The following is a 144,179-nucleotide window of genomic DNA, read 5'->3' on the forward strand; positions in this document are numbered from 1 at the left end:
TACAGAAGGGGCTCGTCTACACTGGCCCCTTTTCCAAAAGGGGCATGTTAATTTCACAGGTCGTAATAGGGAAATCCGCGGGGGATTTAAATATCCCCCGCGGCATTTAAATAAAAATGTCCGCCGCTTTTTTCCGGCTTTTAGAAAAGCCAGAAAAGAGCGTCTACACTGGCCCCGATCCTCCGGAAAAAGCGCCCTTTTCCGGAGGATCTTATTCCTACTTCAAAGTTCCTCCGGAATAAGATCCTCCGGAAAAGGGCTTTTTTCCGGAGGATTGGGGCCAGTGTAGATGCTCTTTTCCGGCTTTTCTAAAAGCCGGAAAAAAGCGGCGGACATTTTTATTTAAATGCCGCGGGGGATATTTAAATCCCCCGCGGATTTCCCTATTACGACCTGTGAAATTAACATGCCACTTTCGGAAAAGGGGCCAGTGTAGACATAGCCAAGGAGAAGCAACTGTCTAGGAAGGAGTACTACAGAAAGAGATCTAGAGGTCATAGTGGACCACAAGCTAACTATGAGTCAATGTCACAGTTGCAAAAAAAGCAAACATGATCTTGGGATACATTAACAAGAGTGTTATTAGAAAGACATGGGAAGTCATTCTTCCACTCTACTCTGCACTGATTAGGCCTCAGTTGAAGTATTGTATCTAGTTCTGGGCACCACATTTCAAGAAAGATGTGGAAAAATTGGAGAAGGTCCAGAGAAGAGCAACAAAAATTATTAAAGATCTAGAAACCATGAGCTCTAAGTGAAGACTGAAAGAACTGGGCTTGTTTAGTTTAGAGAAGACTGAGAGGGGACATGATAGTGGTTTTCAAATATCTAAAAGGAGGTGTTAGAAGGAGGAGGGAGAAACAATGTTCTCCTTGGCATTGGGCAAGATGCAATGGGCTTAAATTATGGCAAGAGAGGTATAGGCTGGAGATCAGGAAAAACTTCCTAACTGTCAGGGTGGTTAAATACTGGAATAAATTGCCTAGGGAGGTTGTGGAATCTCTATCACTGGAGATATTTAAGAGCAGGTAGAATGGACATCTTTCAGGAATGATGTAGACAGTACTTGGTTCTGCCATGAGGACAGTGTACTGGACTTGATGACCTCTTGAGGTCTCTTTCAGTTCTAGTCTTCTATGATTCTATAAAGTTGGGCAGGGCTAGCTGGAGCCACAATCTTTTTTTAATCTTTGCAGTGCTGTGCAGTCTTCTCTCTTCACTCCCTCATGCAATAACTTGAATAAAAAGTCAGCTAGAAAGATGACTTGAGGTGAAACATATTTATTTGAAATCATAAAAATTCCAATAAAGCTGATGGCCAAGTGAGTAATATAGCTATATACATGCAGACTTTACTATTAAGACTAAAAAAATTATATTTTTATACAAAACTGACTAATGTAGCCACTGAGTATGTATAGAATTGTTAGTGATGAGTGCGGTGTTTGTAAGGACAAACACCCAGACCATCTGGATAATTTCTTAAATCTCTAGAAAAACTAGGCTAGAAAACTTATGGAAGTAGGCTTTGTATTTGATATTTCTTGGTTCTGCCTCTCATCTCAAAAGTTATTGACAAACTTCTGAACTATTTTTTCTATACCCCACAGTGATATTTGATTACTTTATCTGCATGTTGTAGCTGCCACAAAAATTGTATCTGGTTTTTATAACACCTCACAATTCCAAACCTTACTCATGAAAAACAACATGCCAAAAATTATGGAACAAATGCTGAGCTGTCATAAGTGCCTTGACTCCAAAATGAATATTGAAGGGCACCATAGTACTGAGATGGGCACAGATTCCTACAACCTATTCACATTAAGTACTACCTTTACTATACAGGCTTGACCAAAATCAGTGAAACCAACTTGTAGCACGAGGTGCACCTCAGAATTAAAAGAATGAAGGAGGAGCTCAGACTCTGGACCACAAAGGGTGAGTGTGTGTCTATGCTGCTGGTGAGTCAGAGCCAGAATCAGAAACAAGGGATCAAGCAAAAGTCAGACCCTTCTGCTCAGAAAGCTTTATATGCCATCTTCTGGTTTAAGTAATCTACTTTGACCAAATGATGGGACTGATCATCATCTCCAGACAGGAACTTTGTAGGCATTGCCTCTTGGAGGAGTCAGGGTGCTGCTATTCCATTGCCTCCAGTAGTTCTGAGTAAGTGGCTAGAGTTTGAGGATTGCCTGGGAACCTATGGACCCATCTTTGAGACACAGCTACACTTACACTTAGCATACTAAATGCCTAAGTCACTTAGATGCTTTTAAAAATCCTCCAAGTCTTTGAAAAGAGTCAAGTATTTTCAAGCAGTGATATTGCTTGTACACCATTATCCCACCACAGCATTTAAGCATATACTTAAGTGTAGTGCACTGGGGAGTGAGGGCTTTAGGAATTACCCTGGGTGAAATGCAGAAATGGAAATCAGACTGGCTAAGAAATCCTTTACAGAGTATTTTATTAAATGCAGTGAAGGTTATTTCCAAGTAAATTGAGTAGATAATTAAGTAACAAATATCAAGGCAAGTACTTGGTGCCTGACATGCAGTGCACAAACCAAAAATGCTAGTGGGAAAAGGCTTTGTGAAAGCTGATAAAAATATTTAGATAGCTTTAAGGGTGTCTGACCAAACAGAGAAATGTGTTTGTTGCCTCAGGATGAAGGAGAAAACAGAAATATCTAATCCTTGGGAGAGCAGGCTGACCTCATGCATGTCATGGCAATTCTCTACAGTCCTTCCATTTTGTTTCTTCTTAGTGAGTATCACAATATGTTTATGTTTCCGTACATAAAGCACTTTATAAATCCAAGCTGTTGCTAATGTGATTATTATATGTATGGGCATACAAGGAGGGGTTTCTTACCCCACGTTTAAATTCTGTATACCATTGCCTCCATTTCATTTACATGCTGGTAAGTGTCTTTGTAATTCTTCAGTTCTTTTATCAGGCACATGAAAGATCTACAAAAAAAAAAAAAACCCATATGCAACTTATGTAAAACGTCTGTGGTGAGTCAAATCTGAAGGCAGAACCATCCGTGATGGTTAAGGAACAAAAAGGAAATAGAAAAATACAAATCGTACCAAATGAAAAGAAAATTTTGCACAGTTGGAGTGTGTTGTGTGATCTTTTTTCTGAACTTCAACAAGAGCAAGGGTATGTTCCTAGTCACTAGAAAGCAAAACTTGGTTGTCTGTTGGTTGATCTGTGATGCCAGTGTATTTCTGTGATACATTATGTTCTCATATTACATGAATCACATCTTGATGTCTGGTTCCTCAAAAGAATTCCTGTGCCAGTGTATTGCTCAGCTTCCTGTTGAATTACTTCCCAATCAGGATCCCAGATCTCTTTATTTCATTTTTGTTTGATGACTTTGGTTAGTCACAGCAAAACTGATCACTTTTTTCCAAATGTATAAGGCAAGAATTTATTTGGGGCCATCTCGTACTGGCACCCATACTATCAGCTAGAGTTGCTGTCTATAACACATGCTATTTTCAAATAGTCTAAAAGCTGCTAAGTATTTGCTTCATATAATTCAAAGTATAGCTTCATAAATAATAATAAAATATCTCAGTACTGGAAACCTTTCTGAAATGTGACAGAAATCTTCATTCACACTGAACTTAGTAAAATGGTTTAGGTATACATTGCCTAGCATATACAAAAATTTTAAAAAAATTAACCAGTTAAATGGATACCCACTATTTCTTCTCTGTAGATTTTGACAGCAATGCCCCTGCTTCTCCAACTTTTCACATTCTTTGCAAAATTAACTGAGATGTCCAGAAAGTACCTTAGTCAAATAATAACTATATTGTGGTCATATGAAAGATTCCCACATGCTAGTATTTATCCTAGATAGGGACATAATTATTGGTTAAAGCTTATGCAATACTTTCAATATAAAGCACTTTACACTGTAAGGCTGTGTCTACACTACATGCCTCTGTTGGCAGAGGCATGTAGATTAGGGTTGTAGGCAAAGGTAAATGAAGCTGCGATTTAAATGATCGCGGCTTCATTTACATTTACATGGCTGCCGCGCTGAGCCGACAAACAGCTGATCAGCTGTTTGTCGGCTTGCCGTTAGTCTGGACGTTCCCCCTGTCGACATCAAAGCCCTTTGTCGGCAGCCCCGTTATTCCTCGTGGAATGAGGTTTACCGGAGCTGCCAACAAAGGGCTTTGATGTCGACAGGGGGAACATCCAGACTAGCGGCGAGCCGACAAACAGCTGATCAGCTATTTGTCGGCTCAGCGCGGCAGCCATGTAAATGTAAATGAAGCCGTGATCATTTAAATCGCGGCTTCATTTACCTTTGCTGAATAAACAAATCTACATGCCTCTGCCGACAGAGGCATGTAGTGTAGCCGTACCCTAAGAGTATGGCTACACCGTAAGAGTATGGCTACTACAGCACTAATTCGAACTAACTTAATTCGAATTAGTTAATTCGAAATAAGCTAATTCGAATTAGTGCATCTAGACCTAAAAACTAATTTGAATTAGCGTTTTGCTAATTCAAAATGCCATGTCCACATTGAGTGGATCCTGAACCAAAGTTAAGGCTGGCCGGAACCAGTGCCAGCAGGGCATCAGGTTAGGAGTTAGAGTGTGGAGCTGCTGCCTCAGGCTAGCCGAGGGCTGTGCCTAAAGGGACCCGACCCCAACCCCTGATAGACAGTTCTCTGAGTTCCTCACTTGCTTGTCTACCTCCATGAGGTACAGCAAAGCAGTCCTGTCTTGAAGTGCCCTGAGTGCCCACACTTGGCACATCACAGCACTCGGCCATCAGCCCAGCTGCACTTGCCGCAGGCTGCCATCCGGGGGGGATTAATCGGGGGTCTGTCAGGATCCAGGAGGCCCTGCAGGAGAGCTTCCACCTTGAGGAGCCCGCAGAGCCACCTCAGTCCTCCCCACTGGGGGCTCGTGGCCTATTCCTCCCTCACCTCCTTCCACTTACCCCTCTCTAGCCCCCCTTCCTGACGTGTGTTCAAAAATAGAAACTCTCTTTATTTAACAAAACTGTGGGGGGATTAACCTTTGGGGAGACTGGGAAAAGGAGGTGGGAGCGGGGAAGAGAGAGCTCCTGGGAGCCACCAGCTTGGTCCTGGGAAGAGGTGGAGGGCTGAGTGGCAGCGGGTGGCAGGCTCATGCCGTGCCAGGTGCAAGGTCTGCTGGCTGGGTGCTGGCAGGCTTGCAACTGGCACAAGCACTGTAGCCAGACCGTGGCCCTTTAAGGGCTCTGGGGACGGGATGGGGGCAGAGTAGTTTCCCTGGTTTGGCCCAGAGTGGGAAGGGCTAGCCAATATACAGCCCTTAATTCAAACTACTTAATTTGAACTAGGCGTTACTCCTCATAGAATGTGGTTTGCCTATTTCGAATTAAGTTCCCCGCTAGTTCGATTTAAATTTGAACTAGCGGTTTGTATGTGTAGCCCCTATTAAAGTTAATTCGAACTAACGACTGTTAGTTCGAATTAACTTTGTAGTGTAGACATACCCTAAGTTATTGGATTGTTTGGTATTAAGAAGCCTTTCATTGTCAAAAGAGCCAAAAGCGTAGTATCCCTTCAAATACTTTGGGCCTGGTCCTCATCTGATGTAAATCAGCAAAGCTCAATTGACTTTAACAAAGCAGTGCTGATTTACACCTTCCCTTTGTCTCCTTACACTTGTCCTTTGCCTCTAACTATCACAATATAAACTCATTTATTATAGGAGTGATGTGATGTATACTGCTGCAAGAAATATTCATTGTTGTGTTCCTGTAAGTAAAGTTTATTGTGTTATAATTCGATATTTTCTTTTAAGACCACAGCAAAGTAAGACAATATGGGTGTGTCTAGACTACATGCCTCCTTCGACGGAGGCATGTAGATTAGCCAGATCGGAAGAGGGAAATGAAGCCGCGATTAAAATAATCGCGGCTTCATTTAAATTTAAATGGCTGCCCCGATCTGCCGATCAGCTGTTTGTCGGCAGATCGGGGGAGTCTGGACGCGATGCCCCGACAAAGAAGCCTTTCTTCATCGACACAGGTAAGCCTCGTGAAACCAGGTTTACCTGTGTCGATGAAGAAAGGCTTCTTTGTCGGGGCATCGCGTCCAGACTCCCCCGATCTGCCGACAAACAGCTGATCGGCAGATCGGGGCAGCCATTTAAATTTAAATGAAGCCGCGATTATTTTAATCGCGGCTTCATTTCCCTCTTCCGATCTGGCTAATCTACATGCCTCCGTCGAAGGAGGCATGTAGTCTAGACACACCCTATGGGAACGACACTATATGAGAACATTATAGTGGTGTGCCAGCCCTGTTTTGGAGATTTAGATACTCTTCATGCTTAATTGAGTTGTCTTGATGTTTGCTGTACTTCATGGAGGTGGGGTTAGGGTTTGTAATCCAAATTTTGAGTCATTTGATCAAAGAGTTCCTAAAATACAGCCCCTCAAAAAAAATAATAAAGCCCACAGATTATACCAACTTTTGGTGCACACCATGGGCTCAAACCAACCTTCAATCTGCCTTCTTTCATCAATATTCCAGTATGCCCATCATATGCTGTGATGGGATGCCCCGCCCCGCACTGAAGCCCCCAGTGGGCAAGCCCTGTTTGGGGCCCCAGGCGCGGGGCACCGGTGGTGCACTGGGTGCTCCCACACGGCTGTGCCGCTAGCGACTCCAGGGGCTGCAGCGAGCAACGGCGCAGGTGTTGTGGAGGGGGCGGCCCTTCCCTTCCCCCAGGATGTCAGAATGGGCTGGCCCTGCCCCCGGAGTGGGGCGGAAGCGGCAGAGCATTTGAAAACGCTGCCACCATAGTAGGAAAGGGCAGGGAAGGGAGCGGTGAAATTGACGCGGCTCCGAGGAGCCGGAGCCTCTGATCAGCACCCACTACGGAGGCATCCTGAGGACCCGGGGGGGGGGGGGGCGGAGGTGAGCCTCAAGGCCCCGAATAAAGGGGGAGACAAGGAGGGAAGCGAGGGCCCCCAGGAAACCTGGCCCATATGGCAGACCGGCAGTGCTGGCATGGGGAGAGGAAACAGCCCAGGGCACAACCAGGAGAGATTGGTGGGCTGGCGAGTTTCAGCTGTACGCCCCATCAGCCAGGCCGGATCATGGAGGATCCATGTCCTTAGGGTCCTGGGCTGGGGCCCGTGAGTGAGGGCAGGCCCGGGCCCCCCTCTCCCTTTCCGACGTGGAGAGCATCGGACGCTTCTGCCTGGTCTTAGAACGCATCTAGCGTAGTGCACCATACACGAGTCGCACCTGGGTGTGGGTGTGGGTGTGGGTGTGGGTGTGGGTGTGGGACCCATTGGGGCCAGAAGGGGGACTGGCCCAAGGGTCCCCCGGACACAGTCACAAATGCATACTCAGACTCTGTCTTTGTAGATATTGTAGAATGCACAGGGAACTGAGACTATGGCTATGGTGGGTCAGAATCTAATGCTTTTCTTTGCTAAAAGCATATAGTTTCTTTAGGTATAATATACTGAACAGGAACAATCTACAGCTACCCTGAACTCATACACTTAACCTACTTCACAGACCCACCATCAAAACTGTTACATTTTATAACCTTTGTTTCTCTACAATTTTTTCAGTGCAATGCACATGATGTCAGATAAAAGATACTTTCAGTTACCCATCGTTAAAGTCCCATCTGGAATACTGTGTGCAATTCTGGTCTCCTGTGTTATGAGAAAGACCAAGTCCAGTTGGAACAGGTGGAGAGAAGGGCTACTAAGATGATTAGAGGAATGAAAAACCTACCTTACGAGAAAAGACTGAAAGTGCTTGGCTTGTTTAGCCAAACCAGTAGAATACTGAGGGAAGATATGATTTCTTTAAGCTTGAAATTAGATAAAGGTCTCTAACCATCAGAGGAGTGAAGTTACCATACTGAACCTGATAGATTTATGGAGGGGATGGCATGATGAGATTGCCTGCAGGTGCTAACAGCACATATCCCTAGTGGCCTGTGATGGGACTGTAGACAAGGAGGACTCTGAATTACTACAGAGGGAAATCTTTCCCAGGTGTTTGGCTGGTGGATTTTTCCCACATGCTCAGGATCTATTTGATTGCCATATCTGAGGTCAGGAAAGAATTCCCTCCTGCCTCTGAATGGCAAAGGCCCAGCGGGTTTCCCCTTCCTTTGCAGCATGAGCTTTCAACTAATATAAATGGTGGATTTTCTGTAACTTGAATTTTTTAAATCATAACATGAGAACTTCAGTAACTCAGCCAAAGATTATGGGCCTAATATATGAATGTGTGAGAGAGGTTCTGTGTAGTCAGATTGAGTGATCATGATAGGCCCTACTGGCTTTACATCTGAGACCATTCACATGTTCCAATTTCCTGTAGACAAGCCCCTGGCAAGAAGAACCCTGTGCACTATGACTGACATAGCCCACACAACTCATTGCTGAAATGAGGCATACTGGATCTCTCAGGGTGCATATGCACCTCCTACCTCTGGTCACATATGGGGGAGGGAGCAGGGAGAGAGGCTCAACTCTGCCCCACTCCCCAGAGAACATCACCTCACATCACTATCTGCTCTAACAAATTCCACCATTCAGTGCACTCCACCTAACACAGCGAACATAACTAGAGTACATGCAGATAGTTTCCAGTGGCAGGCAGCAGAGTGAAGATTGTATTTATGTGCACCTTGATTTTATATTTCCTGATTTTCACAAGTTTAAGTTTGAAATACCTTAATCCTTTATTTCCTGGAAGAGCCAATGCTACCCACCAGCAGGGCCAGTTTTAATCCAAATAGCATCCAGTTAGAAAGAAATTTGAACATTTTACAGCATCCTGAGACCAGTGCTTCCCAAAGCCCAGTACCCCACTCAAGCTACGTCTAGACTACAGGCTTCTTGTGTAAGAAGCTGTTTTCTGAAGAGATCTTCAAAAAAAATCTTCTTGCACAAGAGAGCATCCACACTGCAAGAGTCCATCAAAAAAGAGATGTGCTTTTTCAAAACATAGAGTCCAGGCAGTCTGGATGCTATCTCACAGGTAAGCAGTGATTGCTATGGACAGAATGGCCACCATGGCACTTGTGCTTTTTCCTCTTCCCTCTTCTTCCAAAAAAACTCCCTTTTCCCCGTCCACACACACCTTTTTCTGAAAGGGCTCTTCCCGAAAAGGCTTCTTCCTCGTAGAATGAGGATTACCAATTGTGCAAAAAGCCCTCTGTTCTTTCAATTTACTGTCTAAAAAATGCACTTGCAATGTGGATGTAACTCAAGTTTTGTCGGAAAAACAAGTTTTTCTGACAAAACTCTGTAGTCTAGACATACCCACCGTTGCCTGGGTCACCTGCCCTCAAATCCAGGTCTGACCACCAGAAAATATTAACTAAAATCTTAGAATCATAGAGCTGGAAGAGACCTCAGGAGGCCATCAAGTCTAGCTTCCTGCCCAAGTCAGGACCAATCCCAACTAAATCAACCCAACCAGGGCCCAGTCAAGCTGAGACTTAAAAACCTCTAGGTATGGAGATTTCACCACCTCCTTAGGTAACCCTTTCCAGTGCTTCACCACCCTCCTTGTGAAATATTTTTTCCTACTATCCAACCTAGACCTCTCCCACTGTAATTTGAAACCATTGCTTCTTGTTCTGCCATCCGTCACTACTGAGAACAGCCTCTCTCCATCCTTTTTGGAACCTCCCTTCAGGAAATTGAAGGCTGCTATCAAATTCCCCCATCACTCTTCTCTTCTGCAGACTAAAGAAACCCAAATCCCTCAGTCCTTTTCTGCAGAACTGCTACTTAGCAATTTGGTCCCCAGCCTGTAACAATGCTTGGGATTCTTCCATCCCAAGTGCAGAACTCTGCACTTGTCCTTGTTGAACCTCATCAGATTTCTTTTGGCCCAATCCTCTAATCTGTCAAGGTAACTCTGGACCCTATCCCTGTCTTCCAGCATATCTGCCTCTCCCCCTTGCTTAGTGTCATCCGCAAACTTACTGAGGGTGCAATCCATCCCCACATCTAGGTCATTAATAAAAATGTTGAACAAAACCAGCCATAGAACCGATCCTTGGGGCACTCCACTAGAAACTGACCGCCAACCTGACATCGAGCTGATGATCACTACCTGTTGGGCCCCGACAGTCTAGCCAGCTTTCTATCCATTTTACAGTCCATTTATCCAATCCATACTCCCTTAACTTGCTGGCAAGAATATTGTGGGAGACCATATCAAAAGCTTTGCTGAAGTCAAGTTATATGACATCCTCTGATTTTCCCATATCCACAGAGATTAGTTTCATCATAGAAACTAATCAGATTGGTCAGGCATGACTTGCCCTTCGTGAATCCATGTTGACTATTCCTGATCACTTTCCCCTCTTCCAAGTTCCTCAAAATAGATTTTTTAAGGATCCCCTCGATGATTTTTCCAGGGACTGAGGTAAGGCTGACTGGTCTGTAGTTCCCTGGATTGTCCATTAACAAAATCCTTTGTCAAATATTAACTATGTTTATTCAGCAGCCTACAATTTTTGGGAGAAACCAACTATTTGCTTTTCCTTTCAGTATTTCATTTAGGCCCTAATTCAAGACCCAACGAAGTCACTAAAGGACTGATTTCTAAAAGATTTTAGTTGTCCAAAGATGCAGATAGTAATGTACTGAGATTTTAAAAGTACCCAGTGCCTAGATTCCACTGAAATAAATGATAGGAGCAACTAGATGGATTTTCAAACATTCCTATCTGCAAATTTAGGTGCCAAAGTCTCTTTAAAGACTGAGCTCTCAGAGTTTCATTGGATGTGCCTTTAAGAAAAAAGCACCAAATGAGGGCCTCATTTTATAACATGAGTATTACTTTATTCAAAGGACTGGATATCAGATGTTAAAGATACCAAAACATACTTTACAAATATAGGTCTGGCTCTCCACAAATCCTTTAAATCAAAGTTTCAGCACTTCATTGATTCATGTTGTTCCATATCAAGTACATTGCTTTGTCTGAGAATAAGGGATGAATTTTACCACTGGCTTTAACATTTGAGAGCCAGATTCTAGGATGGAGACCTGGTTCTAAATCTTTTATTTTTTAACTTTTAAAAGCAGCTTTCAGTGGCTGATGTCCAAGAATAGGTTGGTGCTTTGAATAAAAAACAAATTGATACATAACTAGTTACACAGCATCATCTGGTTAGATGCTGTATTGAACATGTTGCGTGGGATTTTTAATCTCACATTTTGCTCTACAGTTAATGATGGTTTCATGGCTAAAACCTGACTGAAACATTTCAAAAATGTTCCTGAAACTCTCTAAACAGAAATAAAGCAGTATTCACAAGCATTCCACCAATGTAAAGGCTGGCCCATTTCCAGTCGGATACTGAAACTGTTTGCATTATAATTCTTATTTATTATAATAAATGTTTTGTAGGGAGTATGTCAATAGTTAATAAGCCCTGAATATTACCATAAAAGGATTGGCTTAGAGATCTCATAAGTGATTTGGGTTAGAGCTTAAGCGCATGAAAATTGCAGACATTATTCAGAAACAAATTGAATCACTATAAAATGATGTAGCAAGGACAAGGGTAGCTATATGACAGACCCAGAGGCTACAGTAAAGCTGCCAACATAATTGTCTGAGGAGTCTGCCAAGGAGACAGATGCTGCTGATGGAAAAAAATGTTCCATTCTTTGGCATTTGGGTCTAGTGATGGCATATTAAAGACAAGCACAAGTGAGCATGTATTCCTTTGCCTTGGAGAATGCTATTGCCTAAAAACCATGTGACTGGTACTGCAGACCTTTCTCAGTCCTCACTATGAACTCCCAATGCATTTCTAAAGAAATGGCTGCAAGGTTTGACCTTATATTTGCATGATACATAAACCAATCTTTCATATGGATCCAAAATGAATAGAATACACATCGGAGTGCCTACAACCTACAGATCCTAGATCTTACAACTTTGAGATTGGGAGGTATTGGTTTTAATGGATAGCATGGCTACACAATATCAATGCTGTTCTCAGCTCTAAAATGGCAAAAGTCTGGACTGGGATACACTCATTTTTGTTCTTGTGCTCGCATCTGAGCTTCTCCTTTTGAAAAGCAATGAAAAAAAATCTTGGAAACCTGTTAGAAAGTACATATTAAAAGGATCTTGTTTAGGGAATCTGTAGAATTATATCAACTGAGTATCTAGCCTATAGAGGGGGAAAATACTACTACCATATATTAAGATTTTACCTTACACTTCCCTACTTTTTTTAATAGGATACTTGTTTTGTTTAATTATATCACCTAATTTATTTTATGGACCTTCATATGGGCATGCCAGGATAAGATATACAGTCAGGTCTCTCTCGCTCTCTCTCTCTCTCTCTCTTTGAGAAAGATCTCATTGTCTGGCTAGAAGGACGGGAGATGATGGATATAATTTAATCGTGCTATCACTTTAATAACAGCTGTCAGGGATACCTAGAAGATAAAGTATACAATGCAGGTAGCCCCAAGGTAAGAACATTAGAACTGTCATAAGGGGTCAGACCAAAGGTCCTTTTAGCCCAGGTCCATTTTCCAACAGTGGCCAATGCCAGATACCCCAGAGGGAGTGAACAGAACAGGGAATCAAGTAATCCCTCTCCTGTCATCCATTCCCAGTCTCTAATATCCCTACCCATCCTGGCTAATAGTCATTGATGGACCTAACCTCCATGAATTTATCTAGTTTTTTCTTGAACCCTGTTAAAGTCCTGGTCTTCACAACATCCTCTGGCAAGGAGTTCCACAGGTTGACTGTGTGCTGCATGAAGAAAAACTTCTTTTTGTTTGTTTTAAAACTTCTACCTATTAATTTCATTTGCTGACCCCCTAGTTCTTATGTTATGGGAACAAGTAAATAATCTGATTCACTTTTTCTCCACCAGTCATGATTGTATAGACCTCTATCAGATCCCTCCTTAGTCTCCTCTTTTCTAAGCTGAAAAGTCCAAGTCTTTTTAATCTCTCTTCACATTCCAAACCCCTAATCATTTCGTTGCCCTTTTCTGAACCTTTTCCAGTGTCAACATATCTTTTTTTGAGATGAGGCAACCACATCTGTATGCAGTAGTCAGGATGTGGGTGTACCGTGGTTTTATATAGAAGCAATAATATGTTCTCTGTCTTATTCTCTATCCCATTTTTAATTATTCTTAACATTCTGTTTGATTTTTTGACTGCTACTGCATATTGAATGGATGTTTTCAGAGAACTATCTACAATGACTCCAAGATCTCTCTCTTGAGTAGTTGTAGCCAAATTAGTCCCCTCCATATTGTATGCATAGTTAGCATTATTTTTTCCAATGTGCATTACTTTACATTTATCAACATTAAATTTCATTTGCCATTTTGTTGTTAGTTTTGTGAGATCTTTTTGAAGCTCTTCACAGCTCTTCTTTGGTCTTAACTATCTTGAGCAGTTTAGTACAATCTGCAAATGTTACCACCTCATTGTTTACCCCTTTGTCTAGATCATTTATAAAGAGGTTCAATAGGATTGGTCCCAGTACAGACCCTTGGGAGATACCACTAGTTACTTTGCTCCAGTGGTTTTTGTTTTTGTTTTGTTTTTTGTAAGAAAAAAGGTGCCGGTACTCCAGGCTCAAAACTTGTTGACCAAAAACAAAACAAAAACAAACCCATGCTGGGGGCTGAAATGTGATTGCGGTCCCTTTAAGAGCCAAAACACTGCACTGGGAGCCATTCCATCACAAAAAAAAGCACTGCTTCTCTCCTGAAAACTTACCATTTATTCTTACCCTTTGTTTCCTGTCTTTTAACTAGTTATCAATCCAGGAGATGACCTTCCCTCTTATTCCATGACAGCTAACTTTACTTAAGAGCCTTTGGTGAGGGACCTTGTCAAAGGCTTTCTGGAAATCCAAGTACACTCACAAAACTAACAACAAAATTGCTACTGGATCCCCCTGGTCCACATGTTTGTTGACCTCCTCAAAGAACTCTAGTAGATTAATAAGGCATGGTTTCCCTTTACAGAAAGGATATTTACTTTTCCTCAACAAATTATGTTCATCTATGTGTCTGACAATTTTATTCTTTACTATAGTTTCAACTAATTTGCCCAGTACTGACATTAGACTTACTGGTCTGTGACTGTCAGGATCACTTCTAGAGCCCTTTTAAAATATTGGTGTCACATTACCTATCTTCCAGTCATTAAGTACAGAAGATGATTTAAAGAACAGGTTAGAAACCACAGTTCATAGTTCCGCAATTTCACATTTGAGTTCTTTCAGAATTCTTGGGTGAATGCCATCTGGTCCCAGTGACTTGTTACTGTTAACTTTATCAGTTTGTTCCAAAACCTCCTCTAATGATACCAAAAAGTATAGGTAGCTTCCCCACAAGGTTGTTTGCTTCTCCCTTTGATAACTGTACTTAGTCCAGGGAAAAGGAAAATTTCCCCTCTGGGCTTATCTTTTATTAGTTCCCTTCTCTTCTGGCTCCTGGGGGATGAGTCAACATCACCATACTGACCTGCTTGGCCTCTGCAGCAATTTCTTTTCTTCTCATACCCTTTCTACTGAGACAAGCCAGACAATGCCCTCCCTTCCTCCAGTTAAAGTACAGTGTGCTCATTGGGGCTTAACTCACAACCAGGTGCGGCTCCATTTGTTCTGTTGTCAGGGCATGTGGAGTGATTCATGAAGACAACTGAGTTCCTGTGGAGAGGTCCAAGGTTTCCCTAGGCAGCAGACTGCAAGTGTTGACATTCAATAAGCTCATAAGGGTACTCGGGAGTCATTTTGCTCTGGATTTGAGCATCAAATCAGGGAGACAGCTGGTGATTGTTCAGGGCAGCTGTTCTCTTCCCGCTTTCCCTGCTGCCAGGTGGTCTTTAGGAATTATGTCATTTGTTAATAAATATATAATAAATTTGCACTCGCTTGGCTAGGTCTGGCAAAAAAAATCTACTACTTCTGCCCATCTTCATTAGGTCCCTGCCAGTTGAAATGTTACATTAACATAGACCAGGATTGGCAGGTACATGCCTCAGCGACTCTGAAAAACAGGTCAAATATATTGAGCCACATCTTGAGCTTAGTAAAGCATCTGTAGCTTCCATCGCCTTCAAAGAATTTGACCTAATCCCTAGCCTTCTCTGCTCCTTTCACAAACTCCACTGAAGTCCTAATTTCAAATCCGCAGTATTCAGCTAGGTTCAGAATGAGGTAAAACAAGTATATCCAACCCTAGACAATAGTTCAATTCTATCAGTCCTTCATGAACAAGTTGAAAAAAACCCAATTACAAATTGCATCTCCTCTCTATAAACATTTAATCAACTTATATTTAGATAATCAAATAAGGATCAGCATCAGCTATCCTTTTATGTACTGAAAGTGGAAAACACTGATGTGCCCACTTTGGATTTTCAAGATCCAAATGACTGTTAAATTGTTTAGCAGAGTTCATCTAATAACCTCCCTCTGATGGCTCCCTTGTACATGCCTGTGGAAGTTAATTCTAATTAGAATGGCTGTGAAACTGTTTGGCATATGTCTCATAAAATTCTTTACCCTCTGCCCTCCTCCATACTTAATATTTCCTAATTAACTCTGAAAAGAAAATGAAAAGGAAGAGACTTGCATATCAGTTTTTTACGCAGACAAACATAGTAGAGGTCACTGCAGAGCACCCTCAAGAACTGTTATCTTTGATATAATCTGAAAACAGGTCTTCAGCTTCAAAGTCAGTGTCCTGGTGCTTAAAAACAGCTCAGCTAGACTAAGCCATCTGATACTCTGTAGTTCCTAATTTTGCTTTACAATTCACATAGCTTTGTGATTAAAAAGATGAATTTGGTGCTACTGTATCACTGAGTTCATATATGCATTGTCAACTTAAGCAGGATGTAGCATGTGACCTGACATTTTAGATGAAGATATTTTTATGGATATTAAAAATAATAGAATCATAGAATACTAGGACTGGAAGGGACCTCAAGAGGTTATCGCGTCCAGTCCCCTGCCCTCATGGCAGGACCAAATACTGTCTAGACCATCTCTGATAGACAAAATGAAACAGTGAAGAAAGAATCTGCACAGAAGAGCTAAGTGAAAAACAATTAATCTTTATGCACTGAGATAAGAGAAATTTTCTGCATTTAGGTTTTAAAACAAAACTGAGTTTATCGTTAGTCACTAGCACACAATTCTGACCATCCTTGCTACATTTCTCAGCCTGCTGTTAAAAGTAGAGGACAATAGGAAATTAGTTTTATTACAAGATCTTTGGAGGCAGTGACTGTCTTTTTGCTCAGTGTTAGTACAGGACCTAGCACAACAGGGTCCTGGTTACATGACTCTGGCACTTAGGTGCTACTGTAATACAAATTAAAAAACAAAAATGATAAAATAATCCTTATAATATGAGCAAAACTACTCTCTGGTCAAAGCTGAATTAATTCTTTTTGACATTATATTGGAAGTTGAAATAAGCACCTGTATTTGAATCTGATACAAACATAAAATGGAAACAAATGGATATCTTAAAAGAATATATTTTGCAAGATGGATAGTGTTTGTGTTTTGTAGTGTGTGTAGGGTCTAGCTGTACTTTAAATACAGTGTTCTACATTGATCCACAGAAACCACAGTTACCAGATTAATTTCTCACTCTTAAATAGAGGGAAAACTGTGGTGTATCAGTTACCACTCTGGGATAACTGTGGTCAAATGCTGACATTCAGACAGCTATCACTAACTGTGTTTATATGTACTTTTACTGACATTTTCTATGGATTACTTTATCCCACAGGAAGTCATTTATGGTGCTGAAATATTGCAGGATCTGGTTCTCATGATATTTCTATCCTGGAAGGATTGAAATATTATGAAAATATCATAACTCATTTTATTTAGACCACATGCATGTTAATCTTTTCTATTGCGGTTATTATGCTATAGCAATCACTGTGGTGTTTGAGCATCTCACACAAAATTACTTAAAAAACCCATGCATACATAAAACCAGAGGTACTTAGATTTATTCCAGTTCCTGAAGAATCTGAATTCATAGCCTAAATTTTTGTACATTGTGGCAAGGTCCTTGCTCAGGCCTCTCACCTTGGGACCCCTTCTTGGGTCACAAACCAACTGGAGACCCTTTCTGGTGCAGTCACCCATGCCTTTTATCGTCAGAGCCAATTTACCATCACCTTCTGTTTACAGAACTTTGGTTTTCTAGCAGCTAACTCAGCTAGCTCCTCCCCCTGGCTTGGGAGCACACTCAGCCATACCCTGGCTCCTGGCTTCTCCCTTTCACTTACCCTCTGGCTGCTTTATCTAGCCCTCTGGCTAATGAGGCCCACAGCTGCTTCCATTAGCCCTTCAGGCCTGGGCTTGCTCGACTGGCTGTAATTGGCCTTTTCAGTCAGGCTGTAGTGGCAGAGCTCTGGCTTAGCCAACAGTCTATCACAACATCTACAACATAAATTGAAGGAGGCTAGACTTCCCTTAGGTTTCAGGTAAATGCAATTAATGTAAATTAATGTAAAGTCAAAAATATATTTCAACCTGATCACTCTCCCTTTTGTCATTCACTTCCTTGTTATCCAAAAATCTAGGGTCATACTCACAGAGTAGACATAACTGTTTTAAACCATGAACAAATCAAGACTCTGTTCTTACAATAAGGACATATAAGGAAGAGCTTTCTGAGTGCCTTTAAATATAGTTCTGAAAGGGTATGTCTACACTAGCCACCCTAGTTCAAACTAGGGTGGCTAATGTAGTCATTCAAACTTGCAAATGAAGCCCGGGATTTAACTATCCCGGGCTTTATTTGCATATTCCCGGGCGCCGCCATTTTTAAATGCCCCGTAGTTCGAACTATCTGCCCGCAGCTACATATGGCACTGGCTAGATAGTTCGAATTAAAGCTCCTAATTCGAACTACTGTTACTCCTCCTGAAATGATGAGTAATGGTAGTTAGAATTAGGAGCTTTAATTCAAACTATCTAGCCCGTGCCGCGTGTAGTCACGGGCAGGTAGTTCGAACTATGGGGCATTTAAAAATGGTGGCGCCCGGGAACATGCAAATAAACCCCGGGATATTTAAATCTCACACTTCATTTGCAAGTTCAAATGACTACATTAGCCACCCTAGTTCGAACTAGACTGGCAGTGTAGACATACCCTAAGTGTGACTGAACCTTTTAAATGGTCCAGGGTCATCAGGTGACTTCATTTGCATTTAAGTGAGAAGCTGGGAGTCAGAAGAGAGTGGTGAAAGCTGCCCAAAAACACAGGAGAAACAAAGCATACTGTAAAGGAGAAAAGAGCTGCAAGACTACAATAACTAATTGGTGCTGGTAATAGTTTCTTGGGAAAGTTCATAGGAGGATCAGCTACAGTTGAGGAAGAAGCAGTCTGGTCAGTGGGCCCACAAGCAAATGGTTGACTCTGAGGCCAAATCTACACTGTGCAGTTCACCAATGCTGCCACAGTAGATCTTCCATGGTTTTCAATCAGTGGATCTAGTGAAGACCTGCTAATTTGAATTTAGAGGGCTCCCTCATTGACGCTGGTACTCCTGCTCCACACGAGGTGTAAGGGAAGCTGATGGGAGTGTTTGCTCCTATCGACCTCCTGCTGTATAGACAGCATGAAAACCCAATTTAAGTGTAGACCAGGCCTGAATGAGGTCCCCAAAAGCAGGAGTAAGACTCATAGGTGAACAGGCCTTGGGGCTGCAGAGACCTCTCTCATTAAAGACCTGACTTGAAGCTACAGGAGATTTTTGGGAAAGAAGTGGGTCTTAAAACTCTCAGGGAGGAATACTGTAGCTCCTGGAACTGAGATAAAGGAGTTGGGATAGGGTAGTTTAATCACAGGCTGCCCAATCAAGAATTAATAGTGACCTTTGAATGGGACTGAAGGGCTGCTGCATTGTAACCTTTTTTTACTTTGCATTTTTAAGAGAAACTGTTTTTATTGGGATCAATTTGAAAACAGTGTCACTATATGAATCAAAAGAGTTTGATTCTGCTGCTATAAGAAATAAGGTCCCTTTTCATGGTCCATATTAAAGGGATACTCAGCAGGCACACTGACACCACATATTGGCAGTGAAAAGCACTCGAGGACGAGTCACTGCATCACAAACTTCTTATGTGCACAGAGTTCTGGCCATCCACATCCCATAGTAAGTTCCTGGATAATTAAAAAAAGTATTTAGAAAGTACACTAGACCCCTTTTGGGGGTTGCTCCTCAACATAGTTTTAAAATAATACCTATCTATATAGTCTCAGTAACTATGTCTGACAACAGCTCCTACGATCATATTTGATAAAACTTTCAGTCCTGGTTAAGGGAAGAAGATCTCTGAAGCTCTTGAATGAACTCAGGCTCCTTGCTACCCACGTTTCCCCAATGTATTAACAGAATTATTCCCATATTCATTAAAAGAACATACATGTTTTGTTAGTCTTTAAGGTGCTACTAGATTATTTGTTGTTTTTTAAGTTTTTCCTGTTACAGACTAACTCAACTACCGCTCTGAAATGGATATCCATTGATATTTTTAAAACACACAATTTAAAGTATTATTTTTGACAGTGGAACCTTTAAGTAATCTGCTCTGAATTAATCTTTTTGAATTCAACTAGTACATGGCAGTTTTTTCTGTTCTCCTGATGTTTATAAGCATCTTTAACAAGACAAAAAATGACTTTCTATGTATTCTGAGATTCTGCCAAATGTTTTGTGTGCATGTATTATTTTATATGTAATGTTAAGGTTTCTTTGAAATATTTACTTAGGCAGAACTTATCTCTAGTTTTCTAATTATGTGATCACGTCCACTTTTGTTAGAAATCACAACCAGTGTAAAAGATTCATCTGTAGGAAACCTCTTCATAAATTTGAAAATATTTTTAAGTCAATGTCTTAAACTTAATCTTATAGATTATCTAGAAGTATTCATATCAGCAGTGAGTCTGATCCAAAATCAGAACAAACAAAGAAATAAGAAAAATTAGCTACCAACATAGAAAGATGAAGTCAGGCTAGATTTCTTTTGCAGATGCAAAGGGATCTTTAGAGGAGTTACAGCTACTTTAAACAGCATTAGGTTCTTACTTTGGTTTCTGCTCAACTATTCTCATGCTAAGAAAGGGAGTTTTCTTTTAGGATGCCTGTCATGCTTATAATAAACACAGTTTTTTTAGGGAAAAAGGCAATACTCTGGCTATGTCTACACTATAGCCTCTGGTGCAAAAACATTTTCAAATGAGGCAAAGCGTGGAATATCGCTGCCCCTCATTTGCATAATTAATTAGGATCCATTTTTGCACAGCAGGCTTTTGGACAAAAAGGAGCCGTCTACATGGGTCCTTTTTGTTCAAAACCCCCCTTTTGTGCAAGAGCCGTTCTTCGTCATTTTTTCAGGAAAAACGGCTCTTGCACAAGAGGAGGATTTTGTGCAAAAAGGAGCCATGTAGATGGCTCCTTTTTGTGCAAAAACCCCTTGTGCAAAAAAGGAGCCTAATTAATTATGTAAATGAGGCATGGTGGTATTCCATACTTCACCAAATTTGCATATTTCTTGCGCCAAATGGGCGCAGTGTAGACATAGCCTCTGTGTTTATTGAGAATACAAAGTAAAAAGAATATGCATTCATTCTCACACACACACATCAGTCCTGCCAATCTTGTTATAGTTACCAGTCTGTTGCTCACGTGGACATAGTGGCCAGTTAGGCAAAGTGTGAGAGAGGAACTCAACAGATACTCCAGATCTTGGCAGGACAGAACCCAAAGAACCATGCAAGACACCCCATATTTTATAAGAATCCCTTCTCAAAAAATCTATGAATTTTGCTGCATCATGTTGCAATCAGTCATTTTGCAATATAGGTTTATTTGGAGATTGTTTTAAATGTTTAATATCAGGCAGCTACTAACTTTTCTGGGTGTTGCCCACCGTGATTTCAATAGAATTTGTTATTTTCACACATTGGAAGGACTTGCTTCTAACGTCAAACTTGCCATTCTGTCCCTCATCTGTCACTGAATACGATGGGCACTTTCAATAGTTCTTTTGCATGCCCACATCTGTGGCCCTTCTGACCATCTGGATTCTGTGCTGGCCTTCAGACTGATTTCTTTTCAAATACTCACACAAACAAAAATTACATAGTTACTTTCCTGTAAACAGAGCTACAGGTTGAACCTCCGAAATCTGGGATTCTCTGGTCTGTCAACATCCTATGTCCAGCAGGACCATGAACGTTGCTGGATCAGAGAGCCCTGGTGCCTGGGTGCGTGAACCCTGTCTCTGGGGAGCACCAGTTGGGCAGGGGAGAAGCAGGCCATGTGGCTGGGGAGCTCCATCCCTGCAGAAGCATGGCCTGGTGGGGCAATCCCTGCAAAGGCATGGCCAGGTGGGGTAACAGCAACACTGGCAAGCCCTGTCCCCATGGATCTCCAGTCAGGCGGGAGAGAAAAATGGGCCATGGAGGCTGGGAAGGTCCATCCCTGGGGAGCTCGGCTGGGCAGGGCAAAAGCAGGTCCAGCAAGCCCCATCCCGGTGGGGATCCCCAGTGGGGCGGGGAAGAAGTGGAGCTGCAGAGGCTGGGGAGCTCCATTCTAGTGAGCCCCAAGAGGCCGCAGCCCATGTCCAAGCCCTGCAGGCTGGAGCCCAGTTGCTGTGGGGCCAGAGTGGAGCCAAATGCAGGGATGAGGAGCATCCTGGGAAGCCAATGGCACAGGACTTCCCCATATCCAGCAGATTCCCTCATTTGGGACAGGCCAGGTCCTGAGACTCCAGACAAGGGAGGTCCAACCTGTAGTACAAAACATTCTAAATTTAAAGTAATTACTATTGCAAACTCTTTCAAAATAATAAAAACAATTCTTACATTCTTAAATTAAAAAGAAAACAATTGTATGGGTACCAGGGTGACTATCGTGATTTGTATAGACCCTTCTGTTCTCTTCCTGCCTTAACATGAATAATAAACAGCACTAGGCTATTACATTGCACAAAGGTACATTTTAGCTACATGACTTTACCTCTCTTTACCTCTCCAAGCCCTCTACTGCCCTTCTACCATTGCTATATATATCTATAGGTTTCTAAAAAATCATAAGGAGAGGGGATTTGATGCCTCGATATCTACCCCGCCCCCCCAATTGTTGTACCCTGTCAAGAAGTTTCCACCCTCCTCATGTTCTCTCCACAGAGTATAAAATGTTCCTCTGTGGAGTTTCCGTGCTAGCATATTTCCACTGCACAGATTCTGCATGACAAGACACAATGATAGCTAGGAAAGAGGGAGTATAACCAATCACTCGTTTTATCAGACACAGAAAGTCTGATTCACACTTAAAGTATATAGCCAATTCCTCACTTTCCTGTAATAAATGATCGTAGTATATCACCTCAACCAATTTTTACTTCCCACCCAATATTTGAAGGATTTGGTGCCAGGTCCTCACTTATTTCTGATGGATTCTGTGTTAGCTGGATGTGAAGAGAGGAATTCTATGTTATACTGGAACACAGCTCAACTAACTTCACAAATGATTGACTTTGGTTTTCTTACCTTATGGCCTTAGAATGGGAAATTAGTTTTAAACTTGACTACAGGGAGTAAATGGCCCAGGTTTTCCACAAGTGTCAATAGGCATAGCTTCTCTGAATTCCATGTAACTACACCAATTTATCCAGAAGAAAATTGTTCTCATTTACACAAAAACATATGTGTCTGTATATGCATGACTGTTTATATGTGTATTTCCAAAAACTTGTTATAAACCACTCCTTCTGTTCTGATCTCTCTGAACAAGGATAAAACCTTTTACTCTGTACTGAAAAATGGTTGCCTGAAGTATCACTAATAAAGTCACCAGTCACTAATAACAAATCAATAAAGTCATACTGCAGAGTTGATGTATTGCACTAATACATCATCAAGGTAATGTCTTTCCAAAATATATTGGTGCTATTAATCAAGAATTTGTGCTAGTGCTCCTACACTGTGCTAGATTTTTTTTCTGAAAGCAAAAACAAAAAAGAATGATATATTTTACATTTTGGAGGTGTGTGGGAGGAGAGATATGTGCAAAACCAAAACAATAAGAAATTATGACAATGACCAATTGACTTGCATTTATGCAGCTCTTGTGGTCCAAACAGAAACCAAATTGCTTTACAAACTTTAAAAATATTTTCTGTTTTAAGATTATTCTTATTTACTGAATCAATACAAACTCATTGGAAAAAGAGGACATATAGGTCCCAGACTCTTCTGTTGTACTGTGAATAACCAAAATAACATGAAGGAAACGCATACAATGATTAAAATATATGCAGTATATTCCACTCTCTAAACTCTCTAGTTGTAGGAGCATCTGGTTATCAAGGGCTGCTTAGTCAGAGGATGTGTACACGTAGGAAATAGTGTCTGCAAAAATGGAGTTACTACTTTCTCTATGAACCCCTTTTTCTAACACACCCCTTTTTTATCACTTCCCATAACCTTCCCTCCCACCAAGTCCCACTTTTCTCCCCAGACCTCCATATCTATCCCACCTTTCACTCAACTCTCCATTACTGACTAATTTCAGTTCCCAAGCATATAATATTTCAGGCTTCTCCATTTCATTCGTCCCCACCTCCCCTGTTCATGCATGGTCAATACATCCCCCAACTTCTCTCACTCTTATACTGTATAATGGAGATTTCCCACAACAGGCTTCCAAACCTGCTCAGATCAGCAATGTGTTAACACAGAAGTCTAAGACTGGAGACATACTTTAGTCAAACACAAGTTTTTGGCCTTAATACTAGTTAACTCGATGGAAGTTCTATGTCCTGTGTTATAGAAGACAGAGTAGAGATGAACTAATGCATTGGAACTCAGCAGGAGCACATTTCAGGAGATTCATCAAAATCAACTGGGCTCTGGCACCGGATAACCAGGTTCAAAGGGGGAGCATCAGCTTCACCTCCTGGCTCACCTCAGCCAGCCACCCACCCTGTCTAGCTTGGAAGGGAATACCTAAAATTGTAGTATCATTGCTGAAGAGAAATCTCCCACTGGCATCAGAAGGGGTTGTCTTACAGTCATTAAGTCCACGAGCAGGCAGCAGATGACTAAGAACCCTCCACTATTCTGTCCTACCACCTCAGAACTTCAGGGAGCTCGGCAAAATGAAAAATAGGAATCTTGGGTGGCATGTGATCTCCTTACTTTCCCTCTCGCTGGCAGTCTGCAGGTTTGCCTATTTAAGTTTAGGAGATATCATCATTGCCCTTCATGCCCACTGGCATATAGGACAGCAACAAAGGTCCTCCACTTCTGTCTGTCTCTGGCCTGACTCTCAATAGTGTCCCAAGTGTGATTCATGCTCTTCATTTCTACTTCAACCGTCTAGCACCATGTTGTCTTGGGTCATCTTCATTTCCACTTCCCTTCACAGGTCCAACAATCTTTGTGATGGAGCTTTCATCTTTCCTGAGCACATGCCCAATCCATCTTCAGTTTAGGAGTGTCATGGTATAAAAAAGTTGAGACTCACTGACCTAACAGTCTCTTCTGGCCTTAAAATACTTGAATCTGTGGGTATGTCTACTCTATGAGGGTATGTCTACAGTAGAACATTAATTCGAGCGAGGTAGGCAAATGAGGCGACCAGAGTTGCAAATGAAGCCCGGGATTTAAATATCCCCGGCTTTATTTGCATGTTCTCATCCAGTTGCCATTTTGAAATTTCACTAGCCCGAACTCACTGTCTCATGTAGCCGCGCAGCAGTGAGTTCAGGCTAGTGAAATTTCAAAATGGTGACCGGACAGGAACGTGCAAATAAAGCCAAGAATATTTAAATCCTGGGCTTCATTTGCAACTCCGGTCGCCACATTTACCTTCCTAGCTCGAATTAACGAGCTAGTGTAGACATACCTTGAGATAGGAGCATTATTCCCAGCTTTTGTATGTATACTTGATCTAGATCGTTGAGAGCTAACATGAAAAGACAGAAGAGACTCAGGATAAGAGAGAAGAATTACAATAAGCCTGAAAGACACTAAAGCATAGTATATAAAATTAGCTCCTACTACAAATGCCTACCATGAAATATAATTTTATCTACATTCATGTAGTGCACAAAAGGCTATCCCAAGCCTGGGCTCCACTTAAGTCACACGAGAGTCTTATTTTGAACACCTAAGTGGTGAGTACTACACTAGCGCTTTGTAGAGGGGTGAGTTACACCCTCAGCTCTTTTCACGCATAATGACACAAATATCATTGGAAACAGTTAAACGAATACATAAGAGTTGATTCACTAGAGCCTGTGGTATCATAAAATCCATCTAGGGGTTGATTGGTTCAGTCAATAAGTGAGATGGTGCTGTTAATCAGAAAAGGGTTATAGTGCATTTTCCATAAGATTTGACCATCAGCAGTGTTTCTGTGGAACCAAAACTTCAAATTAAAACTCTGATCCAAAAATAGAATCCCCAAAGATGGTGCAAACACAGCCTGCCCTCTCCAAGGAGAAGTCATGGGGCACAGCCTTCATTGTCAGTGCAAGAAGGGGCAAATTACAAGTGAGTAGGAACCAAGCCTTTTAACTATACCTTTGATGGTGGTTGTGGTGACAAAATATTCTTTTGATCTTTTCCTATATATTCATTATTCACTTCAAAATCAGCTCCAAGCTAAGATTAAATTTAAACTAAACCTTGAACTAGAATCCAATTTAGATGTTCTGCTAATTCAGTAAAGCTAATTAACTCGGTTCTGCTTTTTGAATCAGTTTGCTTGAATTTAATGCTTATGTTTGGTAAGCAGATAGATAAAGAGATAAATGGGTCACTGTATTTATGACTTCTCATTATTTCCTTTAATATCCATGCTGAATAGTGTAAGTTCTGATTACAATTAAAATGCTTTTATTCCATTTTAGCAGTAATTGACTGAAACAAGCAATTTGTACTTTGATTCTGTCTTGCAAGTAATTGACGATCACATACCATTTCTTGATAACACATTAAATCATTCAGTTGTTTTTGGATTGTTCAGAAATAGCTTCCTATAGCCTTGTTTGGTGTAATGAGAGTTCCTATAGGATATTTAATGAATCTGCCTTTCCTGGTTCTCTTCTTCCTCTCTAATTTTTCCTCCAGGTTTTCCTCTGATTAAAAATGGGAGGTGGGATACTTTACAGAGCTTTGTCTTTAGTCCTCTTTACTTCTCCTTCTGCACTTTATCTCTGAATAATATCATTCTCAAACACAAATTCAGCAGCCATATCTCATACCTGTAACAGGTTTCCTTTTGTCCAGACAGGTCTCTTTCTGTCCAGAAAAAAATCTCAGGCTCTGTCAGTCTGACATCTTTTCTTGGATGTTTTGACATCAGTTCAAGTTTGGTGTGGCTAAAACAGAGCTCATACTTTCCACTCTCTGCTACCCCTTACTGCTTCTCCACATGGGAACTAATAATATGGCCAAGAATGACCTCGAGCGGGTTACTGCAGATTATGTAGTGCTGGGAAGAAGGATCCAAGAATTCAGAGTGCAAGTGGTGTTCTTGTCCAACCTCCCTGTTGAAGGGAAAGGACTGGGCAGGGATCGTCAAATTAAAGAAGTAAATGCATGGTTGTGCAGGTGGTGTTACAGAGAGGGCTTTGGTTTCTTCGACCATGGGACTGTGTTCCAGGTACAAGGATTGGTGGGAAGAGATGGGATCCACCTAACAAAGAGAGGAAGGAGCATCTTCGCGGGCAGGCTTGCAAACCTGGTGAGGAGGGCTTTAAACTAGGTTTAAACTAGGGACAGTGATCAAAACCTTAAGGGGAGTGGGAAAGTCAGATACTGGAAACAAAATGCAGGACAATGTAGCACTTTAAAGACTAACAAGATGGTTTATTAGATGATGAGCTTTCGTGGGCCAGACCCACTTCCTCAGATCAAATAATGGAAGAAAACAGTCACAACCATATATACCAAAGGATACAATTTTAAAAAAATGAACACACATGAAAAGGACAAATCACATTACAGAACAGAAGGGGGATGTGGGGGGGGGGGGGGAAGGAAGGTGAATGCCAGTGAGTTAATGATATTAGAGGTGGGGAAGGGGAAATGTCTGTGAGTTAATAGTATTAGAGGTGATAATTGGGGAAGCTATCTTTGTAATGTGTAAGATAGTTGGGGTCTTTATTAAGTCCGGTGCGGAGGGTGTCGAATTTTAGCATGAATGCCAGTTCAGAGGATTCCCTTTCAAGTGCAGATTTGAATGTCTTCTGAAGTAGGATGCAGGTTAGCAGGTCATTAAGACTGTGTCCTTTCTGGTTGAAATGACAAGAAACTGTTTTCTCTTTGTGATCTTGTCTGATATCTGTTTTGTGGGCATTAATCCTTTGGAGAAGTGTCTGAGATGTTTGTCCAATGTACATAGCAGACGGACACTTTCGGCACATGATAGCGTAGATTATATTTCTGGATGCGCAGGAATATGTGTTCTTGATCTTATAACTCACTTGGTTAGGTCCAATAATGGTATCAGCAGAATGAATATGTGGACAAAGCTGGCAACGGGGTTTGTTGCAAGGGAAGGTACCAGGGTTGGTATTAGTGTGGTATGTCCTGTGGTGGTTGGTAAGAATCATCTTGAGGTTAGGTGGTTGTCTATAGGAGACTATGGGTCTGTCTCCCAGAGCCTCTTTGAGTATGGTATCCTGTTCCAATATAGGCTGTAGTTTATTGATAATGTGTTGGACAGGTTTAAGTTGGGGGTTGTAGGTGATGACAAGTGGTGTTCTATTGTTGGTTTTCTTGGGTCTTTCTTGAAGTTGATGGTTTCTAGGTATTCGTCTGGCTCTTTCAATTTGCTTTTTTATTTCTCTGGGTGGGTAGTTGAGGTTTATAAATGCTTGGTAGAGATCCTGAAGCTTATGGTCTCTGTCAGTGGGATTAGAGCAGATGCGGTTGTATCGAAGGGCTTGGCTATAGACGATGGATCGTTTGGTGTGTTCTGGATGGGAGCTGGAAGCATGTAGGTAACTGTATGAGTCGGTGGGTTTTCTGTAGAGAGTGGTGTCTAATTTTCCATTGTTGATTTGTATGGTGGTGTCCAGGAAGTGGATCTCTCGTGTAGAATGGTCCAGGCTGAGGTTGATGGTGGGGTGTAGGTTGTTGAAATCTTTGTGGAATATCTCCAGTGTTTCTTGGCCATGCGTCCAGATCATAAAGATGTCATCGATGTACCGTAGGTAGAGGAGGGGTGAAAGGGGACGGGAGTTGAGGAAACGTTGTTCTAGGTCAGCCATAAAGATGTTAGCATACTGTGGGGCCATGCGTGTACCCATGGCTGTGCCGCTGATCTGGAGGTATAAGTTGTTCTCAAACTGGAAATAATTGTGGGTGAGAACAAAGTTACATAGGTCTGCTATCAGGTTGGCAGTAGTGTCCTCTGGGATAGTGTTTCTAATTGCTTGTAATCCGTCTTCATGTGGGATGTAGGTATATAGAGCTTCTACATCCATGGTGGCAAGGATGGTATTATTGGGGAGGTTATTGATGTTTTGTAGTTTCCTTAGGAAGTCCGTAGTGTCTCGGAGATAGCTGGGGGTATTCGTTATGAAGGGTTTGAGAAGAGTGTCTACATAGCTGGATAGACCAGTAGTGAGCGTGCCAATACCAGAGATGATGGGACGTCCGGGGTGCCCAGGTTTATGGATCTTGGGAAGTAGATAGAACAATCCTGGTCGGGGGTCAGAAGGTGATTCTGTGTGGATTTGTTCCCGAGTAGCTGTGGGGAGGCTTTTAAGGAGACAGTGTAGTTTCTTTTGGTATTCCAAGGTGGGATCAGAGGAGAGAGGTTTGTAAAATGTGGTGTTTGAGAGTTGTCTGGTTGCCTCCTGGTTATAGTCGGCCTTATTCATAATGACCACAGCACCCCCCTTGTCAGCTGGTTTGATTACAATATCCAGGTTGTTTTTGAGACTCTGGATGGCATGGTGTTCAGCGCGGCTAAGATTGTGTGTCGCTTGTTGTCGTTTGCGAATAATGTCAGTCTGTGCGTTGTTGCGGAAGCTGTGTATATAGAAATCCAGATACTGGAAAGAAATGCAAAGAGGAACGAGCAAGAAAGGAGGACCCCTGATTCGAATGGAGAAGATAGGGCGATCAACTGGTTATCTGAGGTGTTTGTACACTAATGCGAGAAGGCTGGGCAACAAACAGGAAGAACTGGAGGCCCTGGCCCAGTCCAATAAATATGATTTAATTAGGATAACAGAGACTTGGTGGGATGACTCGCATGACTGGAGTGCTGTCATGGAATGGTATAGACTGTTCAGGAAGAACAGGCAGGGGAGAGAAGGAGAAGTTGCACTATACGTAAAAGAGCACTATGATTGCTCTGAACGCCAGTATATAGAGGGAGAAAAACCTGTTGAGAGTCTATGGATTAAGTTTAGAGGTAAATACAACAGCAGTGATGTTGTGGTTGGTGTCTACTACAGGCCACCGAATCAGATGGATGAGGTAGATGAGGCTTTCTTCGGACAACTGAGAGATGCTTCCAGATTGCAGGCCCTGGTTCTCGTGGGGGACTTTAATCACCCTGACATCTGTTGAGAGACCAATATGGACGTACACAGGCAATCCAGGAAGTTTTTGGAGAATGTTGGGGATAACTTCTTGGTACAAGTGCTGAAGGATCCAACCAGGGGCCGTACGCTGCTTGAACTTTTGCTCACAAACAGGGAAGAACTAATAGGGGAAGCAGAGGTGGGTGATAACCTGGGAAGCAGTGATCATGAGATGGTAGATTTCAGGATCCTGACCAAAGGAAGAAAAGAGAGTAGTAACATACACACATTGGACTTCAGAAAAGCAGATTTTGACTCCCTAAGAGTCTGATGGGCAGAATCCTCTGGGATGCTAACATGAAGGGGAAAGGAGTCCAGGACAGCTGGTACTATTTTAAAGAAGCCTTATTGAAGGCACAGAAAGAAACTATCCTCATGCGTAGCAAGAGAGGCAAACATGGTAGGAGACCGGATTGTCTTACAGGGGAAATCGCTGGAGAACTTAAGCCCAAAAAGGAAGCTTACAAAAAGTGGAAACTTGGACAAATGACCAGAGAGAGGTTTAAATGTATAGCTCAAGAATACTGGGGGGTTATCAGGAAGGCAAAAGCGCAATTGGAATTGCGACTGGAAAAGGATGTGAAGGATAACAAGAAAGGTTTCTTCAGGCATGTTAACAAGAAGGTGATCAGAGAGGGTGTGGGGACCCTACTGGATAAAGGAGGTAACCTAGGCTATGTCTACACTACCCTCCTAGTTCGAACTAGCAGGGTAATGTAGGCATACCACACTTGCAAATGAAGCACGGGATTTGAATTTCCCGGGCTTCATTTGCATAAGCGGGGAGCCGCCATTTTTAAAACCCCGCTGGTTCAAACCCCGTGCAGCGCGGCTACACAGGGCATGAACTAGGTAGTTTGAACTAGGCTTCCTAGTTCGAACTACCTAGTTTGTGCCGCGTGTAGCCGCGCTGCATGGGGTTCGAACCAGCGGGGTTTTAAAAATGGCGGCTCCCCGCTTATGCAAATGAAGCCCGGGAAATTCAAATCCCGGGCTTCATTTGCAAGTGCGGTATGCCTACATTACCCCGCTAGTTCGAACTAGCGGGGTAGTGTAGACATACCCCTAGTGATAGATGATGTGGGGAAAGCTGAAGCACTCAATGCTTTCTTTGCCTCTGTATTCACAGACAAGGTTGGCTCCTGGACTAATACGCTAAGTGACACAAGATGGGATGAAGATGGACAGCCTTGGTGGATAAAGAACAGGTTAGGAACTATTTAGAAAAGCTAAACGTACACAAATCCATGGGTCGAGATTTAATGAATCCGAGGGTACTGAGGGAGTTGGCAAATGTAATTGAGGAGCCCTTGGCCATTATCTTTGAAAAGTCGTGGAGATCGGGAGAGATCCTGGATGATTGGAAAGAGGTAAATGTTGTGCCCATCTTCAAAAAAGGGAAGAAGGATGATCCAGGGAACTATAGGCTGGTCAGTCTTACCTCGGTTCCTGGAAAAATCATGGAAGGGATCGTCCAGGAATCCATTTTGAGGCACTTGGAAGAGAGGAAAGTGATAAGGAATATTCAGCATGGATTCACAGAGGGCACCCAATCTGATTAGCTTCTATGATGAGGTAATTGGCTCTGTGGACATGGGAAAGTCAGTGGATGTGATATACCTTGACTTTAGTAAAGGCTTTTGATGCGGTCTCCCACAATATTCTTGGCAGCAAGTTAAGGGAATGTGGATTGGATAAATGGACAGTAAGAGGGATAGAAAGCTGGCTTGAAGGCTGGGACCAGCGGGTAGTGATCAATGGCTCGATGACAGGATGGCGGTCGGTTTCTAACAGAGTGCCTCAATGTTCATTTCTAGGACTGGTTTTGTTCAATATCTTTATTAATGACCTGGATGAGAGGATGGATTGCACCCTCAGCAAGTTTGCAGATGACACTAAGCTAAGGGGACAGGTAGATACACCTGAGGGCAGAGGTAGGGTCCAGAGTGACTTAGACAAATTGGAGGATTGGGCCACAAGAAATTTGATGAGGTTCAACAAGGATAAGTGCAGAGTCCTGCACTTGGGACGGAAGAATCCCAAGCATTCTTGCAAGCTGTGAACCAACCAGCTAAGTAGTAGTTCTGCAGAAAAGAACCTGGTGGTTACAGTGGATGAGAAGCTGGATATGAGTCAACAGTGTGCCTTGTAGCCAAGAAGACTAATGGCATATTAGGGTGCATTAGGTGGAGCATTGCCAGCAGATCCAGAGAAGTGATTATTCTCCTTTAGTCGGCTCTTGTGAGGCCACATCTGGAGTATTGTATCCAATTCTGGACCCCCCACTACAAAAAGGATGTGGACGCATTGGAGAGGGTCCAGTGGAGGGCAATCAAAATGATTAGGGGGCTGGAGCATATGACCTTTGAGGAGAGACTGAGAGAGTTGGGTTGGTTTAGTTTGCAGAAGCAAAGAGTGAGGGGGGATTTGATAGTAGCCTTCATCTTTCTGAAGGGAGGTTCCAAAGAGGCTGGAGAAAGGCTGTTCATAGTAGTGACAGATGGCAGAACAAGGAGCAATGGTCTCAAGTTGTGGTGGGAGAGGTCCAGGTTGGATATTAGGAAAAACTATTTCACTAGGAAGGTGGTGAAGCACTGGAATGGATTACCTAGAGAAGTAGTGGAGTCTCCATCCTGAGAGTGTTTAAGTCTCCGATTGACAAAGCCCTGGCTGGGTTGATTTAGTGGGATTGGTCCTGCCTAGGGCAGTGGGCTGGACTTGATGACCTTCTGAGGTCTCTGCCAGCTCTATGATTCTATGATCTCCTTTTTTTGATTGCTGAGTCCAAGACCACCTTACTGCCTGCCACTTACTCCAGTAATCTGGGTGTCAGCTTTGACTCAAACCTCTCTCTAGGTCAGGAGTGAGTGCAAAATACAGCCTGTGAGGCAGTTTCGGTCTGTCACTTTCCCATAGCCCAGCGGGAGCCTTTCCCCTGCATGGCACTCAAAGCAGCTAATAAGCCTTAATACATTTAAAGGAATATTCAGAAAATAGTTTAAATATAAGAAAGTTAGTTAAAAACTTTAAAGATATTCTGAGAGTATTCAAGAGCTGAAAATACCACTAGGATTAAAATGAAGTCTAAATCCAATGAAAAGGGTCAGCCAACAATATTCAACTGCCAATTAAATTACGAAAGGAAAAGCATTTAAATCTCCAAGTAATTCAAGTAGCACACTTCACCTGTGCTGTCTCACACTAAGGTACCCCTCAATCCATGAACTGTAGCCTCCTCTTCATGTCTTAGCCCTCCAACAAGATCACCATGCACATTCCCTTTCTTGAGTGATGTAACAAAGTTTTTCCTGCATAAACTGTCCCGCGCAGTTTTCTATCCTCTGCCTGGCCTGTGCCAATTTCTCAAGGTCTGGTAGGGGATTGCAAGCCCACCCTCTGCTCTGAGACCCCCCAGCTCAGGGACCCTCCAGTCAGAAGCCAAGACCTGCACTCTGCCACCTTGTTGCTTTCCTCTGGGCCTTCTCTAATTTTCCTGGATTCACCAGCCTCCTAATTCCTTTCTTTCAGGGACTGACTGCAGCCAACTTCTCAGTAGCTGTAGACACCCTTCTTTTCAGGGAGTGACTGAAATGCCTTCCTGTAAACCCTTTTCTGTTGCCAACTTCTTGGCTTATATAGGATCCAGCTCACCCTGCCAGCCGGTTTTCTTCTAATTAAATCCCTATTCTCGGTTCTCCTTCTCCAGATGCAGCTTGGATAGTTAATTGGCCAACTTAATCCCTCTACCAGTTGTGTGGGTTGGACACATGCTCTCCCCATTAAACTTATCACCCTCATGAGTGAGGATGTTTCCTGCTCTCCATTTGTTGTAACTGAACACATGAATTATCTCTCTCTTCTTCAACTTCACCACCAGAAGACATATATTTCCCTGATATTTCATAGCACACCTGAACCTTTCGCTTTAGAACTCCAGATCTCCTTCTGCTATACAGAGGGCCTTCTCAGCAACTACCAGTTTCTTCTGAAACTCTTTTTCTTGCCACCAAGAGCCCCTGTCTCCTTTTTCCAAAGGGGCTGGGTTCTTACCATGGTCTGATTCACTTAAGAGTTCATACCTTAGCCTGCCCAGATGTTCTCTGTTGCAGTCATTTTATCTGCTAGTTCTTCCATAGCCACTAGTATATGTGTGGCTTGACCAGATGCCAGGTCCATGGTCAGCACTGACATGCCTATGCTGACAATCAATAGCATACTCCAGTATTCTGACACTTTCTGCTTTTTTATTCTCTCTCTGCAGTCCATATTTTCCCTTTCACTCTTCCATAACTCTTTAAGAGGATGGTATCCTTTTACATGGCCAACCTAATGGCACCTAAAACAAACTTTTGTCCCTGACTTTTCAGCAAGTCATGCTTTTCCTCCTCCAGTCTAGCCACACCTCCACGGTCAGCCTTCAACTTGCAGCTCATATATGGGCAACTCCTTCCTAAGTGCCCCTGCTGACCAAACCCCAGCCTCTCCTATTCTTGTAAGAGGAGGGGCTTTTGGGGGCTTTTTCCTTTTTCAGGTAAGACTTCTCTCCTCCATTCCAGTAGGCTCACTCCTTTTTCAGGTATCCTCAATACCCACAAGTATATCACTGTTTTGACCTGACCTATGGCCCCTCGTCCCTGGTACCTCCTTTCTTTTCTTATTCCCTGAAGTCTCTATTAAGTTCTTCCTGTAGGGGTGTGACGGGCTGGCTATGCGCCGCTTTGACAGTGCGAGCTCGCCCCACACTCAGACTGCTCCAATCCCGGTGTTACACAGGGAGCCTGGCACACAGCCCTCTGCCTGCACCGCTTGTTCTCATGCAGTGGCCCAGCTGAGCTGTGGCATCACTGAGGAGCGGGGAGGTGAGAGGGTGTCCCAATACAATGGTTGGGGAGGACGCGTAGGCACAGTGGGGGTGTGGGTGGGGCTTAAGGGTGACGAGGGAGAGGAAGGATCTCAGAAGGAGGGGCAGGGACCATGAGCACTATAAAAGAGGGAAAGGAGAGTGTCAGAGGGGAAGGCAGCGAGGAAGGAGGCATGCAGGCCGGGGAACAAGCCAAGAACGCCTGAGCAAGACCTGTGGAGGTAGGAAGTAGCACACAGGCTGGTGCTTTTCGGCAGGAGACCCACCAGCCAGACCAGACTGTGATGGTACCGGTCCTTAGGGTCCTAGGCTGGGACCCGTGAAAAAGGGCGGGTCCTGGTCTCCCTACCCCCCTGAAGAACCTTCGAAGGAGGAGAATAAAGGGTAACAACTATTTGGACCAAAGTGTACCCAACAGTGACTGTGTCAGGAGAACTAGACAAACTGAATATGAATGGATGGTTGATTGACCACCAGAATCTGGTGAGCCCGTAAAGAAAGGAGGAACAACCGAGGAACCCTCTTACAAGGGGCTTAAATAAATACAGGTGCTCTTTCAGTATATGTGGCAAATAGTTTTTCAGGTACACCATGGCCTCTCATGGTCTCTGCTGGTTCCCACCACATGCTTCAGCAAGAGTTGTATTTGCCCTGCTGTTTGTCACCTCTCTTCTGCAGGGACAGCAACTCTGGAGTCCAGCATGGGAGGGAATAAGTGCCCCTTCTGGAAAAGTGTTCTCATACTGAGGCTCCATTGTCTCTTTCCCTTTTTTTCTGTTATGGCTTTTTCCTTGTATCGGGATGATTACCTTATATAGTGTTTTACAGTCCATCACTGTCTCTTATACTCCCCTTATAACAGGGAACCAGTGTGCCCACATTCTCCACAAATTGCCATGAGTTTCACTCAGTTCAGATGGCACCTCCTTCTGGCCATTCTGGGAATTAGCTTTTCCAGGTATTGCACTGTCCTCTGACAGTGTCTTTACCCATCCTGTCTCACCCTGTGGACTCACTCTACGAAAAGCAGCTTTCTCTTTGTGATTTGACCTGCCCATCCAGGTAACCACCCATTTCCTTCTGGCAAGAAAGCCTTTCCCAGATAAACTGCCTCAGGAAGTTTGTTGTCTTCTGCCACTTCCTCAGTGGGTGGTCAGGGAATGCAAACCCATCCTCTGCTCTGCATTCCAGCTCAGGGGCCCTCTAATCAGCAGCCAAAGCCTTGATTCTCCTACCTTGCTGCTTTCCCCTGAGCCTCCTCTACCTTCTTGGCTACCTTCCAAGTTCCCAGCCTTCCAACTCTCTCTTTTCAGAGAGTGACTACATTCTACTTCCTACAAGCCCAGAAACCCCTTCCTTGTCCTATGGAATAACAGATGAGCCCTACCCTCCAACCTCTTCTGTTGCCATCATCATGGCCTATATAGACTCCACCCCTTTCTGTCCAGCTGAACCTCTTCTAATTAATCTCAGAGGAGTGGCCATCTATGTTAGTTTAAAAACAACAAGTGGTTGGTCCAGGGTAACGGTATCAAATCTGTAGATAGATTCCCATTCTGCAGGCTCCCTCTGAAATTGGTTAGTGAAATTCCTTTGTAGAAGAATGGCTACTTTTAAATCCATGATTGAGTCCTCAGGCAGGTTAAAATGTTTCCCTACAGTTTTATGTATGTTACCATTTCTAATGACTGATTTGTGACCATTTATCCTTTGTCATAGAGTCTGTCAATTTGGCCAATATACATGGCAGAGGGTCATTGCTGGCACTTGATGGCATATATCACATTAGAGGATATGCAGTTGTATGAGCCCCTGAACTGCATAGGTACTTCTGCTCTTTGTGAAGTGGTTTTTGCCCACAAAAGCTCATGATTCTACATATATTTATTAGCCTTTAAGGTGTCACTCATTCTCTTCCAATTAAATCTCTACTCTTTGGCTCATTCTCCAGCTGCATCCTCAGTAGTTAATTAGCCATCTTAACTCTTGCAAGCCTTGTGTATGGATGACACCCCATCACAACATCTATACAGTGATTTAGTGATCTCTGATACCACAAAAAAGGACTCATTACTAATTTTGAAACACTAAATTTGTTTTGTCTTTTCAAAAGAAAAGCAATTCAGCAAAGGAGCCCCCACTATTAAAGTTACAATGTTTGTTAAAATTTCTCCAAAGAGAAACATACGCAAGAGGTTATAAATAAAGTTAAACATTTATTTGTATTTAAGTTTTATTTTTTTCTTTGTTTCTTTTCTTCAATAGTGAAGAGTTATAGTAAATAATTGTGTTCATTTTGCTTAATTTTTTTACTCAAGGATTTCCTTAAGATACAGTAAAATAACCAAGTGAGTAAAATAGTCATGTCTCTAAATGAAAGGCAATTATTAAGATTAGGTCCCTCCCTTTATGTTTTATTTCTCTAGACCGTAACTGTTAATTTTTTGGAATAAAATTACGTGGCAGTCATCAACTTGAAATAGCCCTTTTTTATCATACACCTGTTAATTGAATCTTTTTGGGGAACTTTTGGATAGTATGTAAAATTAGTTGACATAATTTAACTAGTTACAAATATAACAAACCTCGATTCTCTCTGTATTGTTACTTGTCAAAGCTTGTGTTTCAACGCTTGCACAGAATAAGGGAATACAGTTAGAATGTTGCTATTTTAATGAACCTTAGGAATTACAAGATAGAAGTGACATGGATATTTTATTGAGCATGCCTTGGTACTATGGCACTAATAAAATTTCCCTCTTCCTTCCCTTTCACATCGTTATAGCCTATCCAGCATTTATATTTAACTCAACTAAAAATAATATTTCACCTTTTATTTTATCAATGTTTCTTTTGAAATTAGAGAAACAGCATAAAGAGAATCTAAATTTGACTAATTCATTCTGCAGTGAGGCAATAATGGTCCATAAAGTCCCCATTAACCTAAATGGTAGGAACATTTGCTTAAGCCTTGATGAGTAGATTGTTAACTGAGTTCATCAGCAGGGAAGACTACAGTTAATCAGGTCTGACTTCACCAGTAGATACCCAGGAGTTAATAAAGTGGCATACAATTTAACCACTGGCTAGATAGATGAGGTATCACCAATATGAAGTTTTGGTGTCAATGTAGCCACTGTGTACTATTGAAAATGGCACACACATGCCTCTGTATAAACAGAATAATGTCCTGACTTAAATACATTAAGAGGATCACAGAATACTAAAATGGCTATCTGTATAGAGGAAATCTACTTTCTATTTGAAAGAGCTTCTCTGTGCTTCTGTGTATGTCTCTCTGTTCAAGAACTCTTTCCAAATATAAAAACTAGGAGCACCAAATGTGGCATGCAGCTTTCTCTTAAAGCAAGGGACGGATTTGGTAGTGCCAGAAAAATGGAATGTGCCTGGAATGGGATTGCTTACTCAGAAAACCACACAGAAAAGAGACATTAATCACCAACCAGGTGAAAGGGTCTGGGGCTGCCCCAACCCCAAGCTTCCCACTGAGCAGATGCTCTTTAGGGAGCAAAGTGGGGGATGAAGCCCTCCTCTCCTCACCCCTCAATTCATACAGGAATAGTGCTGGATGTTTCCCTTTATCAGAGAACAAGTGAAAATTTCACAATTTGCTGCATTCCTCACTCTGACTGGGGAGCACAGGGGGGAGATGAACTTGGACCTGCCCCAAGGGGGGGGGGGGAGGGAGAGCATGCCCCACCCCAGTAACAAGCCCAGTGCTAGCTGGAGCTGGGCTTTCGGAAGGTGCTTCTAACCTGGCTCCAAGCTCCTACGGTGAGAGAGGGTTGGGAATGTCCTCTTTCCCCTGAACCCTGTTCTCTTCATGCCCAGCACCATCTGAGAGTGATGACTTAATGAAAAAAAAACACCCCAAATTAATTCAATTAAGGATCCAAGCAACATTGGGTAAATCTCCTCATAATTTATAAAATGTCATAAGCTCTTACCATCAGTGTCTGCTTAAAAAAATCAGCTCCTGATATCTGAGTCAATGATTTCTTAAGTACTACTTTATACTTTCAGGGAAATTGACTTAAATCATCCATAGTCATTACACAAATTCACATTTTATCATGTAAGTGCTGATTAGAAATATTTTAAGTGATTATTCAGGTCACATACCAAATTTTGCTGATAAGGCTGAATCTAACACAAAAATAACAGTAATGTAAAATCCCCACCGATAATATACCTCATTATCAATCATAAAATAGAGATAAGCATACACTGAGATCTCAACAAAACTTTTTCAAAGTCATATTAACTTTGAACATTATAAATCGGTTCAATCCTAAGGCACGGTATAGACACCAAATTAAGCTCAAGCCCATTTACACATCAGTTTTCCCTCTGTTTCCCTTTTTGTTATTGTTGCTACATTCTGAAAATGCACATGCCAGAATCAGATTTTTTTCCAGAGTCTAGCAGTGGGGGGCCTATGAGCTAATCAGCTTTGCCTCACCACTAGCTGTGACTATAGCCTGTGTGAATTAAATGGAAGCATTTAAAAGACTTTTGCTAGCTAAGGAGGCATAACACAAATTGTACAAAGGGCAATTTAGAACTTGAGAATGGATGAAGACATGAAGATGTCAGTGAAACATTCAGAAGCTAAATCTTCATTTTCCACTTGTTTGAACTCAACACTGATTAGCTTTTCCTCTCCTCCATCTGTTTGATAGGGCACATCATTAATTGACAAGTTAGTTGTTTTATTTTTTTCCTAAATGAGTTACAATTGTCAAATAGGAACAACAGAGGTATGATGACTCTATTTTTAAGACATTCAGGCAGATACAGCATTATCTTTTCTTCACCATGCAAATCTTCCAGTGGCTTCACCACTGTACAGTATACAAGGAATGTTAGGTCCATCAGGTAATAATTATATATCACTCACAAGCGGACTTACCTTCAAGGGCACAATTTTGGGTGCATGGGGTCATCAGCCGAGCGCTCTGGGATGCTGCTACCTTTTCATCCTGTTCCCGGGAGGCTAATGGAGTGATGGGAAAGTGCTTGCATTCCATTCCTCTCACACCTGGCTGGGAAGGGAAGTCACCAGCCAGGTGTGAGAGGAATGCATGGAATGCAAGCACTTTCCCCTCACTCTCTTGGAGTCTGGGGAATGGGATGAAAAGCAAGCTTCATCCTGGAGTGCACAGCTGCTCCTCCCCTCCCCGCTCCCGCCAAGTACCTGAAATGGTGCTTTTGCTTGCCTTCACCTTCCCCCTGCACTTCTCTGTAAAATCACACAAGACATTCATATTTTAATAACCTATTTAGGAGAATTGGGAATTAGATATTCCTTAGGATTTCTTTCCCTTACCTTACCAACTTCCCTCAAAGCAGGTCAGGACAACAAAAGGAATCTGCACAGCTGAATGAAACAGTTGTAGGACCTGTACTGTTCAACATATAAATGATCGGGGAAAATAGGCTAAACAGTGAAGTGGGAAAATTTGTAGATGATACAAAACTACTCAGGATAGTTAAGTCCAAAGCAGACTGTGAAAAGTTACAAAGGAATCTCACAAAACCTGGTGATTGGGCAATAAAATGACAGATGAAACCCAATATTGAGGAATACAGAATAATGCAAATTAGAAAATATAATCCCAACTATTCATATAAAATGATAAGGTCTAAATTAGCTGTTACTCCTCAAAGAAGGGATCTTGGAGTTACTGTGGATAGTTCTCTGAAACAGTCAAATAAGCAAACAGAATGTTGGCAATCATCAGGAAAGGGAAATCAAAACAGAAAAGAGAATATTGCCTGCATAAAAATCCATGGTACTCCCACATTTTGAAAAATGCAGACAGATCTGGTTACTCCATCTCAAATATATATATATATATATATATATATATATATATATATATATATATATATTGGAATTGGAGAAGTTTCAGGAGAAGACAACAAAAATAATGAGGATTATGGAATAGCTTCCATATGGGGAGAAATTACTAAAACCAGACTTTTTAGCTTTGAAAAGATGCAACTAAGAGAAGATACGATAGAGATACATAAAAGCATGGATAGTCAGAAAAAGTAAATATTTACTTTTACTCATAACACAAGAACTATGAGATCACCAAATAGAATCAATAGGTATCAGATTTATAAGAAAAAAATGAAATATTTCTTCATACAACGCGTAGTCAATCTGTGGAACTCTTTGCCAGAGGATGTTGTGAAGGCCAAGACTCACTGGGCGAGTGCAACTCACTTCTCTGGGAGGAGTGGGAGGAGAATGCAACCAGTGCCACAGTGTGGCACCAGGCTGCCCTGTTGATCCCCCAAAGCCATGTTCTTGGGGGTAAGGTGCCATAGAGGGAAGGGCAGAGGAATAGTGGAAAGCTGTTGGGTCCCTCTGGCCCGCCAGGAGTCCTGTGCCGAATTGTGCAAGCACTCCAGACAGGGATGGCCTGAGGGCTGGGAGCTTGTGCCTCCTGGCCAAGACTATAGTAAGATTCAAAAAACCCCAACAACAGCAACAAAGTAAATACAATGACTATTAGCCAGAATGGGTAGTGCTGGACAGCAGGGAGGGATATCTCAGTGGTTTGAGCATTTGCCTCTTAAACCCAGGGCTCTGAGTTCAATCCTTGTGGAGGCCATTTGGGGCAAAAGTTTGGGTCCTGCCGTGAAGGCCAGGGGACTGGACTCAATGACTTTCAAGCTCCATTCTAGGAGATAGGCAATCTCCATTAATTTTAATTGTATCCCAGGCTGTTTACCAGAATCTGGGAATGGGTAACAATGATCATTTGATCATTACCTGTTCTGTTCATTCCCTCTGAAGCACCTGGCATTGACCACTGTTAGAAGACAGGATACTGGACTAGATGGACCATTGATCTAACACTGTATATCCGTTTTTATGTTGCTATATAGTAGGAGCTCCTTCTATAGGAGCACATGGAGAGAAAAATAAGTCATCTCACTGCCAAGCCACTGCATTAATTGTGATGTAAGCAAGCATCTCACACATAAAATAATCAGCAGGAAGGAGAGAGTAGAATGTTTATACCCACCCTATAGCTTGGCAAACGAGTAGATAAAGGGTGAGGACAAGAACTTCTCATCTTCCTCATAAAATGGGAAAGGAAGCTATGAAAAACAGCACAGGACAGCAAAATTTATCAGCCTATGTTTGTTTGGATAGTTGCTATTTAAATCAATTCTTTTATCCTTCCCTTTCCAGCAGTACAAACAGGCAGGAAAAAGTAACTTTAACTGGTCATGTTGAAACTTTCCAAATGGAGAAATCTCTACTGGGGTTAGAGCTGGATTGAAGCCTGGCCTCTAGCCAGGAATTACTGGCTCACATTGCTATCACTGCTTTTGAAGTGCTGGGGTACCATTTAAGACAAATATCAAGGCTCTAAAACTAAGATACGTCTTAGAATGGACTTTGAATGAAAAAGGGAGGAAGTGTGTGTGTGGAGGAAAGAACATGTTTGAAAATAAAAAATATTGACAGTAAAGAATTATCACGTTTTCCATACCACTCCTTTGTAATCATTAATACATGTAAAGCATGATTTGCAATTATGTATTGTTAATAAGTACAGATGAGGTAACAAGGGCTAGGTGGTATAAGTATGGTTTTGTCATTTTTCTTTAACAGATTTGCTAATCTGTTTAAAGTAGCAGTATTGACAGAACATAAGTAACATGTTGTATTGGAAGATGTAAGTAAAAATATGCACAAACATGTAACACCAGCCCTCTTTTTCTGGGAAGAACACAGAAACAAATGACCCAGAAACAGAAAACCAAGCAGGAAAAATACAGAAGTTGGGTAATCAAAGCTTGCATATACATAAAATATTGGATAAAGTTTAAGTAATCTATAAGGTAGAAATTCGTAAAAGATCTAAGTGAACATGGGCCCAAACTTAATAAACACTGGACCAGGAACTAAAGAATGGGATGGAAGTCTCAGACCAAGGGATCAGAGATGATCAGTATAATAGAAGGCTAAAGAACTTCCTGGGTGGCACAGAATATGTTAACTTGGATCCATTTACAAATTCTGTCTTCTATCTTATTATTTGTATGGCATCAATATATAGATAGAGTGACAATGTTTCTCTTTGAATTTTCATAAAGGCAAAAATTGATTAAGCCTAAATTGGTTGGAATTGTAACCAATGTTCCCCGTAATCTTTTCTATCCACATATGATTTTTCCCAGCCATAAGCTGAATTATTTTTGTATGTGCACTGAGTCATGTGTGAACGTTCACCAGGAGGAGACACACAAGCATACTTGTAGGCTCTCTGCTAATCAGCTGAGCTCCAATTGAATCTCTCCTGAGCAGCCACACAATTGTACAACATTGAGATCAGGAGCTTGAGATCAGGAAAACACTCTAGATTGTCTAGATAGCTTTCTGTCAAAGAGCATGAAATTTCACCTAGTTATTTTTAACTGAAGTCTAATAACATAGGTTATAGTAAAACATTTCAGTCCTCAGGAGACTAAATTGTTGTGAGCCACAGCCAGAGAACAAAGGAGACCAAAGTGCCACCAGTGTCTGAGGTCCCTGCAAAAGCAGGGAATTGATTAGGTGAGATATGTCCAGATGATGGTAGTAGACCACCCCATATTCTATGTTATAGAGGAAGGCATGAAACTCTTAAACTCATTTGCAATATGATCTGGGGAGAAATTCCTTCCTGGTCCTAAATGTGATCATTTTAACCCTCTAGCATTTGAGAAAGATCTACCAGGCATATAGAAAAAAGATTCTCTATAGCACATTAGAACATTGAGATGCTCAGTCTGGTCCCCCATATATAACTGTAACAGTGCGTCTGCCCCACACTAGCTCTTTAAGGGTTTAAACCCAGACGTGGCAGAGGGCTGGAGTGGTGGAGCTGTGGAGCCAGCAGGAATTAACCAAATAGGACCCAGCTGAGAGCAATATAAAGAAAGGCTCCTGGAGGGGTGGCTACAGACTCATTCTTGTCTCAGCAGTGGAGCAGGAGGGACCTAGCTGACAGGGAAGCTAGAGGTTTCCTGACTTAGAGCAGGGCTAGGGAAGCACTGGCCAGGAAAGCTCCCAGGCTGCAGGACCTGAAGCAAGGCCTCAGTGTACTAGGGCTGTGAGGAGACAGCCAGGGCAGGCAAAGGGAGCAGGTCCACATCCCATTGCCAATGATGAGTGGCCATTTCAGATTGCAGTTTGCCCTCGAGGCAGGGGCTAGATGAATACGGGCAGTATGCCTACTTGAAAGTAGGAATAAGGGATCTCTGGAAAAGGCTTTATTTTCCGCAAGATCCCGTTGAGACTGGCGCTTTTCTGTGGCAAAACCCCGAGCCGGAAAAAAGCGGCAGCCATGTTCATGCAAATGCTGCAGGGGATATTTAAATCCCCCGCGGCATTTGCAATTCCGAAGTGTCTCATTAGCATCCCTTTTCCAGAAAAGGGTGCCAATGTAGACACAGCCGATTAGTTTAAACATAAAAGCTCTTTCTATTATTACATCTTTTACAGTAAAATGTGCCTAAAATAAGCAAAAGCAATAAAATCTTTAATATCCCCATTATAATTCTATAATGGGGCTATTTCATAATCTTAAAAACATAACACGATATATCATAACTAGTGCACAAGATAGATGTTCTACAGACTGTATGGAAAGCTTGTTTCTTAATTTGATATGTATTTTGGAGTACATGAATTTGACCTTGTAATTCAGAGATTTTCTGGACCTCTGGTAGGAGTGAAAGCAGATTTTGGAATTGATCGGGTACTAAGGTAATCTAATTAAAGGGTATTTGGAACCTAAGAGCTAATTACATAGAAAAGCCAATTAGGGAAGGCAGTACATGCTGATGGTACCTGTCCATAAGCACAGAGGCCAGACCCTGGAAGAAACCCAAACCACCACTCATACCACATTCCCAAGATTGGACCCCACAAGTCTTTCCTTGTCAATATACAATACTCTGCCTCTTCCACCAGGGCCAGTTCTTTAATGTCTTTTGTAGTCAGAAATCTCTGCACTTTGTTGGGGATCAGCAGAGCGGACATTCTTTCTTCTTTCCTGGAGCAGTCGTGGTTCAGCATCATGCAGGGGAGAGGTTACTAGCACATCACCCTGTGATATTTGGTTCTTCTAGCAGATACCGAATGTATGATAATGCTGCTAGGGGGCAAGCGAGAGGTTACTAGCACTTCACCTTGTCTTCATCCCCTGCTGTCCAGAAGGAGGAAAAGCAGGACCAGAAGGAAAAAGAGACTTATCAGCAGTCGGAGTAGGATCATTTCGAGATGGAGGGGTCTTTTTGCAGTGAGAATCCTGGGTCCAGGCAGTCAGCCCTTGGCACTTCAGAGCGTTGTCGGTGGTTAGCAGAACTTGGTAAGGGCCCTTCCAGCGAGGGGCTAAAGCGGTCTTTTGCTGATGGATATAAGAGCCTCTACCCTCTGAGCTAAAAGCCAGCTGGCTTCTTTGGGTCCAAGCTTATTTTCTGTGAATAAAGAAAATAAAGTGTTACCAGCCACTCTGATAAGTCCCTCTTGGAATGTGGTTGCCAGGGAAACCAGGGTCTAGTTAGCTGCTTGTGCTGTATTCCCAGTCCTATCTCAAATTTAGGATTTGAGTTGAAAGTTCTCAGTTCTCAGCAAGATACCATGGACTGCCTCAGTTTACCCCTACAGTTTCTTCCTCTTGACGTTAGAAGTGCCGGTATAGCACCAGCACTATTATAAATATTATAATCGAAACGCCCCACATATTTTTGCAAAACACCACCCAAATCCTTCCCCAAAGTATTTCGTCACCAATAAAGGCGCGGCCCATGATTATAGATTTCACCTCTACTGCCCGGTTAAGTGCCGCATAGTGGTGTATTTTGTCATGGTCTATGGTTCTCCCTATCTGTGTGTACCTCAGACGTCCCAATCTGATATGCCTTTGGGCATCGGCCATCAACTCCTCGATCTTTGCCTGCAGGGCCAGTAGACCCTCCTCTAGGTACTTACTTCCACTATGCCACTCAGGATCCCATGGTAGGTTACCCATCATTGCCAAAGTGTGGTAGAGCCACGTCCCGTCAACGGTCAGGATCGCCTTGCGAGGGATCATTATGCACATGGATAGATATTGTAGAGGGTCAGGACCTTCCATTTAGTTCAATGGAGTGGTCTGTCTGCATAGTCAAACACCAGTAGGTACCGTTCATTTGGACCAGCTTAGTGTGCATTTGTTTCTCTGTGACGACCACTTCAAACCTAGACAGATTTGTCATGATGTTTTTTGACCAGGTACATAATATTTCCTTATCAGAGTGGGTGCAACAGTCCCTGGGGTACAGGGAGGCCCCCACACCTTCAGAATAAGCGATGCCCTCGACTCTAACTATATGCCCCTGCTTTGGTACAGGCAGGGAGGTTACCATTCTGGCTCACTGTGAGTGGGGAATCCCCAGAGGGGCCAAGAAGCAAAAGGTTATACTATGGCCTGTTCAGGTGGGCCTCTGGGTCCTTATAGATTCTCTACTTCCCCACTCCAATGGATGGATACGGGGGAGATGGGGACTCACCACTTCCATAAGGGCTGGATGAACTCAGCCATCCAATAGATCGGTTACAATTCCCTGGGTAGTAGTGGCTAAAGCTTGCCCTATTCTCCAACACTGGTCTTTTAATTCCTTTAATTTAGTCTCATTAATTAACAGTCCAATTCATCTCTGGTTCAAATATCTGGTTATGTCTAGTGAAGTGGACACGGAGCTGGACAAATCCTTCAAACTATTTAGATTTAATCTGTTGGCCTGGCTGGTGTCTAGGCTTCCACGGGCATTGGATATTACTGTATCTGCCAGCTTGGATTCTATACCGTCTCTTTCCTCTGCCTGCTGGGCTAAGACATAAGTGTTGCTGACAGAGTTTCCAGCTCAAACCAGCCTGCAATGGTATCTGCTAAGCCCCATCATTGCCGAATCAGGTGCTTGCCAATTTGATTAGCCAATATGGCACACTGCTGGTCTATACACTGTAGGGCAATATGGACCTCGACTGTAAGCGTGGAACATCACCGCAGCGAGGACTGGCAACCTATAGTGGTGAAGACAGCAGTGTTATAATAACAATCACCAATTACTCATACTTCAGAAGAAGGCAACTCACTCTGCCCTCCCACCTGCCCATCACTGCTACCAAAATATCCCTGGCCAAATGTGCATCAATGAAAAAAATCTTTCATTAGCTCTGCAACCAATTCTCTGAAACCCTCAAGCATGTGATCTGATTATAGCCAGTGTCTTAATGCAGAGCTACAACAGTTACGAGCATGCTGAGGGCAATGCATAGCTTCCATGGCCTATGAAGTGAGGTAATTAAAAGGAGCATTCAGAGACTCCAAGCCCAGAAGGGACCACTATGACAATCAGCTCAATACTCTGTATACACAGCCCATAGAATTTCTTCAAAAAATTGGATTAAAAGACCTCTACTTTCATGTTAGGAAGACTCTGAGGGTGTGTCTAGACTACATGCCTCCGTCGACGGAGGCATGTAGATTAGACAGATCGGCAGAGGGAAATGAAGCCGTGATTAAAATAATCGCGGCTTCATTTAAATTTAAATGGCTGCCCCGCTCTGCCGATCAGCTGTTTGTCGGCAGATCGGGGCAGTCTGGACGCGCCACGTCGACAAAGAAGCCTTTCTTGATCGGCACAGGTAAACCTGGTTTCACGAGGCATACCTGTGCCGATCAAGAAAGGCTTCTTTGTTGACGCGACGCGTCCAGACTGCCCCGATCTGCCGACAAACAGCTGAGAGGTGACAAACAGCAGGGCAAATACAACTCTTGCTGAAGCATGTGGTGGGAACCAGCAGAGACCATGAGAGGCCATGGTGTACCTGAAAAACTATTTGCCACATATACTGAAAGAGCACCTGTATTTATTTAAGCCCCTTGTAAGAGGGTTCCTCGGTTGTTCCTCCTTTCTTTACGGGCTCACCAGATTCTGGTGGTCAATCAACCATCCATTCATATTCAGTTTGTCTAGTTCTCCTGACACAGTCACTGTTGGGTACACTTTGGTCCAAATAGTTGTTACCCTTTATTCTCCTCCTTCGAAGGTTCTTCAGGGGGGTAGGGAGACCAGGACCCGCCCTTTTTCACGGGTCCCAGCCTAGGACCCTAAGGACCGGTACCATCACAGTCTGGTCTGGCTGGTGGGTCTCCTGCCGAAAAGCACCAGCCTGTGTGCTACCTGGTTTCACGAGGCATACCTGTGCCGATCAAGAAAGGCTTCTTTGTCGACGCGACGCGTCCAGACTGCCCCGATCTGCCGACAAACAGCTGATCGGCAGAGTGGGGCAGCCATTTAAATTTAAATGAAGCCACGATTATTTTAATCACGGCTTCATTTCCCTCTGCCGATCTGTCTAATCTACATGCCTCCGTCGACGGAGGCATGTAGTCTAGACACACCCTGAGTGATAGTGAGTCCATCACCTTCCTTGGTAAACTGTCCTGAATGTTTAATTACTCTAACAGTTAGGAATCCACATCTTATCTTATAGATGACAGCAACAACAGAAAAAGTTGCCTCTTCTCACCAACTGGGATTTCATCTTTGTAGTGGTGAAAATGTGTAATATGATAACCATATCTATTATATAATTTTAGAAGATTATGAATAATTCAAATATAGCTTCAAGATCATTTAATATAGACTTCTCATCATCACATATTTCCACTTCCAATTTTGACTTTCCTGTATCTCATACCAGCAGATTAGATGTCATCCCCTTATTTTAGATTCTGTTTTGCACATTAGTTTGAGGATACACATTACCTTAAAATTGTCATAATGAAATTGTTTGGTGAGGTTATTCTAAAAAAAATAATGATAGTTTCCTGCAATCAGCTTATGGTTTTGCAGTTGACAGTCTTACTGTGCATATCAAATATGGAGACAAATCAAATTATGGTTTTATGCTTATGTTGTGCTTTTATACACTTTAAATATTAAAAATCACCATTAATTATTACTTGTTCAATAGGTAGACATGGCATGTATGCAATATACCATTCCTTTTTGGGGATATCTGTACATAAATTTAAGAAAAGATTTTTAAAAGTATTCAGCTATTGATTTCCCCCTATCCATGTTGAGGCCAAATAAGGCTATCTCCTTATGAATTATGTCTAAGAATCCTAACGAGGACAATGTTAGGGATCTGATTTTCAGAAGACATTGCCACATTCTGAAAATCAGGCCCTTTTAAAGTCTCTCACGTTGATGTCCTCAAACTGAGGCATCCAAAATCATCAAAATCTTGAAAGTTTTGGCCTTCGTGAGATTCTTAGATTTAATAATGGCAGTGGATAATATGTAGTAATTTTTTCAGAATGATTAATTTTAATGTCCACCTTTCAGGATTATAGCCAACATATGCCACTTGTGGCCAATATTACTACCTAGGAATTCACTTTTTGAAAATATTTTTCTTCCTCTCTCCTCCCCTGTATTTCTGGCTGCAAATAATCAAAATATACCACCTCATGCTTCTCAAGACAGAATTAATGGAAATGTATGAAATGCACTAATGTCTGGAAAAAATACAATACTTGCTGTCTTGAAACATCACGGGTGACCAAACATCTACAAGGCTGTTGAAACTCAAATGATACAATGGAGAAATGTGCAACACATCACAATTAAAGGAATGGGACACATTAGGTCAAATTGCCTTCACAAAAACTTAGAGATAACCTGCCTTGTGTGGCCATTAAAGGGAATTGCAATATTTTGGCTTAGCTGGGACATCTGGTCAGTTTTGTCAAGTTCTTTACAATATCAATCCAATACTGAGCATCGTGCTTTTAATTTCACCATTCCTGATTTTCTAAAGTTCTGCATCATTCCCCCTAATTAGTAATGATAATAGGTTAGGTTAAGATAAACCACACTAATTATTGTAACTCTGACTATTATATGCCCCAGGAAGTGCCCAAGAGTCTATTTTGTGCCATTATGAGCTTATTTCATAGCAGTCTTATTGGCACTGCATCAGATCTGCACATATGGACAAAAAGGAGTTTACAATCACTTTCAAAAATGTAAATTAGTAGTGAACTAATCTAAAATTAAGACTTACAATCAGCTGTTTCAGTAAATAAAAATTGCACTAATACCATAGCAGCTTTGCTTCGTGCATTTAAAATATATATGCAGGTGTCTTGTGTGATAATTTAAAAGGTATTTATATTTTTTCAGAAGAAATATGAACAGAAAGAATTATTAGCTATATGAAAAGATGAAATTTCTGATCCTTTATCGCAGGAAAATAACCTTCCAACTTAATCTGAATGTATACCTAAACTAAGAATTCTCCAAAAAATGTAATGAAAAGTGAAATCAGTCTGAATTACTGAGATGAACTGCTAATTTTAAAAAGTTAAAAATATAAATGTAACTACACTTTCTAAATAAGATTTTGTTAACCCATTATACAATGGGTAAAATTCTGTACTCAGCTGCATCAGTAAGGCCAACTAATTCTGTCAACCTGGGTAGAGTTACTGTGCATTTACATCAATGTAACCACATTTGTTTCTGAAACTCCAGTTAATCCATATTAATCCCCTTTTTGCCAAAATATACATGGACTTATGGTGCAAAGTTTAGGTCTGATTTGCCAACAAGACAAAATTTGGAAATACATATATCCTGAATTTTATTACATTGAAAGTTTGGAATTGGATTATATTTGGAATATGACAATATCATAATGGAATTAGATTATATGATAGTGGAAATTTGGAATTGGATTCAGATTTGGAAAATCACTTTGGCATGGTGTATACTACTATGGAAGGTCAAATTACGATACGCAAGTCCAGCAAGTCAAATGCTCCCGTCAGCTTCTCTTTCTTTTCACAAAAGGAGGAGTTCTGGACACCAGCTGGAGCAGCCCTCAGTGTTCAATTTACAGGTCTATATTAGACCTGCAAAATCAAAAGTCAGAAGATCGACCTTTGGCTCATCCATTTTATGCATATTGTAGACATGACCTTACAGTCTGAAGTGGTATAGGCAAGAGTTTTGTTTCAGGTCCCTTAAAACTTAAAAAAAAAAATTATAGAAAATTTTGGATATTGTGAGCCTCTGCAGATAGTCTTATATTTAATACAGGAATCTGGCCAGAAATTAATAGAGCTCAGTGATGCATTAACTATATGTGGAACTTTTATTTGACTTTAATCCTCAGCCACAGGAGGCTCCAGCCAACAGCAGCAGGATTTCACTATAAGGAACAAAAGATGCTTCTTCTAAATCCTTAATCACAGAATTGCTGTCTGATCACTTTTAGAACAGGCTGCAAGACCAACCTTTCTGATAAAGCTTTTCCACCATAACAGGAAGATATTATATATTTTTAAAAGTAACAACTACATACACCATAGGCAGAGACCACAAGAACTTAAGGAGGATGGAAAGCAGAATATATCATGAAAGATAGATATTATAGGAAAAAACAGATGGATATTTATAATACTTGGGTTGATTATATAATCAAATAGGGTATGTCTACATAGCAAAGTTATTTTGAAATAACAGCTGTTATTTCAAAATAATTTTCCTAGCGTCTACGTAGCCAAACTGCTATTTCGAAATAAATTCGAATTAAAATTAACATAAAGGATGGAAGAGAAGCAGGGCCAAATCTGGTGGGCTGGTGAATGGAGCCATAGCACCCCTCAAGTTTGGCATCTACAGGCTAATGTGTGGGGACACACTTGCCAGCCCCAACTAGGGCTAATCCCACCATCACCACCATTGCTGGCATCGTTGCTTTGGGCCTGAAGCAACCTGCCAATCAGAAAGCCTAGAAGTAGGAGTGATGATTGCAACATGGAGATACTGTTCCCACTAACAGTGGAGCTAGAACTCAGGAATAGGTGGGACCAAGAATGGTCCCTGTCTTCACACAAGACAGACACCTCCATCTTTTGGGAGAGGGCCATTAGTGTACAGGCCTGGGTCCTCTTTGACTCCCCTTCCTTCTCTTTCCCGCTTCTTAATCTATTCCATGGCAATTATTTCAAAAGCCTGTTGGGCTTTAGTTTCAGATTTTGTCCCAATCCACCAAAAACCTCATACCTTACTCTGTTATGTAACCTAAAAGTCCTCCCCTCCCCATCTGGATTAATGAAACAGTAATGGAACCTCATATAAAAATTATATATCCTTAGACACAAGCTTTGTAGTACCAATGGGCAGATGTGGTTGGCTATATAGAGGATCATGAAAACAATGGTTTTATGGAAAATCCCATGACAAGCTTTCATCCTGTGAAGCTCTGAAAAGATTCAGAGAAGGACAACAAAAATGAGTAGGGGTTTGAAACAGGTACCATATGAAACAAGATTAAAAAGACTTGGACTTTTCATCATAGAAATTAGGAGACTAAGGGGGGATATGATAGAGGTCTATAAAATCGTAACGGGTGTGGAAAAAAAGTAAATAAGGAAAAGTTGTTTTCTTGTTCCCATAGTACAAGAACTAGGGGTCACTAATTGAAATTAATAGGTAGCAGGTTTAAAACAGACAAAAAGAAGACTTTCTTCATACAATGCACAGTCAACCTGTGGAACTCCTTGCCAGAGGATGTTGTGAAGACTAGGACTTTAGCAGGGGTTCAAAAAAGAGCTAGATATATTCATGGAGGTTAGATCCATCAATGACTATTAGCCAGGATGGGTAGGAATGGTGTCCTAAGCCTCTGCTTGTCTGGAAAAGGAGGATAAGAGAGGGTAATCACATGATGATTACCCGATATGTTCACTCTGTCTGGGGCATCTGGCATTGGCCACAGTTGGAGGACTGGATACTGGGCTGGATGGACCTTTGGTCTGACCCAGTATGGCCATTCTTATGTTCTTATGTGATAATTACCAGCTACTGGCTGGTAATTTGAAAGTTGTCTTTGTTGTAAAACAGAGTGGAAAATTAATATTTTTAAATATGGCAACTGACATTACCATGAGTATGCCCAAATTAGAGGATTGGCAAATGCAGGAGTTTTGAGCCTCAATATCTCTACTCATCCCTTGTTCAAGTATTTAGCAACTTGATCCAATGTCCACTGGTATGAAAGGGAATTTTTTTCACTGGTTTGAATGGGCTTTGAATCAAGCAATGGAGAAAGAATACAAGTGTGGAGGAACACACTTTGTTACAAATGGGCTCTTTCTCCCCCTTTCATCTGGGAGGCCTAAATTTACCCATTCATTGTGCAGTAAGCCCCTGAATTGGCAAGTCATCATGTGTTTATCCATAGAAATTGGTGTGGTTTTAAAGGGAGCCATTTAAAGCAGTGAGTTCTTTCTTAGACAATTAGCCCCACTGAAATCAGTCCGATTCCCCGAATGAGCAAGTTTTCAACTTCCTGCTATAGTGAGCAGGAGTTTCACAATCGGTTTTTCAAGGTCTCTCTAAAAATGTAGGAACAAATTTCTGTTCCTTTTCTAAACACTTTCTGTACCTCAACACAAACTTCACAGCTAACCTATTGGGAATTTCCTGCCATGGGGGCAGAGGACTGGACTCGATGACCTCTCGAGGTCCCTTCCAGTCCTAGCATTCTATGATTCTATGAATATTTGATTAGATGGAGCAGTGCCCTAAAAGATAATCTACTCCCAAATCCTCTTGTTCCCCCCTCTATAACCTTGTTATTCTGTCTATAGGGGAACTAAAACATTAATAATTAATCATTTTCAATAAGAATTAATGGCTATGTGTCAAGCTATGATCCGATATAATGTATCTTATCTGACTGGGAAAGTAAAGTGATATTTCACTTTAATAAGAAAGTTAGCTATCAGCATCACTTGGCATGGGATTGATGACGTAAGCTGTGGTAGATTGCCCCTTAAAAACACAATTGAAAAAAATGAGTATAAATATATTAAAAAATAGTAAAACAAAATGTCTATCACATTGCATTATGTTTTGGCCCAGATCAGCTCTGGTCCTATGTAGGTCAGACAACAAGCCTATACCTCTTGCACTTCTGTGCAGTAAAGGAGTCCTGGTGTCTCTAAAGGGTCAGGATGGGTGCTACACCATGATCCTGCTCCTACTGCTTAGTATCACTGGTAGCTGAAACTGGCAAAACAGCTGCAGAAGCAGTTTGACCAGGTATTGTTGCACTGGGAAGGGGAGTGGAAAAGATGGGCCCAGCCAAGGGCTATGCCTCCCACCCAGAAGTCCTGAACTCTATTTTTTCCACTCCTTGCTTGTGTGTGATCCCTGACTGATTGCTCTGTGGGTCAGTGCCCTCCTCCACCCCCCATGCTTTAGGCTTTTGAAAATGCTTTGTAGTGTAGGCCAGATTCTGCCACCCTTACTCACATTGGCTAGTATCTGAGGGTATGTCTACACTACCCCCCTAGTTCGTACTGGGGGGGGGGGGTAATGTAGTCATACGGAGTTGCAAATGAAGCCCGGGATTTGAATTTCCCGGGCTTCATTTGCATGAAGCCGGCCGGCGCCATTTTTAAATGCCGGCTAGTTCGGACTGCGTGCCGCACGGCTACACGTGGCATGAACTAGCTAGTTCGGATTAGGCTTCCTAATCCATGGAACGAGGTGTACAGCTAGTTTGGATTAGGAAGCCTAATCCGAACTAGCTAGTTCATGCCACGTGTAGCCGTGCGGCACGCAGTCCGAACTAGCCGGCATTTAAAAATGATGCCGGCCAGCTTCATGCAAATGAAGCCCGGGAAATTCAAATCCCAGGTTTCATTTGCAACTCTGTATGACTACATTACCCCCCCTAGTTCGAACTAGGGGGGTAGTGTAGACATACCCTTACTCTTTGATTTCAATGGGGCTACTTAAGGAATATGATTTTATTCATTGTGAGTAAGGGAAGCAGCAAAATCCAGCACTAAACTAAGAATCCTGTATAATAAAACCTATTTTTCACATTTAATGATATTTGAGCTTTGTCAGGAAAAACGCTGAGTTTGGTCCATTCTCATTGGAACAAATCCTGTAAGCTACTTTGCACCTTAGGATCTGGGCCAATGTGATTTGAGGTCTCCAAGGACTGCACCTGATATTGTCCATTCTTTTTAAACAATCTATACTGATGCATTAGAAAATAAGTGTCCATTTACATAAAGAGGATATCAATTTCTGATCTTGTATAAGGGAAAATGTTTAACAGACAGGGTAATTAACCATTAGATCAATTTATTAAACAATGTAGTGGATTCTCCATCACTTGTAATCTTTACATCTAGATTGCATGTCTTTCTGAAATGCTAGTTCAATCAGAAGGTATTGATCTTGATACAGGAATTACAGGGCACAATGATATAGCCTGCACAAGGTGAGAGTAGATGTCCACAATGGTGCCTTCTATTTAGGGCTCTTTCTTGGTATTTACATAGCAATATGACAGACTGACACCTCTACAAAGCTGAAATATTGTGACCAGATTTCTGTTTTTTAAAACAAGTATCAAGCTATTGTTGTTGTAAACCTCAGAACAGTGAACATCCTGTTACATAGCTCTGGAATGATTACTCTCAGCAATGGGAACTGCTGCCTACATCTCAACGAAGGGAAGTTCAGATGCCCATGGTGTATCAAATTAACATGTCAACATCATTAACTCATTGTTTGTGAAATCATGTAAAAAAAGGATGGCAGGGATGACAGATCTGCACAAATTAATGTGAATGAGGCCCAGTGGTGTTTAGAAAGCTGCACAGCTATAGTTAGAACATCTGCCTTGGCACATTTGATTCAATTTGATGACTCATATGGGAGGAGCTTATTATGTGGGTGCAGTTTAGAAGAGTAAAATCATCTTTATTTCTCCCCTCCCTCCTCTGAGTTTGACCTCTTTTTCAAGCTTCAGAAAAAGCTGTGGCTACTAGAATAGCTTATTGTTTTACACCAGTGTAAATGAAATAAGAATCTAGTCCAGGACTATACTGTGGCATGCAAATCTGTAACTGAAACAAAAATTCTACATTTTATGCCAAATGAATGGAATGGGAGTTTTGCCATTTACTTTAGAGGAGCAGTATGATGAGATTTCAGTACTGTAGATACAAAATCAGAAAAACATTGAACATGGATAAAAAACCCTAATATACACAGAATCATTTTCATATTAATCATCCTTAAAATACATTGTATACATGGAGACATTTCAAATGTAATATAATTAATTATTATAATATTTTCCAGAAATAACAAAGCTTATATAAAAACAACAAATAATGTATTAGTTCTTATATTTCCTGAGGATTAGTGTTCACTAATCTCCTTGTTATTTGGGCAGGATTGATAAAGGGTTGTTATCCTTGTTGTATGAATCCAGACCAGCAGAAGTGTATCTGGAATACCCCAATGGAGGGACTCACCCTGAAATAAATTGCACTCTGCAGGCAGGGGACATGGGTTCCAAACCCCAGTGAGTAAAGAGATGATGGGAATGGTTGTTTGTATCTGGATCTGTGGGCCATGTTTGAGAGTCCTAGGGTCAGGTGTACACTGACAGAGAAAATCAATGTACAATATACAATTCCACTTACAACGTCCGCTCCCAACACGGTGACTGTCGACATACCTTACATCGATGGTGGTCCCACAATAGGATGATAACATGGAGCAAGGGAAGTTGATGGGAGCATTTCTTCCATCAACGTCCCACTGTGGGGCTGCCCTAGCAAATCAATGTAAGGTACATCAACAATTAGCATGTTGGGAGTGGATATCTGCTGAGCCAGTGGCATACCACTCTGCTGCTGTTAGGGCTCTGGTCTGGGACTCAGTGGAGTTGGCTAGGCCTGTGTTCTCCCTGCCATCCTATCCATGGCAGAACTCCCCATCCTTAGATCAGGAGGCCGGGCATGAGTATGTGATATATGGATGAGCTTACATGTGGCCCAGTGCACATGTAGCTATTGTTATGCTTTGAAACTCAGTATAAGAAGGGTACAAAAGTGGCTTAAAATTGCTTTATTTGCTTCTTCCAAGACTATGAGTTCTATACTGTACCTCTTAACATCACAACACAGAATCTCATCCAATAAATGTTGGAATCTTTTTTTTAATTTGTCTTCTGGATTTGAATCTAGAGTTCACCTTTTCAAGTTTCTCTCCCAGACATAAGGTATAGAAACTGATGTAATTAAAAAAAATAAAAGTTGATTTTTCAGATGTAAAAATCAGAAGCTGGGGTTTTAAGGAAACCATCAAATATCACAAGACTCATAAAATTTCAAGAGGCAGTCACGGCAGGTCCGAATTACACGTATCTACTGGATAGCAGCCCAGGAGAGGGGTGAGAAAGGGTCGTGGGTGCTCCTGCTTCACAGAAGCTCAATTATCTGGGGAAAAAAATTGCATTCCCTCAGACCCCATGGCAAATGCCTATAAATAGGCCAATTTACTCATAATTTGTGCAGGCTTTTAGTGTCTTTGAAAATATGGAACAAGGGGGCATTACACATCAGACTAATTGATGACAACAACATCACGTCATTTAATTTTTTTAAATCAAAAGAATATCATATTTCAAGTGTTAACTGACTCTTTGGTGGAGTCCCTTAGGTTAGATTGGCTGTTGGGGGAGATTTTTGTTGTTATTGTTGTTAACATCATTAACTTGTTTTAAATAGAGTTTGATAAGTTTATGGAAAGGGCTAAAATGTGGGGATTCTTGCAATAGTACTGGACTAGATTCAATGCGTCAGAAGCTCCCTTCCAGTCCCATGTTCCCATTTTTCATTTTAAAACTGAAAAAAAAAGCCAGCCCCATCCTTGAGGGATAATGGCTGACAAACAAAAATCTTTTGGATAGGAGCAGACCATTCATGGTGTCACCTAATCTAAACCACTGAAGATGGATTTAATTATTCCCAATCAATTTCCAATCTAATTATAGCCATTAAGTATCCACATGGGGGCTGTACCTGTATAAGTGAGAAGGGATTTGTTTCCTTCTGTGTTTATACTGCACTCTCTTTATGGAATTAGAGTACATGATAACTATTCGAGAGGCTCTATGAAAGATCAGTCTCCCCAGCTAAGAGGTTAAACATTGAATATTTGTATCATGGGATTAGATAGCTGGAATCATGTTTTTGGATGCTTCTGCAGCTATCTTCCCCTTGGCTATTTTATATTTGCTTTCTGCTTGCTGACCTAAGTTGTGTTTCTTTCTCTATACAGAGCATTGAGTTTCCCCAAGCCTGTGAGCTGTTATTTGCTTCAATCTTTGAAAGTGAGTGCTAACAAAATACAGAAAATGTACACTTGGGATATACCTTACCCTCCTGACATCTTGTCCTTCACATCTATAAATAATGTCTTGGCACACAGGCCTTCCCCTACACTTTCGGTGGATTCACTATGTTTATGTTATTTTTCTGCCCTTATTTTCCAACTTCAAAACTCTCCTTTGTCTTTCTTTAAACCACATTTCTTTTGAATAATATGAACTGAGAGCTCTAAAGAAAATAATAATAAATTGTCTTAGCAAATGGATTTTTATATATTCTCCATGCTATGTTATGTGTCATGCATCACACAAATAAAGGTATACTTTCCTTAGAGCTTCCTTAAGATCCTTGCTGTGCAGATAATGGGAATCAATTTTGTGGTCTCATATGCTTTTATTATTGCTCCTGGAAACATGATGTATCTCCTTTTATCTCTGTTTGAAGATTAAGAAATTATAAAGTGGACAATCCCATAAAAAAGCTTTCCTTAAAATTGAAGTCAGGAGCTAATGCTGATTAATGGCTGAGTGCTGAGATAGAGCCAATCCCTTCTTGTATACCCCAGTGAATTGTAGCTGACTCCATGTGTAGACCCATTGAAATTAATGGGACTAACCAAAGAATAAGATGCTACTCACTATAGGTGAGTCTACACTGTGGAGCTAGCTTAAAATAAGCTACGCAATTTGAGCTAAGCAAATTGTGTTGCTTATTTTAAGCTTATTTTGAGATAGTCTATTTCAAATTTTGGTACTGTCTACACAGCACCAAATTTCAAAATAGACTGCTATTCCAGCAAGTCCCTTAATCCTCATGGAACGAGGTTTACCAGGATGCTGGAATAGCTCGTCCGCTATTTTGTCTGCATTTTGAAATAGCGGGCATGCGGTGAAGATGTGGAAAATACTATTTTGGGATACCAGACATATCCCATAATAATGCCGCAGTCCAGACTTACTCTACAGGTACATCTACACAGAAGAATTATTTCAAAATAACAAAATGCATATCTACCCAGCAAGCCATTTTTTCAAAATAATGTCAAGTTAGAGGACTTCTTACTCTGGCTCCTGTAACCCTAGTTTTACAAGGAGTAAGGGAAGTCAAAGGAAGAGTGTTCTTTCTTTAGAGGAGTAGTAGAATCTGGGTTAGTGAATACATTTAATCTGGGTAGTATATGCATGAGAAGGAACAGTGGAACAAAGAGTACAATATATAACTATAAGTTTTCAATCCTGACTCTGTCCCAGGTTTGCTTTGTGAAATTCAAAAAGCTAGTCATCCTCTCTATGCCTAAGTGTACTCATCTGTAAAACAAGTTTAATAATAATTTTCAGTCTCAAAGAAGTGTTTTGAGTCTTATTTAACAAATTGTTTTATAGGGCCTTCACATGCTTAAAAGAGAAGTATATAATATATGCAAGTTAAGTGGAGGTGGATTCATTTTTCCTAATTTCAAACACTCTTCAACAAAGGAGATTCGAAATCTGGTATGTAACTAATTTCTTAAGAAGTTCATTTCATGAACAGGAAAAAAATACTGGTTTAAATAATGGACAAGAAAAAGATTACAAACTTGAGCAAGTAATATCAGATAATCTGAGTGACTGATAAAGCCTAGAACTCCACTCCCTAGAGGCAAGAGCAAAGTGTTTTCTCATTCAATAAAATGGAAGTATGCACCTGCAGAGATGCTACCATGAGCACATTTTATATGCTGGGATGTAAAGGACTAAATCTGCAAATTAGGGGAGCTATTTACTTTAACCCTGGTTTAAATGTGTGAGACTCGCTGTTTACACATGGTTTTGAAAGCTTAATAGGATTATTGAAATCATTCATATTCCATTATGGGATGGTGTGGGTTATCCATCTTTATTGGAGAAATTTATGGAAGTGGGTATGTTTGTGCACTATATTGTAGACCAGATGAATACATTTTTTGTAATATATCACAGAAATGAGAAATTACTTGGTTGAGTCAAGCCCTAAAAGGATAAAGTAATGAAACATCTTCAAATTATGTAGCAGTGAAGAATATTATATACTGTTATTGAAGTAGGAGTGTTCTTTGTTAACTACATACATTCCCTGTGCAGCCTTCCACTTCAGAATCAGACCAACTGTCTGCATGCACCTATAAGTGGGAGAAAATATTTGCAACACCAATTGACAGGCTGGGTATTCTGTAAAACAGATTTAATAATACTTTTCATCCTTAAAGTGGTTGGTCGCTGGTATTCAAGGTGAATTTTCTTAACTGGTTATGTACTGAAAAGATGTGAGCAGAAAAGGTGCATGAGGATTGGCAGGGTAGAATGCTTAGATACAATGATAAATACATACAATCTGCTTTTACACCTGCACAGAGGTCAGTTTAGGCCTATGCAAATTGGGCGTGATATTGGTGGGTGAAAGATGTTAGTGGAGGTGGTTTTCAAACAGCCCAACCTTTGACTGAGGTCAGTTTCTACAGTTCAGAAGAGGCAGCCACTGAATCAGTTGTCATGGGTGGAACTACCTACATGGCCCTGGGAAGGATGATCATGGTTTGCAGAACAGAAGACCTAGGTGCAGGCAGCAGAAAGTTAGGACAATTGCAGGTACCCAGGAATATGAAGCGGCTTCTATTCTGTAGAACAGTAGATTTAATGAAGAGACACTAGTTTAATGAGAATGACAGCTTCTCCTGATTGCCTAGCATTTGGGGGATAGACTAGGTTTAGTGACTGGGTCAAAATGTCAGCTCCTGTTTTGGGAGGGAGGAAGGTGGCAACAGAAAAAAAACAACACTGAAGAAGAGAATGTTGAATCACCGGGAATGCTGTCAGCATCAGTTGCTCAGCTATGTCCACAGAGAGTTGCCTGTTTTTTCACAGGACAGTTCTGAATTCCAATCATCTAGAAACATCATGTTCACATGAGGCCTGCTCAGAAACATGGTTTGTATTGAAATTACTGTATCATCATGATGAAAACTTATTTCTCAGCTGCATTGGAGAGGGACAGACGGTCTCTTGGTAGGTATGGGTATGCCTACATAGCAGCATTATTTCAGAATAACTTATGTTATTCTGAAATAACACAGTACATGTCTACACTATAAGCCATTATTTCAAAATAATGCTGAGCTGGAGGACTTCTTACTCTGACTCATGATAACCCTCATTCCACAAGTAATAAAGGAAGTTGAAGAAAGAGTGTTCTTCCTTTGACTTCCTGCTGTGTAGACAGTGCCAAAAGTTGAATTAATCTATTTCAAATTCAGTTACACAATTTATGTAGCTGAAGTTGCATAGCTTATTCTGACTTTAGCCCTGCTGTATAGATGTACCCTATAAGTCCCTCTTAAACATTCAGGCTGCGTCTACGCTGGCATGATTTTGTGCAAATACTTTTAACGGAAAAGTTTTTCCGTTAAAAGTATTTGCGCAAGACAGCATCTACACTGGCATGTGCTTTTGTGCAAAAGATGTGCTTTTGCGCAAAAGCATACATGCCAGTGTAGACGCTCTCTTGCGCAAGAAAGCTCCAATGGCCATTTTAGCCATCGGGCTTTCTTGCACAAGAAATTAATGTTGCTGTCTACACTGGCTTCTTGCACAAGAATACTTGCGCAAGAGGGCTTATCCCTGAGTGGGAGCATCAGAGTATTTGCGCAAGAAGCACTGATTTCATACATTAGAACATCAGTGTTCTTGCACAAATACTCGTGGCCAGTGTAGACAGGCGGCAAGATTTTGCGCAAAAGCAACTGCTTTTGCGCAAAATCATGCCAATGTAGACACAGCCTTAGAGATTTTCCCTCATATTATGAGGGAGGAAAGTTCTCCCTCAAATGTTCAGAGCACAGACAGCAGATCTAAGAGAGATTAAAAAATTTGCCAAAGGTTGCACAGGAATTTTGTGGCAGAAGCAGGAATTTAACTCAGGCCTTCAAAGACCTTCTCCAATGTTTCAATCGAAAAACGGTAGCACTTCTATATCTGGGCTAATATCTATTTGTAAAGCACATAATTTTCCTCCTTTGATTTGTTCCAAATCCAGTATATAATAATTGTGGCACATACATTATAAATATCAACCTGTATTCCTTCTGTGAATCCAACCCAATATTTCTTGCATTAGCTTTGAGACTTATACTTTTCCTCCCTATAACTCCCTGTGACGATAAAGGTTCAAATATATGAATTCTCTGACCATCAAACATAGTAAATAAATGAAAATATTGCTTTATTTTACGTGACATTACAATATTACTCATTTCTATATTTTAAGCACATACCTTATGCATAAACTATAGCATCATTAATTTAATTGATAGTTGTAGAAAATGAGCTGTGTAAGAAGAATCATTATTATTCTGAAACTGTAATAGAAGCAATTCCCTTGTTGCTGCCAAGATTTGCATTTAAGGAGTGCATTATGAGTCAATAGAGCTCAGAAATTTATCCTTTTTTTCCTACAGAATTACTACACCTGTGCACAAATCATTATGCATATTTTAATAAATACCCCCAGGATATTCCTCTTACCAAACCAGAAAGTGAGCTGATTAAATTAATGTGTTCAGAAAGGGAGATTTTTAAAGTTATCACAGATGATATCAAAATTCGGAAAATGGAACAGGAATTATCTTTCTTTATACAGGTAGGAAACAGATTTATGTGTTGGGAAGACTGTAATAACATTTGTTTGTCTTAAAAGCTAATAAACAAGCACCAATGTTAAATATATATAATTGAGAAATATATATTCTGCTTCATAAAAAACCTGGGACCATTTGAAATCTTTCATGAAAACAAGAGAGAAATTTGATGATGGCCAATAGCTGAATAATTAAGGTACTCACTTGTCGAGACCCACATTCAAGACAGCTCTATATATTTTGAAGGATGGACTTGCATTTGATTCTCTGAGCTGGTAAATAAGAAATTTTATTCTGGATCTGACAAAAGTTTATTAAAATTGGTTTGTGCCTGCAAAAAGTTTCATTTTGCAAATGGACATTTTCTGATTTAAAAATGAAAAAAAATGCTGACCAAACTCTATTTGCAACTGGCTCAAACATGGGATTTCTGGTTCATGGGAAATATTGCTGCATCAGATATATGTTTTGGTTAGAATTAATACAGAAAACAATATGCAATGAAGCAAGAACTTTCCACAAAACCAAAAATTCTAAAGAAGTGGGAACATCAACACAATGTTTCCAACATGAAATCTGCTCCCCATGACCCTGACAGCTGGGCAATAATTGCTCCCTCTGACGCCTGCTGTACACCTCCTTTAGCCAAAGAAGCAACAGAAGGAGGTGACATTAGCTTACAGCAGGGTCTGAGGAGCAAAGACATAGAATCCCAGAGCAGCTACAGCAAGCCCGAAGAACTAAGCTGGACTGCTAATTAGTGGAGAGCTCTTCAAATGCCCCTACAGAGACTAAGAAAGAACTGATAAGTAGCTGTGTATCTTGTGTCTTTTAAATATGTACCATGAAACTAGGGTAGGCAAAAAAAAAAAAAAATCTCTTGGCAGAAGTTTTACAGTGAAATAGTGGGAGACTAAATAGCTTTAGGAATAGTATTGTTGGGATTCCCTCCAAAACATCTTTCCACTTGGTTTCCCAAGAACTCAGTTTGATGTCAGACTTCGTCACTCAGGTACCTTTATTTGGCATAGCACTATCAGCTGATCAGACTCAACACAGGAATTGCAGATGGATTCAGGGTACATCGCAGCTCCAGGGTTACCTAGAAACTCCCTTTATTTATATAATAGCACATCTCAGTACATTAACTATACTCTGCATGACACCTTTTTGGATTGGTTTGATTATTTTGCAGCAATGAACCCCTGTGCAGCAGGCTGTGTCTAGTGTTCATGTATTGTCCATGCTTGGTCTATTCGTTAGCTCATCTAAACATTCCTAACTTATCTTGTTTGTGGTAAATGGTTCCCTGGGTATTCTCCTTCTTAGCTGGTTCAGAGTTCTGTCTTTTTTTAGCCTAATGAGCTGTTTACTTCCCTAACTCTATTTTTCAACAAGAGGACTCTCTTTATTCGTTAATCTCTTGAGTCATCCCTGGCATCAGCAACATTACCCTGCTTCATCCCTTCTATTTTATATTAGCATTTGCTTCATTTACGTCATATGCCTGTCTTTCTGCCCCTTTTTAAAATTGTTACCCAGCAACACATGCTTAAGTCCACAGAAGTTGCAAGTATTTGAATCACCATTAGCATTAGGTGTAAAGTATGAATTGGGGGTGCAAGCTCATGTCCTTTAGTTCAGGCCATGATGGGGTATCCACTGCCTGAACATTACTGCCTCAATTTCCTGTTGCTCAGCTATTAGTTGATCATTGGGAACCAATTTCTCTATTTTCTTTTGTACCAAATCACTGGTATTAATGGCGCAGAGACTGACTTGAGACTCACTTTTGGTGTTGTCTGTCATGGCCTCTGTCACCTTGTTCAGTCCCCAAGCCATACTACCATTGTCTCTCTCTCTCTCTCTTTGATGTCTAGCTGGGCCAATCCTCCCTCGCTTCTTGTCAGGTTAATTTGTGCTGAGCAATGACACAACCACCTATGATTGATTTGTTTAAAAATAGGCTGTGTAAATGTCATTTTCCTTTTTGTGTTGCTATCTTCACAATGGGTTAGTGCTTTTTATAGGTCATTTTCTCTATTGTACCCATTCTTTAAACTTATATCAATTCTTTAGGAACAGGAATCATAATTGGTATGGTCAGATTTTTAACTTCATGTAATGCCCAAAGTATCATTTTCTAGCCAAGTAGTAGTTATTGGGGGGAAAAAAGTGTTTACCCCTGCAGTGGAAGGGCAGTGGGGACATGTAAGTTCACTCTGCTGAAGCACCCTCCACCAAATAAACAAGTACAAATTGATGATAATACTATCTCCCCCTGTGATTCTGCTGTCACTGCCATTATTGTATATATGAAAACCCATAGCGCTGGAATTCCAGTTCCTTAGTTCACGTCAACCAACTAGATTGTATTAGCTACCTTGACACCCCAGACCCAGAACAACTTTGAGTCATAGATTTCTGGCAGTTGCAGATCATTGCCTGTCACAGAATAGTTCTGATCACATTTGTATATATTTTGGGGAGTCAGATAATAAGCCCCGTGACACCCACTCATTGCACAGCAAATTGCTTCTTGCTTCTATTACCTTAAGCATTGTACAAATAGTTTTCAATATGACCTGATGAACATTAATAACATGCAGGATTCTAACATCTGTGGCCTTCTAATTAAATAGGAGTGACCTAAATAACTGTAAAAAAATTCTCTGGTGGTATAGTACTGCACCAAATCACAAGAATGCCCGCACCATTGATAACCACTATGGCCATGTCTACACTGGTACCCTTTTCCGGAAATGCTTAAAACGGAACAGTTTTCCGTTATAAGTATTTCTGGAAAAAGCGCATCTACATTGGCAGGATGCTTTTCCGGAAAAGCACTTTTTCCGGAAAAGCGTCCGTGGCCAATGTAGATGTGCTTTTCCGCAAAAAAGTCCCAATCGTCATTTTCGTGATCGCGGCTTTTTTTGCGGAAAAGACTACTGTGTTGTCTACACTGGCCTTTTTCCAGAACAGTTTTTCTAGAAAAGGACTTTTGCCCAAACAGGAGCAGCATAGTTTTTCCGGAAAAACACTGACAATTTTAGAGTAGATTGTCATTGTTTTTCCGGAAAAGCAAGCGGCCAGGGTAGGCAGCTGGCAAGTTATTCTGGAAAAGCGGCTGCTTTTCCAGAATAAGTGGCCCAGTGTAGACACAGCCCACTTGTATCAATGCAGATCTGCCTGTATAAGCTTTGAGCTGACATGTGTGAAACCAGCACTGTTCTTTATTTCCTGGTCTAACAAGTATTTGGAGGGGACAAGTTAAATCCATATCATGTATGGACTGTATCACTTTGCCTTTGGTAGGGAGCCTGAGCCTGGATAATGCCTTTAGATCTAACTTGATACTCAGATCTCCTTCATCATCAAACCACTCTTTATTCTTCTGTTCTACTGCCACATCAGCTGCCAGCATGCTCTTTTGGACCTGAAATATTGACATCTGCAAGTCCTGGACCCTGACTTCTGACAGGACTATTGTTGCCAGATGAAGCCTGTGGTTGATTTCTTTTGACTTGGGGAAGATGGTGCACCTACAGCGACCACACAATCTTGATAAGCTGGAGATCTGTGTCCCAATGGCAGGGAAAGTTGAGGATGGCTGGAGATCTCCACCTTGCTGCAGCTTTCATTCAATTTCATAATTATTCAAATCCAAAGACCCTCTTTTGCCTGATCCACTATTGAGGACTTAGGAATTGGACCATGCTTTGTCTGGGATCACCCCTTAAACCTGTTCACCTTGGGAGATCCTACCAAGAGCATAAAGCTCCTGACAACATAGCTCTGAGGATCTGTAGAGGAAAGGTGTTTTCATGGTGTTGGCTTTGCAATTAGGAGTTTGTCAGAACTTTTACAGAATTTCCTGAGGAATCAATGACTGTCTTATAATTACAGGCAGTCCCCGGGTTACATACCAGATAGGGACTGTAGTTTTGTTCTTAAGTTGAATCTGTATGTAAGTCGGAACTGGCGTCCAGATTCAGCCGCTGCTGAAACCGACCAGCGGCTGACTACAGGAAGCCCGAGGCAGAGTTGCTCTGTCCCGGGCTTCCTGGAATCAGCCGCTGATCAGTTTCAACAGCGGCTGAATCTGGACGCCAGTTCCGACTTACATACAGATTCAATTTAAGAACCCCAGGCGTCCCCAAGTCAGCTGCTGCTGAAACTGATCAGCGGCTGATTCCAGGAAGCCCAGGGCAGAGCAAGGGTGTGTCTAGACTACATGCCTCCTTCGACGGAGGCATGTAGATTAGCCAGATCGGAAGAGGGAAATGAAGCCGCGATTAAAATAATTGCAGCTTCATTTAAATTTAAATGGCTGCCCCGATCTGTCGATCAGCTGTTTGTCGGCAGATCGGGGGAGTCTGGACGCGATGCCCCGACAAAGAAGCCTTCTTCATCGACACAGGTAAACCTGGTTTCACGAGGCTTACCTGTGTCGATGAAGAAAGGCTTCTTTGTCGGGGCATCGCGCCCAGACTCCCCCGATCTGCCGACAAACAGCTGATCGGCAGATCGGGGCAGCCATTTAAATTTAAATGAAGCCGCGATTATTTTAATCGCGGCTTCATTTCCCTCTTCCGATCTGGCTAATCTACATGCCTCCGTCGAAGGAGGCATGTAGTCTAGACACACCCCAACTCTGCCTCAGGCTTCCTGTAGTCAGCCGCTGGTCAGTTTCAGCAGTGGCTGACTTGGGAACGCCTGGGGCAGAGCAGCTGGGGTGCTGCCGGGTTGGTCCAGTAGCGCCCAGAGCGGCGCTGAGGGACCAACCGGCAGTGCCCCAGCTGCTCTACCACAGGTGTCCGGAGAAAAGCCTGGTCTGCTGGGGGGAGCCTCCCCCAGCAGACCAGGGAGAAGCGGAGCAAAGTCGCGGAGCACGCAGGCAGAGGGACAGCCTAGTCGTGCTGCAGCTGTCCCGCTGCCGGCGTCCTCCGCGGCTTTGCTCTCCGTCTCCCTGGTCTGCTGGGGGGGTAACCCCCCAGCAGACCAGGGAGACGCGGAGCAGCTTTTCTCGCCCCGAAGGACGCGGGCGGCAGGACCACGGCGCATCTGGGTGTCCCGCCACTCCCATCCTCCGGGGCGAGAAAAGCCCCGTTCGTAACTGCGGATCCGACATAAGTCGGATCCGCGTAACTCGGGGACTGCCTGTATTCATCTTAAGTTCAGCAATAACCAAGTTGCAGCTCTCATCAATAAATGTGTCCCAAAATTTTATGCTGATGAGGATATCAAGAAATAATTCTATATAGATCTTGATTAAGATCAACATTCCCAAGAAGGACAAAATCATTCTCTTTTAAGTTTTTAATACTAACATGGGTCAAATTTCTGGAATGGCACCACGGGAAAAGAAGTAGTAGGAAAGGCCAACTCTAATGGCATCCTCCTAAGCAATACGTAGAACATGGCCTCATCATCAAAAATACCCTCATTAGAGGAAAAGAGAAATATAAGCCATCCTGGAGACACCCTTGCTCCAGTCATTTACACTTTCTTAACTATGCTATTGGTCAGAACTCAAGATCCAAAGGACTTCCTCATCAACAGGACCATACATGAAAATGATGACTGTTGGACCATCACCTTGTTAGATGAGTTTCCAGATAGCATCAATGCATCATACTAAGGCAAAATCAGTACAAAAGAAATTCAACATCAAGACTAATCAAGCTATAGTGACTTGGGAGAAACTTCAACAGTGTTTCCAAGAGAGATGTGCCACTGTGCCAACAGTAGATGATGACGATAAAGAACATTTTTAGAAGGTATTATGCTGCCAGTACCTCAGCATGTGCTCTATCCATTAGCTATGTCACCTCCCATCACCAAGATTGTTTTGATGAGAATGATGCTGAAATTCAAGGCCTGCTCAACCAGAAAAGAAAAGCTCAGTGCATATGGCAAAAATGACATATTACACCTGCAGAAGAAAGAGTTATGCTAGCAGATCGACTCTCATATATTGTTGTACCATCCACACCAATTATTTTTTCTGATCTTACTCAGAAAACTCTGTATTAAATCTTGATCTGGTGCTTTCATTCCCTGGCAACAGGCTTGCTGCCAAAGTAGTGCTAGTGCCAATGTTTTGCAGCTACTTCCCTTCAGGTTTTTGTGATTGCTGCTGATCTCCAGTGACCACTGCTACTTTGGAGTTAGCTTCCAAAGCAGTCTTCCACAGCCAAGGTCATCCTTTCACCTGTGGACTTTTTTTCCTGTGTGCCCAAATTTTAGCTTGACAGTATCATCCAACATTTGTCACACACCACTGAATTTGATCTCCTCTACCAATAGCCCAATTCTTGCTTCTGAGCCTATCATGGTATTATTAACTCAGCTCCCCTGATTACCAAATCTGAATCCAGAACTACGGCCATAGTGTGAGAACCCTTGTCTTCCGTCAGCACAGTGATAACTGCCTGCAATTCTGAAAATAAATTTACCAGTACAGTTATACTGGAAAGTATTTATAATAGTGCATCCCTTGGTTTTACTGGTGTCAGACCTCCTTTCCTCTGTCCTTGTACATAATGGCTACCACCAACTTCTTTAGCCTTGCCAGTATGCAATTTTTTAAAGATTAGGCATTGGGGTATTAGTGGGACTAATCTCAGATTTATGTGGCATCCTTTCCATACAAATTTACACATTTCTGAAATTCATTTCTTTGGTTCCTTAAGCTGTACAGTCTCCATATTTTCTCCATGCAAAGCTAATGTCCATTTCTAAATTCTTCCTTAGCTCATCAGACACTTTCCCCTTTCGCAATACTCTAAGAGAAGTATGGTGACTAATAATAAACACTTTTTGACCTCCCACCACATATTTTTGATTAACATAAGCCCAGTATGCTGCCAACATAATTTTCTTATGACAGTTATATTTTAGTTCCACACTCTGGAATAATGAGAAGGCCAATGCCACTGGCCATTACTGATCTCCATATTTCTTTTTGAAGACCCTATATTGTTTGGCTTTACCACAGGGCATAGGTGCTGACTCCAGGGGTGCTACAGGGCTAGAGCACCCATGAGCAAAAATTTTGGGTGCTGAACCAGCTGCCCTCACCCTTCCAGGACCTCCCACCCACTGTAATCAGCTGTTCCATGGTGTGCACAACATTCTATGGTTGATGGGGAGAGTGTGGGTGGGGCATGCTCATGTGACATTGCAGGAAGAGGAAGGACAGAAGGGGATTTAAGGAAGAGAAGGGGTGGGGCAGGGCCTGAGATAGAGCTAAAGGAGAGGGTTATGCACTCCCCAGCAAATGAGAAAGTCAGCTACACTGCCACAAGTTACATAAAAACAGTTTACTCACATCCAGAGTAGCCAGTGCTGGATCACTTCCCAAAAGCCCTTGCAACTCTGCCACTTCTTCATGCCAGTCATGATGATATGACTGACCAAGTTATATAATGGGCTTGCTGCTGTTATTCCCAGAAAATATTGTAGTGACCATTAGTGTGTGAGGATAGGCAGTTGGAGTTAAATTATGCCCTCTTGTCATCTCTACTTCACCCTTCTTGACCTCCTGATACAGTTAAGAAGGTCATTTGTCTCCTGGCCATCTGTGCTTTTCCAATCATCACTTTTTTTCCTGAGTACTGTAGACACTACAAAGTCTCATATAAATCCTGTCTATGTTCTTCTTTCATAGGGAATTGTATCAATATGTCCTCAGTGTATTGGGTGAATCTGTCCATCTGAGGAAAGTTCAGGAAACACTGCTTCGTGTGGGCATGAAAAATGGTATGGGAATCTTTGTACTCCTAAGGCAATATTGTGCATGCACCCCCACAGAAAAAGGTACACTATAGTGACACTATGGGTCCAGAAGAGGAACCAGAACTCATTGTTTATATCTAACATTGAAAACCACTTTATTTTAGGAGAGATGTTTGCAATCATCTCTGGATAAATGGATATCTATCTGAGCAAATTCCAGATTGGACATGGCTCATACCTCCACTACTCAGGGTATCCATGCAAATGTGTCCTGTTCATATCACAAAATAACCTTTTGTGTATTTTAAATTAATCCCACTGGTGTGAGCATTAGCAAAATACCTCCTCCCTCATTCCCCAAAAGTGTCATATTAGTCACACCCACCTCTAATTTTCTTTTATAGCCCATGCAATGAGTATATATCTATGCAGTAATAACAGTTACATGGTAAGTAAAAGATTAAGTATAACTGGCAGATAGCAGAAATGCAAAAGATCTAGCGGTCTAGATGTATAATGATATCTTAAGAAGTTAGCAGAAGTATAAGTTCTTATAACCTGAGTTGTTCAACCAGTGAAAATAATTAAGTAAAGTGACAGTGACTTTATCACAAGACAGCAGAAGGCTTTGCTTGCTATTTTTTAATAATCACAAAAACTAGAATTTTCTGATAGTCAATAAGATTCTAGTTTATACTAATGTAAGATATTTTTAGGTTGGGAAATCAGTAGGTATCTGGTCATAGGAATGCCATGGCAACTAATTAGCATATATGTTAATAATCTTGAAGTAGAAGGTTTAATAATGTATAGGACAAGAGCACCTCTATATAGTGCAGGGAATTTTTTAAAAAGGATAAGGAGCTGAAATCCCTGTTGAATATGCATTAGGTATACTGGCATCAGCAAAACACATTACAAAATCTGAATCCCAGCCTGTGTGCTTTGGGAGGAAGATATGTAGCTCTTGTGAGATGCCAGGATGATGACCAATGGTGATGGAAGGTCGGGGGAGATGTGGAAGAGAAATAATACTTCAGGTTGTTTTTCAAGGTATCATGTAAGTATATGGATGCTTAGCTCATTCTGTATTACTTATAATACCTATATATAAAACATTCAAAGTGGAATCTTCTCCAATAATATAAACTGTTTACTCTTTTAAAATGATCTCAGGAACTTTCTGCTAATTGATAAAATACTTCATATTTCATTATTTTGATTTGCCTCCAATTTCTGATATTAAGTAAATTATGGTGACTCCTCAGGAGTCAGGTGAATGATCCTGTTTCATATTAAACCTGTTTTTGACATTTATAAAAAAGGATAATTAAACCTCATCACTAAGCAATATTGGATCTTCCATGCTTATTCAGAGGACTGCAGCATGAGTCACTAGTTGTTTTACTATATTCACCTTTCATTTCATGTGTTACAAATATTACAGGAGTGAGTATATTCACAAATTAAACAACAATTAAAAACTTTATTTATAAAGTCAGTTCATAAAGACATGTCTTATTTTAATGCAAACTATTATTCCAGATGATTTTTAAATAAGAAATGAACAGAAATGCTAAAGATTGACTACTAACCATGCAAGAACATCTTCAAAAACAATTTGCTGAATATTAATGAACTGAAAATGTCATTTCTGGCCCAATTACTACAAGTAATTAGTTTTTGTCTTTTTTTAATTATGGAGGAAGTGGAATTTTAATAAGGTCAATGTTACAATTACAGTTTTGAAAAAATCCTAATTGTATTGTCATCATATCTTATATAATACATGGAATTAACTTGCTAACAGCTGCTGATTTTAATGTAAATAAAGCAAAAAAATAATTTTGTTAATTTGATAGGAAGTGGAATTTTAATGAGAGCAGGTTCATGTTTAAAACTAGAAAAATATTTTATTTACTCAGCCTGGAGCTCTGAAAACCAAAGCTGAGGCATCATTATATACAATACAAAGAATAAAACAATTTTTATAAACAAAGGAACTGTAGGCAATATCATACAACCATTCTTTCTATTAACATATTTGGCTGCGTATCCGTTAAGAGTACTCATATAAGTATTTCCTAAACTGACCACAAATATATTCTTTACTAATTTGTAATCCAAGTTCACAACAGAACATGTCTTTCCTCCAAATCAACAAAATAAAATTGCATCATTTGCAGCAGTAACATTTGGAGGTGCTAAGATTTAAGAGTCCTTGTCTTCTGTTTACATTGTTATTCATAAAATATGTGTCAAAAATAATCTTCTTGTTAAGAGTTCCTCGATATACAATTAAACTTGGTTAAAATTCAAGTCAATTTTACTCTCCGTTTTTATTCAGGCTTTGGAAACACATCGGCTGCGTCTAGACTGGCATGATTTTGCGCAAACGTGGCCGCTTTTGCACAAAATCTTGCCGCCTGTCTACACTGGCCGCGAGTATTTGCGGAAGAACACTGACTTTGTAATGTACAAAATCAGTGATTCTTGCGCAAATACTCTGATGCTCCTGCTCAGGGATAAGCCCTCTTGCACAAGTATTATTGCGCAAGAGGGCCAGTGTAGACAGCAACGTTAATTTCTTGCGCAAGAAAGCCAGATGGCTAAAATGGCCATCGGGGCTTTCTTGCACAAGAGAGCATCTACACTGGCATGCATCTGATGAAGTGGGTCTTTGCCCACGAAAGCTTATGCTCCTACACTTCAGTTAGTCTATAAGGTGCTACAGGACTCCTCGCCACTCTTACACTGGCATGGATGCTTTTGCGCAAAAGCAAATCTTTTGTGCAAAGGCACTTGCCAGTATAGATGCTCTCTTGCGCAAACACTTTTAATGGAAAAACTTTTCTGTTAAAAGTATTTCTGCAAAATCATGCCAGTCTAGACGCAGCCAACATGCATTTTATGAAAAAAAAAACCCTACTACTTTAGAATTTCAAATGCTCTGTCGAAGAGTCATGTATATGTAACCCTTCTGCCAGGTAGGCCTGGCAGTAACCAGGGCTGGGCTCAATTTCCTGGGGTCCATCTCACACAGAACCGGCTCAAGCCCCCACCCAGTAATCTGGGAAATTCACACACCCCTGGGTGCCTCTGAGAAGCAATGCTTCCCCAGTCACAAGCACTGAGTCTGAGTGTAGGAAAGAAACATTTAATGAAACAGAGAGATAAGTCATATGGCATTAACTTGGGGAAAACCCCACAAGCAGAGTTCATAACCCAAACATGAGCTAAGCCCCCTTCCCCCCAAGCCAAGAATCACCTGAAATCCAAAGAGTCTGACACCCCAAAAGTCTCTGTCCCTGGTCAGTGCCACCCAGACTGCGTCTAGACTGGCATGATTTTGCGGAAATACTTTTAACAGAAAAGTTTTTCTGTTAAAAATATTTACGCAAAAGAGCATCTAGATTGGCATGGATGCTTTTGCGCCATTTTAGCCATCGGGCTTTCTTGCGTAAAAAATTAAGGTGCCTGTCTACAGTGGCTCTCTTGAGCAAGTATTCTTGTGCAAGAGGGCTTATCCCTGAGCGGGAGCGTCAAAGCATTTGCGCAAGAAGCACTGAATTCTTACATTAGAACATCAGTGCTCCTGCGCAAATTCAAGCAGCCAGTGTAGACAGCTGGCAAGTTTTTGCATTTACCCTTCCCTAGCCCCTCTTCTTGATGTACAAAATAAAGATAACGTGTCTTCCAAAATGGAATCTGTCTTTACTGAACAAAACTGGGGGAGACTGGGAAAAGGAGGTGGGAGAGGGGAAGAGAGAGGCTGGGAGAGGGGAGGACAACTAAAATGATCAGGGGTTGGGAACAGGTCCCATATGAAGAGAGGCTAAAGAGACTTCTCAGCTTAGAAAAGAGGAGACGGAGGGGGGACAGGATAGAGGTCTCTAAAAGAAGGAGTTGGGTGGAGAGGGTGCATACAGAAAAGTTCTTCATTAGTTCCCATAAAGAAGGACTAGAGGACACCAAAGGGAAGGAAAGGAATGGGTAGCAGGCTTCAAACTAGTAACAGAAAGTTATTCTTCACAAAGCAAAGAGTCAACCTGTGGAAGTCCTTGCTGCAGGAGGCTGTGAAGGCTAGAACAAGACAAGAGTTTAAAGAGAAGTGAGATAAAGTGATGGAGGTTGGGTCCATGGATTGGTATTAGCCAGGGGGTAGGAGTGGTGTCCCTGCCCGAAGTTTGTGGAAGGCTGGAGAGGGATGGCACGAGACAAATCGCTTGGTCACTGTCTTTGGTCCATCCCCTCCAGAGTCCCTAGGGTTGGCCGCTGTCGGCAGACAGGCTACTTGGCTAGATGGACCTTTGGTCTGACCCAGTACAGCCATTCTAAGCTGAGGGCTCAGGGTCGGGTGTCTCAGTGGACCACCTTGATTTTCATGCAAACCTGCTCGTGGGTGGCCAGGCTGGCAGCTCTCCTGCCCTAGACGGCCGCTTTCCTGTGCCTAGTGCGGAGGTCGTGGACGAAGTCCACGATGTCTGCAGTGGACCAGGCGGGTGCCCGCCTCTTGTGGTCCCGGGCAAGCTCCCGGGAGCCGCCAGCCTGGTCCCGGACAGTGGGGGAGGGCTGGGGGGCATCGGGTGGCTGGCTCGAGCCGTGCCTGGTGCAGGGTCTGCTGGCTGGGTGCTGGCAGGCTTGCACCTGGCACGGGCATCGTAGCCAGCCCATGCCCCTTTAAGGGGTCCGGGGCCGGGCGGGGGGGCAGACGAGTTTCCCTGGGGTTGGCCAGAGTGGCCACCAGGGAAAGCTGGGGAGGGCTAGCCTCCCACTAGTTCGAATTAAGGGGCTACACACCCCTTAATTCGAACTAGTATGTTCGAACGAGGCTTAGTCGTCGTGGAATGAGGTTTACCTAGTTCGAACTAAGTGTTCCCTAGTTTGAATTAAGTTCGAACTAGCGGAGCGCTAGTATAGCGCCTATCAAAGTTAATTCGAACTAACGTCCGTTAGTTCGAATTAACTTTGTAGTGTAGATATACCCTTATATACAGTGCAACTCCTCCTCCTTTTCTCCCTCATCTTTTCTTCCTTAACAATTTATACCCTTCCATGTCAGTGTTCCAGTCATGTGAGTCATCCCACCAACTCTCCATTATTCCAATCAAATCAAATTTCTTTCTTGTCTTAAGCCATTAACCAGTCCAGAGGGGTAGTTGAGTTAGTCTGTAGCTGAACCCCCAACCCCCCCCCCCCCCCCGCCCCAGTGAGTAGTACTAAGGTGCTGCAGGATTTATTTGCAAGCTCTTTGAAACATGCAAATGTCTACAAACCCTGAAGCCATGTGTTAATTTGTTCTGGGGCTTCTACTCTTCCTCCAGTGGAAGAAGGCTAATTCCCTACCTTTGTACAACACCTTTATAGTCACTAAGGATACCTCACAGCACCTAGTCACAGGTGTCTTAATATGTTTTATTCCACACATATGAACTGCTAAAAATATATGTGTATATGGTGTGTGTGCATGTATACATGTGTATGTTTTGTTTATATTAGTGATGTACATTGACATACTACCTCAATGTTAGTGGTGCACATAAAATTCAGCCTGCCCAAGGATAGACTATGTTAGGGTATGTCTACTCTAGCCACCCTAGTTCGAACTAGGGTGGCTAATGTAGGCATTCGAACTTGCAAATGAAGCCCGGGATTTAAGTATTCTTGGCAATATTTTCAAAAAAACAATAATTTTTAAAAATGAACCTGAATCCCATACATTTCAAGAATGGCAATTGAGTCAGAATAACAATATACGTGCATGATTTTTTGAGGGACTAACTAAAGATAGAAGACAATAGGAGATAAAAGCTAAAGGGCTTCAAAACCTTAATTCACTTTACAAGAATAAATCAATTTGTGATAATTTAATCATGGCAATCTTTTATTTAAAAATTTAAGAGGAAGAAAATATTTCTTGATGTTTAGTGTATGTGACACGTAATTTGTAATCCATTTAACTCTTCACTTCAAGGAACAGCATGAATAGAAATTTCACCTGTTGCAGAATAGTGAAAATATGGTGTTGAAGCCCACCATTGCTATATCTGAAAGGGCTAGGTCAGTGGGTTTAAAAAATAGATGATGCTTATGGATTAAAAAAACAACAACTATAAGAGAATCAGTAGAACATAATCCTATGAGTAAGTAGAACATTTGGCATGCAAAGATAACATTTCAATTAAAGATATTTAAACAGTACATTAACCAAATTCATTTTCCAGGCTTTGCCTGTGCATGTGCTGTCCTTATTTCATTTAATAGCCAACCTGAAAGTTATGACACAATGTTTTCTCCTTTGCCCTTTGATGTCTGCAACTATAGAAAATTAAGTAGCAACAGCGGCAGGGATCCGCAGCGTGCAAACTCAGTTTGAAGTCCATGCTTTAGTGATGACATAGATCAATTTAAATATATTTCAGTTACATAATTTCCTAGTACATGGGGATGATTTACATTTTGATGTTTAAACTCTATAAAGCTTTTGAACACTGTATTTCACAGATGTGATGGAAAGTCATACAAATGTGTTTTACTGTTAACTGAGTTGTGGTGTCACATGACAAGGGAGTTTAGAAAAGTACTGAAAGCCGACTGAAGAAACACTCCGTGTATTATATCCATCCGCTTTAAGGGTAATTTCATGGCTTCTATTAACTCAATGGAAGAGGAGCAGTCCCATTCTGACATGTACTTAAAATCCTGGAAGTGGACCCAAATCTGAATTCAAGTCATGTGCCTGGCCCACAAGACCATACTTCCCTGGTGCAGCTGCAATGACCTCTCTACACAGCTGTATGGTAGTAGAATCTGGTAATACATATGTTTTCTTTTTAGAAATAAATGATCTGTGAGACACCTGCGGGTGGCTTCCTGAATGCTCATGGATAGGGCAACTCAAAATGTATTGCCCAGGTTACTTCTTGCTGCCATTCTGGCCTCATTCAGATCTATTAATTGGGAATGTCTAGTTATATTTGTTACCAAAACCAATGCTAAGTTATCCAAACACCATAAAGATATTGTAACCAGATTTGGCAGAATGGTGAGGGAGCAAACTTAACTTGTCAGGGTTGGAAGGACAGCCAACAGGAGGGGGCAAACAAGGCAATAGGGTCTGGTGATACAAAAGGGCCTGTAACTTGTGGCTGGTGCTCCTGACCCTTTAAGTCACTGCTGGAGCACTGCATGGTGTGCTCTGGGTAGCACTGTGGACTGCCTGAGGAAGTCTAGCCCTAGCCTCTGCTGCTCTGACTGAGGGAGCTCACAACAGCCCCTTCTCTTTGTCTAGGGGCCCAGTGACACTGTCAGCCCTGCCAAGAGTTAATATTATTGAGGGACAAAAATGGATTTTTAGGAAACATTCTTAAAAATGAAAGGCAAATGAATGTCTGGGCTAGAATTCAAGAGACATATCAGCCAAAATGGTGAGATGAAAACAGGAGAAAAACAAATCGAAGGGGTGATTATCAAGAATGGATTACCTCAGACTACATTACAGAGTTGCTAAGACTAACTCTCTACTTATATTGCTGATAACAATCTTGCAAATGACAGGAATCTTGCCAAGATTATGAAAGCAATGTGAGATTTATACTGAATGTTGTGATCATAAGTAGTTTAACATTTCACATATCTGTAGCTTTGTTTGGGAAGTTCTTTGGTTTTTCTTTTTTCTTTTCCCCAGTCTAGTACCTCTTCTTTTATCATCATGCTTTCAATAAATAAATATAAAAATAATTATCCATGCATCATTTCATCAAGAAAACCCTAAAAGGAATGGAATTATGATTATTTCAATTCTGTTTCAACCTGAGCAAGAGTTCTGTATAGCACAAAAACTTGTCTCTGGCATCAGCTAAAGTTGGTCCAATAAAAGATATTACTTCATTTATCATACTACCTGACAATCACAATCCCACCTCTGGTTGTCTTTAATGGCTGTTTTCTCAGGGCTAGTCACTGTTCTCCTCTTTTGTGTTAAAGACCTGGTTGCCACACAAAGCAGAAATATTTTTAATAGTCACAGTCCTTCACGATGCAAGAGCAATGCATATCATGGCCACTTAGAATTTCAGGATGACAAAACAGACATCCTCCTCCTCAAAAATATATGTCTCTCCTGTTCAAGCCTAAAGAATATGTAAATGTTAGCACCAAAGTCATCTATCCCACAGAAGACAGTAGCATTCATACACACAGGCTGTGTCTACATTGGCATCCCTTTCCGGAAAAGGGATGCTAATGACACACATCGCGATTGCAAATCCACGGGGGATTTAAATATCCCTCGCGGCATTTGCATTTACATGGCTGCCGCTTTTTTCCGGCTTGGGGATAAGCCGGAGAAAAGCGCCAGTCTAGACGTGATTCTCCGGAAAATAAGCCCTTTTCCGGAGGATCTCTTATTCCTAGGATAAGACACAGCCACTAACTATTCACGACAGTTTGCAGCATCTACTTACACACAAAGGCATAGAGAAAATAAGGCCAGAATCTCAAAGGCATTTTGGGCACCTAAATCTGGGATCACAGTTCTTCTGATCCTTTCTTAGAATAAACCTGAAAACACCATAAAAACACCTAGTCTCACTTCCCCCACTTTATTCTATAAAAGCTTCATTTATAATATTTTCCATTGGCACATTTTAACGGTCTTAATTTACTTCAATCTTTCTTTTCCATCAGTCTTGAAAATACATATAGGCTATGTCTACACTGGCCCCAAATTCCGGAAAAGGGATGCAAAGCAGGTAAGTCAGAATAGGGAAATCCGCGGGGGATTTAAATATCCCCCGCGGATTTAAATAAACATGTCAGCCGCTTTTTTTCCGGCTTGGGGAAAAGCCGGAAAAGAGCGTCTAGACTGGCGCGATCCTCCGGAATGAAGCCCTTTTCCGGAGGATCTCTTATTCCTACCTGAAAGTAGGAATAAGAGATCCTCCGGAAAAGGGCTTTATTCCGGAGGATCGCGCCAGTCTAGACGCTCTTTTCCGGCTTTTCCCCAAGCCGGAAAAAAAGCGGCGGACATGTTTATTTAAATCCGCGGAGGATATTTAAATCCCCTGCGGATTTCCCTATTCTGACTTACCTGCTTTTCATCCCTTTTCCGGAATTTGGGGCCAGTGTAGACGTAGCCATAGGGTGCATCTAGACTGGCAGTTGCTTTTGCGCAAAAATTTGCCAGCTGTCTACACTGGCTGCTTGAATTTGCGCAAGAGCACTGACTTTGTAATGTACAAAATCAATGCTTCTTGTGCAAATGCTTTCATGCTCCCGCTCCGGAAAAAGCCCTCTTGTGCAAGAATATTTGTGCAAGAGGGCCAGTGTAGACAGGGAAGAACTGTTTTGTGCAAAAAAGCCCCGATGGATAAAATGGCGATCGGGGCTTTCTTCTGCAAAATTGCATCTAGACTGGCCATGGATGCTTGTGTGCAAAAGCACTTTTTACGCAAAAGCATCCGTGCCAATCTAGACGTGCTTTTGCAGAAATACTTTTAATGGAAAAACTTTAATCAAGTGAATTTATTACCCCAATAATATATTAAAGAAAAGATGTTAGTACTGAAGGCATAAACTGAATGCAGAAACACTATTTTCAAATGGGGACTGCATTAAAAATTAAACAAGTTGTCAAGAAGAATATTTTGAAATTGTATATTTAAGTGTTGGTTTAGGAAATGAGAAAAATAAGGTGAGGAAAGTAATTTCTTTTATGGGACCAATTTCTGGTGGTGGAAAGAGACAAATAGTTGTGCTTCACAGAGCTTCAAGTTTCACAGAAGGACCTGAAGAAGCGTGCTGTGAATCCTATCTCATCATCAACAGAAATGTATCCAATAAAAGACATTCTCTCTCCCATCTTGCCGCTCTCATTTCATTTTAAACATTTTTAAATAAACTTCTGACAATCATTTTGGACAATTATCTCCTGACAGTCTCACTCTGCCAAGCATCTTGTCCACATCCTCAGTCTGCAAAAGCTGAAACTGATCCAAAGGAAAATGACTAGGCAGTGCCCTCAACACATTCCATACCCTGCTTACATGACAGCCAGAGTTCAAATCAGACCAGATGTGAGTAATCATATCTGCAAAGTGCTTTGTAAACAAGACAGAGTGGATTTCACGAGGTCCTGTAAGAGGCCCTTCACCACTTGAAACAATTATGTCATATGACACTGTGCAGATACAATGCAGGTAGAGAAGTAACTCTTCTTCGTTGTCAGCACCACCACAGAATAGGCTCACAATTCAGCTCTAATCCACAATTGATCAGATTCAGCTCGAGTTCTCCTCCAGCGGTGCTCTAGCCGTTGCACAGACTGTTTCACCACCTGCAACTCCCCAGAAAACCTAGGATCAAACTAGGTTGGACTAGCATGAAAAGGGTACTTAGCCTGCGTGGTAGATATGATTTCTCCTATCTCGATGTTCCATATATTGACCAGGGCATATAGACACAATGGTCGAACAGTCCCTCAGAGATCTCAGGAAACCTTCAGTATCCATCAGATTCCAAGGGCAGACCATCTTCATCAGTCTCCCACTTCTGTGGTGGGGAAGATCAGCAAATAGTCTAAACTTGACCAGGTAGTGATTGGTCCATGACAAAGAGAATGTAAATACATCTCTTATTCAAAAAGTCTCTATCACCCTTAGACCAAAAGACAATAGTGAGCATATGAGCTGCCACATGTGTGGGGGCAGTTATTTCTTGGGATAGCTCTAAGATCATTATGGTGGCCATAGTCTCAAGCTGGACCAAACGAGACAGCTTCAGCTTGAACATTAAAGTCCTCCATGACCAAAAGCCTTGGGGTCCTCAATACCAAGTCTGAGACAATATTGGCCAGTTAGAGCAAAGCATCTGCCATGTAGCATAGAAGCAGAACACTCAACCCATGGTGGCCACCCAACACCAGTAGAGACACCCAAATCTAACACTTTGTTAGACTGGGGCCCTGGCCAGTGAGATGGTGTCCCAATAAACAACCACCACCCTCCTCCCCATCCATCAAGTTGAGGCTAGTGCTGAACTGAGAACCCAGCTAAGCACAACTTGGAGGTCCAATGCCTCCCTCCACTCCCAACCAGGTCTCAGTAATATAGCATAGGTTGGCCCTTTCATCTTGTAGGATACTGACCTGGCATTCAACAACAGCACCATCAGGCCTGATGGACGGCTGTTAAGAGTTCTGAGGTCATTGAAGTGGGGAATAGAACCGGAACAAGGAATAAACCTCATTCCCCTCAGATGGCCTGTCCTGATCTTAACACTGTGTTTCCCCCTGCCCATCACAACTATCACTATGCCATCTGAACCCATCCTCTTAGCCACCCTGCCTGTGCTGCAACACGTAACAGGGGTGGGCGGTGTCTACAACACACACAGCCCATCCTTGACCTTTGGTATCGGCGGGGTTCCTCCTGGTGTGTGGGGAGGAAGAAGAGGGCTGGGCTCTGGCAACCCTGTGGATCTCTGTTTGTTTCCTTCTACAGGAGGTGAGGGCCATCAACAACATCCTGCTGCACAGAGTCTTCAGTCCAGGCAACATGGACCCCATCATCACCAGCTTTGCTGCCATGGGCTTCCCCAACTGTGGAGGGGCTATTGATGGAACCCATATCCCCAATCATCAGGCATCGGAATACATTATTTTTTGATGGTCCCACAGGCCCTAATTGACAACCGCAGCCAGTTCATGGACATCAACGTTGGCTTGTCGGGGAAGGAGCACAAAGCATGTGTCTTTCAAAACCCCAGCCGCATCCAGAAGCTGCACACTGGCATCTATTTCCCCAATGGCACCATCATAGTCGGGGACATGGACATGCCAATCTGCATTTTAGGGGACACAGCCTACCCTCTGCTCCCCTGGCTCATGGAGCCCTACACCAGACACCTTGACCCCACGAGGATTGTTTTAATGCCAGGCTCAACAGGGTCCACACTGTTGTGGAGGGTGCCTTCAGGCATCTCAAGGGAAGATTCTGTTGTCTCCTCACCTGGCTGGACCTCAGCAAGCAGAATGTCTCCCACGTGATGGTGGTGTGTTTTGTCCTTCACAATATTTGTGAAAGCAAGGGGGAGATATTCCTGCCAGGATGGGGGGCAGAAGCTGACCGGATTATCAGGGCCTTTGAGCAGCAATATGCGACTGCTATCCAGCAAGCCCATCAAGGGGCTGTGCATATCTATGAGGCCCTGAGGGAGAGTTTCACACAAGGACCCCAGTGACACTCTCCCCTGCATCTCCCTACAAGGGACCTGTACATTGCCCCTCATTCCTCCCACACCTCTCACTTCCCCTGCCCTCTCTTCCCCCCTCCCCTTCTCCTTCTCCTTCCCCTTCCCCTTTCATTTCCCCTTCCCCTTCCCCTTCCCCTTCCCCTTCCCCTTCCCCTTCCCCTTCCGCACAGAGATAATAAACTACACTTTTGTGTTGGAACAATAAACTCTATTTTTTAATTGAGGTGAATGTAACTGAGGAGAGACTGGGGAAAGAACCTGGGAGGGTGGAGTTTATGTTCTTTGCAATATACTTCAGAATTTGATCTCTCATTCCCTAAATTGATATATGCTCAAAATTTTCAAAATGGGTATGAAATTCTCAGCCAGATTACATTAACATTTTTCTGCCTCTGGAGATGACAGAAAAGGTTAAAATGCCAATAGCTAAGAAGACAATATATAGGTTGGGGAAATGTAAACTGATAGAAGCAAAATGCAGGACAATGTAGCACTTTAAAGACTAACAAGATGGTTTATTAGATGATGAGCTTTCGTGGGCCAGACCCACTTCCTCAGATCAAATAGTGGAAGAAAGTAGTCACAACCATATATACCAAAGGATACAATTAAAAAAATGAACAAATATGAAAAGGACAAATCACATTGCAGAACAGAAGGGGGATGCAGGGGGGGGGGGAAGGAAGGAAGGTAAGTGTCTGTGAATTGATGATATTAGAGGTAGGGAGAGTGGGATGTTTGTGAGTTAATGGTATTAGAGGTGATAATTGGGGAAACTATCTTGGTAATGGGTGAGATAGTTCAAGTGTTTGTTGAGTCCTTTTTGGAAAGTGTCAAATTTTAACATGAATGACAGTTCAGAGGATTCCCTTTCAAGTGCAGATGTAAAAGGTCTTTGTAGCAGAATGCAGGTGGTTAAGTCATTGAGAGAGTGTCATTTCTGGTTAAAATGGCAAGAAACTGTTTTTTCTTTGTGATCTTGTCTGATATCTGTTTTGTGGGCATTAATCCTTTGGCGAAGTGTCTGAGATGTTTGTCCAATGTACATAGCAGACGGACACTTTCGGCACATGATAGCGTAGATTATATTTCTGGATGCGCAGGAATATGTGTTCTTGATCTTATAACTCACTTGGTTAGGTCCAATAATGGTATCAGCAGAATGAATATGTGGACAAAGCTGGCAATGGGGTTTGTTGCAAGGGAAGGTACCGGGGTTGGTATTAGTGTGGTATGTCCTGTGGTGGTTGGTAAGAATCATCTTGAGGTTAGGTGGTTGTCTATAGGAGACTATGTATCTGTCTACCAGAGCCTCTTTGAGTATGGTATCCTGTTCCAGTATAGGCTGTAGTTTATTGATAATGTGTTGGACAGGTTTAAGTTGGGGGTTGTAGGTGATGACAAGTGGTATTCTATTGTTGGTTTTCTTGGGTCTGTCTTGAAGTAGATGGTTTCTAGGTATTCGTCTGGCTCTTTCAAATTGCTTTTTTATTTCTCTGGGTGGGTAGTTGAGGTTTATAAATGCTTGGTAGAGATCCTGAAGCTTCTGGTCTCTGTCAGTGGGATTAAAGCAGATGCGGTTGTATCGAAGGGCTTGGCTATAGACGATGGATCGTGTGGTGTGTTCTGGATGGGAGCTGGAAGCATGTAGGTAACTGTATGAGTCGGTGGGTTTTCTGTAGAGAGTGGTGTCTAATTTTCCATTGTTGATTTGTACGGTGGTGTCCAGGAAGTGGATCTCTCGTGTAGAATGGTCCAGGCTGAGGTTGATGGTGAGGTGTAGGTTGTTGAAATCTTTGTGGAATATCTCCAGTGTTTCTTGGCCATGCGTCCAGATCATAAAGATGTCATCGATGTACCATAGGTAGAGGAGGGGTGAAAGGGGATGGGAGTTGAGGAAACGTTGTTCTAGGTCAGCCATAAAGATGTTAGCATACTGTGGGGCCATGCGTGTACCCATGGCTGTGCCGCTGATCTGGAGGTATAAGTTGTTCTCAAACTGGAAATAATTGTGGGTGAGAACAAAGTTACATAGGTCTGCTATCAGGTTGGCAGTAGTGTCCTCTGGGATAGTGTTTCTAATTGCTTGTAATCCGTCTTCATGTGGGATATTGGTATATAGAGCTTCTACATCCATGGTGGCAAGGATGGTATTATTGGGGAGGTTATCGATGTCTTGTAGTTTCCTTTTTTTTTAACACGGCTACATTTCTATCAGTAAACTGATAGAGGCTTTGATGTGGGCTATGTTGCTTGATCTTAGATGCTAATTAATTTCCAGTTACCATAGTTAAGGGTTGACAAGTCCTTTTCCACAGGATCAGGCCCAGTATTCAAGTAGTCTATGATTAGAAACCCTAATGTGTACAGCTGTAAAATTCAAACTATGGTAAATCTTGTATATCTACAAAAATAGTTTATTAATATATTTATCTCACCAATTTCATAAGCTAGATAGAGAATGTACATTATATTTCCATTCTATATATACACACATCATTCCTTTTAGAACAACCCATGGTGTTAGCCATAATTTTCCTCAATCCCTTCGCCTTCCCCATCATCATCAATGGCCGTCATTCTGGCACCTCCCAAGGACTACATGTTCTTCTCCTAGCTCCCGCCCCCAAGTTGGGATGCCACTTTTATAATATGTTATGCTGACGTTGCTATGTTTGGGTATGTCTAGCTAATGTAGGCATTCAAAGTTGCAAATCAAGCCCGGGATTTAAATACCCCACGCTTGATTTGCATCTTCCCAGCTGGTCGCCATTTTTTAAATTTACAAGTCTGGACTAACTTCCCGCGTCTACACGTGGCAGGAACCCGGAAGTTTGAATTAAAGCCCTACTTCGAACTACCTGTTATTCCTCCTGAAATGAGGTTTAACAGGTAGTTCAAACTAGGGCTTTAATTCAAACTAAATTTAATGTGTGAAACTAGGGCTTTAATTCAAACTCCTGGAATGAGGTTTAACAGGTAGTTTGAACTAGGGCTTTAATTCAAACTACCGGGTCCCTGTCATGTGTAGACACGGGCAATTAGTCCGGATTTGTAAATTTCAAAAATGGCGACCGGCCGGGAAGACGCAAATCAAGTGCAGGTTATTTAAATCCCGGGCTTGATTTGCAACTTTGAATGCCTACATCAGCCTCCCTACTTCGAACTAGGGGGCTAGTGTAAACATACCCTTTTACACATATTCAGCAGGGGTACATCTACACTGCTTGGATATTGCAGGATATCAGAGGTATCTTGAAATAGCTACCCTCGTCTACACAAGCTGCCTGTTATTTAGAAATATTTTTTGAAATAATGGGCAAGCTATTTCGCCATCTCGGTAAACCTCATAACATGAGGGATAAAAGATGGCTTGAAATAGCACGTTATTTCAAAATTTGGCACTGTGAAGATGTGCCAAATTTAAAAATAAGCTATTTCAAAATAGATTCAAATTAAATATGCAATTTGTATGGCGCAAAGTGCATATCTTATTTCGAGGTTAGGGTACTGTGTAGATGCACTGTAGAGGATGTTTCTTTTTATTCGTATTCCCTTATCTTGCTAATGATGAAGTGTCTTTTTCTGACAGGTCAGTTTATCATTGATCTCAACTTAGTACCATGTATGTCAATTTGTTAATATGGGCCTTTTGTAGTTATCTATCACATTTTATTTCTGCCCTGACTGATTATTCAGTCTGATCTTAAATGTTCAGATGCTGCAGGGGATAGCCGAGTTAAGTCTGTAGAAGATACACTTAAAAAACAAAAACAGGTCTCATAGCACTTTATCAATATGCTTTGTTAGTCTATAAAGTACTACCAGACCCATTTTTGTTTTTTAAGTTGATCTGAAATGGTTATTTAAGGCTTTTTCCAAGTAATGATGGGTATTCTTGGAAGCCCCTATGCCATTGAACATTACTTTATTGAGGTTGGGGTAGGCAATAATTTTTACATGGGGAGCCAGTTAAGTAATGTTGGGTGGTCATGAGACAGCTCAGTCCCATGGAAGGGGCAGGGCCTGAAGCAGAAGAGGCAGAGCTGGGATCTAGCCTCCCCCAGAATTGTCTGGGGCCAGAGGTTTTGAATTAAAAATACAGCAAAGTGCTTGCGGCTCCTGACCCTGCCACTACTGCGTTGCCTGGCAGCCGCCCGGGGTTGTATGGCTATTTAAAAGGCTTGTGGCTCTGGCCCCTGCTGGGGTAGCACTGAGACTGTGAGCCATTTAAATAGGATCCAGCTGCTTGAAAATTTGGTGGTATAGACAGAAAGATATAAACTGAAAGTGGCCAGATGCAGTCAATGGGATGGATCAAACTGTTACTGTATGTCTACACTTGTCCCTAATTTGAGCTAGGGATGCAAATGTAGCTGACCGAAATTGCTAAATTTCCCGCACTTCATTAGCATAATCTAGCCCACACATTATTCTGCTCAACAGCTGATTCGAACCAGGAAGTGCTCTCCGAGACGCGTTAGTTCAAATCAAACCCCTTGGTTTGAACTAACGTTATTCCTCCAAAAATGAGGAGTAATGTTAATTCGAACCAAGGGGTTTGATTCTAACTAATGCATCCCGGAGTGCACTTCCTGGTTCGAATCAGCTGTTGAGCAGAACAACACGTGGGCAAGATTATGCTAATGAAGCACGGGATCCCCGCTTCATTAGCAAATTCGGTCGGCTACATTTGCATCCCTAGCTCAAACTAGGGAGCAAGTGCAGATGTATCCTCAGGTGGGTCACATCTTGCCCAGCCCTAATCTAGATAAATGGTCTTGAATATATGAGCCATTGACTTTGCTATCTGGGTAAAAGGTCCCAGGCATGTTCATGCTATCTTATGTTATGGAGATTGAGTTTTAAATAACCTTCACATACTTTAAAACGATTTTCTAACCCTGAACTCTCAACTTTCTGAAGTTCTAGGTTTTTATCCTCATCAGTGTTCGTTTTTGTGGTTTTGACAGTGAGTTTTTGTATACTATGATTATTTTTTCCCATTATTAAGGTTACTTAAAGGTGGTTTGTTTTTTAAGACTGCAGCTTCATGATTTATTCATAATCTGGGACTATATAAAACATGTATAGGAAAAGATACCTGCTGTGGTAAAATGTAATATTTAATGGGTTATAATGCATTCAATATGATTCATAACATTGACATATATTTCAAAGTTACAGAAAATATTTCCATCTGTTTAAGGGTGCAGAAAATAAATCCAAATAGGAACGATGCATCAGCCATTTTTAATAGAAAAATGAAAAAAGGTATAACTTGTCAAAATAAATTATTGATAATTCAATAAATGTGTTAAACAGTCCCTACATAAATATGCATGTAAACAGAATGAATTTAGTTATAGAGTAATCAAGAGGCTGGTATTTTGCAAATATAATATGGAACACATATTTTCTGGATGATGAAAATGGAATATATTTTGTCAAATATTGTCTAATTCATTATATTTACTAAAGTATTGTAACCTATATACATTTAATATTTAAAATGATTAGCCTAGCTGGCAAACTGACTAAAGCATAATGACAAAGGTTTTCAGAAACACATTAGTGCCAATTACCTCTTGTAGTTTGGCTGCTTTATATTTTATTAACATCATCTGTCCATGAAACTGGTTAGGGCCTGATCCAAAGATCATTGATGTCAATAGGGAACTTTAACAGCCCACAGAATATCACCCCGGTGTAATAGTAACCTTTAATAACAAAGAGATAATATAATTCCTATGCCACAAATTATCTTTATTTCACTTTTATGGACTAATATGATCAGGATGCCTTGTGCTATGTCATTTGTGGGTTTGGTAAACTATGACTGTTACAGATTGACATAAGCTCTGGGGTAATTCTTCTTTAATGGGTAATATTATCCTGGGTAGTATATAGAGTTTTGTTTTGTGAAGGATTATGAACTTTGGATTTTTTTGTTTAAATCACAGAAGAACCCCCACATCTCGAAGTTCTTTGTGAAGAAAAAAATCAATTTGCATCATAAACGCATTTTTCTCTACAAAATAATAAAAAATGTTGTATGTCTTAGGGTACATCTAGACTACAGGCTTTTGTCGACAGAAGTTTTGTCGACTGATACTGTCGACAAAGCTTCTGTCGACAAAGAGCATCTAGACTACATTCAGTTCTGTCGACAAAGCAAGCTGCTTTGTCGACAAAACCCTGTAGTCTAGACACAACCCTGTAGTCTAGACACAACCCTAGATGCAATAACATCTTCTGTCGACAGAACTCTGTCAACAAAAGGCGTTATGCCTAGTAAAATGAGGTTTACCAGCGTCGACAAAATTGCTGAGTTCTGTCGATGTTATGTCGACAGAACTCAGTGGTAGTGTAGACGCAGGTATAGTTTTGTCGACAAAAGTCCACTTTTGTCGACAAAACTCTGTAGTCTACACACACCCATAGAGTCATAGAACCATAGAGCTGGAAGAGACCTCAGAAGGTCATCAAGTCCAGCCCACTGCCCTAGGCAGGACCAATCTCAACTAAATCAACCCAGCCAGGGCTTTGTCAAGCCTAGACTTAAAAATCTCTAGGGATGGAGACTCTACTATTTCCCAAGGTAACCCATTCCAGTGCTTCACCACCTTCCTAGTGAAATAGTTTTTCCTAATATCCAACCTGGACCTCTCCCACCACAACTTGAGACCATTGTTCTTTGTTCTGCCATCCGTCACTGCTATGAACAGCCTTTCTCCAGCTTCTTTGGATCCTTCCTTCAGGAAGATGAAGATTGCTATCAAATCCCCCCTCACTCTTCACTTCTGCAGACTAAACAGACCCAACTCCTGCAGCCTCTTCTCGTAGGTCATATGTTCCAGTCCCCTAATCATTTTCGTTGCCCTTCACTGGACCCTCTCCAATGTGTCCACATCCTTTTTGTAGTGGGGGGCCCAGAACTGGACACAATACTCCAGATGTGGCCTCACAAGAGCCAAATAAAGGGGAATAATCACATCTCTGGATCTGCTGGCAATGCTCCTTTTAATGCAACCTAGTATGCCATTAGTCTTCTTGGCTACAAGGCACACTGTTGACTCATATCCAGCTTCTCATCCACTGTAATCCCCAAGTCCTTTTCTGCAGAACTATTACTTAGCTGGTTGGTTCCCAGCCTGTAATAATGCTTGGGATTCTTCCGTCCCAAGTGCAGGACTCTGCTCTTATCCTTGTTGAACCTCATCAGATTTCTTGTGGCCCATTCCTCAAATTTGTCTAAGTCATTCTGGACCCTATCTCTGCCTTTGAGTGTATCTACCTCTCTCCCTAGCTTAGTGTCATCTGCAAACTTGCTGAGGGTGCAATCCATCCCCTTATCCAGGTCATTAATAAAGATATTGAACAAAACTGATTCTGGGACCCAACCTTGGGGCACTCTGCTAGAAACAGACTGCCATCCTGACATCGAGCTGTTGATCACTACCTGCTGGGCCCGACCTTCTAGCCAGCTTTCTATCCATCTTACCATCCATTTATCCAATCCACATTCTCTTAACTTGCCAGAGAACATTGTGGGAGACCGTATCAAAAACCTTGCTAAAGTCAAGGTATATCACATCCACTAACATTCCCATGTCTACAGAGCCAGTTACCTCATCATAGAAGCTAATCATATTGGTCAGGCATGACTTGCCCTTTGTGAATCCATGCTGACAATTCTTGATCACTTTCCCCTCTTCCAAGTTCCTCAAAATGGATTCCTTGAGGATCCCCTCCATGATTTTTCCAGGGACCGAGGTAAGACTTACCGGCGTATAGTTCCCTGGATCGTCCTTCTTCCCTTTTTTGAAGATGGGCACTACATTTGCCTTTTTCCAGTCATCCAGGATCTCTCTTGATCTCCACGACTTTTCAAAGATAATGGCCAATGGACATTTTCAAAGATAATGCCCCCAAAAAACCGAAACCCCTCACAAACACAGAAGGAAAAAAAACCTCACTCACAAACGCAGGCTGAGCACACAGCAAGAAACCCCCAAACACAACACATACTGCAGACAGCCACTGCCCTCAAGAGTCCTGAATCTGCTTCTTCTTTACCTGGAGAACTCACTCGCTAAACTCCCTGGTAGCACTCACCTGTTCGCAAGCTCCTTGGTTGCTTGCTCACTACTTTATAAAGGCCTGGACTGCATGAAAGTCCCTCCCCCTGCAAAGGCTCAGCCAATCAGCAGAGGCTTCTAGAATTCAAACTTTAATTAGAAGCCAATAGCTTTCAGCTGCCAGTCATAGCACACACTCCAAGAAGGTGAGGGGGTGGAGGAGGGGGAATATGTAACATAACACAAAATTTAAAAAAAGCAAAATGAAAAATAATTTCAAAAGAAATTATGGAAACAGTTCTATTTGAAAAGTGTGGCACTGAGAATCCCCCTTTTTTAGAATTTTGCTCCTGCTCTCATGTTTATTCTAAAGACCCTACTTTGCAAGCCATTTTAATTTTGACAAATCTGCCTATTTTGATGGAAGATGGTTCCATACAAGTTTCTCCAACTAAGTTTAATAATAAGTACTATACCTACCTGTAAGAGTTGATAAGAACATTCTGGAAACTGAAACATGGGCTGACAGAGAACCCTAACTGAATTAACTGTAATTCCTGAGGGTATGTCTACACTACCCTCCTAGTTCGAACTAGGAGGGTAATGTATGCATACCGCACTTGCTAATGAAGCCTGGGATTTGAATTTCCCGGGCTTCATTAGCATAAGAGGGGAGCCGCCATTTTTAAATCCCCGCTGCTTCGAATCCCGTGCAGCGCGGCTACACGGGTCTCGAACTAGGTAGTTTGGACTAGGTTCCTATTCCGAACTACCGTTACTCCTCGTGAAATGAGGTGTACCGGTAGTTCGGAATAGGCACCCTAGTCCGAACTACCTAGTTCGAGCCCCGTGTAGCCGCGCTGCACGGGATTCGAAGCAGCGGGGATTTAAAAATGGCGGCTCCCCTCTTATGCTAATGAAGCCCGGGAAATTCAAATCCCAGGCTTCATTAGCAAGTGCGGTATGCATACATTACCCCGCTAGTTCGAACTAGCGGGGTAGTGTAGACATACCCTGAGTGTGGATAACCATGAAAAATAACTGGCATATTTGGGTCCATATGATGCAAAATGACCTCAATAACAAATAACTAATATTCCAGGTTGTCCTCCTTTAGCCAAACAATCCCTCCCTCCCTGATTCAGCCCATCTCACTTCCCCCTGAAGTGTTGGCTAGTGGTGGAGGGAATGAGGATATATAGAATGAGTACCTAAGGGTATGTCTACACTGCAAAGTTAATTCGAAATAACAGCCGTTATTACGAATTAACTTTCATAGCGTCTATACATGCAAACCGCTATTTCGAAATTAATTCAGAATAGCGGGGCATTTAATTTGAATTTGGTAAACCTCATTCTATGAGGAGTAACGCCAAATTCGAAATAGCTATTTCGAATTAAGTGCTGCGTAGACACTTAATTTGAAATAGGGGGCCTCCAGCCATTCCTAGCTTCCCCTGGTGGCCACTCTGGACCAAACCAGGAAAACTCCTCTCCTCTCCTCCAGCCCCAGAGCCCTTAAAGGGGTAGACTCTAGCCAGACTGCACGGGCCAGATCCAGGCCTGCCAGCAGTCTCTGCCTCTGACCCAGTGGCCCCACCATGAGCCGGGCAGCCAGTGCCAGCCAGCTGTCCCCCACCCAGTCCCCCAGCATCCAAGAGCCAGCCAGGGGTCATAGATGCCGCACTCCCTCCTGGACTAGTGAGGAGATCATGGACCTCATTGAGGTTTCGGGGCAGGCAGTAGATGGAGGAATGCGGCTGTCGATGGCCACATAGCTGCCACCATGGCCCAGAAAGGCTGCAGGCGCACTCAGGAGCAGGTGCACATGAAAATTAAAGAGTTGCGTCAAGGGTACGACAGGGCCACTCAGGGCAGCTCCTCAGCAGGGGCAGACATCTGCCCGAACTTCGAGGCACTGGACTGCATCCTGGGGGGCAGGACTGTCCGTGTCACCCCGGGGGGCAGCGAGCTGGGACCAGAGGGCCCTGACCAGGGCACAGAACAGGAGCCGCCAGACCACCAGGACCCCTGAGCAGTCCCACCTGCAGGGTCAGCAGGGTTGTCTGGGGAGGTAATACCATGTAAGTGCAGTCACTGTCCCCTACTCAAGGGGGTGGGGAGGGAGACCAGGGACCATGCGCATGGGCCTTGCTTACCATGGCTCACACAGCAACCTGTACACGTGCGAGCACATACCATGCCACCCATCTGCTCCATCTGCATGCCACACAGGGGCCTTGGCCTGATAGCCACATGTGCATGTGAAGAGACCTGACATGCTCCTGACCCTGGGGCGGGACACAGCAGGACACCCTCCCTTCACAAGCTCCCTCTAACATCTTCCCCCTGCTTCACCCACACTATACACAGGGGCATGGGTGTGGTCTCGGGGCACCTCCCACTCCCAAGGATAGCTGGACATTCCCACCATGACCTCTGTGCAAGCACAGCAGCTCTGACGGTGCAGGGAACGGTCATCCTCACCTTGCAGAGGGGGACTGGGCTTCACCCACTGTGTCCCCAGGGCAAACTGACCACTTCTCTTCTTTCTCCTCAGCCGCACCAGCTGCGCGTGCAGGGCACACCACTCTGCCCGGGATATCCTCCCGCACCTGAGGGCTCCACAGGATGACCTCAACATGTCAGGGGTACCGAGAGCAACACCTGGGGGCTCTGCGAGCCCTGACCCACATCATGGAGCAGTGGGCACAGGAAGAACGGGAGTTCTGGAGGGAGCAGCTTGCCCAGGGTCGTGCCATCTGTACCTATCTGCAGACCCTGGTGCAGAGTGTGCTTCCTCATGCCACTCCAGCACCTGCTGCCCCCCCAGCTACTGTTCCTCCTCCCATTTCTTCTCCCCATCCCGCCTCTCCCTCCTCAACCTCCTCACCCTCCTCCCCAATCTCCACACCCCCCACCTCAACCTCTACACCTCCCTCCCCATCCCCACAGAGACGCTGAGGCCCCCCGCATCTGCCAATCCAAGAGACATGTGGCCTGACGAGACCCCCACCCCTGAGCGCTGAGCTTCCTCTCCCCCTTCCTCCCCTTGCTTCCCCCTTCCAGCTCCCTCCTCCCAGTTTTCCCCTCCCCTCTGCCACCCTCTCTCCTCTCATCTCTTACCTCCTTTCCCCAGTCTCCCCAGAGGTTCATCCGCCCCCTCACCATTTTGATAAACAGAGTTTCTATTTTTGAAAAAAGTGTATTTTATTTGACATCAGGAAGGGGGGCTAGGGAGGGGTAAGTGGAAGGACGTGAGGGAGGAATGGGGCACAAGCCCCCAGTGGAGCAGACCAGGGAGACTCTTAGTGCTCCTCCTTGGGGTGGAAGCTCTCCCACAGGGCCCTCTGGATACTGACAGCCTCCCATTGGACCTCCCAGATGGCAGCCTGGAGTGCAGCCAGGCTGATGGCAATGCATCCACAAGACGCACCAGAGTGCCATGGGGCAGCTCTGGCTCCCTGTGGCAGAGTGCTGTGGTGTCCCAGGTGAGGGCAAGCAGAGCACGCAGAGACACAAATGCTTTTCTATCCCTCATTGAAGTAGACAAGCAAGCAGGGAAACCTGAGAACTGTCTGTCTGGGGTGGGGGTAGGGTCCCTTTAAGCGCAGACCTCAGATAGCCTCAGGCAGCAGCCCCACACATTATATCCTGACCTGGTGCCCTGCCGGAACTGGTTCCGGCCAGCCTTAACTCCGAAACAGAGTCCACTCAGTGTGGACACACTATTTTGAAATAGCAAATTGCTTTTTCAAAATAGATTTTGTGTGTAGATGCATTAATTCGAATTAGCTTTATTCACATTAACTATTTTGAATTAAATTAACTCAAATTAATGCTGTAGTGTAGACATACCCTAAGTGTGCAAATAATGAAGAATTCCTCTTCTTCCTCTAGGCTAATTAGGTCCATCAGTTATTTCTCAGTCTTTAGCTAGCCCTGTGAGAAACTCAGCTTAACCGCAATCTGCTGCAAAAGGTGACAGTTATATATTCTACGTATAAATTTACAACTTTTAAATGCTGTGCTTAACCTTTCTGAATATAGAACTTGACCTCCAGGATGCTACAAGACTGGCACAAAGCAAACCACACCGGAGACTGCCTCAGGCTATGTCTAGACTACACTTTATTTTCTTCCAATCTCACTTTCGAAAGTGGGTCTTTCGAAAGTGAAAGTAGTTTTTTCGGAACCTCCCCCTTTTAAAAAAAACACTCTTCCTTAAATAATGAGGTTTACACAGTTTTTTGAAAAAGGGGGGGGTTCCAAAAAAAATGTATCCAGACTACTTTCACTTTTGAAAGACCAGCTTTCGAAAGTGAGATCAGAAGAAGATATGCAAATTCCCACTGAATTTGCATATCCTCTATTGAAAATAAAGCGTCGTTTTAGCGTACCCTCAGTCTTGACCTGAGAGAATATTTCCTTTCTGATTCGAGAATCTCTGATGGCTGAGACCCATTGCATCTTGGAGACACAGTTCAAACAATGCCTCCATTGTGGGATATGGAGATGAGGAAGAGAAGACTAATAGCAGCCACAGCATAGTGCATGGAACAACTCAGATTCAGGAAGTGGGAGTGGGTGTATGAGAAAAAAGGAGCCTTTCCCTCCCCCACTGCCCAGTCTGGACAATGTGAGGAGGGAGAGGCAGAGAAAACTTACCTCATCCCCAGCTCTCCTCCCAGCCCACAGTCTCTCCATGGGTAATTTGGGTGGCAGGTAGGCTCAAGAGTAACCAAACTTGACCTTCCCTAACCTCTTGCAGGGGTTGTCTTTTCAGTTGGATGGATGGGGAACAGAGGTATGTGCAGAATTAGGATGGATGATTAGCAATGTCAGAAAAGTAAATGCAGAAAGAAATGAATGAATGCTTGGTTCATTTGAAATGAAACATAAATTTTGTTTACAGCTTGTGACTAAGAAGCATTTTGAAGTTTATAGTCTTATCCAGCCCCACAGAATTTAGCCTTTCAGCTAGTGTTTGCTGCACAACACATTTTGTTCACCATGCCAGAAATGGATATGGCTTTTTTATGACTCAAGATACCTACAGGAAGATGGACTCCAAACTTCTACTGTTGGTGCATTGCTGTGTTTATACAATAAATTGATTTTACTTTATTATATGGCTAGAATCTGCAATATTTAAAGTAAATGAATATGCTAGCAAAAGTGCAGAAACAACTATCTCGTATTCTTAGTATACACAGGCAGAGACCTTGCATTGTTTGTAAATGTCAAACTGTCTTTGTTATTATGAACCAAATAATTTATAAATGCCAAAAGGACTGAAGTTATTTCTGAACCTTCCTGGAGGACTGTTCTGATGAGGGATTTCCTTGTCTTTGGGGATTTATTGCTTTTCCTTTAAATATGCAGTGTAAACTAATTAATAGTAATTAGTACAGTGAAATTCTAGTGATAACTTTCCATTATTACTTAGGGTCAAGATATGTAAATCATACATTTTAATTGTATTAATTACATTGTTTCAGGCTATGCTTGTAATTAAACTTAAAGTAGTCTAAGAATGTTTACAATGTTTAAAATAATATTTGACCTAGAATTGCAGTTTCTAAAGACTTTCAAATGAAATCTTATTTCCTAGAGATTTAATTACAATCTGTATGCATATTCATCTCCGTCTCAATATATTCATGAAAAGTAATCCACTGAGATGTACAGTAGTATCACCTTTATCAGGACACCTTTTCATATCACAAGAAAATGCAAATTCAGAAGAGAAATAATGTTGCACTATTACAAGCCTCTCTCTCTCTCTCTCTCACACACACACATACACAAACAAACATAGCATAGAAAACATAATGCTAAAATTAATCTTTAAAATGTTGAAGATATTATACTTTATATCTTTAAGTATAAATGTGAAAAAACATACTGTTTGACCTTGAGAAGGTATTTTTGTTTTACTAATCTTTTCTTTGTTCCCAGTTAAAACCCCAAGTTTATGAATGCAGTTGGCAGATTCTACCAAGTCATTACCAAGAGATGAATGAAACAGAACTGGCTACATTACCTTTGTGTATTTTCCTGTCAGTTAATAGGAAAACTCCTGATAAAAACTTAGATTAGTTTTAACCATAGAATGGTCTGCATTTCTGATTTCCAGCACTTCTTTGTACATCCTCATCAGGTTCAATCTATGCTATGGTGTAACACTGTTGCAAAATAGCTAATTTGATTCTGAGATATATCAAAGTATTTTAAATAAGACAGAAAAAGTAATTCTTCTGTTCTTCTCCATTCTGATTAGGTCTGAGATGGATGTTGTATTTCAGGAAAGATATGGACAAATTAGGAAAGACCAGAGAAGACCAACAAAAATGATTACAGAACTAGAAAATATGACATATGAGGGAAGATATAAAAAACTGAGTTTATTTATTCTGGAGAAGAGAAGACTGAGGAGGGATATAATAACCGTTTTCAAGTATATGGAAGATTGTTACAAGTAGGAGGCAGAAAATTGTTCTCTTTAACCTCTGAGGATTGGAGAAGAAGCAATGGACTTCAATTGCAGCAAGGACAGTTTGAATTGGACATTAGGAAAAAATTACATTCAGGGTGAGAAAGCACTGGAAAAAAATTGCCTAGGGAAGCTGTGGGATCTCCTTCATTGGAGATTTTTAAGAGCATGTTAGACAAACAATTATTAGGGTTGGTCTAAATTATATTTAGTCCTGCTTTGGGTGCAGGGGACTGGACTTGAAGACCTTTTGAGATCTACAATTCTATTATTCTATATTAAGTCCCAATACTGGAAACAGTGTGTAAATGTTATGTGGCTAAACTTTCCTAGAAAGCCAGACTATTTTTCCACTGCTTAGCTGATTTCTATTTTTGTATAACACCCAGGCTATGTCTAGACTGCAAGCCTCTTTCGAAAGAGCCTCTTTCGAAAGAGAGCGTCTAGACTGCACGCGGAACTTTCGAAAAAGCAAGCCGCTTTTTCGAAAGAAAGCAGCAAGTGAGTCTGGATGCTCTCTTTCTAAAAAGCCCTGTTTGCTTTCAAGAACGCCTTTTTCCAAAAGAGCACTTTTGAAAAAAGGCGTTCTTCCTCGTGGAATTAGGTTTACCGCCATCGAAAGAAAAGCCGCGTTCTTTCAATTTAATTTCGAAAGAACGCGGCTGCAGTCTAGACGCAGGTGAAGTTTTTTCGAAAAAAGTCTACTTTTTTCGAAAAAAACCCTGAGTCTGGACACAGCCCCACTGAGGTAAATCCCCCTCTCTACTTCCCCTAGATTAGCATGTTAATGGAGAAGGACATAAATTAATTAGGATGAATGAAGGCTAAATTTCTCATTATTCGTCTTACTTGCCTTCACCAAAAGCATGTTCTGTGGAGGTTAAGCACAACAAGACAGCAAAGAGCAATAGAAAACATGGCAAAAATCAAAAGAGAACACATAGGCTGTGTCGCTGTAGAACCCACATTAGGCTGTAGAACCAAAAAATATCAAGCGAATGATCAGTATTTTTGAATGTACAGTTTTTCTATATGTGTGCCTTCCAATATATAATTATTTATCTTTCTCTGCTTCTGACCTCTCTTTACCCTAAATTAGTATTTCTGATTTCTGATATAGCACTTGTAGCTAAACTATATGGATTTCCAAAAAGTTTTGTTTCTAGAAATTTCCCCATATTTACAGAATAACACACTTGCTTGGATGTAGAACTGTTTTGAATATGACAACAAAGAACACAATTTCCGTCTATGGGTATTTCTGTTTTCCCACTGGCAGAATCAGGTTTGTTTTTATTATGCATTCTGCACAGTTCCCAAGAGGTTACTGTGATGCCCTTTTGTTGTTATATCACATCTGAAAACAACTGTATGGTTTTATGGAGGTAATATATCAAAAGAATGTACTTCTACCTCTTAGCACAATTAAGACAAAGGCATATGGGTATGCCGAGAACTGTAGTTTCAAAGCATACACTCTGGCTATGTCTAGACTACGCTCTATTTTCAAAAGAGGATATGCAAATTCAGCGGGAATAAGCCTATCTTCCAATCTCACTTTCGAAAGTGGAGCTTTTGAAAGTGAAAGTAGTCTGGATGTGGTTTTTTTGGGGGGGAAAAAACCCTTTTCGAAAAAACTGCTCTTCCTTAAAAAATGAGGTTTACGCAGTTTTTTTCCCCAAAAAAGGTTTTTTTCCCCAAAAAACGTGGATCTTTCTCTTGGTTGGGGCCTTTAGCTTCTAATGTAATGTGAATAATAAATACTAATATTTTCTCAAACAATACTTTTTAAAAAGTAGCACTGTGAGACTCTTACCTCAAAGTGATCTGCTTTTAGTGAAGTTCATATCTCTGCTCAGGAGCACTTCTAGCTATGGGAGATTAAAGTGAAACCACAAGACTGACCTTGTCTCCAGCAGAGAAAGGGGCTTGTACTGTCTCAGTGAAGTGATCACAAATGTAGAACCAGTTGTCCTCAGATTTTAGGCTGAGACAGAGTTTTATAACCTTCCTTGTATGTTATGAAACATTCTTCTATATGCAGGCATTCTTCTTGCAACTAAGCAGTGCATTGGACTCTACTTAGATTCTGACCCTTCATCTAAGAGGTTATGAAAGAGTAAGGGCAGGAGAGCTATGGTCCCACTGAGGAGCCTCCTTTGTGCAAGGAATATTTGTGGCACCAGAAACTTTAAGACTGACTCTGAATACATGTACAATGTTTTGAGAGAGTTTAATGTGTAATAGAAAGAATACCATCCATAAGAGTTTTAGCACAGCACTATGCCTTTTCTCTTTCAGTATTCAGAACACCATGACTGTTCTCATTTCTGAAAGCAAATGGAATCTAAGGCATTTCAAGGGTGAGCTCATTTTGGATTTGAATCACTGAAGTCAAGGAGATGCAGGAGGCTTGTACATCAGTGCTGAGATAATGCTGTCTTTCTTGTAGATATTCATTTTCATAACAATTTATTGTAGCTGCAAAGCCCCAAATATGCTGATAAAAATAAAACAAAAATGTTCTTTTAAAAAGAAAAATTAACTAATAAAATAATTACCAAATCACAGGAAATTATAGAATGAAGGTTGATTAATTTCCCAGAAGCCCAAAATATTTTTGTAATCATGGCATTGCTATGTACAGTATCATATAGTGTACAACATCTTCTTATAAATATTTCCAAAAGTTTATTTGTTTGTTTGTCCTGAAAGATCTCTGAAATGGTAAGAGCTAGAAACACCAAATTTTGCACGGATACTACTGATTTCCTAACTTCAATAAATGGATTGGTTATATCTCCAAATTCATTCCCCGGGTTCCTCCAGTGCCTCAATTGCACCCACTGAATATCCTGAAAGATCTCCAAAACAGTAAGAGCTAGAAACACCAAATTTTGAATGGATACTACTGATTTCCAAATTTAAATATCTGGATTGGTTATATCTTGAAATTGGTTCCTGCAGTTCCCTCAGAGCCGAAATTGGGCCCACTGATAATTAGCTTTTAGTAGAGCCTGATGATAGAAACACAACATTTTGCATGGATACTCCTGATTTTCTAACTTAAGTAACTGGATTCGTTATATCTTGAAATTGGTTCCCCCAGAGCCCCAATTGGGCCCACTGAGAATTAGTTTTTAGTGGCGCCAGATCATAGGCATTTGCTGGACTCTTCTGTTAAGCGTGTCACATGAACTGCAGCTATGAGATCCTAGAGGATAAAGCATGTGGCAACCTGCAACACCATCAAGGGAAAGCCTATGGGGGAGAGGCTGCAGTGGGGCAGAGAATCAACAGTCTCCCCTGTATAAGGGCACCAGCAGGTCTCCAGGACAGACCCAAATGTGGCTGATGCTGCCTGGGGTCTTCCCGTGCTAATTGTGGCTGGGAGAAGCCTCCAGCTATCACAGACTCTCAACATCTTCATGCAGCCAGGCTCCGACTGAACCCCTTCTGGAAATTAAATTTGCTTCCCTCCCCCCACAGCCAAACAAGCCATCCCACCACTCTCCCTCCTTTGGGCTGTGTGCGTTCTCCTGGCAGGGCTGTGTGCATTATCAGCAAGTGACACAGGCATTATGCACTTTGCAGGATTCAGTTCATAGTACAAAGAGGAGGTGGGTAGGAGGACAAGGTTTTGAGCACCCATGGAGCCTGACGAGGATACGGTACACTCAGAACAGCCTATTCTCGTTAGAACAGGTACGTTCAGGTGCTGCATGTTCTGATCATCTAGATATCACTAATTGCACCTGGTCTGCAAGTGTTTTCTTTTGTCTGATCAGTGCAACTGGTCTAGTTGCCACTAGGAAGACCATTCAGGTTGCCCCATGGAGCATGCACTGAAGGCACTCGGGGAGTGGCTACTTGGGGAGCAGTGATTTGCTGCTGCTGCAGAGCCCAGGAGACATCCCCTCCATTTCTCAGGGCTTCTGGCAAGGAGGCTGCAGGCATTGGTTTGCATAGAGTCTTTAAGGGAAGATGAGCCTTCCTGATTTGTGGGGATTGAGAAAAGAGACCCTGTGGGATTTGTCGTTTTGTAAGCACATCACAAGCTATGTTAATTTCTTAAAGTAATATATAAGAGAAAAGTATTTTCAATAAAATATGCAATGTTATTGTAATTGACATAGTTCATTCATCACACCTTTTACTATATTTTTCCGGGTGACCAGGTATTTCTGCTAGTTATTAATAAAAGTATTGCTAAACATGAAGGAAAATGGCATTAGCTGAAAAAAGGAGTAAGCAAAGCAAAGAAAGCGGGATTGTAAATTTGATTTTTAATTGTTAAATATTCCATTTTTATGGAATTCAAAAGTGTTTATTGTTTACAAATACTTCCTGTCCTCATAATCCAAGTGTGCTGTTTTGTTGTACCATTTAGAAATTCAGTATACCAATTTCAATTATGTAAATCTATTAATATTTTATTACCAGTCTTTGATTTCACCTTTTAGAAATACATAGGTGAGATGTATACATTTATAATAGGGGCAGTTTTTGCTAATAAATCCATTAATACCCTGCCTACCTAGCAATATCGAGGCAATTACTTTTTAAAAACCATTAAAAATGAATAACTTTGATATAATGGGCTGATATCAATAAAAATAATGAACTGTAATTTCCTTGTGTATTGCATATGTACAGCCTGAGAAGAATATTTTTCCTTGTAAGCCACATTTTTCCTTGTAAGGAATATTTTTCCTTGTGTTGCCACAGAAAGGCTGAGTTAACAAAGAATATTAATGATTCTTTACAAAACATTAATAATTTGTATTTCAGCACTTGGATGCCAAGGAGAAAGATGCCTTCAAGACAGATGCACTTCAACTGGTCTACCTCTTGAGGAAAAAACACTAAAACTAGCTTTTCTAGGTATTTAAATTAAGTTAAAATGTACCTTGGAATTTTAAAAAGAGGATGTCCCAGTTTGATAACCTATCAATTTCTCTTGAAAGGTTATTGTTAGTGTTTTCAAATAATTTTATTTTTAATCACTTTTGAAATTTCAGGCAATATCTCAGTTTCTTTTCCTAAAAGACTGCATAATCTATAAAGGTCACCAAATAAAGAACAAACAGAGGGACATCAGAGATACTATGCAAATAAAACTTGACTGAAGTTTCAGTTAATCTCCCATGGAAGTCAGAGGAAGTAAAAAAATCTTTGTATTTAATGGAAGTTGGATCAGACCCTAAGGCTACATCTAGACTGCACTGTTCTATCAGAAAAAAATATGCAATTTGCAGTATGCAAATTATGTATCTTTCTTCGATTTACTTTAAAAAGAGGCTTTTGAAATTTGGTGTATCTACATGGTGCCAAATTGTAAAAGAAAGTGCTCTCTTGAGCCATCCCTTGTTCCTCATAGAACAAGGTTTACCCGAGATAGCAAAAAAGTGCATCCATTCTTTTGAAAAATGTTTCAAAAAAGCGGACAGATTCCGTGGACATGGCATTGCTTTCACAGGATAACTCCGGTATCCAGAAAAAGCAATGCAGTCTAGACGTAGCCTCACTGAAAAGGGAAGGGATGTTTAACTGTTGACACTAGACAGATGCCAATTTATAACATCTGAAGATTTGGCCCTTTAAAAAGGTGCTAATTTTCAAATTCATCTTCTCTTTTTTAAACAAAGCGTAGTTAAGGGCATTTCAGATTTTGAAAACATTTAATTGTTCTGCGCAATATAAAGTATTTTTCTTTTCTAATCTTTTAAAAAGTTGATATTCTCACCATGATGTCATACATAATTTGTCATTAGCTAGCTTTTGGTATCTCAAAAGCCCTTAGGGTATGTCTACAGTAGCTTGGTAGTTCGAGCTAGGTAGGCAAATGAGGGCAATTGGAGTTTCAAATGAAGCCCGGGATTTAAATAACCTGGGCTTCATTTGCATCTTCCCGTGCACCACCATTTTTAAATCTCCCTCAGTCCGAACTCTGTGCCCACAGCTACACATGGCACGGAGTAGGTAGTTTGAATTAGGATCTCTAATTCGAACTACTGTTACACCTCATTCCACACCTCAACTCCGGTTGCCCTCATTTGCCTACCTAGTTCAAACTACCGAGCTAGTGTAGACATACCCTTACATATTCTAAGGTTTGGTGACCCATGACAGTTGCAGTCCTTTTTTTTTTTAATCAGGAATGCCTAATGTTTTATCTACAGTGCCTTAAATATAGGCTCCAGGTGTCTAAAAAAGTGTCAAAAATACAATTTCATTGGGAAATAATTGATTGATTATTAATATTTGAATGTAGTCTACGCATAAAATATGTACAAAAATTACAGATACATGCTAGAAATGTGTTCTTAAGCCATGTTTGGCAAGCAATGTATAAGTATAGTATACCCTAGAAAAAAGGATTATATTTTTGTTTGTCTGTCAAACCGCATTGTCAGGGAGAAGACAGCATAGCAGCTATACCCCAGAAGAACACAGAAATTGTATCTAGGCTATAAAGACACAGGGTCTGAAACTCAAATTATAAGCAACTGAATCAACTAACTGTATGTCATATTACTCTAGTTTAAAAGTATATCAAGTAAGGTTTTTTAAAGAAAACTGTCACAGTAGAGACAAATATTGTAAAATATATAAAGAGAGTAATATCATTATAAAATACATATTGTACCCCTATGAGATAGTATGAATATTAATAATTATTATACTTCAAAGGTTGTGACTCTACACTGCTTAAACAGAGCGGTGTTGGAGATGATAAACTGACAGAAAGGGAGGAACATCATGAAGTCCTTTCAAGTCTAGGGATAAAACATTGAATTTAGGAAGATATTGGAAAATGAGAGAACTACCCTTGGCTCCCATCATTAGACAAAAACACAGGGCCAGAGCTCTTGCAAACTGGGAAAGATGGGTTTTGCACCAAACAGGTCTAAACCTTTGTGAATAGAGATACAAGGGAAACCTGTACTTCGTAGTTCTCCTGAATGTCCTGTCTGAGTGGTTATGTGAGAGAAACCATTTGAAACAAAGACTTACACCTTGCTAAAATAACATTTAGATGTTTAGTTCTGTGTTTTCACTTTGTTTTTAGTTATCCCTACCTATACTTTTTACTTGGCATCACTTAACCTATGTTTTACTTTTAATTTAAACCAACCCAGTGCTATATTTGAATGGAAGCAATTGTTAACTACAGTTAATGGATCTAGCTCTTTATCATTATTCCTGATAGGACCAAGAAAGAACTATACACTTCAGACCTTGACTTTGGGGAAATTCAGGATTGGAGTTATTTGGCAAGCAGTGGCACTAGAACAATTTTTAGGGTGGAGATGCTGAGCTACCCCCCCTTATCACATCTGTACCACTGTTGGGTGTGACTGTGGAGTCGCGGGCTATTTCTACACTACAGAGGTTTATTGAGGAAAATGGCTGTTTTTCTGAAAAACTTCACTTACGCCCACACTGCAATAGCGTTTTTCAAAAAAAATCGAAAGAACAAAAGGGTTTTTTCTGACATTGGTAAACCTCTTTCTATGAGGAAGAAGCCTTTTTCCTAAAGAGCTCTTTCGGAAAAAGGAATGTATGAACGGGGAAGAGAGAGTTCTTTTGGAAGAAAAGGAAAGAGGAAAAAGCACAGGTGCCCTGGTGGCCACTCTATGCATTGTAATCACAGCTGAAATGCAAGATAGCATCCATTCAGTGTGGACAATATCTTTCGAAAAAGCAGATGTCTTTTTCAATGTGCTGTGTAGTATGGACACTCTCTTCCGGAAGCTCTTTCAGAAGATCTCTTCTGGAAATGCTTCTTCTGAAAGAAGCCTATAGTGTAGACGTAGATGGGGCCAACAGTTGGGACCCCATAGCACACAGTATAGCCCACTAGGCTTACAGGCAGGAGTCCCAGTTGCAGCAGAGCACTCAATGCATAGCAGCAGTCAAAAAAGCAAACAGAATGCTAAGAGTCATTATAAAGGGAAAGAGAATAAAATAGAGAATATATCTTATTACTGTACCGCTCTATAAATCCATGGTATGCCCACATCTTGAATACTGTGGTCACCTCATCTCAAAAAAGACATCTTGGCATTGGAAAAGGTTCAGAAAAGGGTAACAAAAATGAGTAATGGTTTGGAACAGGTGCCATTTGAAGAGAGATTAAAAAGGCTGGGACTTTTCAGCTTAGGAAAGAGGAGACTAAGGGTACGTCTAGACTATGTGCCTCTGTCGCCAGAGGCATGTAGATTAGGCTACCCAACACAGTAAAATGCAGCAGCGATTTAAATAATCGCCGCTTCATTTAAATTTACATGGCTGCCGTGCTGAGCCGACAAACAGCTGATCAGCTGTTTGTCGGCTCAGCGCGATAGTCTGGACACTCCCCTGCCGACATCAAAGGTATTTGTCGACCACCCACGTATGCCTCCTGGGATGAAGTTTACCTGGGTGGTCGACAAATAGGGTATGTCTACACTACCCCGCTAGTTCGAACTAGCGGGGTAATGTAGGCATACCGCACTTGCAAATGAAGCCCGGGATTTGAATTTCCAGGGCTTCATTTGCGTAAGCCGGGCGCCGCCATTTTTAAATCCCGGCTGGTTCGAACCCTGTGCCACGTGGCTACACGCGGCACGAACTAGGTAGTTCGAACTACCTTTACTCCTCATTCCACAAGGAAGCTACATCAAGCAGGAAGCTACATCAGATGAGCATTTTAAAGTACTCAAGATTACAGTACGAGCAGTGAAAAAATCCTGCAGTATAGGGTTTGTCACTGCTTGTACTCTAAAATCCTGAGTAAAAGCCCCAAAATGTGATAGCTTCACAGTTGCTTATAAAGTGATTCACAGCAGACTCTGAGATTTCTGAACACTGGATCTGGATGATCATTTCTAGCTCTCTTTCAATGACACACAGTTAGTAGTGTTCAATATCTTACCTTGCCCTTTCTTTTGGTACAGGCTGCACTTCTCTGGTCTGGCACTCTGCAGACCTGACCTAAATGAGGGAGTTTACCGGACAAGGGAAAGTCAATTCCAGACCCTCTCCTAACAGACTTGGGGCTCTTCTGAGGTCCATCAGCAGATATTGCCATGCTCCTCTATGGACTCTGGGTCCTCATCCCTGCTGCGCTGCTGGCCCTGGCCAGCAGGTTCTCTGCCCTGCCAGGCTCCATGTCCCGGGGTCATTGATCCCAGCTAGGTTTTACTGATGCTCCAGCCTCAACCCCCAGGTTTCATGCCCCTCTCTGCCATTATCTGCACCCCTGACTGGGCTCAACTGCTGGTTCAGCTCCAGCTGCCAAGCTCCACACCCCCAGCTACGCTCTGCTGCCAGCACTGGCCTTGGCTGCTGAGCTCTGCTGCTGGCCCAGGTCCTAGCCATTAGGTTCCATGCCCCCCAGATGTCTGGGCTTCACTGTCGGTCTGGCACTGGCTGCTGGGCTCCCTGCCAGCCCTGAACACCAGGCTCCTGGCTCTTTTTCCAGCCACCAGAGAGTCCTGGACCACAGAAATTCAACCTTTTATGGGAGCTAGCCAACCAAAAAACCCACTGATCTTTAGTAAGGGGCCAACAGTCCCCTTACATTAGGACTAATTTTGTGCAGAAGCTGTTTTTTTTTCTTCAAGACATGGTTCATGTAGATGGTGTCATCACCAATTACTGGCTGGTAAAACTACATACCCAAAGGAAGTGATAGAATCCCTACCATATGAATGACAAACTTATTTTGAATATCTTGGGCTGGAGTATATGTTGCTCAATATCTTTATGTCATCATTTACAGCTGTCTTAAGTGGGTGGAAAGTCATTTGCTTCTGACTCAGTAGCAATTTGTAAACATCGTATTCTGATTGTGCACAGAAGTATAAATGACTTTTTCAAGAGGCAGAGAAACAGACTACTAGCCCTTATGCTTATGGAAAACAAAATGGATATGACACACCTTTTTTTCTTCTCTGATATCCACTATTAGGGTATGTCTGTACTTGCAGCCTATTTCAGAATAGGGCTGTAAATGTAGGCATTCGGAATTGCACATCAAGCCCGGGATTTAAATATCCCACACTTGATTTGCATGTTCCTGGCCGGGAGCCATTTTTGAAATTTGCAAGCCCGGAATAATTGCTTGTGTCTACACGTGGCAGTGAAACAGGCATTTGAAATAAAGCCCTATTTTGAACTACTTGTTAAATCTCACTGCAGGAGGAATAACAGGTAGTTCAAAATAGGGCTTTATTTCGAACGCCTGTTTCACTGCCGTGTGTAGATGTGGGCAGTTATTCCGGGCTTGTAAATTTCAAAAAATGGCTCCTGGCTGGGAAGATGCAAATCAAGCGTAGGATATTTAAATCCCAGGCTTGATTTGCAATTCCGAATGCCTACATTTGCAGCCCTATTCCAAAATAGGCTGCAAGTGTAGACATACCCTTAGATATGGAAAAGAGGTATCATATCATACCTAAGAACAAGCAAGGTTCCAGTGGCTAGAGTACTCTGTTAGCAAATGGGATCAGTTCTCTGCTCCACCACAGAACTGTGTTCAAGTCACAGCTTCTCTGCTCCTCATTTTCCCATCTGTTAAATGCTAATTATCATACTTCCCTACCTCACAGGGTTCTTGTGTGGAAAAAGACATAACAGATTGATTGAAAACACTCACATGACTATATGCTTTTTATTATGTCAAAGCAGGGAAAATATATTTTAATCAGATTTATAATTTATCTTATGATGGGTCCATAATTCATCCTTAGTGCTTAAATAGATTAACCCCAGATTTTCTGGGCAGACATTTGTACCAATTAGATTTACCGGAATATAATCTATGGGAGTACTCAAACATGACAGGAATACTGTTCCATTTTTCTGTGGCTTAAATGTAGCATAAACACTTCTAAAATCAGATCAGATCAGCCTGCTCGGAGATACTGCTGAACCTTCCCTTCCGTCAATATGTGCTTTAACAGTTTTAATTCCTTTTTATACTCTGCTGAAGTTGTGAACTCACAAATAAAAAGGGAATCACTGATAAATATTAAAATTTGAATAGGTCTTTGATAGAATTCTTTCTTCAGAAACAGATGATTTGGGACATATTTTGTCTCAGTTACGTAAACAGTCAATAGGGTTGAACTGAATTCATTATCCAGACAAAATCACAAAACTAACATCCATTGTCATCTTGTTTATATCATTTTTCCTCCTGACTGTCTCATATAAGGTTTTTAAGTTTCATAAGATAAACAATTCATTTACTTACACCCACTTTTGCTCCTCTTCTGAATCTGATGTCTATAGGACTGCATCTCTTTACAGAAGAACCAGAATATAGTTATAAGATGCTTTCCTATCCATACCATCTTCATCTTCCATCCATTATGTAGTGGGAGGGTCAAGAGGAAAAAGGCAAAGAGCAGGATGAGTGTTTAAAATTTATCTTTTGTCATTTACCAAGTTCAGAGTAAACTAATTCCATTTGGAAGTTTCAGAGATATCATTTGTTAGTTTAGAAGAACAACAACTAGTATATAATGTGATATGCCCTTTCTTTTGATTCACAGGTTACCATTATAATTCACATTATCAAAAACTGTAAAACCCTGCTGTATAATATGAGGCCACATTGGGAATACTGTGTCCAGTTCTAGGCCCCCCTATAGAAAGGATGTGGATGCATTGGAGAGGGTCCAGCGGAGGGTGACCAAAATGATTAGGGGGATGGAGCGCATGACCTATGAGGAGAGACTGAGGGATTTGGGTTTGTTTAGTCTGCAGAAGAGAAGAGTGAGGGAGGATTTGATAGCAGCCTTCAACTTCCTGAAGGGAGGTTCCAAAGAGGATGAAGAAAGACTGTTCACAGTAGTGATGGATGGCAGAACAAGGAGCAATGGTCTCAAGTTACAGTGGAGGAGGTCTAGGTTGAATATGAGGAAAAACTATTTCCCTAGGAGGATGGTGAAGCACTGTAATGGGTTAGCTAGGGAGGTGGTGGAATCTCCATCTCTAGAAGTTTTTAAATCTTGGCTTGACAAAGCCCTGGCTGGGTTGATTTAGTGGGGATTGGTCCTGCCTCGGGCAGGGGGCTGGACTTGATGACCTTCTGAGGTTTCTTCCAGCTCTAGGATTCTATGATTCTATGATAATACGCTCCATGTGACCCTTTTGCCAGTTGGGCTGGCGGCAACTAGGTCTAGGTTCAATTCCCAGGGGTTATTTTTCAACTATACAACACAGACCCAACTCTCTGCCCCACCCAGTAACCTGGGAAAATGACACACCACCCCTGAGGCACTGCAGAGAGGTAATATTTTCCTGGTCGTAAGCACAGAGTCTGAGGCTGTGTCTAGACTACATGCCTCTGTCAGTAGAGATTAGACAGATCAGCAAAGATTAGACAGATCAGCAAAGGCAAATGAAGCCACGATTTAAATGATCGCGGCTTCATTTACATTTACATGGCTGCCGCGCTGAGCCGACAAACAGCTAATCAGCTGTTTGTCGGCTCGCGCGCTAGTCCGGACGTTCCCCCTGTCGACATCAAAGCCCTTTGTCGGCAGCCCCGTTATTCCTCGTGGAATGAGGTTTACCGGGGCTGCCGACAAAGGGCTTTGATGTCGACAGGGGGAACGTCCAGACTAGTGCGCGAGCCGACAAACAGCTGATCGGCTGTTTGTCGGTTCAGCGCGGCAGCCATGTAAATGTAATTTAAATCGCAGCTCCATTTGCCTTTGCTGAACAAACAAATCTACATGCCTCTGCCGACAGAGGCATGTAGTTTAGACGTACCCATAGTGTAGAAAAGAAACTTTAAATAAAGAGAGAAAAGTTACACAACATTAATCAGCGAAACTGTGAGCATGATAACCACCTCACATTATATGAGCCTTCTGCTTCATGTTCTTGAGTTCTACAACCAAAATTCCTTTACTCTGCCCCCCCTGTGCTTCCTCAGCTTCCCTACTCACAGTAGTTCTCCTTGGATAATGAGGATCCAGAGTTCAGAGGAATATCTGTGTGAGTTCATCTCCCACTCAGAAAAGAAGGCATCTTGCTCGCTTGCCCTGGCTGGCCAGTCTGGCAGCCATGGTTCCTCTACACTGGCCACCCCGCCAGCCATGGCTCCTCTGGTTACCCTGCCAGCTGCTGTTTTTCACTTGCTGGCTGCCCTGGCTGCCCTGCCAGGTGCTCATTCTGCTGGCCACCCTGCCAAACATTCGTTCTGCTGGCTGTTTCACCAGCTGTTTGTTACATTCCATTCTTCCTTACCAGCTACTCCCTTGGTAGCTAGCTGCTCACGTGGGGTATGTCAACACTACAGCGCTAATTCGAACTAACTTAGTTCGAATTAGTTAATTTGAACTAAGCTAATTCGAACTAATGCATCCAGACTAAAAAACTAGTTCAAATTAGCGTTTTGCTAATTCGAACTAGCTTGTCCACACAGAGTGGACCCTGAACCGGGGTTAAGGATGGACAGAAGCAGTGCCGGCAGGGCATCAGATGAGGATTTAGAGGGTGGAGCTGCTGTCTCAGGCTATCCGAGGGCTGTGCTTAAAGGGACCCGACCCCCACCCCGGACAGACAGTTCTCAGGGGTGCCCCGCTTGCAAAGCAGTCCTGGCTTGGATTGCCCAGACTGCCCACACTGGGCACATCACACCACTCGGCCATCAGACCGGCTGCACTTGCCGCAGGCTGCCATCTGGGGAGAGGGGACAATTGAGGGGCTGCAGGAGAGCTTCCACCCCCAGAAGCCCACAGAGCCAGCCCAGTCCTCCCCATCGGGGGCTTGTATCCCATTCCTCCATCACCTCCTTCCACTTACCCCTCCCTAGCCCTCCTTCCTGATGTACAAAATAAAGGACAATTGTGTTCAAAAATAGAATCTCTCTTTATTGACCAAAACTCGGGGAGACTGGGAAAAGGAGGTGGGAGAGGGGAAGAGAGAGGGTGGGAGAGGGGAGGGCAACTACAATGATGAGGGGTTTGGAACAGGTCCCATATGAAGAGAGGTTAAAGAGACTGGGACTTTTCAGCTTAGAAGAGAGGAGATGGAGGGGGGATATGATAGAGGTCTATAAAAGCACGAGTGGGGTGGAGAGGGTGCATACGGAAAAGTTCTTCATTAGTTCCCATAATAGAAGGACTAGAGGACACCAAAGGAAAGGAATGGGTAGCAGGCTTCAAACTAGTAACAGAAAGTTCTTCTTCACAAAGCAAAGAGTCAACTTGCTGCAGAAGGCTGTGAAGGCTAGAACTAGACAAGAGTTTAAAGAGAAGTGAGATAAAGTGATGGAGGTTGGGTCCATGGAGTGGTATTAGCCCGGGGTAGGAGTGGTGTCCCTGCCCAAAGTTTGTGGAAGGCTGGAGAGGGATGGCATGAGACAAATGGCTTGGTCACTGTCTTCGGTCCATCCCCTCCAGGGTCCCTAGGGTTGGCCGCTGTCGGCAGACAGGCTGCTGGGCTAGATGGACCTTTGGTCTGACCCAGGACGGCCATTGTAAGCTCAGGGTCGGGGGTCTCAGTGGACCACCTTGATTTTCACGTGCACCTGCTCCTGGGTGGCCAGGCTGGCAGCTCTCCTGCCCTAGACGGCCACTTTCCTGTGCCTCGTGCGGAGATCGGGGACAAGGTCCACGATGTCCGCACTAGACCAGGTGGGTGCCCGCTTCTTGAGGTCCCAGGCAAGCTCCCGGGAGCCACCAGCCTGGTCCCGGGAAGAAGGGGAGGGCTGGGGGGCTTCGGGTGGGTAGCTCGAGCCGTGCCTGGTGCAGGGTCTGCTGGCTGGGTGCTGGCAGGCTTGCACCTGGCACGGGCACCGTAGCCAGCCCGTGCCCCTTTAAGGGGTCTGGGGCCGGGAGGGGGGGCAGACGATTTTCAGTGGTGTTGGCCAGAGTGGTCACCTGGGAAAGCTGGGGAGGGCTAGCCTCCCACTAGTTCGAATTAAGGGGCTACACACCCCTTAATTCGAACTAGAAAGTTCGAACTAGGCTTAGTCCTCGTAAAATGAGGTTTACCTAGTTCGAACTAAGCGCTCCTCTAGTTCGAATTAAGTTCGAACTAGTGGAGCACTTGTGTAGCGCCTATCAAAGTTAATTCGAACTAACTTCTGTTAGTTCGAATTAACTTTGTAGTGTAGACATACCCTGGCTGACTGCAGGTTAGTCTCTTTGTAATTTTCAGCTCTGCAGGCTGAGCAGAAAAATAGCCCCATCACAAGCAATTTCAGATTTCATTTGAGTTCTTTAATATAACAAAACAGGCTCCTAATAAAGACTATCTTGTTCTTTCTTTGATCTGGTTAAGGGATATTGGAGACACTTGGGTTGTGTCTAGACTGCAGAGGTTTTTTTAAAAAAAGTAGCCTTTTTTCAAAAAAACGTCACCTGCGTCTAGACTTCAGCCACGTTCTTTCGAAATTAAATTGAAAGAACGTGGCTTTTCTTTTGACGACGGTACTCCTCATTTCACGAGGAAGAATGCCTTTTTCGATGGAGATCCTTCGAAAAAAGTGTGTGTGGATGCGGGAAGCCAGTGTTTTTGAAAAAAAGGGCCTACAGGAAGAAGCCCTGTTGGACAGTCCAGGGCATGCCTTGCATCTGTCTGGTTCATGTCTGCAACCATCTTTTAAAGGGACAGTCACCCTCATAGCCAGCTGTGGCAGCAAAGCATCCAGAGCACATGGTTCTTCCAGTGCAGTCATGTCCCAGCCCCAAGACTCTCCTGGGCCTTCCAGACAGCCTTCTGAGGACCAGGGGCTCCAAATGCCGGGCACCAGCATGGTCTGGGCCAGAGCTCAAGACCCTTCTTGAGCTCTGGTCAGAGGAGGAGGCCTTACAAGCCCTGAATACAAGGCAGTGAAATGCAGACATTTTTGGCCGCATGGCAGAGGCACCACCCCCGCACCCAGTACCAGGTGTGCTCTAAAGTGAAAGAGCTGGGCCAGCAAGGAGAGCTCCCATTCTGGGGCAGCCCCCCACTACTGCCCTTATTATTCTGAGCTGTCCCAGATCCTTGGTGGTGGGGAAGCATGCACACCACTGTGTCTTGTCTAATCTGGCTTGGGGGACCCCGTGGTGGACGCGCCAGAGCATGACCTAGAGGAGTCCAGGGAGTCTGGAGATGGGGTCATGGTGCCGGAGGAGGAGAACAGTTAGGAGACCATGACCCTCACTCTGGAGCCAGTCTCCCAGACCCCAGAAGCCACCCAGGTGTCATCTGATGCCAGAGACGAAGCAGCAGGTGAGTGCAGTGAGGTCGTTTAACACACAGAGTGGGGGAGGTGGGTGCACAGTGGGTGATGCACAAGGGAAACCTGTAATACTCACCCTGGACATCATGCAGCTGGCTGTGCATGGGCCAACATGTCCAGCGGTAGAGTGTGACACATGGGGGTGCACTACGTGGTGGCATAAACCATGTCCAGAACACACCCTCCAGAACACATCCAGGTGGGTTGTCAGTGCGAGGTCCCATTGACACTTTGGGACCCCTTTGATGCTCAGGTTGATGCCCAAGTCACACATGGTGTTACCTTCAGAACATCTGAGTCCTCTGTCCGAAGGATAGGGCATGCTCTTTTGAACAGCTGTTGCACACGACTGATTGTGTCTTCCTCTTTTCCTCCACAGCTGAACCAGCCGTGCAAGAGGGCCGCAGCACCTCAGCCCCACCTCCATCCTGGGGACATGGGAACTGCAGACACAGGCGTGGCTATGCAGAAATCCTGAGGCAGCATGTGGCATCCCTGCAGGAGCTCAACACCATTCTGTGAGGATGGAGGCAGAGGCTCGGTGGAATGATGGCTGATGGAGGAGCTTGTCCAGCAGCACACGTCCCAGTGTGACACTCTCAGGGAAGTCTGTAGCTTGCCTGCTCCTGCTCCTCCAGCACACCATGACCCTGCCCCACCAAACCCCCCTTCCACAGCACTATCCCCTTCCCCCCTTGTATCTCCCTTTCCCCTGAAGCCTGAGCATGTGGGCAAGACTCACCAGCCATACACCCAGGAAAAAGTTTGCTATAGTAAATCCTATCATCCCACCATTGGCCTATTTACCACTGATAGTGAAAGGTTATTTAGTTGCCAAGATCATGTTATCCCATCAAACCATCCCCTTCATAAACCCATCTAGCTTAATCTTGAAGCCAGATAGGTCTTTTGCCCCCACTACTTCCCTTGGAAGGCTGTTCCAGAACTTCACTCCTCTAATGGTTAGAAACCTTCGTCTAATTTCGAATCTAAAGTTCCTAATAGCCAGTTTATATCCATTTATTCTTGTGTCCACAATGGCATTAAGCTTAAATAATTCCTCTCCCTCCCTAGTATTTATCCCTCTAATATATTTAAAGAGAGCAATCATGTCTCCCCTCAGCCTTCTTTCGGTTAATGCAAACAAGCCAAGCTCCTTGAGTCCCCTTTCATAAGACAGGTTTTCCATTCCTCAGATCATCTTAGTGGCCCTTCTTTGTACCTGTTCCAGCTTGAATTCATCCTTCTTAAACATGGGATACCAGAACCAAACTGGTGTCCCACGGAGCAGTAGCTGTCAGGGGTGGCCAGCTTCCAGAGGGCCATAGCGACCCTCTTTTCCAGGGGGATGGCAGGCTGCAGGTGGGTGTCCTACCATTGCAGAGCAGGGGCAAGCCAGGTATGCAGCTCCTGGAAAGTGGCCTTCCAGATCCGGAAGTTGCAGAGCCACTGCTGGTCATCTCACAGATCCATAACGAGCCGGTCCCACTAATCAGAGCTGGTGTCAAGCCTCCAAAAACGCCTCTCCACGAAGAAGTTTGGAGGCAAGGGCAGTGGGGCTGCAATGACGGGTGAACTTTTTGTACTCTGGTCTGGGTCCAGATGGGGAAGTAGCCTCATGACTGTGTCATGCAGATGAAGCAAAACTTGCAGTAAGATGGTGTGGGGCCATCGCCTGCCCAGGGGCAAGACTCTGGCTCCATGGCAAAAAAAGGGGTCTAAATCAGGAAAACCTCCAAACAAAAAAACCTGCTGTGCTGTCCCAGGAAGCTGGGCACTCAAAACAAGCACTGCAATGCCTTTCTTACCTCCTAGAGGGACAGCAAAGACAGCTGCAGGAGCAGAGCAATGGGTGTTCAGGGGGGTCTCTTTAAACACGCGTGTCTGCAAAGGGCAGGCAGCAGCACCCGGAAGGAAATGCTGCCCCCATGTCCTGGCAGAAGTGGTTCCGGGTGGCATCCAGCAGTCAGGACGCTCTTTTTTGAAAAAGTGGATCGATTTTCCGATCCGCATAATATAATGTAGATGCTCTTTCTCAAAAGTTTCTTGCAAAAAAGCGTCTTTTGAAAGAGGCATGCAGCCTAGACATACCCTTGGGGAGACTCCACACCTCCAGACCGAGACGTGTTCCCACGACTCTTAAGGCACATGTACACTCACCATGTAGATTGACATTATGGCATGTGATTTAATAGGTTTGATTTAGATCTGTAAATTGAACACTGAGTGCAGCTTCATCTGTGCCAGTACTCCTCACAATCACAAGGAGAAAGAGAACCTGACAGGAGTATTTGCTCTCATCAGTCTCCTGCTATGTGGATGCAGCCAAGATTATTTTAAGGTAAGCCAACTGCAGCTATGCAATCTACATAGGTAGAGTTGTGTACCTTAAAACCACCTTCCAGGTCTAGTGTGAACCTGACCTTACTGTTATGGTGATCTGTATTTGAGCCCCTCTCTTAGTAAGTTCCTTTTAGATAAGGGTGACCACTCAATCAGGATAAGCCCAACATAGCTCTGTTTCCCTTTAGTCATACACTGAAGATAACATTTCACTATCCCTGCATTCAATGCTAAAGTGATTTGTACCCAACACCAACCAAAGCTGATCACTCAAAATTTCACAACTCCTGTCAACTAGAGACCTACACATAGTAGGTGTGTTCATGTAAATAGAGTTTTCTCCTGAAGTTGCTTCCCATCACAAAAAAGCTGTCAGGGGAGAGTTTATTCAAACCCTTCTTTCATCTAATTTAAATATGATTCTCTTAATGGTAAGATTTCTCTCCTTCCATACTTAATTACATTTTTTCAATATTTTATGGCATTTTGAACAGGCTCTGCACACATTTTTTTCTGACCATTCCATCAGTTTATTGATGGCAACAAAAGTATGAATTAATTGGATTTGTTTTTTTCATATTAAGTGTACTGATTTTTATGTTAATGTTGTTCCACAGGCAAAACACCATTATACTGTTAAAACAAGACTATCTATTTTCTGCTAAATTAGTCCTTCTTTTTGGTTCAGTAATTCTGTAAAATTCAAATTAACACTCATTTTGCAATTATGTGAACTTATTTTTTCCATTTATTTTAAATTGTAAATCTGTACCATCCATAGACATTTCCAGACACTACCTGAATACAACAATTAGTTATAAAAATATTTGTTAACAAAAGGTATTTTACTTTAGCTGATGCTCAAGAAAGTACAGAACAATGACATCACTGAATCAAAATTGAGTATTGCTTTCTGGTCTTCATTTCTTTTCTTCTTTTCCAGGATTCCTTCATCAAATAGAGTTTGATTTTCTGTATCTTTGATTATAACACGTTTAATATAACTAAAAAAGGAATAGACATAAAAAAACCTCAGAATGGCTTGGGGAATTCATCTTTATTTAAAGGTAGACTGATAATACATTTGCATTATATAAAAAATAACATTATGGGAAATATTACATCTATTGCCAGATGGCTTTGAGTTTAGTTACCAAGTAGACTGACAGAAGTAAGATCCACAGAAAATAAAGCTTGACTCAGCACTATTTGTAGCTTCATTTTGTATGGTCCTATCACAAATCAACTGGACTCAGTGTAAAGACTTCCAATGACTTCACTGGTCATTGGATTAAGCCCTCTGAAAATAATCCAAAATTATAATATGGGAGGAAGACAACAGCCAGGTTTTCAGAGGTGCACAAGTCATTTGCATACACACATCATTTGGTATTTGCATATTCTCACGCCATGAGAGGTGCCTAATGAGTGATGGCACATGCCTACCAATGGGGGGAAGGGCACAACTGCTCTGGGGTTCAGAGATTCAAAGGAGCCTGGGGCTCCTGGCTATCTCTACTGTAGCGGCAGCAGCAGAATTCAGAACTTTCTGTGGCATGCTACAGGGCTTCAGGTTGTGCACTCTGAGTGGGGCTATAGGGGCAGCGCATTCTGGGCAGTGCTAAAGGGCATCTTCCTTGGTTCTGCCCCTTCTGGGAGCATGGAGCCAGTACCTCTTCCACCTTGCCCTGGGATGCGATGAGTCTGTCAGTTCACCTGGTCATGCTCTATTACTCGAAATGTTCAATGCCACCACAAGTCAGGTCATTTTGGGGATTAATGTCTGTGTTTTAAAATCAAATATCGAACATTGTCTGATGAAGTAAACCACAGAGGTGAATAAAATTTTGCAATGAAATTCAGAAATTTTGAAGTTTGAATTTTTTTTCACATTCCTACTTTGTCTCAGTTCAAACAAAATTTTCCTACTAAAATGGACATGTTTTAAGTGATCTCAACTTCTTGTCAAACAAAAAAAGCATGGAAAAAAGTGATAGGAAGATAAGTATATAGTAGTTCAAAAAGAAAATAATGTGTTTCCTACATTGCAGCAAAATTAAGTCTACATTTCTTAAAAAGAGCAGTTCTCTTTTTTGGAGAGGGGCTATTGTGACAATTCATGCCATTATTATAACATAAATCATTAGTTAGGTCCAATAGCTATTCCTTGATAGGAAATCACAACATACCTACTGATGAACTTGCAGACATGAGAATAGATTGGATACCATTACAAATGTGGATAATAAACACATTGAAAAGAACACAAGTATCATTTTAGCTTTAATGTAGACTACCAATTTTAAAGCAGATAGACCTTTTTACAGAATGAAATATATAAAAAAATTAATAGAATAACTGAACCAAGGCAAGCACAAGCTTAAATACAAACGGATTCACAATGATAAAGAAAAAATATGTCTGTGGATTTGGAATTTTATGTATTAATATAGTGAGGTATCAATACCACATTTAATGAGCATATTAAACTGCTTGTCATAACATATAAACTAGAAGTATAAGGAAACATTAAAATGAGATTGAACAAAGTACCTGTAGTAGATATGGAGCAATTTAATGTTTACTAAAAATCTCAGACCAAACCAGTTAGCAAACCCAGTAAAGAAAGAATTTTCCTTAACAGTGCAATGTAAATCCAGAGTATCTGGTAATAGTAGGGATGAATGGACTTTTTATCTTAAATAATAAACAGAATAAATCAACAGAACATACATGGATAGGAACTGACTTTTAAAAAGTTGACGGCATCCACCCAGGATTTTACACTGTGCACTGTGATACCTTCTTTGAAAGAGCAGAAGAAGACATATTAGAACAAAAACCTATGCTGGGAATCTGGAGCTAGCTATAGAGGTACGGGAATTCCATGTCAACAATATGGCCTTCAGCAGACTCAGATCTGTAGCATTTGGAGGCTACGTCCTTGGCTTTTCTCATAGGGTATGTCTACACTACAGGTCCCTGATCTCTGCACTGGACCAGGCAGGCGCCTGCCTTTTCTGGCAGGCTCCTGGGAGCTGGCAGACTGGTACTGGGAAGCAATGGAGGGCTGGCTGGCACTGGCAGCTAGGCCCAAGCTGGGGCCACTGGGTCAGGTGCAGCAACTGCTGGCTCTGGGCTGGTAGGCTTGGAGCTGGCACAGGCACTGTGGCCAGAGTCTACCCCTTTAAGAGCGCCAGGGAGGGGGAAGGGAGAGGAGTTTCCTTGGTTGTGCTCTGGGCACCCTGGGAAGGGCTGGAGGCCCCCTATTTTGAAATAAGCGTCTACACAATGCTTATTTCAAAATAGCAATTTCAAAATTGGGGCTATTCCTCATGGAATGAGGTTTACCAATTTTGAAATAAGTCCTCCGCTATTTCGATTTAATTTCAAAATAGAGGTTTGGCTGTGTAGATGCTGGTAAAGTTATTTCGACATAGCAGCTGTTATTTTGAAATAACTTTGTCGTGTAGACATACCCATATAGAACAAATGTCTTCCCTAAATAGAACCATGTGGAGATCTCCAGAAGAGGAGTCACAATGAGTTTCCTGCCCTTTCTACAGCCTCTCCTCCCTCACACTATTGTTCTTCTTCGGAAGAGACAACTGGTCCTGAAGTATTTTACACAGTCTCAAAGAACAACTGAAGTTTTTCTGGGTCCCACTGCTTATCATCACTGCCAATACTGTCGGAGCTGCCAAATACAGTAAGGGAAAGAATATACCAAGACGAACAGATTCATAATTAAAGATGTAACAAAGAGATGTTATTTGCATTTGCTGTTGTGGGAGTATAACACAGAGCTGGGGTTTGCATTTGATACCAAACTAGCATTTGAGATTCTGGAGCAAATTCACATGTGATAGAGTCAAATTCTCATGAACTGGTTGCAGGCATTATGGGAGTAGTTTCATGTTATGTCCTCTTTCAGAACCAAAAGGATTTCCTCATGGTTGGAGGCCTACTTAGACCTCAGACTTGAAGAAGAAGGTGACAAGGCGGTTTGTTTTAATCAGTGAAAGAAGACAGGGATGGGCTTTAGAGAGAATTTTACAGCAGCACATACAGAATCTAATAGATCTTCTTTTGATGTTAAGATAATCTAATCAAATGGAGAACTATACACCTACTATAGGATCAAAACATACAAAGTAGCCAGTGAAATAATGTTAAGCTTTGTGATACGGAATTACCAGCTATGCTCCTGATGAACAATTAAACCTGCAACAATAAGGTGGAATTCCTGCAAAATTTAGACAAAGAACCCAATATATTTCTTTGTGGTTGTCAGAGGGAGCAGAGGGCAAAGACATGTCAAGAAATTATTGTGGAAACTATTTCAAGGGGAGAAAATGTGAAGTTCGTCTTGTTTGTAGAAAGGTCACACTGAAAAATAATCAGGAATTTTAATCCAAATATGTGACTGGGATGTTATTTTATATTAGTTGGAATATAAATAATAACAAACATTAACAAGTTCTTATTGCTAGAAGGAAAGACTTTGTTTCCACCAGATTTAACTAGTTCCAGCTATGGTCCTCTACACAGAAATCAAATTCCTTTCTCTGTCTCATGTACTTCTTATGTGTCTTTGAGCAAGTCATTTAGCCTTCTGGACTAAATGCCTCTGTGGACATAACTACCACTTTAGGCACCTAAACACAATCGTATCTTCTGAAAATCACGTCCTAACGTTATAGGTACCTAAATCCCTTCAGAGCCTAAAATTCTGCTGATAAAATTGCCATGGAACCTACATTTCTGCTATTGGACATGTGAATTGCCATCTAAGTTCTGATGCTCAAGCATCCAGCTGTGCTAAGCTCCAGGGAAATCCTCAAGTTAAGTGTTGCCCTGCTCATCTTATCTGTGAGGCCCAATCTACTCAGCATTTTTAGAAAAAGGCTTCTGGATTAGGCCTTGCACAAAATATCAGTGATGGTGTTACTGCCCACCTCCCACAAAACCTTTAGTCTTTTGGCTAGAGCATTCTTAAAGGATGTGAGAGACCTGATTCACATCTCCCCTATACCTAGGGAAAGCAGGGATTTTAATTTGGCACTCCTACATTTTATGAGAGTGCTCTAACCACTGGATCATAGAGTTAGTCTCTCTGTGTCTGGCCTAAGTAATATGTATTTATTTCTACAAAGTTCATAACCTTGTAAAATTTAACATGAAATACCAAGATATGAGTTATCAGATTTTTAGAATCAATCTACTGGGAAACTATAGCACAAACTAAATAAATGATATACCTGAACTTGCAGTGTGGCAGAATATGATTAAAGGCTTTACAGTAGAGTTTTCAATTTGACTAATAAAGCTAAAATTGAATTTCATATGCAAAGCTTATATGGATATGTTTGTTATTAGTATTGTGTTCCCCAGGAACATGTATAGTAAAAAGATACACCACCTGAACACTGGTATTTGTGGGCTAAGAGAATTCTAGGTAATAATCCTCATCTTGCATTATAAATATTGTAAGGTTCAAATTCTCTGCTGACAAAACCCCACTTTCAGGTGACAAAGTTGTGTCTGCAGAGAATTTAGCACTAAATTCTGGACATATTTGTTTAGGATTTTAGGATTACTTTAAATTTAATATATTGCATCCTGTATCTTATGTTTTGATTCTTTTTCCTCCTTTTTTCCAAACAAGAGGATATATTAAGACAAATTTTTACTGGCTACTTTATGTAGTTTGTTGTTCAGAGTTGAGATGCTAGATGTTATTTAGCACCTTTAACTTCTCTTGGTAAGTGTAAGCACAGGCTCCCTCCAGACTGCATCCCTCTGTTGGGATGCAAATCAAGCACTTCAAAAGTGCAAATGAGCCCAGAATTTAAATATCCTGGGTTTCATTTGCATAATCACGTTCAGGCACTGTGCCAATCATTCACCCTTTCAAAAGTGAAAGTAAAGTCTAGGTGTGGCTCTGAGGAAAAATGAGGAGTACAGGATTTGCCGAAAAAGCTCCCCGCTGTCTTTACTTTCACTTTCGAAAGGGCGCATGATCTGTACAGCGCCTGAACGTGAGTATGCAAATGAAGGCCGGGATATTTAAATCCTGGGCTCATTTGCACTTTCGAAGTGCCTAATCTATATCCCTCTGTTGGCAGAGGGGTGTAGTTTAGACACACCAAAACTGTCTTATTACCGGTACTATTGTTTTAGTTTTTGTTGGTTTCTTTCTATCTATGATGAACAGATACTAGAACAGTTTGCAAATCTATATGAGAAGATTATTCTTTTTCATTAGGTTAAATGATGTTGTTAAGAAGCATATCCGCATTCTTTAAAAGCTTTTTAAAACAGTTAGCATCTCTCCTTGCTTAGCAAGTGCCACTGTTTTTTCACTTTGTATTGATTGTTTCTCAGTAACAAGGTAATATATTTTGTTTTATGCTATCACCACTCTTGATGGTGACATTAATGGGTGTTGACTCCAAAATCCAATACTTGGATTAAGATCTGAGCTCTTTTTGGTATGAAGACAGCTAGCCTTTTTAGTCCTTTATTTTTTTATTTTTGATTGTTTATAAATAGTTTCTTTACCACAAAGAATTCCAAGGAGGACTGATGAAGCTTCATTGACTATAAAATCATATACCTCTTAAGATGATAGGTGATAAATTTCAGAAGTGACCATTTTTGGTGCTAATTTTTAGGTCTAATTTTTAGGAAGTGTTGAACAACCTATGGGAGTTGAGTGCCTAAATACCTTTTAGTTTCTGGGCCCCAATCTTTCATAACCGGGTCCCTCTATGGTATCTTAATTTGGATACCAGTCATTTTAGAAGATCTTGACAAATATTTTCCAAACACAAGGGCTTCAAATCAATTACCCTTAAATAAGAATTTTGGAGCTTTCAGAAGCAACCAAGTCCTAGAAAATTTCACAGAAATAAACTAGAGTTAGTTTTCAGCATCTGTAGAAATCAGGCTGCTCATTTATGTGACTAAACATACGTTTAACACTTTAGGCAGCAGCATTTGAAAATGTTGGACTATTACAATACATGTTTTATGATATCACCATCAGACTAATCACAGACATCTTATAGAACATACAATATGTCATAGAAAATGTTTATCATGCAGACCTTCCAAAGAGTCACCACAGTTGTGAAGGAAATAGTTCAGCAATAGGAAAAGTGATCAGCAGATTTGGGTCTGAATCTTGTCCCTTTCGCCTAAAATTTCACACATATCTTTTCATAATAGGCACAATAGTCACTCAGTTAAACTTAGAAATTGGCTTGCATTATTTAATCATTATAAATAGTAATTTTTATTATTTTATAATTACTTTTTGTTCCATGACATATATGAAAAATATATAACGGATCTTGTAAAACATCGGTTTGGCCTACAGCAATATTTTCTAACCGCCGTAGCTCCTTTCACGATTAGATTCTTGCACATGGTAATTTACCCTGATGTCTATTAGGAAATCTTACATTAAATTTGGGACAATTAAATCTAGACTTCAATTACAAAAGCCCATAATAAGAGGAATTATTTTATTAAAATATTAATATTTTAATCAGTCTACACTTATCACCAAATTTAGACTCTGTGCAATACAAGAAAAAAGCAGATGATGATGGAAAAATTGTGAGGTGGCTACATAAAGTGTATCATAATCTCAAACAGGGCCTTCGAATGAGGTCCCTGAAATACAAGATGAATAATCCAGGTAAAACATTGCAGTGACACTTTATGGTATGTGTCCAGTACTACTGGCATCTTATGCCACATATCTCTGTTTATATCAGTAATGAAAAGTAATAGTTAATGACTGCTATGTGAAATAGATTTATTTAAATATAAGCTATAGTATATAAAATGTGCAATGAAAAGTACTTCCTTTTTGCTGAAACATCCATATTAGTTTTAGCAACAGATAGTCTATTTTAATAAACTCAAATAAATGAAATGGCTTCTCCAAGAAAATGTCTTACATTCATAACAAACAAATGAATCTTAGTTATCACCTGAATTTTTTTCCTTGACTGTTTTGTTATTTTCTTTTTTATGAAGCCCTATCTTGATGTAAGTATTCAGCACAGTGTGACAGGTTATTCATTTTATCAAATTACAATATCCTTAAGACAAGGAATCCTATATTAAATGTATTCTCATAAACCTGCGACTAAGTCTTCAGTGTATTTACTGGGAACATTCTTTTAAGTAAGGAAGATAACAACGTTTATATAAGTTATTCCATCATAAAGACTTTGACAGAGCAGTAGGTATTATATGTGGTGACAAGTTCATATACAATGTGACAATGATAACTGTTAATGTGTGCACAATGAAAGGAAAAGGTATACCATATATCTTTAGACAAGCTTTGTGAAAAAATGTTCTTCTGCCTTCTGGAAAGGACATGGGATCCTGCTAAATGTATTGCTTAAATTGTATTTGACGAGAAAATGCAGAATGTATTAGTAAAATACTTTTGGGGAAAGTAGGAAGGAAGTAAAAAAGAAAAGGAGAAGGCTTCAGTATGATTTAGAAGCCTTTCCTACAATACAGGCAGTCCCCGGGTTACGTACAAGATAGGGACTGTAGGTTTGTTCTTAAGTTGAATCTGTATGTAAGTCGGAACTGGCATCCAGATTCAGCCGCTGCTGAAACTGACCACCAGTTCTGACTTACATACAGAATCAACTTAAGAACCCCAAACGTCCCCAAGTCAGCTGCTGCTGAAACTGATCAGCAGCTGATTCCAGGAAGCCCGGGGCAGAGCAACTCTGCCTCGGGCTTCCTGTAGTCAGCGCTGGTCAGTTTCAGCAGCGGGTAAATCAGGACGCCTGGGACAGAGCAGCTGGGGTGCTGCTGGGTTGCTCCAGTAGCGCCGCTCCTCGGCACTACTGGAGCAACCCAGAAGCACCACATCTGCTCTGCCCCAGGTGTCCTGATTCAGCCACTGCTGAAACTGACCAGCAGCGGCTGAATCAGGACCAGAGCAGCTGGGGTGCTGCTGGGTTGGACCAGTAGCGCCCAGAGCGGCGCTGCGGGACCAACCGGCAGAACCCCAGCTGCTCTGCCACAGGCCTGCGGAGAAAAGCCTAGTCTGCTGGGGGGGGGGGCGTACTAGCTGCGCCCCCCCCCCCCACCCCAGCAGACCAGGAAGACACGGGCGGCGGACCGAGATGCACCGCGGTCCCGCCGCCTGGGTCCTCTGCGGCTTTGCTCCCCGTCTCCCTGGTCTGCTGGAGACGGGGAGCAAAGCCTCTGAGGACGCCGGCAGCGGAGCAGTCCAGGCGCGCCTGGGGTGCCTCTCTGCCTGAGCCCCCCCGCGGCTTTGCAAAGCGCGGGGAAGCCGGCAGCGGAGCAGTCCAGGCGCGCCTGGGGTGCCTCGCTGCCCGAGCCCCCCCGCAGACCAGGGAGACGCAGAGCAAAGCCCCAGAGGTCCCGCAGTCCGTGTACTCTGGGGCAGCCCCGTTCGTAACTGCGGATCTGACGTAAGTCAGATCCGCGTAAGTCGGGGACTGCCTGTATAGATGTTTAAATAATTCCAAGAGAGCAAATTCTGAAATCTTTAAGAGATATGATTCTAAATTGAACCCCAATCCAGATCACCTATTCCTAAGATGTAATTCCCACATCCAGGGATCACTAGCAGTACCTCTACACATCAACATTATTTTGAAATAATTAGCATTATTTCAAAATAACTTAGTCCGCATCTACACAGCAGGCAGTTATTTCGAAATAATCTTGAAATACTGTCAAACTGGAAGACTTCTTACTCTTACTCCTGTAACCATCATTGTATAAGGAGTAAGGGATGTCGGCGGAAAAGTGCTCTATTTTGAAATAAGAGCTGTGTAGATGCTCCCAATTTCAAAATAAACTATTGGCAATTAGCGTAGCTCAATTTGCATAGCTTATTTCTAATTAAGCCTGGCTGTGTAGACACACCCTAGAGAGCACCAATCACACTGGGAGGGACAGTAGAATTCTTGGCAAAGAGGGAGAAGTGAAAGACACATCTGTGCTTCTTTATTGTTAAAAAAAAATCCAGCCTGAGCATGAAAGTCTACACAGCAATGAACCAGCCTTACACCCCAAGCCGTGTGAGCTGGAACTGTCTGGCACTGGCTTGCAGATTATTCTTTTCTGTGTAGACATACCCTTAGTCTTTGTCTACACTGCGAATTTTTGTGTCAGAAAGTATGCTAATGTATGCTAATTGTATATATTTATACAATATAATGTGAATATTTAAAATCAGATTAGCATAACTCATTAGCATAAGTTGCAATATTATTAGCATATTTTCTGCCGCTTCTTTTTGCACAAGGGGTTTTTGCACAAAAAGAAGCAGTGTAGCTGGTTTAGTTTTGCACAAAACCCCCTCCAGGCATAAGGATCTTGCACAAAACAGGATTTTGCACAAAACAGAAGCAGTTACACTGCTTCTTTTTGTGCAAAAACCTCTTGCACAAAAAGTAATGGCAGAAAATATGCTAAATGTGCAAAAACGTGTAGCGTGGACATAGCCTTACAGTATTCATGTTGTGTGTGGTGGCTACAGTGCTGATTCTGCTTAACTTGTATGAGGTAGCCAAGGCAATACAGATTTAGTAATTGATTATTATATTATTACAATCATTTTTGCATAAGCTCACTTCGTTGATATTCTAGTCCTAGTTTCTCACTAATGTTTGTATTAGGTTTCATCTCATTTCCCCTTCCAGTCCTCTAAACTGAGAACTTTTTGTACTTGATTTAGGATTATCCTTATGTCCTTCCACCCACACATTGTTTCTGGTTACTGCTGATGCACAACTTTAATCTTTTAAAATGTCTTCTCTTTTTCACTGAATTGATAAGTGTCATACACTGCTTTGCAAATCAGAAACTTTCCTATTTATGATTGATGTATATAACAAATTAAAACTAAACATACAAAGCAGTGGTAGGATGGGGACACAACAGTAAATAGTGTATTTATACAATATAATGTGAATATTTAAAATCAGATTCTAGACCCTTCCTCATACAATCCTCTGGACTTAATCACGTTGAAAAGGGGAGGCTAAAATTTAAATCTGGAAATTCAGTCATGATGTTAAATTCAAAATGGATTTTTTTGTGAAACAAAAAATAATATGTGCACCTTGTAAACAGTGCATTTTGGTTTTGTTTCTACTTATGTCTAGATTTTCAGTTGTTCCACTGTCTTTTCATTCTCACCCTGAAGGGAAGAAATTAATGGAGTTTGTGATCTCAACCCAGATATCTTACATAATTTGGAACTTCTGATGAGCACACATTGCCATGTGGGTGTAGATTCACAGAATTAAATGGTAAAATGAACTCTGTTTAGTTATGGATTTATCAAAGTTAAAATTGAAAATTAAAATTTAATTTCATGATGATTAATTTTACTATCTAAAGAAGACTAGAAACATAGAACTGCATATCAAATCTTCATACCATCAGCAGCCTCATTAAAATGAAAATAAAAAAGCGGGAATCCAATATCCAGTTCTGAAGCATATCACAGTTTTTACTCTTATGACATGGTACTGATCTCATGTATTTCAATGTAAAGAATTACTTCAGTGACCCATTTATAGAACTACACTACTGTAAAATCAGTCTAAAGATATCCAAATCAGAGTCTCAGTCCTGATCTTTGTCTTTGTAAGATCTGGGTAAAAGTGTGAGAAATGAAAGGGCATATGTAGGTTAGGGTATGTCTACACTAGCCCCCTAGTTCGAACTAGGGGGCTAGTGTAGACGTACCCTTACATATTGTGATGTGCAAGGCTGATGGGTGGGATAACCGAGTGGTTAGGAAACTAAGTATCTATTCATTTTGTGTCCAGAGTCTGTCACTGACCATCATCATCCCCGTTGTGGTCTTCCTTTCCGTGGATATTGACTCAACCCTTTGGTCAATTCCCCAAATATCTCTAGCTCTCCCAGGATAAGACAGTCCCAAGGAAGATATTGAATCACAAGCCCTCACTATTCTGTGGGAAGAGAGAGGGGATCTTCAGTCCATATATTGTCTTCTGTGGGTGTTTACTCCCAGTCATAAAGTATTCACTGTTTTTACCCTCTCCCCTTGTTTTCTCAATCAGGAGTCTGCAGAAAGGGGGTCTGGTGTTCTTTGTACAAAGGATGACCGCTGCAAGGAGGAAGGCCCTTCCATTCCATCACACCTGTCCTGGGACCCTGTAAGAGGCAAGAATATCCAGAACCCATGGCTGCCTTTAGGCTGCTTCCCTGGGTCACTTCCTGCCACCCATTCTCCTGCTAAAATCTTACTGTTTGATACAATCTGTAAAGAAAAAAAGAAAGTAACTGAACCTTCACCCCTTTTGGCTCAGCTTTATCCCAGGGAAAGGCTTCCGTAGCAGCCCTCTTCTGATGCTCTCAGAACAGGTCTCTCACTGCCATTTCAGCCCCATTTGCAGTTGTGTGGGTCTCTTTTAAGTTTCACCTTCAGCTGGAGCATGCTCTACAAGTGGGCCATGGGCAAGGTTGACTGAGCCCAGAGCTGCTCCTTAACCTCTTCAGCTCCAGGGTGGGTCTTAAGTAACAACAACAGAGGTCAGGAGACCCTGGCCCCATTGTATTTCCAGGATCCCACGTAGTGGCCCACTTTTCATCTGTGGGCTACTCCTTTGAAGAAGTTCAAGAATGTGAATATTTTTTTCTGAAATTAGTCCAAATGTGTACTCAGAACACCACTACCTTCGGGTATGTCTACACTACAGCGCTAATTTGAACTAACTTAGTTCGAATTAGTTAATTCGAACTAAGCTAATTCGAACTAACGCGTCTAGAACTAAAAACTAGTTCGAATTAGCGTTTTGCTAATTCGAACTAGCGCGTCCACACTGATTGGACGCAGGGGCACATTTAAGGGCAGCTGAAACAGGTTCTGGCAGGGCATCAGGTCAGTAGTTGCTTTGTGTGGCTGCTGTCTGAGTCTATCTGAGGCTCGTGCTTAAAGGGACCCCCCCCGGACAGCCGGTTCTCAGCTTTTCCTGCTTGCTTGCCAACCTCGCCGAGGGACAGCAAAGCGTTGGTCTCTGTGCCCGTCTGTGTCGGTGCTTCCCTTCGGGGACGCCACCGCAGGTGGCAACATGGAGCCAGAGCTCGCCCTGCACCTTCTGGTGCACTTTCTGGACATGCTGCTGCAAGCCTGCCAGCAATGGCTCGAGGCTGCCTGGCACCACCTGGTGCACGTCAGCCCCCTGCCTCTCCACCTGGCTGCCCTGGGGGCCGTGGAGGAGCTGCGGCGGCGCCCCGGCACCGGCGTGCCCCGCCGCATCTGGCGTCTGGACACCAGCACCGACTGGTGGGACCGCATCGTCCTGGAGCACTGGGAAGACCGACAGTGGACCCAGAACTTCAGGATGAGGCGGGACACCTTCCTGGAGCTCTGCGAGTGGCTCGCCCCTGCTCTGTGCAGAAGGGACACTCGCATGAGGCCCTCCATCCCCCTCCAGAAGCGGGTGGTCATCGCCCTCTGGAAGCTCTCCACGCCGGACAGCTACCGATCCGTCGGGAACCAGTTCGGCGTGGGGAGATCCACCGTCAGAGCGGTGCTCATGCAGGAATGGCACTCGTTGGCCACTGCACCGGGGGGGAGGAGGGCTGCGAGGAGGGGATGGGCCGCCCCAGGGATAAAGGGGGGATGGGAGGAGGCGAAAGCGCCCTGCACCGCAGGGGTCGGTCTGTCCCGGCCGTACTACACGCCACCAGAGGGGTTGCTTCTGGGCGCGGGGCGCGAGGCACTGCCAGGGCACGAATGCTCCCAGCCACCCGGGCGCCCCACTGATTGGCGCTTTGCTGTGTCTCTCTCTGCAGGTGGTCAAGGCCATCAACCGGGTGCTGCTCCGCAGGGTGGTCCACCTCGACGACCCGGACGCCGTCATCTGGGGATTCGGCGCCCTCAGCTTCCCCAACTGCGGGGGGGCCATCGACGGGACGCACATCCCCATCCGTGCTCCGGAACACCAGGCATCCCGGTACATCAACCGCAAGGGGTACTTCTCCGTGATCCTGCAGGCCGTGTGTGACCACCGGGGACAGTTCACGGACATTAATGTGGGCTGCTCCGGCAAAGCACACGACGCCCGGGTGTACCGCAACTCCTCCGTGTGCCAGCGGCTGCAGGACGGGACCTTCTTCCCCGACCGCCACATCAGGGTCAGGGACGTGGACATGCCTGTGTGCCTGGTGGGGGATGCCGCCTACCCATTGCAGCCATGGCTGATGAAGCCCTACACGGGGCACCTCAATCCCTCCCGCCAGGCCTTCAATGCCAGGCTGACCAGGGCCTGCATCGTGGTGGAGGGGGCCTTCAGGCGACTGAAAGCCCGCTTTCGATGCCTCCTCACCCGCCTGGACCTGGCCAAGCACAACATCCCTCCCGTGGTGGCAGCATGTTGTGTGCTCCACAATTTATGTGAGAGAAAGGGGGAGGCTTTCCTGCCAGCCTGGATGGCTGAGGCTGAGCGCATGGCTGGCCACTACAGTCAGCCCTGCACCGCCGCCGTCTGGGAAGCCCAGAGGGGGGCCGTCCGGATCCAGGAAGCCCTACAGGAGAGCTTCCTGGTGGAGGAGGAGGACTGACCTCTTCCTTGCATGCCCCACTGGGGCCTTCTTCCACCCTACCCGGCTTCCTCTTTCCCCTCCCTACCTACTGTCAAATAAAGACACCTGTTTTTCAAACAAAAATGTCTTTTTATTTTACATAACTGGGGTGGGGGGAGGGAGGAACAAAGGTGGGAGAGGGGAGGAGGAAACCTGGGACGAGGGAGCAGGAAGGGGAGGGAAGGGAGGAAGGGAAAGGAAAGCTCAGGGGTGGGGGTCCAGCTGCCTCTCTCGTCTCGCAACACTGCGGGTCTGGGGGTGTTGGTGGGGAATGGTTGTGGAGGGTGGGGCAGCAGGGACGGGGGGTGTAGAGGAAGCAGGAGCGGGAGCAGGGGGACCAGGGGGAGGAGGAGGAGCAGGGGGAGCAGGGGGAGCAGGAGGGGGAGCAGGGGGAGCAGGAGCAGGAGCAGGAGCAGGAGGAATTGGGAAGCGGTCGAGCAGGCTCTGGAGGTGGCCTCGCAGGGCACGGCCCTGCTCCTCCAGTGCCTCCAAGCTCCTCCGACGCAGCCTCAGGTCCTCCTGGACCCAGTGGTTCTGTATACGGATCTGTTGCTCCATGAACCGGAGGTGCTGCCTCTGGTACTCCTCCTGGTTCCTGGCTCTCCTGCTTGTCTGGGCGTGGGCGGCTGCTGCAGGTGGGGTGGTGCGCCCTGCAGTCCCAGGTGCTGTGGCTGTGGTGCAACAAGAACAGCGGTCAATTACTCCAGGGGCCCAGGTGTGTGAAACCCAGCTCCCCTCTGCAAGGCCAGGGCCCCTGCAGGATCCCCAGCTGCTGCTCCGTGGTGGGCAAGGCCCAGGCGCACGGTCCCAGGGCTCCCTCTCGCCCCAGCCCCCCATACACATAAGGGGAGCACGATGGTACTCACATGTGGACGCCTCCCCGGCCTCGGACGACACAGGCGAGCGGCTCTGTGGGGTGCCTCGGGGGTCCCGGGTCCTGGGCAGGCTGCCGGCAGGCTCCTGGCTCTCAGAGCCCTCCTCCTCTTCCTCCTCCTCCTCCTCCGTCTCTTGGAGCGGTCCCTCTGCCCCGGGGTCTATCACGTCCCGGGGGGCAGGGACGGCATGAGCCCCGAGGAGGCGGTCCAGAGCCTGGAAGTGGGGGCACGCCTCCAGGTCGGCCCCTGGCAGGCAGGCCCGGGAGTAGGACTGCCGCAGGTCCTTGATTTTGCAGTGCACCTACTCCCGGCTGCGCTGGTGGGCCCTGGCGGCCAGGCTGGCAGCCATGCGGCCGTAGACTGCCGCGTTCCTGTGGCTAGTAAGGAGATCGTGGACATTGGAGGCTTCCCCCCAAACCTCGATGAGGTCCACGATCTCCGCACTAGACCACGTGGGCGCCCGCCTCTTGCGGCCCCGGGCAGGGTCCTGGGAGCCGCCAGGCAGGTCCCGGGAAGAGGGGGAGGGCTGGGTGGCATCGGGTGGCTGGCTCATGGGTGTCAGCTGCTGGGTGTGCTGGCACGGGTGCTGGCAGCCTTGCAACTGGCACAAACTGTGTAGCCAGCCTGTGGCCCTTTAAGGGCTCCGGGGCCGGGAGGGGGGCAGTAGAGTTTGCCTGGTGTTGGCCAGAGTGGCTACCTGGGAAAGCTGGGGAGGGCTAGCCTCCCACTAGTTCGAACTAAGGGTCTACACAGCCCTTAATTTGAACTAGTAAGTTCGAACTAGGCTTAATTCTCGTGGAATGAGGATTACCTAGTTCGAACTAAGCGCTCTGTTAGTTCGAATTAAATTCGAACTAACGGAGTGCTAGTGTAGCGCCTATGAAAGTTAATTCGAACTAACATCCGTTAGTTAGAACTAACTTTGTAGTGTAGACATACCCTTAGCTACTTTTTTTAGTCAGTACAATACAAAAATAAAAGCCAAAGTAAAACCTTATACATTGTGCTAAATCCATTTGGTCAAATTCCATCATTCTGGGGCATCAACCATAAAAACTAGAGAAGGCATAAGAATAAAGACACACACTTTCTTCAGTGTGACTTAAGAATTGGTAGATCAGCAATACTAAGTGTAGAAGCTACTATCAGGGGGTATGTCTACACTACCCCGCTAGTTCGAATTAGCGGGGTAATGTAGGCATACCGCACTTGCTAATGAAGCCCGGGATTTGAATTTCCCGGGCTTCATTAGCATAAGCGGGGAGCCGCCATTTTTAAATCCCCGCTGCTTCGAACCCCGTGCAGCGCGGCTACACGGGGCTCGAACTAGGTAGTTCAGACTAGGGTGCCTATTCCGAACTACCGGTACACCTCGTTTCATGAGGAGTAACGGTAGTTCGGAATAGGCACCTAGTCCGAACTACCTAGTTCGAGCCCCGTGTAGCGGCGCTGCACGGGGTTCGAAGCAGCGGGGATTTAAAAATGGCGGCTCCCCGCTTATGCTAATGAAGCCCGGGAAATTCAAATCCCGGGCTTCATTAGCAAGTGCGGTATGCCTACATTACCCCGCTAGTTCGAACTAGCGGGGTAGTGTAGACATACCCAGGGTATGTCTACACTAAAACGTTAATTCCAATTAACTTAGTTCGAATTAGTTAATTCGAACTAAGCTAATTTGAACTAACGGATCCAGACTAAAAAACTAGTTCAAATTAGCATTTTGCTAATTCGAACTAGAATGTCCACATTAAGTGGACCCTGAACCGGCGTTAAGGATGGCCAGAAGCAGTGCTGGCAGGGCATCAGAGGAGGACTTAGAGCACGGAGATGCTGTCTCAGGCTAGCCGAGGGCTGTCCTTAAAGGGTCCAGACACCCACCCTGGACAGACAGTTCTCAGGGGTGCCCCGCTTGCAAAGCAGTCCTGGCTTGGATTGCCCGGAATACCGACACTGGGCACATCACAGCACTCGGCCATCAGCCCGGCTGCACTTGCCGCAGGCTGCCATCTGGGGAGAGGGGACAATTGGAGGGCTGCAGGAGAGCTTCCACCCCCAGAAGCCCGCAGAGCCAGCCCAGTCCTCCCCATCGGGGGCTCGTGCCCCATTCCTCCCTCACCTCCTTCCACTTACCCTTCGCTAGCCCCTCTTCTTGATGTACAAAATAAAGATAACGTGTCTTCCAAAATGGAATCTGTCTTTATTGAACAAAACTGGGGGAGACTGGGAAAAGGAGGTGGGAGAGGGGAAGAGAGAGGCTGGGAGAGGGGAGGGCAACTAAAATGATCAAGGGTTGGGAACAGGTCCCATATGAAGAGAGGCTAAAGAGACTGGGACTTTTCAGCTTAGAAAAGAGGAGACGGAGGGGGGACAGGATAGAGGTCTCTAAAAGCAGGAGTTGGGTGGAGAGGGTGCATACAGAAAAGTTCTTCATTAGTTCCCATAAAGAAGGACTAGAGGACACCAAAGGAAAGGAATGGGTAACAGGCTTCAAACTAGTAACAGAAAGTTGTTCTTCACAAAGCAAAGAGTCAACCTGTGGAACTCCTTGCTGCAGGAGGCTGTGAAGGCTAGAACTAGAACAGAGTTTAAAGGGAAGTGAGATCAAGTCATGGAGGTTGGGTCCATGGAATGGTATTAGCCAGGGGGTAGGAGTGGTGTCCCTGCCCAAGGTTTGTGGAAGGCTGGAGAGGGATGGCATAAGACAAATGGCTTGGTCACTGTCTTTGGTCCATCCCCTCCAGGGTCCCTAGGGTTGGCCGCTGTCGGCAGACAGGCTACTGGGCTAGATGGACCTTTGGTCTGACCCAGGACGGTCATTGTAAGCTCAGTGCTCAGGCTCGGGGGTCTCAGTGGACCCCCTTGATTTTCATGCACACCTGCTCCTGGGTGGCCAGGCTGGCAGCTCTCCTGTCCTAGACGGCCACTTTCCTGTGCCTAGTGCGGAGATCATGGACAAGGTCCACGATGTCTGCACTAGCCCAGGCGGGTGCCCGCCTCTTGCGGTCCCGGGTAAGCTCCCGGGAACCGCCAGCCTGGTCCCGGGAAGAGGGGGAGGGCTGGGGGGCATCGGGTGGGTGGCTCGATCCGTGCCAGGTGCAGGGTCTGCTGGCTGGGTGCTGGCAGGCTTGCACCTGGCACGAACACCGTAGCCAGCCCGTGTCCCTTTAAGGGGTCCGGGGCCGGGAGGGGGGCAGACGAGTTTCCCTGGGGTTGTCCAGAGTGGCCACCAGGGAAACCTGGGGAGGGCTAGCCTCCCACTAGTTCGAATTAAGGGGCTACACACCCCTTAATTCAGACTAGCTAGTTCGAACTAGGCTTAATCCTCGTAAAATGAGGTTTTCCTAGTTCGAACTAAGCGCTCCGGTAGTTCGAATTAAGTTCGAACTAGTGGAGCGCTAGTGTAGCGCCTATCAAAGTTAATTCGAACTAACATCTGTTAGTTCGAATTAACTTTGTAGTGTAGACATACCCTCAGTTACTCAATGCTGAACTTGTTCTAAGCATCTGAAAAGGAGACTGCACAACTAAGAGCGGAATTTCCCCCAAAGGATGGAGCTCTAGGATTTTCTCTTTAGGTTATGGCAATATGATTCATAGTTTAAATTAAGAACTTCTAGAACCCTGCAGGGTGAAGTTACTTTCTTGGCCTTTGTGAGTCTCAGAAGTGATTTTTCTTTTGTGGAGTCTGTGCTGTAAGATATGTAGAAGGAAAAAGATGCAGTAAAGGAAAAAGTATTCAAAAGGCAAGTTAAAGAGTTCTGTGTGTAAAACTCTAGGAAATTTTTGTTAGTTCCTCTTTCTGTAACATATTAAGAAATGACTGAATCATCAGTAATTTTTCAGAGGATACTCATAATTTCCTATTGATTGCCCAATGTAGGCTAATGTGTTCTTTCATGACCTCCAGCCTGCTTATTAATTGTCCAGCCACAATAAAGTCACAATATTCAGGTGTTAGTGTTAATATACTTTGTGCTTTGAATATTGAGTTGTAACATGAATAATATGTTAGTTTCATGAGTAAAAGGAGGACAATGTATCTTTCAGTAATTTGTTTTTAGTCAAATTGAAAAGAGAAGAGTGGAAAGCAGAGCTGTGCAAATCATAAAAGTTCGTTGTTTGACCCCTAGAGTTTGATTGACAGATCTTGGAGTGAATCATCACCCAGAAGCTTACACGTGAAGAAAGAAGCTTGCACAAGATTTGAGGACATTTATAATCTCTCTCCCTTTGCTTTTGTCACTTTTTTCCTCCTGTTCTCCAAGCCTCCTTTCTCATCATCACTGTCTCCTTGCCTGGTAGCATAAATTCAATGCTTTAGGCAATCAGCATATACAGTAATGAAAAGTGCAAACACGCACACATTTGTGACATGCTTTCAAGATTACTAATTTAATTGAGCACAAATTAATTTCAGTAAATAATATCAGTATTACCAACTTTAGGTATTTAAAAATTGTGTCAGGCCTCCAAGTCTTGAGATTTTTAAGTCTCACAATTTTTAAACCAAATGTTGTTTTCTTCTTCTTTGTTTTTTGTTTGTTTGTTTTGGAGCTTTTAGGAAGGACTTAGTTCAGGATTTAAAGTTTCTTTGTGACTATGAGGATGATAAACTTTCAGCTAAAAAAAGTAATCTGAGAGTCTAACCATAATCACAGCACTCTTTAGCTATGTCTGTACTGCGCCATTTTGTGCAAAAATATGCAAATGAGGCAAAGCATAGACTATCGCTGAATCTCATTTGCATAATTAATTAGGCTCCATTTTTGCTCAAGAGGCTTTTGCTCAAAAAGGAGCTGTCTACACTGCTCCTTTTTATGCAAAAAACTCCTCTTGTGCAAGAGTTGTTCTTCCTCATTTTTTCAGGAAGAATGGCTTTTGCAGCAGAGGGGTTTTTTGCACACAAAGGTTCCATCTACACAGCTCCTTTTTGTGCAAAAGCCTCTTGCACAAAAATGGGCCCTAATTAATTATATAAATGAAGCACGGCAATATACTAATCTGTGCTTCATTTGCATAGGCTTTTGTGCAAGAGCGGTGCAGTGTAGACGTAGCCAAACTGTGCACTTTCCCTCAGGCCCTGACAAAGGGGAACAGCCAGCAATGTTTTCATATGGATCAGGGAGAACTTCAGTCCCCTCTCCCCTCCTTAAAAGATGGCTCGGGGGGGGAGGGGTAGGAAGCTCAGGGTTGGGGCAGTCCCAGGTGGGAGTAGGACCCCCAAACACACGCTTCTACCTGCATGATGATTCTGTCTTCTTTTCTGTATGTTTTTTTGAGAAGCAATCCCATTCCAGGCACATTCCATTGTCCTGGCACAACCAAACCTTTACCTTGCTTTAAGTTATAAGAAGAGGAAGCTACATCCCAAATTTGGTGTTCCTAACTCTTACCATTAAGGAAGAGTTCTTGAATAGACAGACTCACTCACAGACAACATAAACACACACAGATATATAGTAGATTGGGGTGAGCAATAATTTTTGGTGGGGGGGCTGCTCTAAGATTTTGGAAAGTGGTCAAGAGTCACACTTTTCTGAGGAGAAGGTGGGGGGAGGGTCTAGTAAGGTGCAGAAGGGCGCATGGAATAAGGGACTGGGTTGCAGGAGACAGTTTGATGTCTGAGAAAGAGTTTGGGTGAAGGAGGAAGTTGTGACCTGGGTCAGGAGACTAGGATGTATGGTCAGGGAGGGAGTGTGAGTGCAGGAGAGGATTCTGGTCTTGGGATGTAGGAGGGGATGCAGGGTCTGGGAGGGAATTGTGACCTGGAGCAGCAGGAAACAGAGGGTTTGGATAGTGACCTGGAGGAGGGTGCTGGGGTGTTGGAGGGGCAGAGGTGTCAGGGGCAGACTCTGTCTAGGAGGCACTTACCTAAATGTCTCCTGGCCCGCAGACCTGCAGCAGCCCCACAGCAGGCAGACTGGGGTCCCTGCCTGCTGCAGCCCCAGAATGCTCCCTCCATGTAGCTCTCAGCTCACCCTCTCTCCAGAGCGCAAAGCCACATGGAGCAGACCCTATATTTAAATCAGTGGCTGCTATGTGGCTGAGGCTCCCGGCAGGGTGTCCACAGGCCAGATCTGGTGGCATGGCAGGCCAGATTCAGCCTGTGAAAGGTAACTTGCCCGCCTCTGTAGGGGTATGTCTACACTGCCACCCTAGTTCGAACTAGGGTGGCTAATGTAGGCATTCGAAGTTGCAAATGAAGCCCGGGATTTAAATATCCCGGGCTTCATTTGCATCTTGCTGGGCGCCGCCATTTTTAAATCCCTGTTAGTGCGGACTTCATGCCCGTGGCTACACACGGCACGGAGTAGATAGTTCGAATTAGGCTCTCTAATCCGAACTACTGTTACTCCTCGTGGTACGAGGTGTACCGGTAGTTTGAATTAGAGAGCCTAATTCGAACTACCTACTCCATGCCGCCTGTAGCCGCGGGCACGAAGTCCACACTAACGGGGATTTAAAAATGGCGGCACCCGGCAAGTTGTAAATGAAGCCCGAGATATTTAAATCCTGTGCTTCATTTGCAACTTCGAATGCCTACATTAACCACCCTAGTTTGAACTAGGGTGGCAGTGTAGACATTCCCTAGTAGATTATCTCACTTTCTCAGTTTCTTTGTACAGGATATTTTATAAACTCCTCTCTTCTGATAAACTTACATTTCTGATAATCTACCTCCCACATACAAAGGAGCACACCTTGGAGGGCCTTACTCTCTCTCTTTCCCTAGCCTCCCTTTTTCTGACTGGCCTATGGTCACCCTATCTCTTTTCCTCTGCAACACTCCCCTCCCTCTTATTTGATGCCTTGTCCCTCTAACTGCAAGATTCACGTTTCCACTTCTACTCTTACGTAAAGTTTTCCAATCCCACCCCCAGTGAATTACATAATTTGTTACTTATTTGCTGTCTCTTTTTAACACCTGCATGTGCGCAAAGTTTTTTACAGTACAACATGGGAGACCCAAACTTCATAGCTCTGAAGTAAGTGATATTTTGAAACTCTTGCAACACAGTGGATAACATGTTATAACTGAATGAATAAGTCACAACAACAGTTATAATCCAACAGAATTAGCTCTTTTTTCTACACTGTGATTTATTCAAGTGCATTTTTTATTCAGGAGGACTCAACACTTTATTTGCAATCTCCTTTTTCATCTTATTCACTGCATGCATTAGCTATTTCACTTTAATAAAAAAAGAGAACAAAAGTACTATCTGCTTTTTGAGAAAGAGTAGTGATGTCCTGATATGTGTTGTATGACAGGTTAGAAATATATGATTGAGATCATCATTGCTAAGAGTTTTTTATCTAGAATAACCAAGTCAGCGGGTAACTCAAAGTGGTTTGCATTATCAGTATTCACCTCCCATCAAAAAAATGTTGAAATGCTTATTCAGAGATTGAAAGTTTATAAAGTTAATGAAAACTTATGATATTGCTTCACTATTAATTCTAAATCTCTTGATTTTGTGAGCGTACTATAGTGAACTCTGTGTCTTTTAATCACATATTACTCCTATATTAATTCCAAATAGATTTGCATTATAACCAATCAGCTATTTCACAAAATAGTCATTTCTGACTTCTTGAATTTTTACCAGTATGATTAATATCTTGCTCAGAATTATCTTTAGTACAGTATGCTACACTTCAATGTCTACTATGCAAAAGACAAAGGTAGGAGGAGTGAAGTTGGGTAATACTCTCTGCTTTTCCATTGAGAAAACCCAATCATCCTAGGAAGAAAATGCAGGTAGTTTGATTCACTAAGAAGAAAGAACAATTTTTGTGATAATGGACTTCACTTCCCTACATTAGGAAAGCACACAAATTAGCAAGGCACCAAGTAAACAACAATGTTGGACTTTACAATTACACATTATCATTCAGGGTAAAAATGTCACTTAGATGAGTTGAGACAGGCTGTTGACACCAGCTGTCAGAAAATGATCTCTCTTCCTAATCCATGCTTCTCTTATTTACTGGCAATTTTGAAGGTTGTAAAAGAAGGGATGGTGTTTCTCAAAGAGCATCCTAACTGCATTTAGGAATGTGCCACAAATATAATGGCATCAACTGAAAAGAAAAGAAGAAACAATACTTTTGCTTATTAAAGTTCTGAATCTACAGTCAGAAAACCAACCAACCAAACATACAAAACAAAACTCTGCCAAATGGTGAGCTACCTAGCCATGTGTATCTTCTGCAGAAGTCAAACATTATGGCAAAAGCATTCAAAAGTGACTAGTGCCTCTGGAGTAATTCAGTTCTTAAAGGTCATCTTAAAGGGGCTTACAATTCAGAAACTGCTGAGTACCCACCTTCTCAAGGGACCTGAAAAGTGTCCCAGGTTGGGCACCCAAACATTAAAGCCCCCAGAATCACTAATCACTTTTTAAAACTTAAGCCTGCAAATTCTTTGAGAACTTTCACTTTTATTTTTGTATAGCAGGTAGTACAACGTGGCCCTGATCCCTGATTAGAACCGCAAAGAACTGGTATAAAACAAATAATATATATTCAGTCTTCTATGTCTGATTTCAATGGAAAATGTTAGGACAACTTATAAAGATTTCAAATTTTCCTTGAAATAGTATAACAAATTAAAATTAAACTATTCTGAATAGTATACTATTAAACATAATTAGAATGTTATGCTTTGATATTTAGCCAGATGAATAGATATTTGGCATTTACAATTCACCAAGCTCTAATAATAATATTTATATTTAATAGCATGTGGCAGATAGAAAGCATTGTACTGTTTAGAAGGATTTTTGTAAATTACCAGATATTATTACCTCTCTTTCTAATAATTTTGTTATTTAAAATTGATATTTTTTTATATCAGATTCAGAACACGGGAACTTTACATTTCATTCATGAAATATTAACCTGCCAGCAAATCACTATTAACAAAAGCCTTTGAACTTTGTCACAACTAAATTATTAATATTTAAACAAAGACGCAAGAGAGTAGCAGCATGAGACACAGACAGCTAGCATTTTATAAGTGTATTAACTTTCTAGGAATAAACCATTTTCTTAATTCTTGTTATTCTTTCTGTTTCACATAGTTTAGTTTATGTTTAAAATATAAACTCCTGCCTAATTAGAGAGGAAAATATCTTTATTTTTCTCATTCAGAATAAGAATTCTAGGCTTTTGCTCAGACAGATAGCCTTTATCTGCATAAGATAACATTAAAATAACATTCTTCACACTTCCTACACGTGTACACTACTACAAATTGCTATAGTTGTAAACCTATCTGGAATCCAGCTGAGAAATGCTGTAATTGACTAGCTCTGCAGTGAAAATAATAAAGTAATTACTTTATGAAATCACATCACTGTGACTTTATAATTTAATAATAGGTAAATAAACCAACAGGTAACAAATGTTTGTACTCCCTTTAGCAAGGTTGTGTTGTGTGCTAATTTTGTCTTCTTACAACTGAATAGCTCCTTCTTTCAATCTATGGAGCAAATCCTAAAGTCTTTTATTTTGGCAAACTTCCTATTGAGGGATGTGCTTGAGCATGAACAGAATAAAGACTACATAATTTCATCCTATTTTTTAAAGTTATTAGTTTCCCTGAAATTCTGTAACCATTGTTTTTTAAACAAGCCATATAACTTTGCCATAGAACCATTCATTGAAAAGAGAGCATTTGCCTTTCAGATCACACTTTTACACTTATGGTCTCCATATCTATCCTCAGACAGCAAATATATGCAGATCTGCATTATAAGACCTGGTGCATTACGAACATATGAACATAAGAACAGCCATACTGGGATAGTCCATCTATCCCAGTATCCTATCTATCCTGTCTGCCAACAGTGGCCAATACCAGATGCCCTAGAGGGAGTGAACACAACAGGTAATCTTCACATGATCCCCCTTCTGTCACCCATTTCCTGACAAACAGAGGCTAGGGACACCATTTCTACCCTGGCTAATAGCCATTGATGGACCTAACCTCCATGAATCTATCTAGCACTTTTTTGAACCCTGTTAAAGTCCTAGCCTTCACCACATACTCTGGCAGTGAGTTCCACAGGTTGACTGTGCACAGAGTGAAGAAAAACTACCTTTTGTTTGTTTTAAACCTGCTGCCTATTAATTTAATTTGGTGACCCTCTCATTCTTTACGAATGGGCCTTAACAAAGACGCTAATTATCTTACCCATTACAAAGATAGCTTCCCCAATTATCACCTCTAATATCATTATCTCATAGACACTAACCTCCCCCCTCCATTCCCCCTCTGTTCTAAAATCTGATTTTTCTATTTTATATGTGTTCACTTTTTTTGATTGTATCCTTTTGGTATATATGGTCATGCCAATTTTCTTCCACAGTTTGATCTGAGGAAGTGGATCTGGCCCACGAAAGCTCAACACCTAATAAACCATCTTGTTACTCTTTAAAGTGCTGCATAGTGCTGTCTTTTGTTTCAACACTTCCTTATTCAATTTTTCCACACCATTCATAATTTTATAGACCTGTATTGTATCCCCCCTTACTCTACTCTTTTCTAAGATGAAAAAGTCCAAGTCTTTTTAATCTCCCTTCATAGGGGACCTGTTCCAAACCCTTAATCATTTTTCTTGACCATTTCTGAAACTTTTCCAATTCCAATATTTGAGATAAGATGACCACATTTATAAACAGTATTCAAGATGTGGGTGTACCATGGTTTTATATATAGGCATAAGATATTTTCTGTTTTAGGATGCATCTAGACTACAGAATTTTTTCGAAAAAAGAAGCCTTCTTTCAAAAAATCTTCACCTGCGTCTAGACTGTTATTGCGTTCTTTCAAAAGTAAATCAAAGAACACGGCAGTTTTTTAGATTTTGGTAAACCTCTTTTTACGAGGAATAAAGCCTTTTTTTGAAAGTACTCTTTCAAAAAAAGTTGCTATTGAATGGAAAGAGTGCTTTTTCGAAAGCGAGCATCCAGACTGCCTGGGTGCTCTCTTTCAAAAAAGCAGCTCGCTTTTTCGAAAGTACTGGCAGTAGTCTAGACGTTCTCTTTTGAAAGAGGCTTGTAGTCTAGATGTACCCTTCTTCTCAATTCCTTTTTTTATGATTCCTAACATTGTTTTTACTTTTTTGACTGCCACTGCACATTGAGTGGATGTTTTCAGGGAACTATCCACAATGACTCCAAGATCTCTCTTTTGAGTAGTTGAAGCCAAATTAGTTCCCATCATAATGTGTGTATAGCTGGGAATGTGTGTATAGTTGGGATTATTTTTTCCAATGTGCATTACTTTACATTTGTCAACATTAAATTTCATTTGCCATTTTGTTGCCCAATCACTTAGTTTGGTGAGATCTCCATGGGTATGTCTACACTACCCCCCTCATTCCACGAGGCATACAGATAGTTCGGATTAGAAGCCTAATCGGAACTATCTAGTCCGTGCCGCATGTAGCCGCGCGGCACGGGGTTCGCACTAGCCGGCTTTTAAAATGGCGGCGCCGGCTTTATGCTAATGAAGCCCGGGAAATTCAAATCCCGGGCTTCATTAGCAAGTTCGGTATGCATACATTACCCCACTAGTTCGAACTAGGGGGGTAGTGTAGACATACCCTTTGAGTCTCTTCACTGTCTGCTTTGGTCTTAACAGTCTTGAGCAGTTTGGTATCATCTGCAAATTTTGCCACTTCACTATTTACCTCTTTCTCTAGATCATTTATGAATAAGTTGAATAGAATTGGTTCCAGGGCAGACCCTTGAGGGACACCACTAGTTGCCTCTCTCCATTCTGAAAACTTAACATGTATTCCTACCCTTTGCTTCCTGTCTTTTAACCAGCTATCAGTCCATGAAAGGACCTTCCCTCTTATCCCATGATAACTTACTTTACTTAAGAGCCTTTGGTGACGGACCTTGTTAAAGGCTTTCTGGAAATCTAAGTATACTATATCCACTGGATCCTCATTCCATGAGGAGTAACGGTAGTTCGGACTAGGAAGCCTAGTCCGAACTACCTAGTCCGTGCCGCATGTAGCCGCGCGGCACGGGGTTCAAATGAGCAGGGATTTAAAAATGGCGGCGCCCAGTTTATGCAAATGAAGCCCGGGAAATTCAAATCCCGGGCTTCATTTGCAAGTGCGGTATGCCTACATTACCCCGCTAGTTCGAACTAGCGGGGTAGTGTAGACATACCCTGACAGAGTTATGAACTTGTAACCCTGGAGAACATAGGTGACTGATGGTAGCATTCTGCAGGAGTACCACCCCTATTTGTCCCAACCAATTATAATTCCTAAGTGGGATGCCCCAATGTATTCCCTCCATTCCCCACTGGGTGGTCCTCCATCCCCACCTCCCCCACCAAAGGCACTAGTCACACCTATTAGGGAAAACCTGGCTATGTATTTTGAATGACTAACACTCATCAGAGCATGAGGTTGGAGATGTGGTTGACTATGAGTAAGCTTTTTTAGCATATAGGTTCTTTTAGTTTTGTTACATTTCATCTATAAGGTTTCACTTTGAGAATAGATTTGCTAGTTTATAAAGAAATGTGTGATAATTTATAACTGCAGGCAATTCATGATCATAGCCTTTGGACAGAGAATAAAGCACAGATGCTGGCCTTTTAGGCAGTCTGTCACAGTGTAGGGCAACACAGCCTTAAAAGCCTGCCCAGGCAGGAGGGATTAAGTTGCAGATACCCACCCAACACAGGTCATGTTTGAAAGCCAAAAGCCTAGAGTGAGTGCCCTTGAGAGACCTCTAACAGGGAATACAGGTGCAGTTGCCCTGATACTGTGGCTCATCAACTGATTCCAGTAAAACAATAATAGCTTACCCCAACTAAGAATCTATCCCAAGATGTTTTCAGTAGAATAAAATACCAAAAGCTTTGACTTAAATCAAACAGAGCAGGGACGAGTACTGATCAAATTTTCCTATGCAGCTTTGACAATGTATGTCATCTCTGACTTGCAGTATCTTTGTTATTC

Source organism: Pelodiscus sinensis, chromosome 1 (genome assembly GCF_052426305.1).
Source record: "Pelodiscus sinensis isolate ZL-2025 chromosome 1, ASM5242630v1, whole genome shotgun sequence".
NCBI classification, from domain to species: domain Eukaryota; kingdom Metazoa; phylum Chordata; order Testudines; family Trionychidae; genus Pelodiscus; species Pelodiscus sinensis.